At 55.4% G+C, this 120,829-nt stretch overlaps 4 protein-coding genes across 10 annotated transcripts; all 4 read left to right on the plus strand.

Moving 5' to 3' along the window:
- Positions 1–488: 488 nt before the first annotated feature.
- Positions 489–46,845, plus strand: KCNIP2 (potassium voltage-gated channel interacting protein 2). 4 transcript variants are annotated; one of them, XM_075154873.1, is made up of 9 exons: positions 492–672; positions 40,923–41,018; positions 42,179–42,303; positions 42,714–42,783; positions 42,883–42,953; positions 43,479–43,586; positions 43,950–44,054; positions 44,328–44,390; positions 44,723–46,845. In XM_075154873.1, the coding sequence occupies exons 1-9, from the start codon at positions 600–602 to the stop codon at positions 44,768–44,770; spliced, it is 759 nt and encodes a 252-aa protein (XP_075010974.1). In that variant the 5' UTR covers positions 492–599; the 3' UTR covers positions 44,771–46,845. The 4 variants fall into 4 exon arrangements, with proteins under 4 accessions (XP_075010972.1, XP_075010973.1, XP_075010974.1 ...); XM_075154871.1 differs by having other exon boundaries at positions 489–672; positions 40,923–41,022; positions 42,183–42,303; positions 42,714–42,953; XM_075154874.1 differs by lacking the exon at positions 40,923–41,018 and having other exon boundaries at positions 495–672.
- Positions 46,846–49,903: 3,058 nt separating this feature from the next.
- OGA (O-GlcNAcase) lies at positions 49,904–73,308 on the plus strand. Of its 2 annotated transcripts, XM_075154875.1 has the most exons (16): positions 49,904–50,460; positions 54,288–54,339; positions 54,679–54,776; positions 56,010–56,140; positions 56,799–56,970; positions 58,021–58,119; positions 58,315–58,599; positions 59,172–59,330; positions 60,588–61,198; positions 61,598–61,772; positions 65,381–65,466; positions 66,334–66,438; positions 68,016–68,101; positions 69,075–69,267; positions 71,603–71,762; positions 72,535–73,308. In XM_075154875.1, exons 1-16 carry the CDS (start codon positions 50,274–50,276, stop codon positions 72,669–72,671), a joined length of 2,736 nt encoding a protein of 911 aa, XP_075010976.1. In that variant the 5' UTR covers positions 49,904–50,273; the 3' UTR covers positions 72,672–73,308. The 2 variants fall into 2 exon arrangements, with proteins under 2 accessions (XP_075010976.1, XP_075010977.1); XM_075154876.1 differs by lacking the exons at positions 61,598–61,772; positions 65,381–65,466.
- Positions 73,309–75,036: 1,728 nt separating this feature from the next.
- Positions 75,037–81,493, plus strand: NPM3 (nucleophosmin/nucleoplasmin 3). Its single transcript, XM_075154877.1, is given in 7 exon segments — positions 75,037–77,038; positions 77,041–77,103; positions 79,018–79,103; positions 79,776–79,895; positions 80,154–80,247; positions 80,673–80,795; positions 80,917–81,493. Coding segments are annotated over 6 exon segments (555 nt in total). The 5' UTR covers positions 75,037–76,938; the 3' UTR covers positions 80,765–80,795; positions 80,917–81,493.
- A 5,781-nt stretch (positions 81,494–87,274) lies between these two features.
- On the plus strand, positions 87,275–104,090 carry FGF8 (fibroblast growth factor 8). Of its 3 annotated transcripts, none has more exons than XM_075154879.1 (7): positions 87,275–89,078; positions 92,199–92,700; positions 94,302–94,448; positions 94,538–94,574; positions 96,637–96,817; positions 101,085–101,191; positions 102,291–104,090. In XM_075154879.1, the coding sequence occupies exons 2-7, from the start codon at positions 92,582–92,584 to the stop codon at positions 102,576–102,578; spliced, it is 879 nt and encodes a 292-aa protein (XP_075010980.1). In that variant the 5' UTR covers positions 87,275–89,078; positions 92,199–92,581; the 3' UTR covers positions 102,579–104,090. The 3 variants fall into 3 exon arrangements, with proteins under 3 accessions (XP_075010980.1, XP_075010982.1, XP_075010981.1); XM_075154881.1 differs by lacking the exon at positions 87,275–89,078 and having other exon boundaries at positions 89,516–92,436; positions 92,616–92,700; XM_075154880.1 differs by lacking the exon at positions 87,275–89,078 and having other exon boundaries at positions 89,529–92,700; positions 96,670–96,817.
- The last annotated feature ends 16,739 nt before the right edge of the window (positions 104,091–120,829 follow it).

The following is a 120,829-nucleotide window of genomic DNA, read 5'->3' on the forward strand; positions in this document are numbered from 1 at the left end:
TCCCTCCTTCCTCTGTAGCTCCTGGGGGTCCCAAGGCACAGCCCGGCGTGGGCACCGACACGCAGAGCTTGGGGGGGCCCTCGCTCCCCCGCAGCGGGCTGAGGGGTCTGCGCTCCTCCTGCTGCCCCGCGCCTTCGCCATCCCCGTCCCCTTCTCCGTCCCCCGGGGCTCACCCAAACCGCCGGAGACCCCCATCTCGGTACAGCCTGGAGCAGCTCCTCCTCCCTGCCTCTTCCCCGGAGGCCCCCCCGCCGCCCCCGGCCGTGCCTCAGTTTCCCCGCGGCGGTGCGGCGCAGGCGGCGGGGCCGCGCCGGCGGCTCCCGGGAGGAGGCGGGGAAGGACGGGAGGGAGGGGGCGGCCGTGCCCAGCCCCGGCGGCGGCGGCAGCGGCGGCGGGGAACGGGGCGGCTGCGCGCTCCTGCCTGCCGTACCGAGCCGTACCGAGCCGAGCTCCCCGGCACCGCCGGCCCCTTCCTGCTGCCGCGGTGAGCGCCGCGGGCGGCGGGGCGGGGGGAGGCGGCGGGCGCGGGCCCCCCCTGCCCGGCGGCGGAGCCCGTACGCCCCGTCGCCGTTCCCCCCGCCGCTCGGCGGGGCGGGAAGATGCGGAGCAAGGGCAGGAAGGAGAGCCTGTCCGACTCCCGCGACCTGGACGGCTCCTACGACCAGCTCACGGGTGAGTGCCGCCCGCCGGGGAAGGTGCAGCAGCCGTTCGGGACCACGGCGCGGGGGTGGCCCCAGGCACCCCGACCCGGCCCCGGGCACCCCGGCCCGCCTGCTTCCAGACCCGGCTGAGCCCCGGCCCCCCTGCCCGCCCCGCTTCGCCGCACGCCTTGCCCGGGGATGGGGGGGGTGGGTGCGACCCCGGCGCTGGAGCAGGGGGACAGTCCCGGGCCCGGGGGGGGATGCTCCGGGGGGCGGTTAGGGTTAGTCCCAGCCCGGCGGAGGTTGCCTCAGGCAGGTTTGCAGGGAAAAGGCCCCCGCCGCGGGGTGGGATGCTTGAATTGCTTTTGGCCACCCCCAAGCTCACCCTCCCTCACCGCTGCTCGCAAGCCCCTCGGGACACCAGGGTTTGGCGCTGGGCTCTCTCTGTCATGCTTTGGACCCCCCGCTGCACCCTGGGGTGGCACGGCAGCAGGTTCCCCTGGGATCGGAGGGGCTCACTCTGCTCAGCAAACCACAGCAGCACCACTGAGCCTGGTGTCTTCTCCACCTGTCACCCGGTGTCCCCTAGAGCATCTCCAGAGATGCTCTGCCCCCAGGATGGGGTGGCTGTGGGACAGGGAGGCCAAATATGACCCATCTGCGACCTATTGCATCCCCCTCCATGCTTTGCCCCAGCAGGGAATTGCCTGGCATCCCACATCCCACCACAACATCCGTCCATCCATCGCACCTCATCCCCCACTGGCCGGTAGCGACGCAGCTAGGCTGGAACTGGCGATATCCCTCCTTCCCCACGTGCTCTCCACGGATCAGGCCAAATCCCGTCCCCTTTCAGGGCCTCCATCGCAGCAGCTGTGAAATGGGGCAGCAGTTCCTGCCTGCCTCCCGGGACCCATAACGGAGCCGAACCTGTCCGTAGCTGGTGGGGTTGGGTGCCCTCGTGCCACAGGCACTGGGGTATGTGCACAGGCAGCTCCCCCGAGTCCTGGTGATGCTTTTGCTGCCACGGTCTGGAATGGATTTCAGGCGTTGCTCTGGAGTTTCGAGGAGGTGGTGGTAGCAGGGCAGGACCCCTGCTCTGCCTTCCTGAGCAGCCCCGCGCGTGGGAAACGCTGCTTGCTGCCTGCCCAAACGTGCTGCAGGGAAGATATTTTTGAGCTGTGTAGGAATTTGGAATCCACACAGAACTTTTGGTTTCTCCGGTAACTTTAAAATGTCCATATGGGTTTAAATCAAACCAAAGTTAAAAATAAATTCTACTCTCTCCGAGGCTGAGACCTTTTATGCCTGGGCTTACCTCCGAGCCAGCTGTGCAGCGGGAACCTGGGCAGAGGGGAGCTGTGCCGCTGTGCCAGCCCTGCCCGCGGGGATGGGGCTGCAGGGAAGCCTCTGGGGAATAAGGCTGGAAATATCTGCCCCATTTCCCAGCATGGGAAACAGAGGCCGCAGGAGGGCACGTCACTCATTTGCCATCGCTCTCAGGTCAGTGACCTGCCAGGGCAGGGGAGGAGAGGGAGCTGGTCCCGGCGGCACCGATTTCTCCTGCATTGGCTGGACACGCCAAAGCCATCCCTCCCGGTGGAGGGAAAGTTGTTTTTCTCCCAGAAAGAGTGTGGAAGTGATGCAGGCAGGAGGAGAGGGGATGCAACCTTAGCTCTAGGGAGGGTTTAATAGCTCAAGCCCCTGCCTGCTAACCTGGCCTGGGCTCTCCTGGTACCCTGGGGATGTGGTGAGAAGCTGAGACCCCCGTGAGGCCATAGCGAAGCCCCGGGGTGGAGCTGGCAATGCCAGTGTGGGCTTAGTTTCTCCCTGCAGATGGGAGGGTCCCTGCTGGTACCTGCTGTTTGGTAGTTCAGTCCTGCTTGGGGACAAGCATGAGCAGTTCACGGTGTTCCTGCAGCCTTGGGGACTCCCATCCATCAGGGTCTGTCAGGACCTGGGGGTCATCTGCCATGCAAGAGCTGTTAACTGAGAGATGATTTGATGTCAGGTGATGCGACAGCCCCACGGCAGCTCCAGCAATTGCTGGTGTGCACGGGGAACAGCAGTCGGTCCTGCTGCCTCCCCATGACTCTCAAAAACAGGATGGGGGTGATGAGACCCCCATCTATGCTTGCCCAGAGAAGAGTTAGCAATACCCCCTTCCAAAAGGAGAGGGGCTAAGGGGAAACAGAACCCCCAGCCATGCGCAGGGTAGAACCCCCCTCACCTTCCCTGGCAGCACAGATTTTTAAATTTAAAGAGTTGTTGAAAATGGGGGTGCAGTGACAGCCCCCCCTCCCTACGGCTTCTCCCGTGGTGCCCAGCCGCCCCGGTCCCCGGCCAGAGCAGCCGTGGGCTGTGCGGGCGCGCAGCACGTGGACGTGTGTGTGAGAGGCAAGAGCCCGAGTGAATGAAAGCTGCCTGCATGTGAGCGGCGGGGAGAGCAGGCACCGGCTCCGTGTGCCGGGGCAGTGCGGGCTGGCTGCGCTGGGGCGAGCTGGGACGGACCCTGCCCGTGCCTGGCCCTGGTGCGGTGGCGTGGGGTGAGGGCAGGCACCAGCCGTGCCCGGCTGCTGAGCCTGGGGCTGGGCACCCGCCTGGGTGTTAAGGAGAGAAATGTTCAGGTTATGCTACTAGGAAATTAAACCAGTCCATTTCTGGGATATTTAGATGATGATAGCGAGAAATAAAAGCCATCCACAAATTACACTATTCCTCCAGCCCTCTAATGATATGAGCGATTAGTGTGCAAGCCGAGCCCGGAGCCAGAGTCTTGGGACTGCTCTGGACATGGCCCTCCATGCGGGAGAAATGGGAACCCGGTGCCGCTTTGCCCTGAGGAGCGCAGGTATCGCATCCCTGGCCCCGAATCTGGCAGTGCAAGAGGCGAGGGGGGCTCAGAGGCAGCTTTCCCTCCTGCCCGCCGCTCCGCAGGGGTGTGCGGGCGGCGGGGCTGCCCCAGTCCCAGCTGGGGAGCAGGGATGGGTGGTCAGGCCCCATCTCACCCCGCGGGACAAGCCCATCCCAGCCATGCTGTGTCCTGCGAGCGTAACAGCACGTGCCGGCACAGGGTCAATTCCTGGGCTGTTTGGGGTGGGTCAAACCCCCTAGCTGCATTTTGGAAGGATGAGGGATTCATCTCCGGGGCTGTTGCTCCCCCAAAGGGGTTAGGAGGCTCACTTTTCATCCCTGCTTTCTCCCTCCCATTGTCGTGTTGCGGGGTCTCGAGCAACTGCTTTGCTCCACCCCAAAGGCAGCTGCAGTGTTTGCAGCGGGTGAGCAATTGCTATAGAGACCATCTGCAGAGCTTTGGGATCCTCCTGCCTCCCGAGGCATGGCTGATGGATGGGGACTCCCTAACTCTTAGTGCTTTGAGCAGCCCACCCAGTGAGATGAAGACTGTAGGTACCAGTGTAGTGGCAGTGCAGCATCTGGCCGAGCTCTCCTCCCTACCTGGAGGGAGGGTGTTTCAGAGGCATCTCTCCCCGTGGCAGTAAGAAAGGAGAGATGGGGCTGAACTGTCCCCCGCAAACACGCCGAGTGGGGTCAGTGGGGTCAGTGGGGTTGGTGGGAGGACAGCGGGACCCGGGCTCCGGTCCCTGCCGCAGGGTAAAGCCCAAGAGTTGTGCCCCAGCGTTGCGTCTGCTGCAGACAGGTACCAGGTGATGGGCAGATCTAGGGCTGCGCCAGGGTTTGTTCTGCTGCCGGCAAACCCGGCGGCTCCATCGTGGCTGCTCGCAGCCCGTGCTCAGCCGGGTGGGAGGAAAATCTCTGTGAGCTTGCCGTAGCGTGGGACTTCCACCTGCAAGGGGGAGAATTTATTTCCCGGTGTGGAGGGGGTGTCAGTGCTAGCCTGTCCCAAATAATAGTGTGTGTAGGGGGAAGAGCTGGGATCTCTAGCCAGAGGATGGAGTGATGGGGCCGATGGGGTGGGGGTGAGGGCAGGAGGCAGGCAGGGGCCGGCTGGGCGCCCGGCTGCGTGGCAGGTTGTGTGCCGTGGCTATCTGCTGGGGTGGATCCCGGGGAGGGGGACTGGGATGGGGACTGTGCCTGAGACCATGGCAGCGCCTCGCCCATGCCCAGAACAAAGCTCCTTCTCTTGCCCGGATGCTTCCTCAAGCAGCACGGGGTGCACGCGGGTCTGGCAGGGCCGGCTGCCTGCATCCCTGTGGCCAGCAGTACGCATGGTTCATCCCCTCCTCCTAGAAGTAGCCCCCAGGAAGGGTGACACACACCAATGTCCTTCCCCCGGGGGTTCTGGCCTGTGGGAACCAAGTGTGCTGCCCATCCCCCTGCTCCCCCGCTAACCTGCCTCCTCCGCGCTGCCTCTGCTGCCCCACACATCCCCCCTCCGCTTGCTGCTTCTGCTCCCGCGGCCCGGCGGTGAGGCTGGGCTGGAAGTCGGGCTGACCCTCGAGCTAGGTCCCCAACCTCCGCAGGAGGCCCCCGGTCAGGGTGGGGTACGGTGGGGAAAGGGCTCCCACTCATGCGCTGGGGCGGGGGGCTCCCATGGGGTCCCCTCTGTGCCAAAGCGCCCTGCGCTCGACGGATGCTGCACCTTCCCGGGGTGATGGGAGCGTTGCCTGACTCTGCCTCGTCTCTGTCCGCTGTCTCCCTCTCTCTGGCATCTGTACCCCTCTGCCTCTTCCCTCTTTGCTGTCCTGGCTTCTCTGCAGCCCTTTGATGCCGATGAATCCCCTCTCACGGGGCGTTGTGGCCTCTCCTGACCGGAGGCTGAGATTCTGCCGGTGGGGAGGTGGGATGCTGCTCTGAGCCCACGCCAGGGCAGAGCCGCATGCGGGGCAGGGGGGCACGGGGACGATGCTAGTGGGTACCGCTGCCCGCAGGCAGGTTGGATTTTGCAGGTGGAGAGGCCAGAGCTGAGGTTTTGGCAGCTGCAGCTGCATCTCCGCAGGCAGAGGCAGGTCGGAGCCCACAGGGAATCGGTGGCACAGGATTAATTGACAGGAAGTTCGTAGGTTTGGTCGGGGCAGTTAAACGGCTGATTTCTGCAGATGCTGATGCATAATTCATGGGCTGTCGCAACTTCGGCCAAGGTGTACAGCTCCTGCTGCACGGGCTGGCGATGCACGGGCAGGGAGGGGTTTTTTTTTTCTTTTGCCATCTCTGCGTCCGGGCACAGAGAGGAGTTTTTCCCCGTGGCTGGCCGTGTTGCAGCCGGATAAGGTGTTCGGACTCGGTGGTGCTGCTGCTTTCCTGTTGTGTGGTGTGCTGGGACCAGTTGCCCCCAGAGCCTTGGGAGTGGGGACAGGAGGAGGTTTGGGAGGGTGAGCAGAGTTGGTCCCTGGAGCGGGCTCCGGTTTCCCCTGGGCCATGCTGGGTCCATACATCCTGGCTGGAGCTAAGCCTTATGCCCTTGCCTTGCAGCCGGGGCATCAGAGGGTCACTCCAGCCCGGAAGGACAGGAGAGACCCCATTAGTGGAGCTGCCCTCCCCCTCCCTCGCTGGCTCTGCTCATTAGTGGTGTTTTCATTAGGAGGAGTGGTTTGGTTTTGTTTAAGCCAAATTGCTGTGCTTGGGAGATGATAAATCCATCTGCTGGCAAATCGCTCTCCTGCCACCGGGATGGATACTAGCCCTGGGCTTTAATTGTGCTGCAGATGAATGAGCCTCTAGTGAAATGAATCTCCCTGCCGTGCCCCACCGGGGGGGCTGAGCCAGGCGGGCTGCCTCCCCGACGCCACAGTGAGGGGCTCTGACTTGGAGTGGGGGTCAAAATCCTACACTGAGGGGTTGCGAAGCCCCGGGGGTGGTTATTGCAGAGCAAGTGGACTGCGGGGGCTGGTGCAAGCAGCTTCCCTGGGAGCAAAGGGGGAGAGGAGCCCCTTTCCACAGGCCAGGGGCTGTGGGTGGGTGCAGGGGTCCGGTTCAACCCACCATCCATACCAGGGTGCTCTGCTGGCAGCCGGGGCTGGGTGGGTGCCATGGCATTGGGGTGAGCGGCAGGACAGTGCATGGGACAGGGCTGGGGTCGGGATGCAGAGGATGGAGTGGCCCCGCTCTCAGCAATACCCTTTGCAAAGGGGATGTGGCGGCAGGGCTGTGCTGGGCAGGAGGCTCTTATCGGGGTCCTCCCATCGCCGGGCTGCTGTGGCTCAGGCTGGTTCTGGCTTTTAAATTTGCTTTCTGCTTCAAATGAAAATGGGTGGTGCAGCCCCCCAGGGAGCGGTGTGAGTTTGGAAACGGAGCTTGTTTGAAAACGGGAGCCCTGCGGGAGGGGAGCTGGGGGCAGGATGGCTGCTGCCTTCAACAGGAGCTGACAGGGATGGGGAGCACGGTGGGGTGTCACCTGCATCTGAATTTGGGTCTCCCTGAACATTTCCTCTCTGGTCCGGACAGGGCAAGTCACCTATGGACACTTGCGGGCAGGGGTGCTGTACATGTGCATGCCCACGCTCTCGCAGCATCGTGCCTCTGCCTGTGGTAGCCCCCAGGGCTCAGCTCCGTCTGGCTCTAGGTGACTCCAACCCTGTTTTTGCAGGAGCCACCCAACTTTTGAACCTCTCAGGTGGGGACCCCTCCTGTTCAGGCAGCCGGCACCCCTCCCGACCCCAGGATGGTGTTATCATTGCTGCTGGGGGCTCTGGGGTGCGGCAAGAGGGTTGGTGTCCCATCCATGCTGCTCCTGCTCACCCCAACTGGGGACATTGGGGACCTGGGGACGTCGGAGTCTGCGGGCCATAAAAGCAGGTGCCCCAGCTCTGAGCATGGCTGCTGTGGTGCCCGTCCGATTCCTGTGCCAGCTCCGGCTGTGCCCTGTGCGAGGCAAGGGCGCCGCGTGCCCCTGCACGCAGACGAGCCCGATCCACACTCTCCACGGAGGGCCCTGGGCTGCAGCTCGGACAAGTTGGTGGCTTCGTCCCAGAGGGGAGGGAGGGATATGGGGTCTGGCTGACCCACAGAGAAGTCTGACAAGGACCGTGCTGCAGCAGCAGCGGTGCCCGCGGGCAGGCAGGGGATGCTTAGAGCCCCAGGGGCCAGTGCCAGGCTGACAGCAGAGATGCATGGCTTCACCTGCGGGCCCTCTCCCAGGAGCAGGTCAGAGAGAGTGATGGAGTGACTAACCCTGCTGGTGGGCTGGTGGCACAAATCCGCTGCCCCAGCTCTGCCCTGTGGAGATGGAGGGACTGACTGGGCAGGACGGGACCCCCCTGGGCTGTTCTGCTGCCCCCGTGAGCCACCTCCCTTGGCAGTGACATTCCTGCACCTGGATGGGGTCTCAGCTTCCTGCCTGACCCCGGAGCGGGGGGGATGGCTGCTGGCGCTGGGTTTTGGGGTCGCAGCACAGGTTAGCAAATGGGTGCAGGGCTCGGGCAGCGCAGCGAGGGATGCTGTAATATGCTGTGGTTAGGGCTGATGCCGGTGTCCCTTGGGAACATCTCAGCCCTCTCCTCGGTGGTGGGATCTGCCCTTAAGTACCTCTTCTTTTCCCCCCAACTCTCCTTCCAGAAGTTGCATCTTCTGAACCCAGGCCCTGCTCCGCGCCGCTCATGCTGACCCGAGCAAATTTCCCCCGGCGCCCGCCCTCCCCGCTCGCCTCCCCTCTGCCGTGCAAAGTGAGTCACTCCCAGGCACCGGGAATCATTCATGTCATTTCCCCCTTTGCCGCAAAGTCATTAATGCGAGTGGAATAATTTGTTGCGTAATGGAGAGGATCAGCGGGAGCACTGCTCCATCCAGTGATGCCTGGCCCTGGCTCCCCGCCACCCCGGCCACTGCTGCCCCGGGAGAGGGCAGCTGAGTGGGATCGCTGGCTGGGAGCATCCCAGGTCTTGCTGGGGTTGTAGTCCCATGGCCACACCATGCTGGCAGCGATGGTGTCAGCTCCCTGAGATGTTTTCTGAAACTGCTGAGTCCTGCCTGGACCCCGGCTAGGTGGGATGGACATGTTTGTCGTGGCCTTGGTGTCTGGTCACCCTTGCACAGCTCCTCCGAAAGGGGCTTTCCCCAACTGCTCCACGATGACATGGGCCAGAAGTGTCCCCTGCATTGATCAGGGTGTGTGCTGTGGCAGCCTGCGTCCCTGCCACATCTCTGCCTCGTCCCCACCACGTGCTGCTCCAGCTCCTCTGAGCTCCCCAAGCTGTGGGGTCACAAGCGCTTCCCTCCAGCAGCCAAATCCCTCCCGGCTTCTTGCTTCAGAGCTGGGGACCCCGAGGTGCCCCAGCGAGGGTGCAGGCTCTGCAGGACCCTGCACAGCTCAGGGCGCTGCGGCCCTGAAGGGCAGCTCTGCAACCGCTCGCAGCAAGGTCCCAGCCCGCTGTTGCTGCAAACCATGCACAGCCGGGGCTCCCCCCCAGGCACCTCACAGCCTCCCAAGCAGGGTCCCCCCCGGGGGGGGGACTCACTGCCCTCACCCAGCCCAGCTTGGGACTGTGGATTCTGGGAGCCCTTGCTCGAGTGGTGCTTGCTGTGGTTGTGGCAGATCAGGAGTCTTCTCCTGCACAGCGAGGGGGGAGAAGGGCAGGGAAGAGGGCTTTAGTCTTTAAAAGGCACCTCGGAGGCTGCCCCCCTGCCCAGGGATAATTTCCTTCTATCCCACACTCGGCCGGGCATTAATTTAAAGATGCTGCAATGGGAGAGGGGGAGCCTAAGAGGACTGGGCTGGGAGCAGGAGGATTTAGTGAAGGGAAGGGACGTGGCTGGGGCTGGAGGCTGCGCAGGGGGCGGCGGCATCCCACAGAGCAGGATGGGCAGGAGGGGGGAGGTGGCTGTGCACCCCTCGGGACCGAGCCACCCCGATGTGTCCCAGCGGTGACTGCGGTGGTGCCCAGTGGCTCCCACCAGCACCTGGAAGGAGACGCGGGGGTGAAGCGCTCCCTGTCCCTGGGGAGAGCACCGCGGCTGGGCAGGGGGATGGGGAGGGGGCTGCGGGCTACTGGCTGGCAGCGTGGCCGTGCCCCATGTCCCACCCCTGCCCCTTGCTGTGCCCGGGAAACGGGGCAGAAGTTTCAAACCCAAGCCTGGAGGAACCCAGTGGATGGGCATCGTGCCCGGCTCCGTGGGGGGCAGGCAGAGCCCCTCCGGGGTGCCACGTCCCAGGGGGGACTTTGTCCCTCGCTCCAGCTGGGCAGTGAGTCCCCTCGGTGCAGAGGGCTGCCCCGGAGCAGGGCGGGGAGGGAGGAGACGGTGTTTAGTGTTTCAGAGCGACTCATTGAAAACCTGCTGCTCCCTGGGGCTGGTCCAGACCCAGCATCCCCGGGAAGGGGCCAGGATTGGGGCCACCCCAGCCCGGCGTGAGCTGGAGGGGGAGGCTCTTGGGACCACATCCATCGGGGCAAAGGAGCCTTTCCCCCCCTCTGTCGCTCTCAGCCCCGAGGGTCCCGCCTCTGCCCTGGGCCACAGCTCCGGGGCAGGGACATGGGTCCCGAGGGGCTGCGGTGGCTCCCCAGACCCACACCACCCCGCGCCTCCCTCGGCGCTGTTTGTTTTCTCAGCCCGCCCTGCTGTAATTACAACCCACTGTCACTCTCCGGATAATACCTCTTTCCTTTTATCACTGCTTAATTAAATAACTGTGGGGAAGTGAGGGGCTGGTAACCCCTTGTTTGCCGGTACGAACAACCCGGTGGCGCTGGGGAGGTCTCTCAGGGCTGGCAGAGGAGCTGGATGGGGAGGGCTGTGCCCTGGCTCGGGGAGCACGGTTGAACGCAGGGTACCTGTGTGCCCGTGAGGGATGAAATGCTGATTTTGTTGTGCATGGGCACAGCATCTCTGGCACAGGCATTTCCAGGCCATCCCTGAGGAGGTGCCCTGGATGCGACCGCCCGTGGCCCTGTCTGTAATTCTCCCCGTGGCTCGGAGCCATGCCCGCTGCCAGGCCAGGAGGAGCGTGCGGGCAAGGTGCCCGCTGCCAGGCCAGCCACCTCTGCCCGCAATTAGTTGGTGCTAATGAGTGTCCCTGGCAGCTGCTGCTGGGTCAGTGAGCTCCGGCTGAGTATCTGCCAGGCACTCCCCCCGCGGGGCCGGACGTGTGGGTCCTGCTCCCCGCTCGCGGGAGCATCCTCGGTTGTGCCATTTGTCCTCAGCATGGACATGGCTCCCTCTGCTCTTTCTCCATCCCTTCCCTCATCCCTCCGCTGTCTCTCTGCCATTGTGCCTTCCCCAGGAGGCTGGTCCCAGTTTGGCACCGGCAGTGGTGCACCTCCAGGTGCTGCCCCCATGTCTTGCTCCCCTGGGTGCCCCTTTCTCCCCATCCCCGGTGCTGTAGAGCTGGGAGCGGTGTCTGTTACGGCATCCTTGGGAGCAGGATGTGGCCCTGTTTAAAAACACGTGGGCAGGGGTGGTGGGAGCGCTCCCCGGAGCACTGCCTGTCCTGCTTGGATGGACTGGGGAAAGGTCTGACCTGACGGGATTTCCATCCACCCGAGACAGAGTGCTGCACCGAGCTGCGGCAGGGCAGCCCGGCCCGGGTGGGGATTGGTGAACATCCCCAAACTGTTGCCAAGCCCCGAGATTTGTGTTTGCCTGCAGCGAGGAACCGGGTCTCTTTGCAGATGCGATCCCCTCCCTCGCAGTGCACCGAGCGCCCGCCGTTGGTTGTGCAAGCGGCATCACAACCTACGCTTAGCTTCGGTCTCAGGGAGGGGGGGCAGCTCTTTGCGTTGGTGTTGAGACGTACGAGACGCATGGCCGGGGTAGACTGGAAAATGTCCCCCATTTGGGGACTGGCCTCCCGGAGCTGTGGGCAGCCCTGGGTGTCGGGGGCCTGGCTTGGAAATGATCGGTCTGGGGATGGAAAGGTTTTGGGGGCACTTTGGGGCTACGTGGCAGGATGCCGTGGGGAGAGGAGCTCCCTGCCCATGTAGGGGTTGCGTGCAGGCAGGGGAGCGTGGGGTGACCTGCACGCTTGGGGTGCTTCTCCTCCTGGTGTGCTGCCTGTCCTCGCTGCCTGTCCTCCTGCCTGCCCTGGATTTGCAGCTCAGGAGTCACTTGGCACAGATCAAAGCCTGGGGGCATCTCTCATCTTGGCTTACCCGGGTCCTGCCTGCCCCCCAGCCGAGAGTACAGGGGGGATTTGGAGGTAATCCTTGCAGACGGGATTCTGCTGGCTAATTATAGCAGAGCCTCTCGCTTCGTGGGAACCACGGCGAATTGTCCCTCGAGCCCAGGCAGCGATGGTACAAATCTGCTGCTAATTAGACTTGAAAGTCCTCCCGTGAGCTCAGGCGCGGGATGGATATTTGATTATTAACATATTTATTTCTGAGACTCTCAGCAGGTCTTGCACTGGGAGGCTGTACTCTCCCCCTGAGTAATTGCCAGGCACATTTATTCCTATCAAGAATGCTTGGGGGGCCCCAAGGAAGGGGGGGCTGTTCAGCTCTGTGTGCTCATTTTTGGGGGTGTCTCACCAAGGTGTGTGGAAAAGACATCTTGCTGATGCTGGGGAGGTCCCAGGTGGGATCACGGTCCCCAGGCTTTGCTCTGTGCCTCCCACTAGCCCCTCCGCCGGGTGGGATGGTCCTGACCCTCACGCCCAGGTGGGAACCCATGGATGTCTTTTCCCACCTGCTCCTGGGCCTGTTGGCTCCAGGCACTGGGTTGGCAGCGGGGGAGGGGGGTGAGGATGACCCAGTGGTGCGGAGCTGGTGCTGAGCACCACAGCCCAACACAAAGCCGCCTGCCATGGCACCCCCAGGGAGAGCATCCCTCCCTCCGGCGGAGGCAGACAAACTGCGATGGAAACACTGCCTCCGAAACAACCAAAAATAGCTTTCCTGTCCCCAAAATGTCAGTTTAAAAAGGCAGTCTCTGGGGGCCCCCTGGGCTGGCAGTGGGCTGAGTGGGTGCCCTGGAGATGCCGGATGGGTGGCCCTGCTGCCCCGTGGGGCAAGGCGTGCTGGGCAGGGGGCCGGAGGGCTGAGCCATCGCTCGGGGTATGAGTGGGGAGAGGGTCAGGGCTGGCATGGGGGGCCATCAGCCCGGCCTTGGGGCTGCGCAGGGTCTTGGGTTGAGCCTGGAGAAAGGTGCAGGTGGGCTGTGGGCTGTTGGAGGAGCAGCACTGACCTTGTGTGTCTCCCCTGCCCTAAGCCCCCCAGGTCCGCCCAGCCAGGTTGTCACCCATCCAGGGGTTTCAGGCCAGTGACAGGGGCTGTTGGCATGGGGACAGGCGAGGAGCCGTGGGTCAGGACCTCAGGCACATCTGCAGCACCGCTTTGCTCTCCCTCCCTGCCTTGTCGCTGTGTCTCCTTCCTGTGTCGCTGTGGGGAGGGTCAAGCCGGGGAGTGGGGGGCAGGCGCCTTGTTGCAGCACCAGAGTTATTAATAGCAGCAAACACTCTCGGTGCTTTCAAGCCAAGTCCGTTTTCGGGGAGATTCCTGCCATTTGAAGTATGTTTCCCCTCCCCGGGATCCCTCGGGCACCTTATCTCCCTCTCCCAGCTGTGCAGTTGGCACTGCCGGAGCCCCTGGATAAGCCGTGCTGCTAATAGCCTTTCCCGTGCCGCTCGGCCCGGCAGCGTCTGTCTCGGTGATCAAGGGTGCCCCGCTGCCTGGCCCTGCACACGTGGGAGCTGCGGTCGCACCCCACCCCGTCCCTGCTGCGTTTCCTCCCGTCACGGTGCCGAGCCGGAGCTGTCGGCGGCCAAGCGAGCGCTGATTGCAAGGAAATTAGCCTAGTGCCATCTCCCATTTATTGGAGCCCAACCTGTGCATGATTGCACGGGGCTCGTTAATTTGTCGCCGTCACTGTGGCTTGGTGTGGGGCAGTGAGCGTGGCAAGGCTGGAGGGAAGCGTGCCAGGGGGCCAGGACACACGGCAGCCTGCTGGGATGCCAAGGGCCATGCCCTCCCCTGGGAGCAGGGCTGGCATCACTTGTGGCCAGGCTGAGGTTTTTCCCAGCCTCGCAGTTCAGGAGACCCCAGTGAGGCTTGGAGTGGGAGCTGGGACAGGCCTGGGGACGCGGGGTGGTGTGCTGGGCATGGAAAGCTCTGCTGCTCCCCGTGGGGTGCCATGGGCACGGAGCAGCATGGGCATCCAAGGGGCAAAAAGGTGCCGGTTCAGGTTAAGGAGATGCTGTGGCTGGCAGCCAGGTACCCAGCGCGAGCCGTGCACCTCCAGCCGGCGATGTCCCCGCTTGTGAAGGCTGTGCTCTTCAGAGGTCCTGGGGCCGTGCTGCTCTGCTGCCTGATATACCTGGGTACCCCCAGAGTTGCTGTGTTTTGCAGACCCAACAAGCTCAGAAATGGCCCCAGATGCTCCAGGCAGGCTGTGGTGTCCTTGCTTACCGCTGCCGTCTTGACATTTCAGTCCTATAACCAGGGCTGGGCTCAGCTCCTGGCTATTTTCCCTTTCCCGTGCCTCAGTTTCCCTGCAGATGTTGGTGTTGGTCTTTGCCCTCCCTTTGCAGGGCATGGAGGGTCTTGGGGTGCAGCCCAGGAGCCTGGGTGGGGGGCAACGGAGCCCGTCCCCACTGCCTTGTCCCCTCCTCCCCGCTGCTTGCTACCCTGTGCGTGGGGGCGATGAATTATTCACGCCCCGTCGGGGGGGGGTGTCTGCAGCTGCCTGCATGATGCCAATGGGGCCGACATGCCACCGAGCACAGAGAGCTTTTCTGTGTAAATCCCTGAAATATTTAGCAGAACTGACTTAAAAAATACAGCTTGGGAGGAGTTAGTGCCTCAGTGTAACCTGGAGGGCTGGGGGCCATCACGGGGGGTGGTGGGGGCGATGGAGGCACTGGGTGGTCCCTGGGGGGCTCTGGCCCCAGTCTTTGCCTGACACCCACCACCCAAGGTGCTGGTGGAGCTTGTGTCTGTCTGTCTGTCTGTCCGACCACCCATCGGTTGGGTCTTTCTGCTTGTCTCTGCTGCCAGATGGTGGGGGTGCCCCCATCCTTTCCCTGCATTGCAGGGGTGCTTTGGAGCCCGGTGCCGGGCTCAGCCCGCTGGCTGGGGCATGTCCCGGTCCCCAGCCTGGTGCCACCAGAGCCAGGCTGCTGCCCATCAGCCGCTGCGTGCCGGCCGCTGGCAGGTCGGCACTGCGGGACCGGTGCACAGCGTTGGGCTGGGCTCCTTCCCTGGCAGCGCCTTCCCGAGCAGACGGATCACGTCACATGCATTTTTTAACAAGATCCATCGGCTGGGAACGAGCCGAGCTGTCGCCGCAGGTTTGTCATCAAAGCCAGACGGGCCCTGGCAGCCCGGGGGGAGGGCGGCCCTGCACGCCACCCCTCTCTATCACATGGCTGATTTACGGGGCATCTATCCCGGCAGAGCAGGTTGGGGATCCGGCAGCTTTGCAGGTTGCAGGTGTGTTGCCCCTGCCTCCCTGGGGGTATTGGGATGGCCAGTGTCCTCCTGCCCGGCATGGCGCGGCGATTCCTGAACCGAGCATCTAAGGATGGGAGCAGCTACGATGCAGAGCTCATGCTGCCGTTGGGCTTCTTGCACAGCCCTACACCCCAAAATCGCACCTTCTGCTAGGAGTCAGAGCAAGCTGAGTTCGCTGGCAGCCAGGGTGAGGTAGGAAAGGGTTTGTGCTTGTCCTGTGATATGTTTTGGGCCAGGTTCACAAGGGAGCAAGAGGAGGAAAGGGATGCAGGGAGCTGTAGCCAGCTCTGGATGGGGAGCCAGCTGGCTGTGCTGCAGCAGGGCTGCCCTGCGAGGCAGCCTGGGCTGCTGGCAGCTCTTCCTCGGCCTTCACAAGCTCGCCCTTTCATGGATGCTCTCTGTGTGCCTCGGCAATGTAGGAGCCATGTGCTGCCCCATGGTCTGTACATCGCAGGGCCAAGCCCTGGGTTGCGTGGCCGAAGGCAGCATGGGCTCACGGTTAGAGCACACCACTCCTCCCAGGCTCTCTGCCCCACTCTGAGCCTTCCTCCCACCTCCTTGTTCAGTTTGCTCCTGTCCCCGTTGCTTCCCTGGCCCAGCAGGCAGGTGGGGTGGGGTGGTGGGTGCCTGCGGTGGGCCCATACAGCACGGGTGTGCTGTGTGTTTCCCTCTGCAAGCACCAGCAGAGCCCCCGGGCTGCGCTTCGCCGTGACAGCACATCCCATGTCAGAGCCGCTGCAAATCCTGCCTGCTAATAGCTATGCAAATTACCTCATTAGCTGCCTTATTTATTTTCGCTGGCATCACGTTTTCAGCACTTCCCCGAGTCCCGGAGGCTGCAGGTCCCCGGGGCTGGGAGGAGGCAGGAGCGGCAGCGGGACCCCACGCAGGGCTGGCTGTGTTGAGCCTTCCTCTGCGGATGGCAGCAGTGTTTGGCTCCCACAGAGCCGTCCACCCCGACGTGATGTGTCTGGGACCAGGGGCTCGCATGGCTCCTGCAGTCTTTGCTGCTGGGATGTCCTTTTCCTCGTCCCTTGGCATGCCCTGGCTCTGGGGCGAGTCTTGCTGAGCCCTCCCTCCAGCCAGGAGCTACCCCGTCCCCCGCAAGCAGCCATGGGTCTGGCATTGCTAGGATGTGTGTGCCTTCCATCTCCCCAAGAAGGTGACTCCTGGATTTAGGGACAGAGAGGACAGGGCATTTGCCCAGTCCCTGGGGATCTGAGTGGTGGCTTGAGGTTCGGCACAGGGCTGCAGGGTGCCCTGCATCTTCCCACCCTGATGCCCTTCCTCTTAATGGAAATGTGCCTCCTTCCTACCCTGATTTCCCTTCCTCCTTGATGGAGATATTGCTGGCAGATGCTGTCGCAGGGGTCTGCCCTCTGCCAGCCCCCGGACGACTCCAGAGAGCCCCCAGATGCCCTAGTCAGGGTGGCCCTGGGCTGGAGCCCTGCTCTGGTCCTGTCCTTGGGGCGTATGGCCTGGGTTGAAACGCTTTGAAGCCCAGGCACCAACCAGGGCTGGCACAGCCAGGAACGGCCCCCGAGCACCAGCCCAGCGTGGTGCCCCTCGGGGATGTTCATGTCCCAGGATGTCCCTGCCCTTGCTGGGTGTGCATGCATGTGGCTGCCTGAAAGGATGGCTGTCTCCTGGTTGCATTTTCCAGGGGTGCTCACATGCCCACGACACCTGTGACAATGGGACAGGCTTTGCACAGGCACCAGGGGACCCACATACAAGTGCCGTCCCTGAAAACCTTGATCCAGTCACCCCATGGGCTTATGAGCACCAAGCCAAGCCACCTGCAAGCATTGTGTCTGCTCCCCTCCTTCTGTTTATCTTTTATTTTTTCCCCTTCTCTTCGTGGCTGTGCTAATGAATATTTCATGGTCAGGAACCAGCGTGAATTCCCCCGGCTGCTCCCTGCCCCCAGCGCTCCCGTGGCAGGTACCAGCCCATATGTCGGTGGCTTAGGAAGGATGTGTCTGCCAAGAAGCCGTCTCAGGAGGAGAGGACATGGGCAGGGAAGAAAGCAATGGCTCTGGTGTGGACAGCTGTGTTGTGTCCCTGGCGGTGCTGTCACCGTCCCTTCAGCCTACAAGGGACTGCCAGCAGAGCATGGTGGCTGTGTGGCCGTGCACGGGTGGCCTTCGCCGTTCCCGTGCATCCTTGCGCAGGTGTGCCCGGCCTTGCCCAGCTGGCCATGCTTGCCTGCGTGCTCCGATACAACTGCACGCGTCCCCTCCTGTCCCCCGTGTGCCATCAGCCGCCACAGCCGTCTGAATGAACCATGTCCCCGGCTCACCTCCCCGTGGCCCTGCCGCTGCTGCTGTGCTGTACGGGGGCTCCTCTTAGCGTCAGGCAGCGGCAACGGCACCGCGGCGTGCACAGACCGTGGGTCAGACCGTGGCACCCCACGGGCCGTGGCACCACACAGGCATTGCGTGGGCTGCCCTGGGTTCCCGTGCATCCAAGCTGGAAGTGTCCCGGCACAGCCCCAAAACTGCAGGCAGGCAACAGGGATTGGGGTCAGGGAAGTGGGGGACGATTTTGCTCTCCAGTCTCCCTGAATTTGCCATTTATACCCTTCAGCGGGGAGCTGGGCCAGTCCCCAGTGGAGGCTCGGCACTGGGAGGTGTGGGGCAGCTGCTCCCCCTGCCAGAGCCAGAGCACGTGGAGGGAGCAGAGCTGGAGACAGAGCCTGGAGCCGTGGTCGTCTTCCTTCCCATTGCTGTGGCTCTAGCAATGCTGTGTCCCCTTTCGGGGGCCCAGCAGATGCTCTGGGGACACAGGCTAGCTCAAAATATCCCTTTGGGAGATGTGGGACATTCTTTGCCTTGCGAGGCACTGTGGGGACTGCAGTTCCCCTGGGGCTGGGGCAGGGGCTGGGGGACCACTGGCCCCCTGGCAGGGGGAGCAGGTTTGGGAGAAGCACAGGTGGGGTGGGAGGCTGGCAGGGTGCACCCTGCAGTGGCACCCATGGTGGGTCTGACCCAGGTGACAGATTGTCAGCAAGAAAGTGTGTGTGAGAGTGGGCTCAACAGCCCTGCTTTGTGGCTTGCTTTTGATTTCTGCTGGATTCCTCTTTGCCTTGCCGGGGAGAGGTGGGTCAGGGACTGAGTGGCTTTGCTGCCCTCCTGCAAGGGCAAGACATGCGGTCCCTGGTGCCAGCCTGGGGAGCCTGTGCTCGGAGGGTGCCCTGGGATGGGAGCAAGCCGACTCGCGTCTCTCTGCAATGCACTGTGCTTGCAAAATACCTGCGTGGGTTGCTGGGTGCAGGGTGCAGGGGGAGAGGACAGTCCCCCGGCTCAGCCTAAGTGGTCCCCATGAACTTCTGTGTTCATGTCAGTGCACAAGGGCCTCTTTGGAGAGCCAAGGGCCAACCTGGAGGGGTGATGCTCCTTTGGAAATCACTGTCCAGTTCTGGGCTGGTTGTAGCACCCGGGGATACTGGCAGGCAGCTGAGCCTGGAAGTGGGGTGGGTGACATCGGTGCTGGGCTCTTCTCTCCCACTGTGTCCCTGCAGGCTGGCGTGGGGTAGTCTACGCATGCTGATGGGGGGGCATATGAGCTCCCCTGTCCCGCATGGCCACCACAACCAGGGTGCACAGGACAGCGCTTGCATCTCCCATCTGCCCGGGACACGCTGGGATGGAGCAACCTTCCTGGCCAGGTGGGATCTGGCTCCCAAGGAGCTGGATGGTGGTTTTGGGATGGATCTGCAAACTTTGGTTGCTGTCAGGTCCTGCGGGCTCTGGCACCCTCCTGTGGCTGTTCTGCCACCTCTCCTGTATCCCACGGGCTTTTGGAATGCTGCGGCTGCCTTGGGCTGAGTTGTGCTGGCTGGTCCCCGCGGTGATACAGTGGAGCTGGGTCTCTCTCCCAGCGTGGGGGGAGCTCTGCGTTTGCAGGATTTGGCCTTGTGTCACACAGCTCATGGAATCTGATCGTTGCAAGAAATTGTCCCAGCGTGTTTGTGTTGTGGGTTTGAGCCAGGAGCGGGGCTCCTGGATACCGTAGATAAGGACAAGTGTCCTAAACCCCTGACCTGTCCCCAGAAAGTGGCAGGAGGGGACTGGGCACCACTGGCAGCCCAAATTTCTGAGCTTTTGGCTCTGGGCAGGTGGTCTGCAGGGGGTAGGTTCAGTTGGAGTGTTGCATCCACAGACTGGCCCTGCAGCTGTGCCTCTGCGTCCACGGAGCTGCCCGCTCTGCCTCGGTTGGCCTGGGCTGTCCCCTTCCTCCTGCAGGGCTGATGCCCCTTGCAGCCCTCCCCTGGCCCGGAGTCTTGTGGGTGTATTACTGTAGGGTTGCAAACCCCTGGTGTACTGGGTCGTGCCTTGCTGTAGGGTCTCCCCAAACCTGGCTCAGCCCTGCAGCAACTGGTGCAGCATTCCCTGGTGCCTGTCCCCCCCTGCCCTGGAGCACTGTCTGCCGTGGTGCGGGGACTCTCTGTTGGGGGGCTGTCCCCCTTTGCAGGGGCATAGCCAGCATAACAGACAGGGAGGGCTTGGTTTGGAGGGGATGGCCCTTCTTTTGGGGAGCAGGGGGTGAGGTTACCCCATACCAACCCCTTGTGGGGCTCCTGCCCCTTCTCTTGGGGCTCCTTGTTGAGGCATTGGTAGGGTCTGGGCAGTCTGACTATTCCCGGCTGGATCACGCCTGCACCCCCTTTCCCACCCTCAAGGGATCAGAAGCTATATTTTCCATCAGGTCTCTTTTTCTTCGCTTCCTCCCCCATTAATAAGAGATGAAGCTTATGAGATAATAGAGCCTGGATGGATGCAGAGCCGAGAGATTCTGCTGGTGTGGGGTGTGGATGTGATGCGGAGAGGGAACTGCAGCTGGGAAAATGGGACTTGGGGAAGGGATGTGGTCGCCAGTCTGCACAGAGCATCTGGGGCTGGCTCTGGGAGCGGGGAGGAAATCCCACTGCCGCCATGCGCCAGACTCTCTTCTGGCTCTGACATACTGTGCAAGCTAGCAACTCACTGCCAGGCTGAGCTTTGGAGCGAGCAGCTCTCAGCCCGGGCGGTCCGGGAGTCTGACTCCTCTTCCTCCCATCCTTGCACCGATCCTCGTCTCCTCCCCTGCGTGGAGCCAGTGAGAGTGGGTGGTTGGTGCCCAGGGATGCAGGATGCTCGCAGCACCGGAGGGCTGATGCTCAGGGATGCAGGACGCTTGCAGTGCCGGAGGGCTGATGCCCGGGGATGCAGGATGCTTGCAGCGCTGGAGCGCTGTTGCCCTGATGCTCAGGGATGCAGGACACTCGCAGCGCTGGATGGTTGATGTCCAGGGATGCAGGACACTTGCAGCACTGGCTGGCCGGAGCAGATGATTAATGCCCAGGGATGCAGGATGCTCTCGGTGCCGGCTCCTCTCCGGAAGGAGCATCCTTCCCTGCTCTTGGAGAGAGGCGGCCCTGGGATGCAGCAGTGCCTCATTGGTCAGCGGGACCTGTGGAGTCTGCGGGTTGCCATACCAACCTGCCTCTGGTTCCCGGCCAGCCGGGGCGTGAAGTGCCGGGTCGAGCTGGTGGCAAGGGGCGGACCAGGAGCCAGGGGCAACCCAGGGCTCTGCCACCCAGGGAGGCATCCATCCACCTCTCCCGGAGAGCTGGCTGGCACCGCTGGGCTCCCTGGCCCCGAGCATCCCTCTGCCGCTACTCCCTGCCTCCCCCTGCAACTTTGCTGCACGGAGGGGACCAGCAGGCACGGGGGGGTTCGCCTGGGCACCTCGCTCCCTTGCCAAGCTTTCGGTCAGCTTTTGTGTGCCTAAACCCTGGGGAGGGGCACCACCGCCAGCCCCCCAGCCCCTCTGGATTGCAGCCAGCCTGCACAGGAGCATCCCAGCACAAAACTTCCCGGCTGGCTGCCTGCTGCCTGGGAGCGGGGCCTGGCGGCTGCCGCGCTGCCGGGCGCTGCCTGTGCCCTCTCTGCCGGGCTGGACCTGCTGCCGATGCCCGCAGGCTCGCTCCGGGCAAGGAAGGCTCTGTCCTCCGTGGGCATTGCCTTCTGCTTGGAGGAGCTGGGGGGCTGTTTGCCGGCCGGGAGGGGGTGCGACTGGGTCCCTCCCCAGCGCTGTGAGCTGGAGCCATGAGCCACTGCCAGCAGCGCTGCAAGAGGCAGCTGGGCCGGGTGATCCGCTTCTTCTACCAGTTTGTCACCGGGACCCTCTCTCAAGGTAGGTGCTGCCCTGGGGGGCACGGGGGCTCTGTTCTGGGGAAGGGGGTCTCTTTCTCGTGGGCTCTGTGGGGCTTTTTGGGGGGGGGAAATGCTGTTTTGGTGCTGAGCAGTGCTGAGCGATTCAGCCCCAGGTGGAGGGGTTGCACTGGGCTCTGTGTGGGGCAAAGCTGAAGATGCTCTCGGGAGGCCACGAGAGCCCCTGAAGGTCCCCTGTGGACCTGGGGTGACGGGAATGTTTTATTTGGGGAAGGGACTGGTGCAGAGTGGAGCATGCAAATAAATCACAGCTGGTCCGACCCCTCTGTGCCGTGCCAGGTATTTGCCTCCTCTGGGGCCGGGGCTGCTCCCTCCCTCCATCCGGCTGGAGAAGCCCTGGGTGTGCCCGTGGACTGGGGCAGGGACACACCCTGGTGCCTGCATCTGCCCGTGCTCGTATCCTGGGATGCCGCCTGGTCCTGGGGACAGAGCTGCGTGCCGTGTGCTGCTGGTTTGCTGTCACAGCCGTGGCAGGACCTGCATCCCCCTGCCAGCCCTTACACAGCCCAGCCAGCTGGCCAGGACCCTCTCTCCTGGGTGTGAGCCCAGAGCCACCTCCTGACCCCTATGGGCACATCTCAGGGAGGTCGTTGTGTGCCTGTGGGTGCTGGGTGCACCCTGGGTGCCCGGCTCCTGCCCCGCTCCCCGTGCCTGGGGCAGGTTGCCCTCCCTGTGACCCGGCACTGCCGGGGACCCCTGCGCTGCCACCCTGGGGAGGGATGCGCTGTGCTGGGAGCACGGGGCAGGCCTTGCTGGGCCAACGTGGCAGTGTCACGCCTTGGAGCGGGACTGGGACTTGCACCACCTTTGCCAGGGCCCAGCCTGCCCGGAAAAACCCTCCCAGGCTCTGTCCCCTCCTCGCCCAGGGGAGCCCCTGGGTCTCCCCAGCCTGCGCCCATCCCTGGGGCGAGGGAATGGCGGGGACACCCTGGGGATGCTCTTGGTGCTCTTGGGACACAGGAGCAGTATCTGCCCTGTGAGCTGTGCCCAGCTGCTGTGCCACCTCCCTGCCCATGGGGACCTGAGCCCTGCGATGGAGGGTTGCTTGGCCCTGGGAAACCCTCCCCGCGGGCATTGCCCATCACTTCGCAGCCCCGTGGGCCCTTTAGGGCTCCACACCAGCCCACAACATGGTGACAAGGGAAGAGGTGCCAGGGTAAGCATGGGCCTGGCCGAGCAGCGTGCCAGGCTCCGGCGGCTGGGTGTGCCCGCAGGCAGCGCCAGGTCTGTCCCTGCTAGTTGGCTCCATTGAGCACCGGCCAACTCGCCCGGAGCGGAGCAGAGCGGGCAGAGGATGAGTCAGCTGAGTCCGGCCCCGGGTGAGGGGCAGAGCTGCAGGTGATGGAGTGGAGTGGGAAGGGGACCTCAGGGTGCTCCCATCCCCACCACCTGCAAGGATGTCCTGCAGGTCCTTGCCTCGGTGTCCTGGGCTTTGCAGCTGGGCACTATGGGGCTGGGTCTGTAGCGAGTGTCCCTCCCGGGACTGGGTGTCTGGGCTGGCCATGTGTGGTGCTGAGCGGCCCTAAGGGCTCAGCCCCGTGCTGCCCCTGCAGCCCTGCCAGGGTGTGCGGGGTGGCTGTGATGCACAGGGCTGGGACGGGCACGGAGGCAGGGCTGGCTGTGGGGTGCCGGCTACTGCTGCTCACCCTCTTCTTGGTGTCCTCCCGAGCTATGGGAGAAGCTGAAGTGGGGTAAAACCCAGAGCCGGGCAGGTCTGTGCTCCCGTAAGCTCGGGCTTGGAGTGGATGTGGGGCTTGCACAGCCTTCTCCCCTCTTCCCCAGCCGCTGCTCCAGTCCACGTGGCACATGGGTCACCGCGATGCTGTCCCCCCCTCCAGCCTCTATCCTCCCCCATCGGTCCCTTTTGGGGGGCAATGAGCCTCTGTGTCCTCCCTGCAGAAGCAAAGGAGGTCCCACAGAGCTCACTGCAGAGGACACTGGGTGCCCAGCCAGGAGGGCCCTGGGGTGGGGTGCCCTCCCGGCTGGGTGCCCTGGGGAGCTAGCCAAGGACAGGTCGCCAATGGGGGGAAAGAGAAATGACTCAATCAATTAACCAGATTAAAACTGTGACTTCACCTCCCAAAAATAGCGTTTCGCCAATATTTTAATGTGCTTATTAATAATCTGCTCGCGCTCTGATTAGCAGCGAGGTAATAAGAGATCAGCTGTAACCTAAATTTAACTCTCCCTAATGGATGATGGCCCCGAGAACCAAAAAAAAAGGAGACACTCCTATCCATCAGGCTGCCCCCCCCCCCCGGGGGGTCGCCAGCACCCAAGGGACCCGGGCAGCTGCTGCCCAGCTGTGCCCTGAGACCATCACCTCTGCTGTGGCCCAGCTGGTGCCCTAGCACCCTGCGGCACCGGGCTAGGAGCACCCTAGGGGTAGCCACAGACGTGGCTCCCAAGCAGGGTAGAGCCTGGCTGTGGTCAGGGTGCGTGTCCCTGCCCGAAGAGACAGGTCCTTTGGCACTGGGTGACTGCCCCGCTCCCTCCCCCATCTGCTCCTGTCCTGCAGCAGGGGACAGTCCCCCGTGCCCGGCTGCTGGCGGTGCTGGGAGGAGGGGTACAGGGACCAGCCATCTGGCTACCCGATGGCTCTGGGTGTTGCTCCGTGCGTGCCTGTGGCACACTGCATGCACGGAGCTGCTTTCTGGGCAAGAAACCCTGCTCCCGGGCACTTCTATTTATACACAGCGGGTGGCTGGTGGGGTGGTTAATTTTAGCTGGGTGGCAGGGCTGCGCTTCTGGCAGCGCAGAAGAGCCAGGGCGGGGGTGGCTGGGTGGGGAATGCTTCACGGCTGTTATTGTCACAGCCCAAAGTGGGACAGGTGGCGCGGACTCAGTGCCAGCCTGGGCTGCCCGTCCTGCCATGGCTGTGCCTGGGGCAGCGTTACAGGGCCTGTCACCTCCCCCAGCACTGAGCCGTGGGCGCATGCCGGGGCCACTTTGCCATCCTGTGCTGTGTCCCCTGTGGATGCTCAGAGCAGCTGGTCTTGGGAAAGAGAGGAGGGAAGGGGGGACGGACCTGGATGCCTGGGTTCTGCGGCCTGAAAGGGGCACAGCTGAGGTGACGCTGTGCTCCTCACCCCATGCCTGGGTGGCCATGTCCCCTGGCTGTCGCTGCAGGGGTGGGGATGGGACATCTTGTATGCAAAGAGGTGTCGGGGTGAAACACTTGGGTCCTGCATCTTCCCCAGCCACGTATCCCATGGGGTGGCCGATGGGACCAAACATGGTCTGGGGACCAGAGGTGTCTCAGGCAAGGGTGCAGCTAATCCCGTGGGGTTTGGAGTCTGCCAGTGAGTGTGCCCAAATTCACAGTGGCACTGTCCAAGTGCCCCCGGTGTTGCAGAGCAGGAGCCAGGCTGGTTGGCTCTGGCTCCAGGCTGAGAAAAGGGGAGGCTGATCCTGGGCGTCCCCAGGGAGGTGCTGTGCTGGGGCACAGGGGACGAGATGCCAGCACCTCTCTGCCAGACCCAGCTCTCTGGGCCAGCAGGGCTGCGGAGATGCATTCCTTCAAGGCCCGGTGTCTGGAGCAAGGACGGGCGCAGGCATCCCAGCGGAGATCCTGGCATTTGCCAATCCTAGGCTGCAACATCGTTCCCTGGGGAGCCCAATTTCCAGGACTCCCAGCTCCTCCTTGCACAGTGGCAGTGAGGGGTTGAGCCCTGAGTGTCCTGGGGTCACTGGCGAACTCGGAGCAGCCGTCAGGCTGCGGCGATGCCTTGCCGGCCCCGTGGCATGGAGACTCAGCCACATGTGTTGCGAGCCCCGTCTGTGCTCTGCCCCCTGCTTCCTTCTCCTGGCTGATGGTGCCACTCTCCCCCCGGGCCAGGAGGGTTATTTTTAACTGTTTGCCATGTGCTGCCTGAGCACAATTAAGGTAATTGGTTTGGGAGCCTGGCTCTCACACGCTGCTCCCAATTACCTGCCTGCCTGCCCGTGCGGCCCCCCGCCTCCCTGCCCGCTGTGGCCGGCTCCTCCGGCGGGGGGACTGCCGGGACAGGGCTGCCCCAGATAGAGCGGCGGGGCTGGGCGGGGGGCGCGAGCGGGCACAGGGGATGGAGCCATGGAGAGGACATCCCTGCACAATGACAGCCTGCTCTATGCCTCCCTGATTGCCATCCTCCTCCTCATCTCCTATTGGTTCACCACCCGCTGCTTCAAAATCATCAGCGGCATCGAAGGTACGGGGTTGGGGACACGGGGGGACAGGGTGACGCTGTCCTGTCCTGTCGCCTTTTCACAAGCCAGGCGGCGAGGCGAGCTGGGTTCTTGGTGTGGGAGAGGGGGATTGGGGACCCTCCTCTCTGCCTCTCTGGGGCACCTCTGTCTCCTCCTCAGTCACTTTATTTGTTCCTTCTGGCCCTGGTCCTGCTCTGCTGTGTGTGAGAGCAGCCGGTGGCAGCCACGGTCAAGCTGCAGCGGTGCCCAGGGCTGCTCCGGGGGCATCCGGCCCCGCCGTGCTGCCGGTGTCCGGGTACCACTGCCCCTCGCTCTGTGGGGGTTGTCCAGTGCCGATGCTGGGGCCTCAACCTGCATTTTGGGGTTCTTGGTCCCCTTGGGCATGACCTACATCTTTGATCCTCAGCTGGTGTGTTTGGGAGCTCTGGGATGTGGCCGGGGTCCCGGTTTCCCCGGTGAAGGGTCTCTCCAAGCCCCCCTGCAGTGGGATGTGTGTGCTGGGGGCTTTGCAGGGTGACACCCCCACGGCAAGGAGCAGAGCAAGAGGGGTGGCACCGGCACCGCTTTTCTGGGGTTGTGCAGGACCTCTCCTGCCCGGGGCATGCATTTCTCCATCCATCTGTGTGACCTCTCCCTGCACAGCTCAGGAAGAGCCACGAAGAGCCTCATGCCTCTTCCCACAGCATGGCTAAACGCTGGCTGGCCGCAGGGGCGAGGAGCCACCCCTGGGAGCCATGCCCCTTGGCAGGGTGGGGGGCAAAGCCCTGTCCCACTTCTGGCAGAGTGCGTATGTTTTGGATGGGCCTTTGAGTATCCCTTGCAGGCAGCTGCAGGTCTGGCTCCTCCATCCTCGGGGCAGCTCCAGATGGAGGAGCATCCCTGGAGACTGGGGTGAGCCAAGGGGGTGGTCCCCTGACACCCCCAGCCCATCTGGAGCTGCCCTCAGTGGGAAGGGATGTGCTCTGGGCAAGCAACCCCAGTGAGTTTGGGGGTGCTGGGAGCTGGGCTCTGGTGCGGTGTGTGGCACTGGACGTGGGACTGGCACCGGGTGCCTGTGCCAGTCCTGGTGGGATCCTGTGCTGTGCTGGCAGTGAACAGCGGAGGGCTTTTATTAATGGCTCCAGCGCGGAAATGAGTAATCCCGACACGGTGACCGGCGGGTGATCTATCAGTGCTCTGCCGGGGGGGCCAGCTGGCACAGGACGGGCACAAGGGCAGGTGGGGAAGCTGTTGCTCCATAGCTGACCTGCTGCTGCACCCTTCGGCCGCAGCATCCCACGATGCTGGGGGAGATGCAGGAGGGGACGACGATGGTTCCTTCGGGTGGGCTGAGCAGGTTTGCTTCGCAGAGGAGCTGTCCCAAACTCTCTTTGGTGGAACAAGTCCTGGCTTAGGCTGGAAGGCCTCCTTTACGGCTGTTTCTGGCCACAATCAGGTTGCATAAATAGCCCCATGGCATGCGGGACAGGCATCGGCCCTGGGAGCAGCTGGGAGGCTTGGGGAGAGGATGCATTGCAACCGGGGCTCAGCAAGAAAAATGGCTTTAAAAATGCAGTTGGCATCAGGGAAACTTCCTCTGAGAGTGCAACAGGTCTGTGCCACCCCATCCCCAAAGGGACTGGCTTGGGGTGGGGGTGAGGCTGGGAGCCAGCCGAGTGAAATCCAGGCTCAGTGCCTGGAAACTCGCCGCTTTCCAAGAAAAGGAAATGTCAGGTCTGAAAACTTCCAGTCTGAGGGATGTTTCCCCGGGGAGGACTTTCATCGCTCTCCCTAGGCCGCCTCTGATGCATCGCTGGCATCTTCTGCTGGCATCAGAGCCTTGGGAGCACACCCCAGGCGGGCAGGAGATGCCAAGCCTAGTGGCACGGAGCCGCTAGATAGCCCGGCCATGCCATGACCTGGGACTGAGCCACCAGCCCTCTCCGTCCCCTGCCAGGCGACAAACCTGCAGCCTCCTGGGCTGGAAATGGGGGCCTGGGTGGGGGTTCTGGGCCTGGGGGGGTTGGTGTGGGGCAGCTCTGCTGGGAGCTCTTGCCAGCATCAGCCAGCACCCACGCCATCCCCTTCCCCCTGTGGGTGTCCCAGGGTGACGTTTCTTCCCCTGGTGACATATTTCAAACCCCATACCCCCCGCTACAAAGACAACAGGGAGGAAAAGGGGCTTTCTGCCCCAGTCCCATCTGCAGGGCTCTTTGTGGGGCAGGAGGACCCTAGAGCTGGGCAGGGTGGTCTGCCCCATAGCCTGGGCATGGCCACCCCACCTGTACCTGGGGCAGCTGGCCTTGCTCCTGACGGGGGACAAGGCAGGATGGGCGGCAGCGGTGGCATGGGGGCAGCGCTACTCTGGACCTGCCTCACCGGTGCTGGAGCTGGGACCGGTCTTGCTTCATGCCCCATATGGGACTCGTCCACTCGGGGATGGGCAGTGCCAGCAGCATCCCCAGGGGAAGCCGTGCACCCCAAAGGGTGCTGAGCCCTGGTGACGGGGCAGGGACCAGCAGGCGCCTGGCTCCCCGGTGGTCCCTCTGGCCTGTGGTCGAGTAGCCAGGCAAGGGTTGGGATGCTGTGAAAAAAAAGCATAGGAGCTAAATATAATCCCGTTGGCTGTGCGTGGATGTGTGCTCGAGGCACACAGACGCCTGGGTTCACCCTCTGCCTCCAGCTGCTCTGTGACCTTGGCTGGGTCCCTTGGTCCCGCGGGGTCCCCAGCCCCTGCGTCCCCTCCTCTCCTGCCTGTTGCTGTGCTGCCTGCAGGTCTGGCAGCATCTCAGGCATCCTGCATCGCAGTCCCTGCTCCCAGCCCGTTCCCTGAGCCCTGCTCCCCGTCTCCCCTTGGCTCTCCCAGTGAGACGGCCAGACGCATCCACCTGCTTGGAAATGGGGCAGCTGGACCTGTTGCCCCAGACCCTCCCCAGGAGAGGGTTGTGGGGACCTAGGGGTGCTCAGCCATGGTGGTCCCCATGGGGCAGGCACTCGTGTGGGGCGCAGAGGACAAGTCTGAGTCATCCCCATCCTGGATGTTTAGCCAGTGCCCAGCGTCCTGTCCCTCCCCATGTATCCCCCTGGGAACTGAGTGCCTTTTAATATCTGTGGCCCGTTTCCTTAGCAACTGCATTAAGCAAATCGATGGAGGTGGTGTCATTGGAATGGTAGGGCATGCCTCCTTCCCCTCCCGGCCCCCCCATCCCCGCCACCCCCCCACGCCTCCCTCCGCTTGGCCTCTCTCCGCTCTTACTCGCAGGCACGGCCCTGCTCCGCCTGGGCTCTTGGCTGCCGGCTTCTCGCCACAGCCCCGCGCTGACCCCTTGCTCGCCCACGGCTGATGGCGGGCGACCCCGACTAGAGGGGTGACAGCCGAGCCCCCCTCGGGGATGTGTGGTCCGGCAGCTGTGGCGCTGGGGTGAGGGGGCTCCAGGACAGCGGTGGGGAGGTGGTGGTGGGGTTGTGGGGCCATGAGACACCCCCACAATGAACCTGGAAGGCCTTGAGATGATCGCGGTGCTGGTGGTCTTGGTCCTCTTCGTCAAGGTGCTGGAGCAATTTGGCCTCTTCGAGCCCGTGTCCTTGGAAGGTAACGGGCGCGGGCAGTGCTGGCTCCTCAGGGGACACGGGGGGCAGCCGGTGGGTGTCCGGAGCTGCCCCCAAGGATGCTCTGAGGCTGCTGCATCCGCAGGAGGGTCCTGGGACATGGTGTCATCTGCTGCTCGTAGGGGCAAGCAGGGGGGTCCTGGTGCGGGGAGCAGGGTGTCCTGCCTGCTCTGTGCAAGATCCCAGTGGCTGGGGACATGGGGAGGGGACAGGGCCGGCAGGGTGGCTGCTGCACGGTGGTGACTTTGTGTGTGGTGGGATGCTGTGGGCTGGGGCTGTGTGTGAGTGTGCAAGTGGGCACCAGGGTGTTTTCCAGCACCTCTACAGGAGCAATGTGTCCCCAGGGTCTATGGTCACCTCACCCTGAACATGAGCTGTCAGACTCGGCACCAGCCTGCAGAGCAGCCAGGCCTGGGCAGGATGGGTCCCTGCTGCACCCCCTGCTCCTGGCTCTTCCCAGAGCCCCCCAGGACCCTTGGGCAGGGTGGGTCCCTGCTGCACCCCCTGCTCCTGGCTCTTTCCAGAGCCCCCCAGGACCCTTGGGCAGGGTGGGGGCACACACAGGGGTGCTGGCCGGCTGGGGATGGACCATGGAAGGTGCTGAGTGTTGTGCATGGGGCATGCTCAGTGGAGCCCAGATCTGCTTGGGGAACTCTGTGCGTGGTGGGAGGGAGGTCAGGTGCTTGGCTGGGTGCTCCCTGGACTCCCAGGGGTGGTGGTTGTGCAAAAGGTGCCCCCAGCCCTGCCTAGCCCCTGCCCCTGCCTGCAGACACCCATCTGGAGAATGCTGCAGCCTGCCCATTCCCGGGGCATCAGGGCACACACAGGGTGAGGAGGTGACAGGCAGTTTGCCTGGTCCACTGGTGCCCCGGGATGCTCCGCTCCAGTTCTGCAGCACTGGCTCTCGCACAGGCTGGCTGCGGCTGCGAACGCCAGCTCTCCTCCACACACGGTGCCGGGGCACCCCTGGCCAGCACCCCTGGGCTGTACCTGCAGGTTGGCCGTGCCTGGGGGTGGGGAGGGAGGGGACAGATGGGGGGATCTCTCTCTCTGGGCCTGCGAACCTGCTTGCAGGGCAGGAAAGCATGGTGGGTGGGAGCTTTCATTGCTGCTTAACTGCTTGCTTTGTCCCTGTGCTCCAGCAGCAGCGCTCCTAGGTGGATCATGTCAGCAGGGAAACTGAGGCAGGGGCTGAGCTAACTCTCAGGCGTCCTGCCCGTGAGCCCCAGGTGGGGGGGCATGCTGACTGTGCGCAGATTGGACCCCCCTCCCCAGTTCTGTTGGTGATTTGGGGTGTGGCCCCCCCCCCCGACCCTGCTTTTCCCCCCTCCCTGTGCTTTTGCTTTTGCTTCCCCATGCAGCTGCCTGAAGCTTTGGACCGGTGGCAAAGTCGGTGGCATTGATTGTGACTGCTCTGCAGCGTGCTGGCTCCGAGCACAGCGAAGAAGAGGGAGGCAGAGAGCCCCCCAGCCCTGGCAGCGACGCTGCTGGGGGGCGCGGGGCAAGGCAGGGACCACCCCTTGGCCCGTGTGGCTGCTCCTTGCCTCTGGCTGCACTGAGCCCTGCTCCCCCTTGCATGCTCCTCGTCCCCCTGCAAATGACTTTGTTCTGGCCTGAGCCAAGGCAGGAGGTTGGAGATGGGGTGTCCTGGGTCCAGCCTTGTCCCCATCAGCCGGCACCCCTCCAGAGGGGACTGGGATGGACGGTGGCATGCCTGTCTCCCACGAAGGACAGGCCATGCCACCAGTCCTCTCTCATTCCCAGGAGGACATGGTATCACCATGCAGCATGGGGAGGCACAGCCTGCCCTGTCCTCCTCCACCCACATCCCCACGCTGGGGGGCTGTGGGTCCCTCTGGCCTGGCTGGAGATTCGGCCCAGCTGTGGTGGTGGGAGTGGGACCCAGGTGCCCCGGATTGGCAGCAATTCCTCCCATCACCAAAAGGTTCCCGGAGGTGAGGCAAACGTGTTGCTCAAGGGGCAGAAATCGTCTGAGGTTGAGCGGAGCCCTGGGCACCATATGGGGAGTCCTGTGGGTGAGTGGCTGTGTGTTGGGATGGGGGTGAGATGCTGCTGCGTGGGTCACCCCCCTTGGCTTGGGGGGCAGCAGGTAGGAGACTTTGCTCTCTAGGGAAGGTCCCAGGCAGTGTCTGGGGCTGGGAAATGCTGAGTCCCCTCCAGGGGTTATTTACCAGCCGTGCCTGGGCCAGCAGCGACAGCCCAGGGACCGCAAAGAGCCTGAAACCGTACACTAATGGCTCAGGTCTGCTAATGGACGTGGGGCCCCGCCACCCGCTCCGGAGCCATCGATACCGCCTGCTGCGCTTCCCCTGCCCCGTGCCCGCACTCTCCCTGCCCCATCCCTGCCGGTCCCCTGCCTGCAGCTGTCTCTCTGCCCAGGCTGTGCTGGTGATGTCCTGGGGATGGTCTGTGCCGGGAGGTGTTGTGCCACCATGGTGACGGGCTGGGGATGGAGCATCTCCACAGACCAGAAAAATGCCCCAGCCCTGGTGAAGGGTTCAGTGGAAGCATCTTGCAGTGAGACCCCATCTGCTCCCTGGGGGGGACCACGGAGGGGAGGGGGACAAGGTGGGGGAATTCCAGGCTTGGCAGGTTCCCATACTCAGCTGGACGAGGCCCCGAGCAACCCGTCCTTCATTTGGAGCTGGCTCTCCTCTGAGCAAGGGTTTGGACGGGAACGCTGGTTGTCTGCACCCCCTTGCCGTGTCCCCTTGGCACTGTCCCCCCTCGGACCCCGTGCAGCGTTGGTGGCATAGCCAGAGCTGCTGTCTGGCAGCAGCGGCAGAGCATCTCCCATGGGTGCTCTGAGCTCCAGAGGCGATCGATGCTGGAGCTGGCGTTTACCAGCTGGTTAGTCACTGACAGGCCATGTCACCCCACCACTGCCCTGTGCCACCGCACCTGTCCTCAGCCCCGAACATCTCCCGGCAGACCCACACACGTGCTGCTGAGCTGCCCGGGGGGCTCCCAGCCCCCTGCCAAGAGCCCGCTTCAGCCAAGCACTCGGGAAGGGGCAGGCGAAGAGAAACACTATCGATTTTGGCTTCTGAAGTGCAGCATGAATAATTCAGCGCGGAGCAATCAGTCCCGGCTGGGAGGAGGGGTGGGCAGGAGGTGAAAGGCAGGAGAGCCACCCGTGTAGCCTGGCCTCAGATGAATATTAGATGAAGCTGCAGATTGCTGTCGGCAGGATAACTGGTGCCTGCCCGGGACTGGCAGGGCTGTCCCTGCCGTGGCTGGGTCAGGGTCCATGCATGGGGCAGGCAGGATTGGGGCTGTCTTGGAGAGCCCCCGACATGGGGTGCGCTGGCCCCTGCCTTCCCTGGGGGGCTGCTGCTCTTGCCCCAGAGCTGAGGATGTGGAGGGGGAAGCGGGGCTGGGGAGGGTGCCAAACCCCTCCAGAGTCTGGGGAGAAACGGGAGGGAGCAGCAGCCTGCCTGGGTGCCACCGGCACCCCAAAGGATGCCAGGCAGGAGGGTGGTGGCAGTGAGGAGCATGGCCACCTCCCGGTGCGTGGCTCAGGGCGAGGGTCCCTCCGCAGAGGGGAGAAAATGAGCATCCCTGCAGCACTGGCAAGAGCGAAGCCCTGTGCCAAGCCCTGCTTTCCAGGAACCCCTTTGGCAGGAGCGCGGTGTCTTGGCTGCAGGAGGGACCAGCACTTTGGGGCACGGTGCCAGGGACCCCCGGGCTCAGGGCACCATCCAGACTGGTGTGTTTGACAGACCCAAGAGGTCAAGGCGAGCTGGCTGTGGGTGGGGTAGATCTCGGAGCATCGAAATCAGGCCTGGGACAGCTGTGGGTGCTGCTGGTTGAAGTTTGGGGTTCCCTGGGCTGGGGTGCACCAGAGATTTTCCCATGCGCAGTGGGTTTAACTCTTGCCTTTCCTTTTCCAAGGGCTGGCAGGTTTTTCAGCTGGCTGTAGGGCTGGGCAGGGTCTGGCGGCTGAATCAGGAGAGAGCTGCTTGCTCACGGTGAGGGCTTGCAAGGCAGGAGGGGAAGGGGCAGAGATGTATGGTAGCCATGGCCGGGCTCTGCGTCTGGATCCCGCACAGCCTTACACTCTGAGGCACGCTGTAGCTGGGCCGCATCCTGCCAGCACTGGGGTCTTGGAGAAGAAGGTCTCCTGGGGACTCTGCGCTCCTCTCTGTGGAGCATCTTCCCTGGTCATCAGGGACATCAGCCCTGGTCATCGCCGTGAACACAGGATGGGCTGCGCTGTCTCGCCCTGCCTGGAGAGGGTGAAGCTGGGGGAGAAGGGAACTTGGTCCTTGGTCCCCTTGGCTGTGACCCCCAGGGCTGGGGCCAGGGCAGGGCAGCTCTCCCAGCACTGAGCTCCCCAAGGACCGCAGCACTCACAGCACGCACCCCGCCGACTGCCTCCACATGGTGTCCTGTCCTGCTCAGCCCAGCCAGACGTAATTAGCTTGTTGAATCTCTTCCCCTCCGGCCTCGCGTTAATCACTTTTCACATTGCTTCCCTCCTAATTCCCTCTGGCCTGGCTTGCTCTTTCTGTTGCTGATGTGCCTGGAGAGGGGAGCAAGGGGACTCGGCTGGACACGGAGCAGGGACCCCACTCTGCTGCATCCTGCTCCAGAGATGGGCTCTGAGCCAGTGGACGGAGGGGCAGGGAGTCATGGGGAGGTGAGAAATCACAGGCTGGAGATAAAGCACTAAAGCTAGAGAGCACGGGAGCCTGTTGGGACAGCCCTTCTTTGCAGCCCTGCTACGCCGGTGGAGGATGAAACCTCGGAGTCCAATGGGAGAGGCTGGCTTGGAGCCGGCCTGGGGTTCGCTAGCACAGGGTTCTGTTGGGCTGCAGGGTGCTGCCAGAGCTCAACAGGGTCTCCTTCACTTCTCCCCTGGGGCAGGATTAGACCCCAGGACCGGGCACAGGTGGGAATAGAGATGCCTTGGCCAGGGGTCTGTGGGGTTGTGGTCCCTGGAGAGCAGGCAGCAGGAGGTCCCGCGTGCCGTCCGTACTTGGCTGCAGCATCCCCTCCCTGGGATGCCAGGAAAGGTCTCATTCCCCATGGACCCCTGCCCCGGGGCTTGCTGTGCTGCTGGAGCAGGGGGTGACCAGATCAAAAGCAGCTTTTAGGTGAGAGATGCATAGAAAACCGACTCAAAGAGACTTTCTGATAACCACTGCTGCCAGGCTGGGGTCTCTGCCCTGCTGCCCACAAGGCAGGGCTTTGGGCTGGCTGCGGGGAGCCCCCACCCTGGCTAGCCGTCCCGCCGTGCTGCCCTCCCTCCAGGCAGCACCCCAGAGTGCAGGGGGGCACGTTTCCCTCCATCAGCAAGCGAGGTACTTGGGGCTGGCAGCCCCCAGCTGCGGCTCCTCCACGTGCCACGGATCTTGCACGTGGCTGTGACTTACTTGCTGGTGCGGAGAGGTGCAAATGTTCCCCCAGGAGGTGAAGAGGGAAGAGGTGAGGGTGGCGGGTGTCTGTGGAGGTGATCGGCGGGCAAGGCTGAGCTCTGAGGCAGAGAACTCCTTGCACCATGCTGTGGGTGCATGCAGGGTGGGGGCACTGCTGGGGGGCAGGTTTGGTGGTCTGTGATGGGGCAGAGGGGCTGTCCTGGACAGGGCTGGTCCCTGGGCTGGGTGGCAGCAGTGTCCTGGGGGACAGCGAGTGATTGAGCTCCAGGGTCGGTGCTACCACAGGCTGCTGTTGGGGTGGGAGTCGGGGGCAGCTGAGCCTCTTCCACGCACCCATTGGTGCCAGCTCTGCACCCCTCCGTGGCTTTACAGCTGCGGGGTGCCCGTGCCAGGCTGTGCAGGGTGACAACAGTGAGCTGCCCCGGGGGACTTGGGGTGAGAGCTGGCCCCTAAGTCCCTTGGGGACATGCATGAGCTCTCCCCTCCCCTGCAGCCTGGGTGCCCCGAGGGACCCCGGAGGGTGCCGGGGCGGGAAGAGGGAGGGCCAAGGCAGGTCTCTCCTCCCCTGCCCTCCCCTCTCCTCCCTTGCTGGGTCTGTTGCTGCCAGACCAGCTGCCTGCTGGGGCTGCACGCCTGGGGGATGTCGGTTGCTGGGGCGCTCTGGGACCCGCAGGGGCTGCAAACGGTGGGCATCATCCTGCTGCTCTGCTCCAGCCTCAAGCTACTCCATGCCCTGGGCATCATCGACCTGTCCACGGGAGGTGGGATGGGGACAGGGATGGGGATGGGGTTGCAATGGGATGGGGATGTGGTGGTGGAGGTTCTCCTCACCTCCTGTCCCAGGGGCTGTTTGGGGGACGTTTGGAAGGATTAGTGTGTTTTGGGGCATTTGGGGGGGCATTAGGGTGTGGGAGGGTGTCTGGGTGTCTGGGGGCTTTAGGGTGTAGGGAGCTGGGGAAGTGAGGGTGTCTGGGGGTTGGGGTGTGGGGCTGTTTGGGAATGTTGGGGTACTTGGGGGGGCACTGGGGTGCAGGGATATCAGGGATGTCAGGGGGTATCTGGGGACATTATGTGGGGTGTTGGGGTACAGGATGATAAAGTGTTGGGATGTCTGGGAGCATTAGTGTGGGGGGAATGTCTGGGTCCGGAGGCAATGGGGTGCAATGCTGTGTGGGGTGCTGGGGGACTGGGACTATCAGGGATGTTGGAGTCTGGGGGCATTGGGATGCAGAGGGCTGGGCTTTGTCAGATCATGGGGAAAAGGGCTGTAGGTGACTGGGGCTAGGGAGAGGGGTGGGAGCTGGGGGCAGGGAGGGAGGGATGTGGGGTGCAGCACCATGCAGGGGAAAGCTTTCCCCACTGCCGCCGGAATGGGTGGCTATGGGGGGAGCGAGGCTAAAAGAGGCTGGAGCTGCTGGCCCCTTCACCCTCCCTGTGGGGTTGTGGCCAGGGTTGGGGAGGGAAGAGGCTGCTGTGGGTGCTGAGCTCCCTGGATTGGCAGGTGGGTGCTGAGGACAAGGCTGGATGTGGCCAGGCAAGAGGACCCAGAACATGTCAGAGCAAGGGATGCAGGACCTGTTGGTCGTGCCTGGTGGAGGGCAGTAGTGCAGAAGTCTGCACAGTGCTGCTAGCTTGTCTGCTCTGGCTGCCTTCCTTGCTGTGCCACGGACAGTCCCGGCTCAGACAAGGGCTGCCAACAGACTGCATGAGTGCAATTCGGGGTTTGTTTGCCCCATCCCCTCTGCCTCCTGGTTGGCGGTGGGGATGCTGCGAGATGAAGGGGCTGCAGATCACATCCCCTCAGGCAGCCGGATCTCAGGATGGGAGCTGTGATGGGAGGATGTGCAGGTAGGAGTGATCAGAGGAGCAATTAGTGGCTGAGCAGAGGGAGGGGAGGAGGCCACTGTGCCCAGGAGGTGCTTTCAACCCCCTTGTGATGGAGAATGTCCCTGAGTTGCCTGGGATCTGGCTGGGCTGTGGCTGAGGCATGTCCAGGCTTCGTCCCTGTGCCTTACTGGGGAAGGTATGGATGGCATCTGAGTAATGGGTATGCAGAGCACCAGCTCTCTTACGGGACACGTTGCCTGCAGCCAAGTGGAGCTGCTAATCCGCTGGGGCATTTCTTGGGTAGCTCCGCTGGCACCTTGGATACGCCGGTTCCTGCTGCCAGAGATGTCCCTGCCATGGAGGTGGTGATGGGGACAGGGTGGGATGTGACCCTGCGAGTGGGTTTTGTGGCAGGGCACTGCACATGGCTGGCCTGGTCCCACAGCCTTACCTGCTCCATTTGGGGAGCCCCTGAGCTCCGCTGTCTCTTGACACCTGTCCCCTCCCATTCCCTTCTCCCAGCATTTTGTATGTGGTGTGGCCTGAGAAATTATTCTGTCAACATATCCTCTGGGCACAGCCAGGCTGGCTGGGAGCACTGCCACAGCCCAGGGATGGGAGTGGGGACAGCACTGCCGTGAGCCCCGCGCGGCTCTGCAGCCCCTTCTGGCCCATGGCCCCGTCTCCCTGTAGGGCCTGCTCGGCACGAGGGTCGTGCAGCCGCACTGGGGAACATCCCGCCCCTGAGTCTCTGCCGTCCAGTGAGCCACAGGTCTCACACGGCAGCTTTGCTGCTCCCAGTTCCTTCAGCCCTGCTGGCTCTGGGTGTCCGGGCTGAGGCTGCCCCTGTCCCAGGACAGGGACTCTCCATCCATCCCCCGCCCCGGGAGATGCCAGCTCTGATTTCATTCCCCTAATGGATGACCGTCTGGCCCCAGCGGCTGCTGCAGGCACCTTGGCCCTGGTTACAGTCGGCTCTGTCACCGCTGACTGATGAGGGTCATTTGCAGAGCTGCTGCTGGCAGGACCCATCCTGACCACCCCCCTCCCCGGGGCGGCTGGGGGAGCTCGCTGTCTCTGCCTCCTGCCAGCCTTCAGAGCAGACCCTGGAGAGCTGTGGTCCCCTTGGGCGGGAGGTGGCACTGCCTGAGGCTGCGGAGGGGGAGCAGAGTGGGGGGCCGGTGGACCCTGCTCGGAGCTGAGCCCTGCACAGGGATGATCGTGAGCCGCAGGTTGTAGGGACAGCTGAGCTCAGCAGCACTGATCAGATGGACCCGGAGCCATGGCCTGGCAGGGGGACGTGCCTCTGGCCTCCTAGGAAAAGGTAATGCTCTGGGAGGGGATGGAGGCTCTTCTACTGAAAAGAGCGTGTTCTGAGCACTGCTGACCCCTTCCCCATGCTCTCCTGGGCCTGCCCTGCCCCTTCTTCTGGCTCACCCCCCTACCCTGCCGGGAGTTCACCCTCCTGCTTCCCAGCCAAGCGAACTGAAAAGGCAGAGGGTCCCCTGGCACGGCTGCCTTCTGCTGCCCAAACCCTGCTCCTAGGGCAGGGTGCTGGGGCAGGTCGTCACTGGGGTACCAGCTCCTCCTGACCTCCTAAGCTGTGGGAGCTGTATGACCCACCCTGTGGCTGCTGGTGCTCTGCTCCCATCCTGGAATGGTGCCGTGCCCAGGCGCCGGGGGGGGGTCTCGCCGCCGTGGAATGCACATCTTCCACCCATCGGGATGATGCATTTATTGACAGATTACTGAGAGTAAGGGGGGAATTCTGGCACTGCCTGTTAGTTTGTTATTGTAGGGTCTTTTCTAGCAGGAGGGTGCTGTGGAAGGGTTGGGTTTGTCTCCCCAGCCAGCTGTCACTGGGAGGGTGCTGGTGGCTGTGGCTCTGTGGGGAGAGCAGGGATGTGGTTACGCACCGGGCTGACCCCAGCTCCTGCTTTCTCTCTGGGGAGACCACAGAGCAGCCCCGGCTTGGGTCCTCCCTGGGAAGGGGGGGTGCCAGCCCAGCAGCGTGCACCCCCCTGACATGGCGGCACTGGCTGGATCCAGCCCCCAAGGACACATCAGCTGCTGGTGGCTCAATACAAAGTGGCCCACGGCTGTCCCAGTGGCAGTCACTGCTGGGGTCAGGGATCCACCCGCCGCGGATCCCTTCAGAGCCAGTGTCCAGCAACCTCTGGGATTCATTTCAACAGCGTGTGGAGGTGGGGATGGGAAATTCCTTCCCCTTTTGGTGCTGCCCAAGGATGGAGGCTCGGTTTGTGCATGCGTGTGTTTTGAAGTCGCTGGGCTGTGGAGTGATGCATGGGAAGTGACAAGCCACTTAACCCGGCAGACCTCCCGCCGCAGATAAAACAGTGCCAGCCCTTTCTGTTGGCTCGTTTTGTGCCAGCCACTCGATGGCTCTTGCAGAGGGGTGGAGGGCAGAGCGACATCTGGAAAAGGAGCCGTCACTGGCAGGGACAGGGCTTTGTGCTGTGGACGTCCCGTGTGCCCAGCGGGGCCACACGTGGCTGCGCTCCGCTCCCTGTCTTTGGGCAGAGCTGTTTCCCAGTGAGGGGGAGCCTCTGGACTTACTCACAGTACGGATGCTGGGGGACAGAAAGGGGACAGCGCGTTCTCCGCAGCAGAGCCCTTGGCTGCACAAAAGCCAGGACAGCAAAACCCCAGCCCCGGTCACCCCTCTCCTGTTGTTAAGCTGCATGTGCTGAACGTGCTCCCTCCCCTGCCCCGGGGTCCCTGGAATCGGGCCCTCTTCGGTTTCGTCCTTAAGAAAACGCCCATGTTCTTTATTTTTTTTTTCTTTTTCCTTCTTTATAACAAACTAAAGTGTAACTTGCACCCGACCTGACCTACTGCACGTGCCTATACCTGCTGCCCCTGTGAGTCCAACCACAGTTTACTCTCTGTTGCATCTCTCTAGCTGTGTGGTTTCCCTCCCGCCCTGCTTCCTCCCCTGGTCCATCACCCTGGCGTTGGGTGTTGCTCTGCCGGCCCCATCCCTTCCCTCTGGGCGAAGGGGCTGCTCCTGCCTCTCAGGTCCGTTCCCACAGCTCGGCTCTGCTGGAGGGACCTGGCCCCAGGGCATCCTTGGAAGGCTGAAAGGTGCAATTTGCCTTTCCCTCTGCAAATTAAAGCCCTGGAAAAGTAGCTCGGTCAAAATCATGTTTTATGCACAACTGATGCCCACTTCTAGGAATGAAAAAGCCTCTTTCCTCACCTGCCCGCAAATCCCGGAGCAGACTTGGGCCAGGCTGTGCTGCCAGGGCCAAGATCCGGGCCCTCACCCTTGCTTCTGTCGCCCCTTGACAAATGCCAGGGGGTGCATTCGTGCATCCCTACATGTTCACGTCACTGGTGCCCTGCTGTGGACGCCACTTCCCTGGGGACAAGTTTGCCCCCTCCGAGTGGCTTTGTGTGATGTCCTGCTGGGACAATGATCTCCCGGAGCTGTTCTCCATCGCCCCAGAGTGATGGAGCTGCCTGCAGACCCATGTCCCCCTCCGGGCGCTGGAGCTCGGTACCATGCAGCACCATTTCCCCAGCACCTGGGGCTCAGCTCAGCCCTGCAAGGCTGAGAAAGCTGCCAGAGAAGCCCCATCTGCCAGCCCCCTAGAGAAACAACCCCAAGACCAGGGCTCAGGATGTGCAGGCATTGTGACCTGCTGCGTGCAGATGTCCAGGGCGCTTGGGGCAAACGCGGTGTTAGCAGACCCCCAAAGGGACTTTGCACCTTTCATCCCATCGGTGCCCTGTGCCACTGTCTGCCTCCCTTTGGGGGCTGGAGCCCAGCATGGCCTTCATCCCCTCCTCTTCCTCCTCTCCCTGCCTGCAGCGTTAGTCCTGCGCTGAGTTTGCTGGCTTGAGGCACTGCGGGAAGGGAGGGAGTGGATCTGCAGCCGTGGGGCAGCGCCAGCAGGGAGAGATGGGGCTGAGCAAAGCCATTGGGGTCCAGATGGGGGAATAGGGGGTGGCGGGGAGGTCTGTGCAGCGAAGGGACCTGCTGTTTATGCAGGGCCACTTGGAAGCGATGGCCACGGGCCAGGCTGACATGGGGAGCCCCTCACCCTGCCCCATAGCCTGGCCAAGGCAAAGCCCTGAGCCCCGTTCCCCTTCTGGCTGTCTCAAAGCAGGTCCCTGGGCTCGGATCCCAGTGCCGCGCTGGAGTGGGGGTGCATGCTGCAGTCCGGGCTGCATGGCTGGGTTCGGCGCGTGCTTCGCGTTCAGCCGTCAGGTGCCACCAGGATCAAACCCGGCCACGAGCTCTGGGGAGGATGCAACACCCCGGCTCGGCCACAGATTGTTTCTTGGAGTCCATCCTGCCCTGCCTCCCTGCGCAGCCCCGCAGGGAGGGGAGGGTCCCCAGGGAGCAGGTATTTGGCCTGGAGGCTAAAGGGCAGAGTCCAGCCCTGCCATCTCCTGGGTCTCTGGGCTGCTGGGTATCTCCAGTGCACCCTGGCATGCTCCAATGCAGGCGTGCAGAGGTGCTGGGTGTGGGTAGCCCAGCAGGGTTGCCCCTTTGCCATCCCCATCCTTCCCAAGGAGGGAAAATCCAGTGCCGGGTTTGTCCTGGGATGAAGCAGAAAGGCCGAGCAGAGCCTGGGCTGGGCTCTGCCTTCCTGCTCCTCTGGCCTCACACTGCATGTGCTGCCTCCGGCCCCGCTCGCCCCGCGCTGGGTGCCCAACCCTGCTGCCCGCTGGGTCCGGGGGCCGCTGCTCTGTTAACTCTTCTTCTGCTTGGTGACTCCTTCTTTCTTCCAGGCAACCCGCCGGGCCAAACTAAAAAAGCGCTGAAGCAGCGATTCCTCAAACTGCTGCCCTGCTGCCGGCCCAAATCCATCCCCTCGCTCAGCGAAAGCAAGTGCTTCTTCTTGCCTTTGTGTGTGTGTGTCCCCGGCGGTGCTGCTGCCTGCCCTCCGCCCTGGCCCTGCCCGCGGGAAGGGGACGTCTCCACCACTCCCCTGCCCTGGGTTTGGGGCTGTCAGGATCAGTCCTGCCCGGGAGGGGTCCGATCCGATGGGCTCTGCACCCACTTCTGTCCTCGCCTGCTTCCAGGCTGGTTTTTCCCCTCTCCGGCTCCCCGGAGCAGCTCCCGCAGGATGCACAGTGGCGAGACCCGCTTTGGAGCTGGCTCGGGGCAGCGGGACCCTCCCGGCGCTGGTTTAAGGGCCGGGGGGTTGTGGCTCGAAGCTCGGTGTTGGTTTGGAGATGGAGGTGTGATGGGCGGGCACAAGGGGCTGAGCAGGGAGTGAGCGCAGAGCTGCCCAGAGCCCCCTACCCCTCCCCGCACCGGGTGTGCTTGGCGCCTCGGTGAGTCCAAGCCCCTGGCCGGGGTCTCCCCCTGCCCCGCAGTGCAAGCTGATCCCCCCTGGGAGAAGAGGTGAGTATGGAGGGGCAGGGGCTGGTCCGCCCCATGGAGGGGGGGTACCTGCTGTGGGGCCACAGACTCTCTCGGTTGCAGTGGGGTCTGGAGGTGCTGGCTGCTGTGGGCAGGGGTCGTGCAGCTTGCCAGATGGTGGGGGAGAAGCCATCGATGAAGGGGGGGCACAGTGGGCAGGACAGGGTCTAGACAAGGCCAGGGGGGCATTTGGGGCTGGGGGTTTCGGGCAGCAGCTTTCCTGCTGGACACAAGCCCTGGTGCAGCACAGACCTATGGAATGTCCAGGGTCTGGGCTCCACAGGGCAGATGCCTGTGGTGGGGGGAGGAGAAGGGCAGGCGGGGGCGGTCTCAGCATTGGGGGGGTTTCACACCCCCTTTCTGCGCAGCCTGGGCTGTACCGGAGGCTGGCAGGGCTCTTGCCCAGTATCAGCTGCTGGTCTGCCCCCAGGGTGTCTCTGAGTGTCCCCTGCTGGCATAGAGGCAACTCCAGCTGAGCAGGGCACCCCAAAAATGTGTCAGCCTGGGCAGGTGTCAGAGGACAGGGTGCGCAAGGTGCCTCTCCTGCTCCCCAGCACGGCAGGGCAGGGCAGGACGGTGCTGGCCTCAGCCACCCTCTCTTCCCCTGGGTTCCTTGCAGACAGCGTTGAGGATGAGTTTGAGCTTTCCACCGTCTGCCACCGCCCCGAGGGGCTGGAGCAGCTCCAGGAGCAGACCAAGTTCACCCGCAAAGAGCTGCAAGTCCTGTACCGAGGCTTCAAGAACGTGAGTACCCCTCGACCAGCTTTGCTAACCCCACCTCTGCTGCCATGTCCACCTCGGAGGGTGCTTCGCACCTAGCGGTGCCTGGGATTTGCAAAGCTTTTCGGGACCTTGGGGTTGAAGTTTATATCAGGCTACGGCCTGATCCCACCTCCAGGGAACTCAGTAGGGAGGCCTGATCCTGTGCTCCATCCCTTGGGTGCAGAGAGCCCGCTCCCTGGGTGCCTGGGATGCAGAGCCCCTCCAGCGAGGGGTGTAGCCCACAAAATCAGGGAGATGTTCTAAGCAGCCTTACCAGCCACCCCACCATGCAGCACAGGGCCAGAGGGCGAGGCAGGGGAGCCGCAGGGATTTAGGGGGGTGCTCAGCCCCTCTCTGCAATGTAGAGGTGACGTTGCGGCTTGCCCTGGCAGGAGTGCCCAAGCGGTATCGTCAATGAAGAAAACTTCAAGCAGATCTACTCACAGTTCTTCCCACAGGGAGGTGAGTGCCCATCCCTGTTCCCATCCCCATGCCCTGCACGGGTGTCTCCAGGGGGCGGAGGTCACACAACACCCCCTCACACTGTCTGCCTCCCCCCAGACTCCAGCACGTACGCCACCTTCCTCTTCAACGCCTTCGACACCGACCACGACGGCTCCGTCAGCTTCGAGGTGAGCTGTGGCCGAGGAGGGGATGGCAGTGGGGCAGGGAGGGCACGTCCCTTCAGGTACCATGGGCTGGGCTGAGCAGTGTTGCTGTTGCAGATGGATGGAGAGCTTCGCAGAGGCTGATGGAGTTTATAAAATTCCCAGAAGCAGTAGAAAAGCAGTGAAAAGCAACAAAAAAAGGGGCTTTCTGTGTTTTCTGGCTAGTGTCTTGTAGGTACCCAGACTGGCAGGCACAGCCATGGCTGGGTCTTGTTCAGGCTTTGGCTGAATGGCAGGTCCTGATGCACATTGTCCTCTTGGGTGCTATGACCCAAGGGACTAGCATGGGACATATTTGGGGACAAGCCATTGTTTTTTTCCAGACTTTTTTTGATACTCAACGTTTCCCTTGTCAGCCCAGCCCCGGGGCACATCTGCTTTGGGGCTGAGTTCCCCCCTGCGGGAGGGACAAGCAGGGCTGTGCCCTCTGTGTCCGTGAGACCCTTTGTAGCCGTAACTCCCATCTGCCTGCCTTGTCCGTCCTTGCAGGACTTTGTGTCTGGGCTGTCCATCATCCTGCGGGGCACCATTGACGATCGCCTGAACTGGGCCTTCAACCTCTACGACCTGAACAAAGACGGCTGCATCACCAAAGAGGTGGGATGGGGGGTCCAGGCTGGTCCCTGAGGCCAGCGCAGGTCTGCGCCTGGCAGGGACGAGGGCAGGACTGGGGGGTGTTGGCTGAGCTCTGGAGGAGAGCTGTGGGGTCAATATTTACTGAGCACAGCTTTGCAAACAGATCCCTCCTGGCCCCCTGGCACTGGTGTGTCTCTGGGGTGGAGGGTGGATGGGGGGTGTGCTGCTTTGGGCTCCATCGCACATGCAGGCACACACACAGCCCCATACCATGCACGGAGCTGGCAGGAACACACCTGAGCACCCCACAGGTCCTTCAGCAGCATCACAAAAAGGGTGTGGAAGCAGAGCCCCGTGTTGACCCTGCAACCCCTTTCCTTCTAGGAAATGCTGGATATCATGAAGTCCATCTACGACATGATGGGCAAATACACCTACCCGGCCATGCGGGAGGAAGCGCCCCGGGAGCACGTGGAGAACTTCTTCCAGGTGAGCCGAGCACATCCTGGGGGAGCAGAGCTCCAGCACAGAGCCAGTGGTGCCCAAAACCTGGCACGATGCAGGAGAAAACACCCCACACTGGGGATGAAGCAGGGCTGTGCTGGAGCCAGGGAGAGAAAAGGCCATCCTGGTCCTGCCAGGTGCTTGGGGGTGGCTGGGGCAGGGGTGCACTGTGTCCAGGGCCTGTGGACACAGGGGGTGTTGGGCTCTCCCTGGGGCTGGGGCTATCCCTGCCATGCCCCGTGTTGTGCTTGTCTGCAGAAAATGGACCGAAACAAGGATGGCGTGGTGACAATCGAGGAGTTCCTGGAGTCCTGCCAGAAGGTAAAGCCATCAGCAGCTCTGCTCTGGGGCTGGGCCACCTCCCTGTCCCTTGGGGACCTCTGTTCCCCCATTGCCCTCCTGGCAGAGAGGGGGTGAAGGCAGGGCTCCCAGGGACAAGGCTGGGGCTCTGCTTTGGGAACTGTATCCATGCCGGCTTCCCTATGCAGATGAGGAGAGCCATGCATCCCAGTAGGGCTTGGAAACTGCCTGTAATCCCTGGGGCTCTTGTCCCATGGGTCAGAGCTGCCATGAGGCTAAAGCCAGGTTTGGGGGGAACTGCCCAGATCGCTGTGCCGTGCCCAACCCGCCCGCTTCCCACCTCCTCCCTGCAGGACGAGAACATCATGCGGTCCATGCAGCTCTTCGACAATGTCATTTAGTTCCCGGACCTGCCTCCAGCTGAGCTCTCCTGCCACCGGGCCCAGAACCTGCTTCTCTCTCGACTTTTCCTTCGAGCCTCCCCTCCGCCAGCTGCACAGACACCCCCGCGGGAAGGGGCCTCCCTTCCCAGAGACGTGATCGGCACCAGGATCTTCCCTTCCCCCTGGGCCGGCTCCACTTTCCTCGGGGGATCCCAAGCAGGTGCTCCCAGACGTCGGAGCGTGGGCATGGCTGGCACGGGGCGAGTGTTTGGCCCGGATGGACCTCCCTGCACCCATTCCCGGCGGGGAAGCTGCAGCGTCGGGCTGCGATAGAGGCTTGCCCCGTGCACAGTACCCCGTGCATCCATGGCTCCCCCACCCCTGACCCTCTCCAGCCCCAGGAGCCCCCAGCACTGGCTCCAGCCCAAACCCTCCAGCAACGCTGTCTAGAAACCAATAAAGTCTTGCAACGGGTGCCAGCACCTCGGCTTCCTCCCCTGCCCCGGCTGTGTCCTGCCGCGGGGAGCGTGTCCGGTGCGAAAGCCATGAGCCGCCGGCCGCTCTCCTTGCCCAGCCCCTGGGCCAGTGGGTGGGCAGAGGGGCCGTGCCTGGAGAAGGCAGCTGCACGGGCACTCGGGGTTCATGGCTGCATGAGCTGTGAGGAGCAGCCCCTGATCCCGGGGGGGGCTCAGTTAGACCTAGGAGGCTCATCCTGACTTGGTGAGAGGGGAGACTAAAGGGACCCCAAGGTGCCTTCTTGTGGCACCGGTCGCCCAGGATGGAGGATGCTGGGCTGGGAGGGGGAGCTGCGACCTCAATCCCTGTCCCTCGAGTTTGGGGTGCTGGCACACAGGGGACCTTGGGGACTCACTTTGAGGCTCCAATGGAGAGACCCCTCCCCGAGGACACAGCAGCCAGGGCATGGGGACACGTGGAGGAGGGAGGTGTGCTGGCCTGTGGCGGCCACCCTGTCCCTTGGGAGTCAGAGCCATGCACCTGGCATCATTTGCTGCTGACCTTCCCCTGCTCCCATGCCCTGGCCCGTCCCAGCTCACCCGCTGCCCGGGGGGCCGGGGAGCAAGCAACGGGGCAGAGAGGTGTCCCCACAGGCATAGCCCTGTGCTGGGGGCCATGGCTGAGCTGGCAGCTCCTCGGGGAGAAAGTCGAGGCTGAGGCCAGCCAGGAGTCATTGCCGTGCCGCCGACAGGCTGGAGGGTCACCGTGGGGCAGGGTGGGCTCAGCCCCTTCTCCTGGCGCAGCCATGCCCCGAGGTGAGATCCTGCCTGGGGACCTTGGGGATGGAGCCAGCATCCTGGGGCTCCCCACATCTTTATCACCAACAGCTCCTCACAGCTGGGTGTGTGCAGGCAGGCCGGTGCTGCCCGCGTAGCCCTCCGGGTCCTAGCTGGGGAAGTGATGCCCATGGGCTAATGACCCCATACCAACCCCAGAAGCCCCTCTGTGCAATCCCACAGGCTTTGGGAATGTACCCAGCCCCAGCAGCCTCGGCTCTGCTGCTCCAGCCTCTGCATCCTTAGCAGCCGAGGACGGTTGGGGCTGGCCCGAGCTGCGGTGTCTGGGATCAATGGGGAAGGCGTGAGCAAGGCCAGTACCCGTGCTGGGCCGGGCCCCAGAACCAGGCTGAGCCCCTGGTGTCGGAGCCATTAGAAACCTCCTCCCGGAGCTCTGAGCCAAAGCTACGGGACCGTCCCTGGCAGACATGATGTGTTTTTTAGGTTCATTCAACACATTGTTCATCTCACAGTCCTGTTCCTGGGTTTGCTGTGGGGCCGAGCTCCCACCTGCAGTCTCTCAAGAGTGGGACAGCAGGTATCCCGACCCTTACCCCTCCCGTCTCCTTCTCCCCCATCCTCCCTCCTCCCAGGCTCTCTGGGGTACCCACTGTCCCCTGCCACGCGGAGCAGATGCTGCCTCCTCCTTCACACTGCAGGTCGCATGGCATGACCCCCAGCCCCGGGGCATGGTGACCCACAACCCGCTTGGCATCTCCAGTCTGTATATTTTGTATTATAACAATAATATGGGTTAAAAAAAAAAAAAAGACAATAAAATCTAACCACAATCGCTATGCACACCACTGTTACATCTTTGCCTCTGTCAGCCGTCTGGGGGGGCAGGGGAGATAGCGGCTGAGGGTTGGCAGCCTTTTTGGGGTGCTGCAGCTTAGAATGCTCTGCATGGGTGCTCTGGGAAGTTACATGGGGGGACAGGGTGTACGCTGGGCTGGCCAGCGTCCTGGGCAGCCTGGCCTTGCCATCGATGGCCCTGTAAATACAGTCTTTCCCCTGCTAAGAGGCTGTAGGCATTAGGCTAATGGGGTCTTACACCAAGCACGTCAGGTTTCAGGAGTGGGGCTGTCAGGTGTGTTACCAGCTTGTCATGAGAGCAGCTGGGTGAACCGGAGCTTGGGATCAGGTGTCCCTTGTTAGGATGAGCTATTTAAGGCTGAGCTAAGAGGAAGAGGCTTAGCTACTGCCTTGAAGAGGTGGGTGTGGACTGGAAAGGGTTTTGTTTTAGGGACATTAACTGATGAGCAATCACCGGTCCTTGGAAAAGTGCAGCCTTGAGAACTGGGAAAAATGGCTTGAAGCAAAACAAAGAGGAAAAAAAAGAAGCAGGTAAATAAGAAAACAGCAGAACAACAGGATAATGGACCTGATGTGGGACAGTGACACCCTCCAGCATTATGCAGTCTGTGGTCCAGGAACTGAAAGTTCAATGCAAAGAGCTGCCTGGAATCCCATACACCTTAAAAGGATGGGCTCTGGCTATGGGGGGAATTGTCATCACAGGACTGGGAAAGCTGCGAGTCTGCTTTTTCCAAAGCCTCTGACTCCCCAGGGACCTTTTTGACCTGCTGGTGATCGCCCAGGTCCGTGTACAGCAGTATGGATGGGCCTGAGTGCATTTTCCCCTCTAACCCACCCTCCCCAGTTTATCCTATCCCCTGTGAGCTCTGCTTGGCTGGTTGCTATTTTGGGCAATGCCATCTGCGGGCTTGACGTGCCCTCTTGCGGCACAGGGATGCTGTGAGCCACCGACGGGGCCCCTCTCCCCAGGGGGAGGGGTAGAAGTGACAAGGGGGAAAAGGGTGCTGTGGGGCTCACTCAGCTCTCAAATGCCACCATAGGCTTTTCGTGCTAGAGGGGAATAGGTTTGGGCAGGGATCATTGCTGGTAGCTGTGGGGTGGGGGGGCAGCTGATCCTCTGGTAGCCAAGAAATAATCTCTGCGGGCCCTCAGGGAAGGGGCTGAGGGCAGGGAGGGATCAATCCCTCCAGGGGTGTCATCAGCTTATTATGAGAAGCTGCTGTGTGAGGCAGGGCTTGGTGTCCCTTGTTAGGATGTGGCATTTAAGGGTGAGTAACAGCAAAGTTGCTGGGTTTATGCTGAGAAGAACAGAGGGAAGAGCTGATGGGCCCTTGGAAAAGGGCAGCCTTGTGTTGTTTCAAGCCATCTTTTTCCCAGCTTTCCGAGCAAAAAGGAATAGTAGCTATGTGGGAAAACAACTGAGGAACTGGATGAGGCAGCTGATGCATCCTGGGGAGTGATTCACTCCAGCATCCTGAATACTGCCTAGAAACACATTTCATAAAAGGATGAGATCTCAACACTAGGGGAATTGTCACCGCAGGACTATTTTGGGCTTATCAAAGCTGTGAGTGCGGGCCTGCTTCAGGGTCCCTTCTGACGTAGCAGCCAACTGTCCAGCTCTGCATACGGTGGTATGAGAGTACTGTGTGTTTTCCACACAAATTCTCCTCTCTAACCCTACCATAAAGTCTTGTTGCATATGAATAAATTCAGCTAGTTACTATTTAGGGCAGCAGTACAATTGTTATTTTTTGCTCTTTGAATGCTTTAAATTGGGTGTGATGGTAACTAGAGATGCTCCTTGGCCAGAGTCTCTGCTGCAGCTTCCTGAGCATGGGTATAGATGGAGCCAGAAACACAGCCGGCTTGGGTTTCTCATCATGCCGAAGTATCATTGGTGGAAATAAGCTCGAAGAGCAAGAAATAGACTTCAAAAATGCAACAGAGGGTTTTGCGAAAGCTGAGTGAGCTGGGTAGGGGTGAACAGTGTCCAAATCGGCAGGGGATGTTTTTAATCAGAGTTTTTATTCATTTTGTTCAGTTTTGGCTGAAACATGATGTGGCTGCTGTGATGTCTGCAAGCTTTCTCCAGCCCTTCCTCACAAGGTGGGGTTTCCAGCAGCTTTTTGCTCACTGGTTTCTTGTTGGCTGGTACCTGCCGTGGCTTCCCCAGTGCTGGTGGGCTGGAAGGATTACCTCACTGGCCTTTCTGTATAGCCTCAAAGGAGGTCTTCTCAGCCCTGTGGTCTCTGACTCATGCTCTGGGGCCTGTTGCTCCCAGCCCCATGTGCTCCCATGCGGCTGGAGACTCTCCCGGGACAGATGATGCTGTCTGACCTCAGACCCCTTCTCTGATTTACTGAGATGATCTCAGCTTTGTAGCCCGTCCTTCAGCATCCTCGTAGCCTCTTCCAGGCGTGGAAACATCTGCAAGCGTAACATCAGCCGGGCTGTGCTAGGAGGGAGGGAGGGAGGGAGCAGCTCTAGGGGGTTTTCCCCCTGCACCCCATCCGCGGCCCCTTTCCATCCTGCGGCAGGGACGCTGCAGCTCCGTCTCCCATCCACGCCGCATCCCCGCCAGGCCCCGCTTAGCTTGCGGGTCCCTGGCGGCGCCGCGAGAAGTAGGTCACGACTCAAGGGACCCCGCGCTGCCGCTGCCCGAGCGGCGGCGCCTCTGTCCTGCGCAGGCGCGCCCGTGCGGCTTCCACGCGCTGTCCCCCGAAGCGCATGCGCAGAGCCGAAGTAAACACTTCATTTCCCACCCATCCACCCTCCCCCCCCCCCCGGCGCCGCTTCCCTACACAAAGCCCACGGCGCATGCGCTCTCCCCCACCCCGCACCTGCGTGTTGTCCTACTGCCGCCTCTCCCCTTCCCCGGTGCCTCTCGCGCATGCGCCCCGGGCACGGACCGGCTCTCCGCGCAGGCGCTCTGGGCAGCCGCGGCCTCGCCCCTCCCCCCGCCGGCCTCCCGAGCAGGCGCAGTGCGCGCCCTTCCGCGTTCCGCGCATGCGCTGTGAGCGAGCTCCCCCTCCGCCTGCCCGCCTGTTCCCTGAGGTAACTCCCTCTCCTCAGTCCGTTGTTCCCGCTCGAGTGGCGCGGTCCCGGCAGCGCGGCAGGGGCGGCCGTTAGGCCGTGGCGGCCCGCGTTGTTCCTCCTCGCGGAGGTAACAGCTTCCCCCGGCCCCCGCCGCGGTCCCTCTGCGCGTCTCCGAGCGGGGCGGCTGCGGGCAGAGCGGTGCGGACCGGTTGGGGCCGGTTCCCCGCGCAGGCGCAGGGCCCCGTAAACAGGAAGCAGCGGCGGCCCGGAGCGGCGGAGACAAAGGGCTTGTGGAGAGGGGAAGGGAGGGACCCAGGTTGGCTCGGCTCGGCCTGGCCCAGCGAGCGGGGGTCCTGGCGGCGGGCGGCAGGATGGTGCAGAAGGAGGGGCAGACGGCGCTGGAGGAGCCCCAAGGCAGCCCCAACCCGGCCGGAGTGCCCGGCGCTCCCTTAGAGCCGCCGGGCGCCGCCGCGGGGCCGGTCCCAGGGGGCGAGGAAACCGACACCGAGACGGAGACCGCACTGGGCTCCCGCCGCTTCCTCTGCGGCGTCGTCGAAGGTAAGAGTTGTCGGGAGGGGGTGTCCGATATGCCTGGGAGACTGGGGGCGTGGAGAGACGGGTCGGTGTTCCAGGGAGGCGCGGGGCACGACGGTGTCCCCGGGAGCCTGGGGGTATTTCGGGGGGTCGGTATCCGCGGGAGACTGGGGGGGGACTGCTCCCAGCTGGCGCTGCTGTTCCCCGTCTCCTCCCCCGGCCTAGAGCGACGCCCGGAGGAGCCCGCTCTGCGAGCAGGGTGGTGCGCGGTTCTTGGCCGGGATTCCCTCCGCTAGAGAGGGCTGGGGGCGGGGAGGAGCCGAGGCTCCCGGGCGGGGCTGCTGCCCCTGGGGCTTGTGCTGGAAGCTGTTCGCTAGCAGGGAGTGCCCTTTGATGGCAGCTGTTCGGCGGGATGAGGGCAGGCCTGGCACCCCCGGCGGGCCGATGATTCCTAATGGAGACTGAGGCAGTGCTGTGGCTCCCTTGCTAGAGGGAGGTAGGGGAGAGAGAGAGAAGAGCTACTGTGTGATTGTGCCAGCTGTACATGCTCTTCCTGTGCACCAGAGGCTCAGATTCAGTTTCCTGGGTAGGGAATAGGTGATTCCATAGACGTCTGTTCTGGAATTAATATTAAATGCTCCCTGTTCTCTAACGTGTTGTAGCTTACCATTTTAATTGCACTGTAGAACAGTCCTCTTCTGTCTTTTGGTGTAGTTTGGCAGCATTAAAAGGTTTAAATTCTTGCAGAAGCTGCAGAATAAAGGAACTCTTTTTGCATTTCTCAGTAACTACAGAATTTATCTGCATTTCTGACAGGTAGATGGTTGAAAGCCAGCAAGAAAAATGGTTTATTCCCAACATAGTAGTTGGTTTGGAATTGTTCTGAATTCCTGTAGACTGCTATCATTTCTGTATCTATAATGAATCTCCAGTAGGAGAACAAAATGATTAACAGATAGAATGGAGAGGGAAACAGGCAGTTTATCAAAGTCAGTATCTGCATTAGTTGCAGAATCTCTTTTGTTCATATCTTAAAAAGAAAAGACCATGTGGCTTCTGCAAATGTCACTCTGCGAGGTGCACTAGGCCCAGTTAATGCCTTTATTTTTTAGCACTTACTAGGGCTTAAATACAGTAAGCATGGAGAGAGATGTCTTTACTTTGTTAATAGACTTAATTCTGTGAAGATAGATGCTAAATTGAAGGCTTTGGAGACAGATAACAGTGAACAGAAATACAGCTTGTAACAGCATGTTTTCTCGTGTTCCTGCCGATAGACCTTGACCATGGATCATCTGTTCATCCAGGTTTATATCGGAACCACTGCGTATACCATATTCTTTTTTTTTGTCATCTTAGTTACATTGCTGATCATCTCTGCATATATTTTGGTGCAGGTGTTCTTGCCTGTTCTGTGCATAAAACAAAGCAAGAAAATGGCCTCTGCCCAATGAAGCAGTCTAACGCTACTTAGGAGTTACCAGTCTAACATTAATATGTGTACAGGAAAAAAAGGGCATAGGGGAGTGTTTCAAAAAAAAAACCAAAAAAAACCAAACAACAAAAAACCCACCACCAACAACAGAAAACCAGACTGTTGCGGTGAATGAGGTAAATGGTAGTGGGTGAAAACATCTCTCTCTTTAGTGACTCAAGAGAATTATAGGGATAAGAGAAAAATAGAAGTGTAGATAAATACTTAAAGATAGTGCAGCAGTTAAAACGGACTAGAGGTATGGTGAAATTAAAGCAATGAGATGGAGAGTTTGGATCTTTTGTAGAAAAGCCGGGGGGAGAATTGGCCAAATACTGGGTGAAAATACTGGGTGTGCACTCTAAGAATGTGAAGAGCTTATGACAGATATCAAATTCACTGTTTTGGGGAGGAGTAAGATCTAAGAGAGTACTGGATGCAAAGCTTTGGTGCTCTGCCTCCAGGATATCCTGGCTTTTAGTGATGGAGAGCATTGTAACTGGGATGAGGTATTTGGCATGATCTGTTGTCTTTGTATTAACCTGACACACAGTCTTGAAGGAGTAATACAAAACTAGGTTGATTTTTAGTTGGATAGAAAGATCCAAGAATTGTTATCAGCTGATGACATTAGTAATATAAGAAATGTGGTGACAGATGGAAAAGTATCGCTTCGGATTAGCATGTTCTCTTCAGTCTTATTTAATTAGTTTCTGTTATCTGATTTTCTTTTTTTTTTTTTTTATAGTAGGCCCCTGCTCTGCTTTAGGCTAATAGGTCTGAAGCAGTAGTATCATAGGTATAAGCAAAAGTGTCTGAACAAGTTATGAGACATAGGTGGTATTCATTAGGTATAACAGTAATTCATTCCTTTTGTGGGTTCTTGAGCTTCCTCAGGGCAGCATCAGTCAGAATTAGGTAACGCTAGTGAAAATGAGAAATTTGTTCTGGGTGAAATAAACTGAGAGTTTTTTGTGCCTTGCAGCTGCTCTCTGGTTTGTTCCTCTGTTGAACTGTCTTCCGTTTGTCACTTTGCAGTTTGTGTGAAGTAGTAGTTACTCAGCTTTGCCACTTCGCGGTGCCAGTTAGTCTAAGATCACTCTTTCAGAGACTAATTCTTAAAACTTGAGCCTGCTTTAAGCTTCTTAAAAGAGCATTGTTCACTTTACAGGTAACTGAAATACTTGTTAATATATAGAAAACATTTCAGTTGCATCAGCTTTGAGTTTTGAAAGGTCATAGCAGGGTGTTTTTGACCTCTGTGAGACCAAATATTTACAGATTTACAATGTGAATAGCTCTGGAAATGAAAATATTGTCTACCTTTTGAACTGATGTTCTGCGAGGACTTCAGAGCTTTGTGTATTAGGAGCATCATTCATTGCTGAGTGGCCGTGCTGTTTGAAAATAAGAGCTTATTAAATTTCAGTGTTATTTTAGTCTCTGGTCTCCGCACAGAGTGCCAAGCTGAAGCTTTGTTTTGAAGTGCCCACTTGTGGTTGAACTGTTTGCACATAGGTCTAAGTGAATTTACTTGACTAAAAGTACATTGAGAGCGCTTTTTAAAGTGTTATGTTTCTAAATGTAAGGATTAGATTTAAAACCAGAAGCAGTTACAATTTCCATGGAATTCCGTAACTTTGAATATACACTATACTAAAATCACTTCTGTAGATGCTTTTATGTGATTATTCAAAGACATAATCTTAGCTTGTAAAGATGTGGGAATTGTAAAGTAAGATATCAGCTTGCAAGTTAATTTTGACAAGGAGCCCATTAAACTGAATAAAAGGAATGAAATCCTAAGCATTTTGTTGACTCACTTGCACATTTTTTTTTAATTACACATCATCTACCTCAGTATGTATTTATATACTCTGTGTGTGTATTTAGCATGCTAATCTGTACCACTGGTTAAGCATTTTTAAGCTGGTAAATATTTTCAGGTGTCTTCAGTGCTTACATTACAATCAGATCTATTTTGTAGGTGTCTGGAGTGATAGTTTAATTATGTTATGGCTGTTCAGTCTGCTCTTACAATAAAGCTGACTTGACTTGTCAAGGGCATATGCTCAGGAATATAGTTTGGATTCTGAAAATTAATTGCTTCAGTGACCAAAATGATAAGACCTTAGATCATAAGAAATTAAATAAGTTATAATTGCAGTTTAAATTTAGAACAGTTTAGGTTATTACACTTTCCTAATGCCATCTAACTAGATTTTTTTTTCTTTTTTTTTTTTTTTTCTTTCTGGTTTGGGAAGCTTTTTGATGAATGTAGCAGAAGAGGAAGAAAATGGTGGATTGTAATGTAATGTTTCATGGAGCAGGAATAATCTAACATCTAACTGGATAACTTTAAAATTGTTTCCCATAGGATTTTACGGAAGACCTTGGGTTATGGAGCAGAGGAAAGAACTTTTTAGAAGGCAAGTCATGCTTCCTCTTACTGCAGCACATTCCGTTGCAATATAATCATAATCTTCCACTTAAGCCTGAAAAGAATTATTGTTCTAACTTAGAGTAGCTTTTTGCCTAATATCAATATTCTTGGGGGTTCATATTTGCCTTTCCATCTTGCCTAAACTGAGTTTGTCCAGTATCAGTTGTGCGTAAAGTTATTGTGACTTAATAGCATAACACATTGTTCAACGAAGAAAAAAATAAATTACATCAAATAAAAGAATTAGAATTAGATCAAGTAAAATGTAGAATTCCTGAATTTGTAGACTATTCTCCCAATGAAGGCTTTTTTCCTATGTTTATAGACTGCAGAAATGGGGACTAAATACATACCTGTATGCTCCAAAGGATGACTACAAGCACAGGATGTTCTGGCGAGAAATGTACTCTGTGGAGGAAGCGGGTAATTGCCTTTATTTCCCCTCTGTGTTTTCTATAAATAGACTTTTAAATGAGTTGGTCATTACTACATATGCTTGTGTGTGTTTAATCACAGTAGCCATTTCAAAAGGTGAGTGGAGACCTGTTCTTAATACCCTGCAGATGTATTTAGTGGAGCTTTGGTACCAGTATGGATTTACTTCTTTTAACTATAACTCTACAGATGATTTCTAAAACTGCTTTTAAGGCTTTGTCATATGAGATTTACTTTTTTCTAGGGAAAAGTTGCTCAGAATTATTCCTCTGGCTCTTGAACATCTGTGCTGTATTTTGAAGTGGAAATTATTTGCTTCAGAAAAGAAAAAAGATTAATGAGCGAATAGCATGCCCTTTTATGTGATTCATTAAGTGCTTGTCTCAATAAAAAGAGTACCAGTCAGAAAAGCAGCTTCTGACTATTTAGTCAGAACATAAAAGACCTGTTTAAGCTGGTGTGAGGCTTTTTATCCACCTCTGGCATTTATGGGATCTACAGTGTTTTATTAGCCTGTGGGGATTATCATTTTCCTTGGGTGAGGGGAAAAATGATACTTACTTGAAATTAAGTAATCCTTCTTGAAGGCCTCTTTGAATCACTGCAGAAATATAATCTAAAAGATACTGCAAGATAATTGCCAATAACAATAAAGATTATTAAATATTATAAAAATAATTATCTTTATTCATTTTATGGAAGACTGAATTTGAAGTTTGTTTCTTAAAGCAACTACTTCTACACAGTGGTGTTAAAAAAAACCCTTTTTCATGTGCCCCAAGCTTCAGTCATATGAATAGTATATGAATCAGTGTCATGCAGGGTGATATTACTACATTGAATTGTCTCTTAGTATGCGTGACAAAAGCGGAAAAAGTGAGTAGTAATTCTAGAACTGTCAGTGTGCATACTGTAAAAACAGACTAAGTCCACATTTGTCTCACAACATTGAGATAAAGAGACTTTTTAAAATCTTTAAAAATTTTAACATGGAAAATAATAATACAAGGACGGTTGTTATATTTCTTTTGGCATAATTTTGGAGAACTCTTCCAAATAATTTGGTGCTCTTTGCCGTGTTAGTTTTAAGAAATTCCAGCAATTTTTTTTTTTTTATTACGGTAGCAGAGGCATCTGCATTTTATAATTTACTTATAATGATGTCTGAGATTTTTTTTTTAATTGTTGAATTCTTCTGAAATATTTGAATTTGATTTCCAGAGCAGCTAATGACTCTAATATCAGCTGCACGAGAACATGAAATAGAGTTCATATATGCAATCTCGCCTGGACTTGACATCACTTTCTCCAATCCTAAAGAGGTATCCACATTGAAACGCAAGCTGGACCAGGTGAGTGTGACACAAACGTACCACAGTTGCAGTGCTGCTTAATTTGAAAACTTCAGTACCCTGCTCACTCCTGCAGCTTTTCACTAGCTTCTTTAGTGTTTTCAGCACTAGTGTTAGTTTGGATGCCTCCGAACAATTCCAATTGATGTGTTCAGGTTGCATGGCAGAAGTGGCCAGTGATCATCTAGATTAAAAAAAAAAAAAGTCTCATCTTGTATTGGATCCTGAAGGCTATTCTTGGGAGCTTGTCTTCAGAGTATTTTAGGGCCTTGAAGCCAAGATGCATTTCTAAAGCAAGAACTCTTATCCACAGTAAACGCCTTTGGAGGCAGACCTGACATACACATCTCCTTTGTTCTCATAATTGACTTCTTTTGTCCAAAAGCTATTACAGAGTTAGCTTTTTTCCCAGCTGTCTGTCCAGTGAGATCAGCTTTGGATTGTTAAAACTGGAACAGATTGCAGGTCTTTAGAGGTCTAATCTTTGAGAAAAGCAGAGCAGTGGGTCAGAAGATAGGCATTCATTGTGTGTTGTCTCCCCTACCTTCTCTCCCCCATTTCTGTAGCTTTTCCTTTCAAAAATTCTACAGTTTGATTTTAAAAAAGAAATAAAAATAATTTAAAAAATTAAACCTCTTGCTCTTGTCTCTTGTATTAGGTTTCCCAGTTTGGCTGCAGATCTTTTGCACTGCTTTTTGATGATATCGATCACAACATGTGTGCAGCAGACAAAGAAGTTTTCAGTTCCTTTGCTCACGCTCAAGTCTCGATCACGAATGAAATTTATCAATATCTAGGAGAACCAGACACATTCCTTTTCTGTCCTACAGGTAAAATGAGATGTATCATTTAGTTCAACCTTAAAGGAGGGAGCCTGTTATTTTAGTGGTCAAAATGCTGGTTTAATATTTAATCACTGCTTTAAGGAGTATTTTGGGGTTGTTTGAAGAAATTGACTTATAAAGAAAGGTTAAAGTAATTCAAATATATGCAGAGGTTTTGCCAAATCTACACATCTCTGAAATGCTTAATGCCAAGCAAAGAAGGCAGCTTGATAGAATGGTTCAAGAAGCTTGAACTGAAAATTAGGTTAAAGGAAGACTTCTATTTGACTTGTACCAAAATCTTTTTGCTTCTTATCTGGCTAGCTGTTAGTTTCTTAGAATTTTCTTAAAGAAGAGGTACAGCACAATCTGTGCTCACTTCTGTCATTGGTACCTGTTTTTAATAAGATTACCCACTTCTACTAATCACTGAGTTGCTTTATTTATTTATTTATGAAAAAAATAAGATGACTTGCACTCAGGTCCAGTCATTGCTTTTTTTAAATTGCGAACTTCCTCTAATACCTGTAAGAATATTGTAAAGGAGAGAGAATCAGAGTGTTCGGTGGTGTGGATTGTTGCAAGGAAAATTCAGTTCAGTAGCAATGTTATCATCATTGTTGATTTGTTTATACCCTTACACTGTAGTAGTTTCGTTCTGTTGCAGACCTCCTCTTTAACTTCAGAGAGACATGTGTTCTGGTGTTAATATTTTTAGGTAGTTGCAGTTCGTAATCAGTCATAGGGTTTCTAGTTCTCTTGCATATTGTCTGCTGTAACCTGCCCTTCTTTTTATGGACTTTATTAGTTTTTTCCTAATTTTGACATTTGAGCAATTTTAAATAAATTCCCTATCTTTCCTTTCTGATCTTTATGCTAAGTATCATTCATAATGTCCTTTTTATTTATACTTTAGACTTTTGGGCTTTCTTTATTAATTTTATAGATGTTTCTCTTCTCAAATGGTAATATTCTCTCAATGTGTTTGTGGGACAGTTGAGTATGTTGTCATGTGTGCATCTTCTCCTACCAGTGACATTTTCTTTTCCTGTACAGAGTACTGTGGAACTTTTTGTTATCCAAATGTTGCCCAGTCGCCGTATTTACGGACTGTAGGAGAAAAGCTGCTCCCTGGCATTGAGGTGTTATGGACAGGTAAAAATTGTTTTGTGTTTGTTTGGTGTTTTGGTGTTTTGTTGTTGTGTTGGTTTTGTTTTTTTTTTTTTTTAATTCACTGTTGGTGTTAAAAATGATTTCTCATAAGTATTTAGTAAAATAAACTGTCCAACTACTTGGGATTGAATCTTCAAGTGTATGCAAAGCCCTCTGATTATCCTGTTTCCCTCTTAGGTCCGAAAGTTGTATCTAAAGACATTCCAGTAGAGTCCATTGAAGAAGTTTCTAAGATCATCAGGAGAGCACCAGTTATCTGGGATAACATTCATGCTAATGATTATGATCAAAAGAGGCTTTTTCTTGGGCCTTACAAAGGTCGGTCAACTGAGCTCATCCCTCGACTAAAGGGAGTTCTGACCAATCCAAACTGTGAATTTGAAGCCAATTATGTTGCTATTCACACGCTTGCAACCTGGTACAAGTCTAACATGAATGGAGTGAGAAAAGATGTGGTGATGAGTAAGTATGCGTAACTGTGCTGGGATCTATGCTTAACCATAGTTACACTGATTTGGGTTTTTTTTTTAATTATTCTAGCCTTTCCTTGCCAACTTTTTCTTTTAAGATCACCTAGCATTTTCTATGCCATAAGTAAAGCGCAGTTGCTTGAAAGATAACGAGCATCTAGATTGTTTTATTGACTTCCTGGGAAGTATCTGTAGCACATGCTATCAGAGAATTTCTTAGTCTTGAGAGGTATCTGTGGTTGTATGAAAAACACTCTCAGCAAGCAATTTTAATGCCCAAATGTGACATAAGTGTCCATGGATTTGATTTCATTGGAATAGAAGCAGTTCAGATCCAAAGAGAAACTCTGAATGCCAGAATATCTAGTTTCTGCATACTGGTTCTGTGTTGACATTGATGGTGACCATAGTTTTCTATTTTGTCTAAATTAGGCTGTAATGCTTTGTCCTTCTTTGTGAAATAAGGCTGTTGGAGAGTTTTTGAATGCCTTGTTTAACATGAATTTTTTTTTTTTAATTTAAATTGAAACTTGCATGATAACTTCTTAAAACTTGTCTCTGTAGCTGATACTGAAGATAGTACAGTTTCTATCCAGATTAAATTGGAAAATGAGGGGAGCGATGAAGACATTGAAACAGATGTTCTCTACAGCCCACAAATGGCCCTGAAGCTGGCCTTAACGGAATGGTTGCAGGAATTTGGGGTACCTCAGCAATACAGCAGTGAGTCTGATTTGGTATTGTTCTGGGGTTGGTAGAAAAATGGGGTAAATGTTCAGTACTTGCATTTAGATTAAAACTGTTTTACAGATCCTGGCAATTTGTATACTTTTCAGTTGGAAGTATTTTCTGCCTTACTAATTGGGGAAACCAAAAGAAAGAAGAATGCTTGGCAATCTACAGCATGCCTGTAGTGCCCTGACTGATCAGCAGAAGTGACCTTGACGTGTGATCCTTTGGCGCTTATGATACAAGACAGGAAAGAGTCTGGATCTTGCTAGTCGCAGTTGTTACTAGGCTTCCATGGGACCTGAGAGAATAGGAAGAATAGGGTTTTTTGAAGTGGGTGTTAGATTATTGTAAACATTACTTCTGCCCCAGAAGAGTCTGTGTTCTTCCAGTTGTTTTAAGATGGCTTCTGAGTTTCTATGTACAGAAACCAGCTGGGTTCCTTCCAGCATTGTACACCTTTCTTGTAGCAATGGGAGCTTGGGATCTGTGGTAAAATCTGTTTTTCTCAAGTGTGGGTTTGAGGTGGTCAGAGTGCCCTTCTCTGATAACTGGTGGTGGAATGGAAGAACCTCTTCTGCACCAGCGCAGAGTTGAAAGGAGTTATCCTTTTGAATTGCAGTAGGGGTTTGGATCTTTCTCAAACTCAGCTGCAGCAGAAACATTGGGTAAGGAGTAGTAATTAAGGTGTCATCTTCCTCCATTTTCACAGAATAGTTTAGGTTGGAAGGGAGCTCTTGAGATCTCCTAGTCTAACCACCTTGCTCAAGCAGGGTGAGTTTAGAGCAGATTGCCCAAGACCGTGTTCAGTCTGGTTTTGGATATCTCCATTTTCCCTAGGTTAAAGACATTGTTGCAATTGAAATATTTAAACATCAGTCCCTTTATTTTGAAGCATGCTCTATATCCAATTAAAACTTCAACAAGTCAGTTGATGCAGAGGAAAAAAGTTAACTGTGAGAGCTTTTTATTCTGACGGCAGAGTCAGAAACGCTGCTGGCAGCACATAAATATTAACTAATTTTCCTAACCCATCCTATCTTTGCTTAACAGTTATGTGGAGGGCTAACTTGCAAAAACCAGTCAGTAGTTAGAATTACAATAACAGAAGTGAACAGGCAAAGTACCAAAAGGAAGCTGCGCTCATCGGATGCTGTGGCAACAGAATCATCCATGATTTGCAGAAGTTGCTGATTTGAATGTTAGTTGGCAGATACTGAAAATTCTAAACTTGTTTCTTTTTATTCCCAGGTAGGCAAGTGGCCCACAGTGGTGCTAAAACTACTGTAGGGGATGTAGGGCCTCTGGTGGCCCCATCCTCTTTAAATGCAGCAACTGTGGTTACCACAGTTTACCAAGAGCCCATCATGAGTCAGGGGGCAGCGCTGAGCAGCGAGTCACCAGCCTTGGTAAAGGAGGAAGAGAAGAAGCAATCTGATGAGGAACCAATGGACATGGTGGTGGAAAAACAAGATGACGCAGACAAGAATGCTAATCAGATACTGACAGATATTGCCGAAGCCAAGATGGCAGAGGAGTTGAAGCCAATGGATACCGATAAGGAGAGCATAGCTGAATCGAAGTCCCCAGAGATGTCTATGCAGGAAGACTCTGGTAGTGACATTGCCCCTATGCAGACTGATGAGCAAATTAACAAAGAACAGTTTGTGCCCGGGCCAAATGAAAAGCCTCTCTATACAGTAGAACCAGTGACTTTAGAAGACTTGCAGCTTCTCGCTGACTTGTTTTACCTTCCCTATGAACATGGGCCCAAAGGTGCACAGATGCTGAGAGAATTCCAGTGGCTCAGAGCAAATAGCAGTGTTGTCAGTGTTAATTGCAAAGGAAAGGATGCTGAAAAAGTGAGTGTGAATCTTGTTTCTCTCCTTTTAAATCAAAATCCTGAGCAATGTTATCTGTTGTCTGTAATAGAGACTGGTGTTCCACTTCCTAGAACCTGAAGGGTAGTGTATAGCTAACCACAGGTCACAGTAACTTTCATTCCTCCAGTGGAATCTACTGCTTTAAGCCCTGTATGCCGCATAGCTATGAAGGCAGTCTGGTGTCTGTATTTGACCAGTGAACCCCATACTGGCCTTACTTCTAACAGCCATAGAAAATACCCATGAGTCACGTGTGGTCCGGTAGTCCCTGCTGGTAAAATGAAGTAATGAATTGTATAGTCTTCCTCCATATTTAGAGTACCTCTCTTCCCTAGAAGGCTGTATTTGATCTTGTGGATCTTTTGCCTCCGTTCGTAGATAGAAGAATGGCGTAACCGGGCAGCCAAGTTTGAAGAGATGTGCAGCTTGGTGATGGGGATGTTCACTCGCCTCTCCAATTGTGCCAATAGGACAATCCTTTATGACATGTACTCCTACGTCTGGGATATCAAGAGTATTATGTCAATGGTGAAATCTTTTGTGCAGTGGTTAGGTAGGTGCATTGGGAGCCATTATAATCCCAGATAGTGTATTTTTTTTTTGTTTTTAATTAGCCCACGGGGAAAACAAAGTATTAGGCAAATGTGTTTTCTTGGACATGGGGTCTGGTTTGACCCTGTTTTAAAGGTTTTCCTGTCTCACTATTTGAAGCAACGCTTGCTGTGAATTTGCTTTGGTTTTATAAGTGAAGTCTGCTGGATGCTTAAGATTGGAGACCTTGATTTTCTTCTTGGGCTAATGAAACTTGAATCTCAGCTGACACGTAAGTGTAGACTTTAACTTACTCTTGACTGAATGCACACTGGACTATGCCATGTAACTCCTTGGATACCCTGGTGTACGATTGGAAATGACACTACGAAATGTGACCACATCAGCCATCTGCTGCTTGCTCTGTCTTGATAACATTATTGCTGTCTTCAACAGAACAATTGCAGAAGCGACCTTTCAATGGGCCTGGCCAAGAGGAAGCCGATCCTCCCAGCCCTGTGCGCATGCGAGCTTTAGCGTAAGGCTATTCTGGTGCAAAATAACTTCCTTTAAACACTTTCCAAATTGTTGATTTTTTTTTTTTTTTTTTTTTTAGATTTTATTTTTTGGTAATGGGTGGAAACCGTGGAGCTCTCTAGACAGATTCAGTCTGAGACTTAAACTGATCTTGAAACAGATTTTTTTTCTTTTCTTTTTTTTTTTAATGTGTGGCTTTTGGGGTTTTTTTTGTTGTTTTTTTGTTTGTTTTTTGTTTGTTTTTTTTTTTTTTCTTCCCTGAAAGATTTTTGGGGGATCCTAAGTTGGCAGATAGCACCAGCATGGCCTGGGTAATTCTAGTGACCTCATTTCACTTTCAGGTTTCAATTCAACTCTAAGGAATATGCTGTGGACTTGCTTGACATACACAGCAGGCAGCAAAGCTGATGGTCTCACGTCACACTTTTTGTAGCTGTCACAAACCTCACAGTGGTTAACCATTACACAACCTTGGTCTAGTCCTAGTGTTTGGATTGTCTTTAAATGATACTCTTAAATACTGGCAGGTTTAAGCAGGGACAGAGAAGACCTGTTAAGTTATCAAGTCAGTCCAAACTCAACAACTTCCTGTGTTTTGTGATTATTAAATATCTGATCCCTGTATGCGTGGTTGATATAGAAGAAGAGCTTTTAAGACTGCCTTCTGCAAAGTATGGAGGAGAAAACTAGCTTGGGAGGAAAACTCGCCGGCATTGTAGTATGTTAACATCTCTGCCTAATGCTGTTTTAAAAGCTTTAGTTCGTGCATTTTTAAGACCAGTGTGACACAATTCCCCCAACTTCACTATTTTTGCTGTATGTTGACCTTTAGCTAGAAAGAATGCTCTCTTTTTGATAATTTAATCCGTTTAAAACTCCAGGCCAAAGCTCTATAAAGAGAACAGTGATTCTTGTAGTCTCTAAACATTGAGGGCCCAACTTAAGACTACATTTCAGAATTATGAAACTATCTACTGATTTCAGCTGAAATGGTCTTCAGTTTTCAGTGTCCCTGTAAAGTTGGGTTCAAGTCTTTAAATGCATGAAATATTTGGAATAGTTCACATTAGAAGCCAACTTTGTAAATACTAGCTCTGTTAACTGGCACTGTTCTGTTCCAGTACTCAAACTGGTATTAGATAGTTGAAAAATTAATTTTAAGAGTTTTTGACAGTTTAATACTCTTATGCTAATAGTGCTTCTGTGAGAGAGGATGCTTTTGTCTTCAGATTGCATTTTATTACTAGTATGAATACATATAGAGCAAAGGTCTTTGATAAAATACATCATTATATAAAAATGCATCATTATATAAAGCTAAGTATGTTACAAATCCAAACAAATAAGTTTTCACAATGGTGTGCTCAATGGTCCACTGAATGTTTACTTTCTTCACCTCTCCTCCCAAGTCCAGCTAGCATTCAGTCCCTTAAATTAGTGTGGCTGTACAGTACTATGGATTACTAATGACTTCTATTGTCTTCTTCCCCATTGTGTACAGATGGGAGAATCCTCAGCACAAGTTTCTACTGCTATTGGATGGACAGCGCCAGATGTTCACAGCGCGTCGTCATTAATTAATTAAAATGGAAAGGTTTTGTCTGTGAGGCAGCTCAGATAGATTAGACGTGCAATAGGCATGAACTGAAGTCACATTTGCGCAGCGACTAAGGCATTAACTATGTTTTTCATTTATACAGCTCTTCATTCACGCAGCTCTTTACTGTAATAATTGGAAGTGCTAGTTAAGTTGTAGTCTCAAAGGACAGACAGATACTGTCTTCCAAGTTATTGACTAAACTTCCTTGTGAAGGGTATCTTTTTATGTGAGAATTCTAAAATGTGGGAGAAAACCAAATTCAGATTCTGGTGCTTGGGTTGTTTCTGAAATTTACCATACTTTAGGGTAGCTTGTATTCAACATATATTCCTAAACTCTAATAAATGTCAAACTTGGCACACTTTGGGACTCTCTGACTAGCACAACATACTTGTCTGTACTGATCTGAGACTGTTACTTGAACAGGAGGTAGATTGCTGTCCACAAAAGGAAAAGAGTATTTGCGCTGCTCATCTTGTCAGAAAACTAGGCGGGTAATTGAAATCTCCACTCCAGATACCATGCTTTTTTTTTTTTCTCTCCAGAGTTGTCATTTATGTTATGTTAGTTGTTGAAGGCTGTGCTGCCCTGCTGGCAGAACAGTATTAAAAGTCAAACAGCTAACGGAAGTTTCTTTTCTAAAGCAAGCAAGTAAACTAAAACTGAGCACTTCAATGGGCCTGCTGTGGCTGGTTGATCAGCAGGGACCCTGGTGCATCTGATATGCTTGAGGAGATAAAAATCAAGATGCTAAAAAGCAAAGCTAGTATTATCTGTGGCCAACAGGGTGTACTGTTAAATTGCGAGTTAATCCCAGTTAACACTACTTAGCTTTTTAACATGCCAGCAGCATTGTGAAGGTATGGCCTAGATTATGTAAATCTGCGTAGTCTCTTGTGAGATTACTGTTTCATACAACTGTCCTGGCTGCCTGAACTGTTCCAGACTGTTTGCATCTATTGCCAGTCCTAATTTTCTGACAAGATTAGAAACAATCATTACTAAAATGTGACTTCAGAAAGGTCCTTTTTTTTTTTTCAAGGGGCTGTGGTAATGGCATTTGTTTGATCTAAAATTTACAATAATAGCTATTGAGCCATGTAGCTTCCAAGATACCATCTTTTCATAGATGAAATGGATGTTTCTGCCACAAATAAACAAAAAAAAAACATAGAAAATGTCTGGGAAGCTTACGTAATTGTACATGGCACCATTCTTGTGCCTTCTGGTCTGGAATGAGGTGTGTTAGCTGAATCACCTCACCTGTCCTTAGACTAGTCTGTTATAGGTAATCAAAAACTTGGAATACTGCAATTAGTGCGCAAGCACAAAATCTTTATAAATCATACATTATTACAGCCTCCCCCCAAGCCCTGGATTATAGCTCAGTTAGAGAGCTTTTTCCACAAGTGTGTGTTAGCTTTTTGGACATGTTAGACACCCAGGAAATCCCCCTTCTCGTAACATTCTCCGCTTGGATCTGATCTCAACAGGGTGTCGTAGTCAATCTTCAGCACAGTTCTTAAGTGGAGACCAAGAACCCTGGGCCTTTAGAGGTGGTCTAGCAGGAGAGTTCCAGGTATCAATATGACTTCACAACTGAATGACATTTTCTTTGTTTTATGAGAAACCTTTTGTTGCACATCAGAGGTCTGGAAGGATTGGTCTGCCGAAGGCTTTCTGGTCCAAAGCCCATTAGCCTTACAGCTTGGTTTAAAATAATTTTCCTCCCGTTTCTACAGTAATTTCTCAAGGAGATGCTGCCTGTCCCACGCGCATGCGAAGCGCAGCGGCTTTAGTTGTACATTTCACATTGTTTCTTTGCAGGTCGCACAGCATTTTTATCTGCGCCCGCAATTGCACAATGCGCGCATGCTTGTCTGCCAATGGGAATTCCATGAGCAAAAGGGATAGTCATCCAAATTTTGGTTCCTCTCTAAATAAAGCTGTAATGTGCTTTGTTGCAAAGATTTCAATTGGCAAATATTCTTAAATCACTGTTTATACCATGTTCAAATTTGTTCATGGATTTTTCAGGCGCTATACTTTTCCCCCCTCACAGGTGCTCTGCGCGCAGCAAATTGAATCAGCGCATTGCTTTTGGGATAAAGCGTCTCCTCTGGCCAGTTAACCCTCTTCAGACCAAACCTTTCCTCCTGACATTCTATATTCTTATACAGAGACAGTGTAGATATGATTGGTAAAAAGTATTTTAAAGCAGATAAGATTAACAGACTCTTAATGTGCCGTTTCAATTGCATATTTTAAAACACCAATTGGATATTTTCTATTCAAATAAGGTCTTTGCATTTGTAAAGCATACCAACCCCACCTTCTTCTGGGGTGCCTGCAAGTAGCAAATGTTAATTTGGGAGTCTGCAGTGCACACCCAAGAGTGATGGGTTTTGTTGTTCATACAGTCATATTAAGTATTTTGTTTTCACAGCGTTTGCTGCCTATTGATGGGGCAAATGACCTCTTTTTTCAACCACCTCCATTAACACCCACTTCCAAAGTGTACACCATACGACCCTACTTTCCTAAAGATGAGGTAACTGCTTTTGACACTTGTCACTGTTGTTGTTAATGGTGCGTTTCCTTTTGTGGCAACACTGGTTACTGCTGAGTCCCTTCATCCCCTAATGAAACAGATGTCCCAATATCTTGTACAAGGCACAAACGCAATCTCACAGGAAAACTGAGGCTGAGTTACTTGCCTATGATTCAGCAATGTGCTGTGCAACAGTACAGGTATACCCACATCTTGATTCCCAGTCTCCCACCCCACCACCTTTTTAAATCTGTGAGTGCCTTCCCTATTTCTGAAAGTCAAGTTAAAGTTGTTCACGGCGGGTAGAGGAATTCTTGCAGTGCTGACACGTGCAATGGATTAGCCTACAGGGTGTGTATACCTGTTCACTCAGTAATTATTGTGGTAACTGCTGATATTCTCAGTTATATAGGCAGAACGTTGATAGTGCGTCTCAAAATGTAGTTGCAAAATATGATGATACTTTAGCCATTCTTATCATTTCAGTTAGAGTTGTAAACTTTTTGGTCTGATTTTGGAAGAATTGTTGTCAAATCTGCTTTGGAGTGTTTGATGCTTTGAAACCAGGAATTTTGTATTAATTGTTATTGATTAGAGCTTTTTCCCCCCTTTTGTTCCACTGAACAGATCTGTAGTGTAGTTTCATTCCTATTAGCTTAGCAAGAAGAATACTTGAAACTGCAGTTTCAACAGTTAGTTAACACTTTATGGATGCAGTTTAAACAGTGTTTCATTTGAAACATAAGTTTCTAGGTTGAGTTTATAGCAGCTCAAATGAATCCTGACTTTGAAGCCAGTCAGACAGACAGGGCTAGCACATGAAGACATGTCCTTTACCTGCTACTTGTAGGCTAGCTCTGTCCAGTGCTGTTCTCAGGAGCAGCAAAGCAGCCTTTTCCATACCCTAAGGTATGCAGGACTGTACCTAAGCTGGTTTGTTCCTTTGTAGGCAATGGACTTGATATTTTGAAGCCACCTAAACAATTGGTGATGCAGCTAAACATGCAGTCATAAAGAATATTTCTTCTGAGGAGGAGTTCCCTTTTTATGAGAGGAGGCCGGGGACATGTCAAATGCAAAGCCTTTTTGTTGAAAAGTGTAAAGTTTCTTATTTCAAGTGAGACTGATACAAGTTTACTCATTAAAAAGATTCAGCTGAAAGCCTTGTAACATGCAGAAAGTCGGGGTGTGTCTGTCCTTCATAGTGGTTAAATTGTTGCGCTTGAACATTGGAGGTTTGGAAAGGGACTTCCTAGCAAGGGTATTGGTCTTCACTGAGTGTTTGGTAACTAACCCTCAGGATTGATCTAGTGCTGTTAGAACGTGCAGGAGGTTGACCTCCAGCCTTTCCTTCCCAGCCATTCAACTTAACCACAATGATAGGCAACTTTGAGTTACTTTTGGGGAGGGGGGGGGGATATAGATCCTTTCTCATAGATAGGTACTCTTATTCTGTGTAAATTAAATGTCTGTCAGTACTAGTTTACAGTGGAGCTGTTAATGAAATCTCTCTAGAACAAAGTTGTTAGGTTTTGAATGCAATTGATGACTTGAAATCATCTCTTCTCTCCTCTTAGGCATCTGTATATAAGATCTGCAGAGAAATGTATGCTGATGGAGCTGATCAACCCTTCCATAGTTTACCTGATTTAATTGGAGACAAGTATGTATTAGGAATGAATGACCTACAGAGGTGGTTCTGAAGGATGAAGTCCTGACACTGTATTTAATTTGAATTTTTAAAAGTGTGTGTGTGGGAAGAATGCAAAGAGCATTTGACTTAAAAAAAAAAAATAAATCTGCTCTCTGCAGGCCTCAGGAAATTGGGGTTTTGGTTTCTTGGAGGTGCCATTGACAGTTATGTCTCAGTAGATGCTCTGGTCACCTGTTGTGAGCTGTTGCAAAAAAGACTTAGCTGAAACCTGTGCATCGTAGTATCCTATTATTTCAGATTTTGTGAAATTCTATCATGAGAGTGTCCATAGTCTGTAGTTACCCTCTGGTATTTTTTTCCAACCTAGTGTAGTTCTTCAGATAATTGAAATTTTTCTGAGGACCAATCTCCCAGCCGACTGCCTTGAGTTTTTTCTGAAATACATGTTACAGATTACCTGTATCAACTTTTAAAAAGAAAAAGCAGTGACAGGAGAGATAAACTTAAAAAAAAGGCATTAAATCTGAGCTGTAAAATGAGCTACTTTGAGTATTTTTTTTTTTATGTCTCGAGTGTTTAATTTAGAGAGAACGTTGTAAAGAGGCTGCTCTGTGAATTACAGGAAGGTAGTTAAGAAAGGAAGTGTAACTGCTGTCAAAAAATACCCGAAAGAGAAGAAGATGGAAGAACAAGGAGGTAATGGCAGCAGAGAAACTGAGGGCAAAAGGTGAAGGAAGTTTGTGTCTCTAGTGAGTCAGAAAAGCAGGAATATGGAATTAAATGGGATCCTGAGGTGCAGATGTTGCTCACAGCTGAGTTTTGACAGCTGATCAGTCTGTTAATGCTTTGTAGGAACTAATTCCGTGACTGGAGGACTCTGTCGCTTCTTTGGTTGATCCTGGAGTCTCCTCCAGAGTACCTGAAGAGCATACTTGTTCAAAGTGACCTTCTTTTGACTGAATTTGGACACTTCTTTCTGCAGGTTAGTAGGAGGTCTGCTCACCCTCAGCCTGGATTACTGCTTCGTCTTAGAAGATGAGGATGGCATATGTGGCTATGCTTTGGGAACAGTTGATGTGACTCCTTTCATTAAAAAATGCAAAATGTCTTGGATCCCTTTCATGCAAGAAAAATATACTAAACCAAATAGTGACAAGGAGCTGTCTGAGGCAGAGGTTGGTATAACCCACAAGATTAGAACTGTATGCTGAACTCTTTCTTTCCGAAGCAGGTCTTTGTTCTTCTTCTGCATTTTGAGCTTCCGTGTAATTCAGTTTTCGTACCTTTCTGAAGTCTTTGATGAGCACAGTATCTGACATCTTAGAAGGTGACAGTAAAATTATTCACTGTCAGTCGGATACAGCTGTGTGTTGTAATACACCCATGAGGTGTACTTTAGTAGTAATCAGTGCAGTAAATGTAAGCCACCTTAATCTAGAGAAAATTACATTTTGAAAATAAAAGATTGCTTCTTCTCTGTTCTCCTGCAAAATGAGATATTAGTTTCCCCATGCTGCAGGTAAGACTAACCCCTAATAGTCACATCAGTTTAAGTATGGAAAACAAATTAGAGCACTTGGTTTTGATGTTAAAATCTATGAGCTATTTGTGCAGTGTGACAGCTGTAAATGGTGCAAAATGACATCTCACCTTTAGCAAGTGCTAAAAATCAGTATCTTGAATTGTTCTTGGAAGAAATTAGCACAAAAGTGTCACTGAACTGTCAGAAATAGTGAAAAATTCTAGCTGATGCATTCTTGTCAAGGAAAGAAATGTATTTAATGTTAAGAGGTGCTGATCTGCACCTGCATGTGGAAGGAAGTGTCGACAAAGCTGTAGTAGAGGCAGGCCCAGAAACACCACTTCTTAGCCTTTTTCTTCCCCTCTCAGGAGGGAAAGAATACTTTCCAGAAAGTATTCTCCAACAAGTTGTCTGAATACAAAGGCTGGTGTCAGACTGGTGGGCCTCCTAAGGGAATCCCCAGCTGGTAAGGGCAGGGCAAAAATGGCATATATGGCAGTGTGCCCTTGCTTTATTCGATGTTAAAAGAGATCGTGACTCTGAGAGCACAGGCCTTCCCACAAGCAAAGCAAAGCTTCCTGGAAATTGAGCAAAATGTTTGTCACCCTGTTGTGAAAATGGCCACTACTTATGGGCATGTTTGGAGGGGGAAAAGTGAATTACGTTTAAAACAAACAAACAAAAAACCCCACACCAGCCTTGCAGCAAATATCAGTGTTCTGGGGTAGCTGTGACTAGAAGGTATCTTAATAGCTCTACTGTATTACTATCAAAGTGGAGCTAATTCTGCAGTCTATAAGTTTTATGACTTGATTCTTCTGCATTTGCACAGTGCTGTGCTTTCAACTCTATATGTAAATTCAGATTTTGAAGCAAAGCTAATGCTCCTGCACCCTACTCCTTGATAACCTGTTTTACCTCTTGTAGCACTTTTGTGGTTGGAAGAAACTCTTACAACTTTTGCCTTGGTGCTTGAAGCCAGCGTGGCTAGCTTTGAACACTTTTTATGGAATTGTGCCTGTTACAGTTGTGATAAAGAAAAACCCAGAGGAGCAGGCGTGGTTCTAAACCTGAAGTAGCTTAACAAGTTTAAAGCAGTAACTTTGAACAGAGACTGTCACTGCAAGAGTTTGGGAGATGGCAGTTTATAGATTTGAGGGGATTGCATTTAAACTTGATCTGGGGGAAAAAAAAAATGTGGGGGTTGCTAATGTTATGGTTCCTTGTGTGATGAAGTCCTACTTTGGGTTATGATAGTTATACAAGAAATGAAGCTAGATGGCTTGTTTACCTGAGCCAGTGCTCCCTAAAGGATTTAAAATTCAGTAACCAGCAGGGGGAATGACTTGAGTATATTTCAGATTTGGCTTTGTCTATTTCTGCATTACCTCACTTGATTTTTCCATTCCCATGAGTTGCATGAAGTTAATGTCTGATGTCACATTCCTAAAGACCTTCCTGGGTGATTGTGATAGTCTTTAGTGATTAACAACATCCTTTAGTGGTCAACGAGGCTTATTTTCAAGCTAGAGACAAATTTGGCTTTGTTGGGGCAAGTAGTCGAAGATAATTGCATGAACATGAGAGATGTTTCCAGGCTGCTGTGAACCAAAGAATACATGTAGAAGGTTAGGACACTTAGAGCCAAAACTGGTCATGTAAAATGCAAAGAAAAGGAATACCCACGCACGAACTGTTATGGGTTGGCTTATGGTTTTTCTCACTTGAAGTGTGGCTCGCTGAGCAGCCATGCAAGGAGTCTTGCATTCCTGCTTTGACAGTCTGAAAAGCTTCTGTAGCCTGCCTTTTTATCTGGAGTACAGAGAGCAATTCAGCAGGTAAGAAACAAAGTGGCTATCAGAGATGTGGTTGAAAAGCATGCTGATTTGGAGGTATAATCTGTGAGACAAGCAGCCTACCTTAATAAAGATGAATGAAAATGAAAAGCTGGATAGTGATTACATGTCTGCTTCGCATATTCTTTTCAGAAAATAATGCTAAGCTTCCATGAAGAGCAAGAAGTATTGCCAGAATCATTTCTTGCCAACTTTCCATCATTGATAAAGATTGATATCCACAAAAAAGTGACAGATCCAAGCGTGGCCAAAAGTATGATGGCCTGCCTGCTTTCTTCTCTAAAGGCTAATGGTAAGCTTCTTGCACTCAAAATTCCTTGTTTCCTAATTACGTGTTGGTTCTAGGATGCAAGACAAACTCGGGATGGTTATATTAACGTTACTGCATTTGCATGTCAGCCTGAGATATTAGACTCCTGCCATAGTTGGCACTCTAGATTTAGGTAAATAATTTGTAAAAGCTAACTTCTGCTCCTGTCTTCTGTAAAAGGTAGCTTTTCACTTTAGCCATTATCCTGCAAAATAGAAAATAGGAAGAACTGAGGGAGCAATTTGGCAATGAGAGCACACATTTTTAAATCTTGAACAACGCACAAATGTTTATATTTCCCCTGCTGGCATTGGTAATGATACTTTTTCTTATGTGCGGCAGTGTGCACTGGTGGGTAATTACCAAAACCTTCAATATGGGGAAGTACTTGGCTGTTTGCCTTACTGCGCACCTGAGGTTCACAGTTCTTTGCACGATTTGGTGTCCTCTTCTAGTGCCTCTATTTTCTGAGCCAACGTCAGAGTTTCAGGATGCTTTTATGTGAAATAAAAGGTGTGCAGAGGGTTTGTTCAGACTGACAAGACGTCTGCAATGTGCAGTCCTTTTAGGGAGTGGTCAGCTATGTTGCTGTAAATCTGGTCTCTTTGGGGCACTATGATCCATATGGAATTGGATCAGTGGTTTCACTGGGTTTAAATGTTAAAATAGGTGGGAACTCTAGTAATACTTGATGTCTGTGCTTTTTACAGTAACTCTTCTCCTACAGTGGTTTGTTTCTCTCTTCCTTCTTCAGGCTCCCGTGGGGCTTTTTGTGAAGTAAGACCAGATGATAAAAGAATCCTGGAATTTTACAGCAAGCTGGGTTGTTTTGAAATTGCTAAAATGGAAGGATTTCCAAAGGATGTTGTTATCCTTGGAAGAAGCCTGTGAAGTGCTTGACAGCAAACTGTTCCAGTACTATAGTCCCTTAACAGCTGGGCAGGTAGTGGTGGGGATCTTCATATGGTCTAGCTGCACAAAGCCAGCAATAAGCCAGCTTGGTAGAAGGGGCTATGCGAAAATCACCCATCACACATTCAGACTGTAATTTGTTGGAAGAGGATAATGCTGCTGAAAACACTGTTTTAACAAAGAGAAACCTTGTCCTCTCCTGGTCCTGTGTGAAGTGCCAAGGAATCTTGCATGGGCTATAGCTTCTCGGAGGAATCCCTCTCAATCGGTGCTGTGGTTGATGACAGTTCTCTGCATTCATGTGTCAACGGAAAAGTGGTCTCTGGCAGAAGTATCTATAAAGATGCAGTTTTTTTCTCTGTCACAGAGCAGGAAGTTGCAGAAATGGGAGGGATTGCTTGTGTCAATCAGCAAATTTAAAGATAAGTAGCTACAGTTCTATTTTTGACTATCTTTATGCTTGTTGATAAAGCAATGACCCGTTGTCACTTCTAATGACCATTGGTTCAAGCGTTGTGCTTTGTTAGGGACAAATGTGCAGTGGTCTGTGGCAGAAGTCACTTAATGACAAACTTGTAAATTTCAATGTATATAAACTTAGCTGTATGCTGACTAACTTTTTGTTTACCAGTTTTTGTAACTTTTTCTTTTGAAAAGTGAAATGGTATAGGTCCAAGATGGCACTTTTAAATAACCTAAAACCACAATGGAGAACGAATCTGTCCTCAGACCTTTCTTATCGTGCCTCGTATCCAGGGCTAGAAACTGACCATCTTGGGTAAGGGGAGCAGATCCCAAATGATCCTTCCTTCAGACGGCGGTTTGTCGCTGCTTGAGGTTATCATCATTCTCCTGGGACTGAAACAGCAATTCACAGGGTGGTCTGCTGAACCCGTTAATTTTGGTAACATTCGCACGGGATTGTGGATGAAAGACGGTGAGAGGAAGAGAGCTGGCCCACAGCTGGGATTTGTCCTTGGAACAGACACCGTGTTTCAAAGCCTGTTCATACTAGTTTGATTAAATCAGGGTCTTCAAGTCCTGCATATTTGTATCAAATAACTTTTCTATAAGAAACGCCACAATAAGCACATTTTTACACATTATTTAAATGGTTACCTACTTTTAAATGTTCCAAGAGTTTAATGTTTTTACCCAGGACTGACATGTTTGGTTATGGGATGGAATTAGCGTGGTATGAGATCTGGTAGTGAGGTAGTTGCATCATTTATGAAATTGGTATTTCACTGAAGTCCCAGTGTCCCAGATACGTAATTGGCCAATGGTATACGCCTTGCAGTACCTTGCTTCTTTCACCTGCTGCCATCAGCTGTCTTTATCTTCCTTTTTAATTTTCCTGGGTTTTTTTCAGTGGTGCACAAAGGAAATTCAGTTCCTTTTACAAGCCTCCAGCTACATAGAAGAAGTTAGGCAACCTGTAATGAATGGCATTAAGACTGCAGTAATGTTGTCTGCGACCTGTAAGGAGATGCTGTGTTTGGCCTTCTGGTGCAGTCACATGCAGGATGTTTTTTTTTTTCCTTTGCAGAATGTGAACAATTTTTTCATGCGGTAGCGAAGTATTTAAGTTGAAACAAGTTCATTTCATTTTTAGAGAGAGGTACGGGGTTGTGCTATGGGATTTCATGTAAGTCAGAGCTGAATGCCACTAGTTTTTATACAGCTTTGAGTGCATGTTGAGTAGCTGATACCTTGGTTTATCAGGTGGGAGAGTTTTGTTTCTTCATGGATACCAGAGTCAACTTATTTTATCTGGATGCGTAACATTGCAGCATAGGATGCTTGTGGCCTTATTTCTTGGCTTTTAAGGAGTTGCCACATTTTCTCTTCCTATGACTTTGTTATTATTATAGAAGTTAATTGTATAAGCCTATGGAATGTCAGGCCAATACCATCATTCTAGGATTGTAAAGTGATATGTTGACATATCTTTCATGGTTATGAATTTTCATTAAGATTGGAATGCCACTTTCATTAATCTGTTTTTAGATCAACAGTATCTGTAGCAGAAAAAAACGACCTGTAAAACTGTATTTGAAGACCATGCGAGAAATAGAATAAAAATTGAGAAGTGAATGTAAATAAGAAATGTGTATTTTGTGTATGCGATTCCAGAACCAGAAGTGGTTCAGCAGTGTGTGTTACATCACACTGTACGTTTTGGATGGCCTCGGGATCAGCTGGCAGAGAAACTTGTCTCTGGTTTTGGTGGTGGCAGTGTGTTGCGTGGTAGACGCTTACCTGTGCTGATGTTTTTCATAGGCGGGTATTCAGCGACCCTTCAGAAGTACTCGCCCCAGAGATTTTTGGGGTGGCAGTGACCTTTCTTGTTGGCCCTTCTGTGAGTAGCACCAGTTGAACTTTACCTGTTTTGTAAAAAACAGTTCTTGCAAAGGGTGGTCTCCGGTGTCTGGCAAAGCCAGCCTGAGCTGTGTTGTGGCAGTGCTTGTTCACCCTTTTTTTTTTTTTTTTTTTTCCTTTCCCCTTTTCCTTGTCGGCTGCTGGGTTTAGAGGTTGCTGAAACCCAGAAGAGTCTGCCAGCAGGAACACGGTGAGACGCAAAGTAACTTGAGGGATGTCACACAGTGGGAGGGGGAAACATCGTAGCTCCACGCTCTGCCTTAGTTGTACATCTACAAAATCTAACTTGCAAAGCTGAACACCTGAGATCGCTAAAGCAAGTAGCTTCCTGCTTAGAAGGGCAGTCAAGCAGAAGGGATGGGCCAGAGGTATTAAAAGCAGCTTTTTCTTAAGGTCAATTCACAAGAGTTCATCTACCTGCTGTAGAAGTGCACTGGTATATATTGTGGAGAATGTGGTAACACGCAAACTAAGCAGGGAAAGAGCAGTTAAAAACTTTTCTCCTAACCCAGTAAGTGTGTGCTATGTTAAAACAATAGTTTTTCTTAACAAAATCATAATGTGTTGCATATAGGTGTCTTGGTTTTCTTGAAGCCTATTTCACGAAGTTATGGCAGAAATGGCAATATGACTTGCCTGTGTCAAACACATCTTAGCCTGGGAGGCAGGTTTGGACTCTGATGTTGTGCCAGGAACTTCTCCTTTAAGGGAGCGTGAGGCAGAAATGGGCTCTCTTGCCTCCCTCACGCCAGGGTGGTGGCCCCAGATGGGTCACATAGGAAACGCGCTGCCGCCAGCCAGATGGCTGTGGAGAGTGGCTACCGCAGAAGCAAACGGGTGCGCTTGTATAACCATCGCTGAGCGAGCGCTTGCTTTTTTCTGGGACTGGGATTGGCTTTTCAAACCTCTTCAGTCATGTTTTTCTTGAACTGGCTCCAGCTGGAGCAGAGCAAATGGCCAGCTGGTGGAGGTCTCCTCTGCGGTGGGAGCAGAGCCAGCTTCCCACTGAGAATGTGGTGTGAGCTCATCGTTAGCGGGGTTTGTTCTAATTCAGCTGCTCCCACCTCCACCGCTGCAGCACGGACCAGGCTGCTTCCCTTTCTGCTTTGAAAGGCCTGCCTGGCCCTCTGCTCCCCGCGATAGATTTTGAAGCAGGATCTTGCCTTCTGCGCTCAAAGGCTCCTGCACTGCAGTCCCTGGTGTCAGATCATACTGCTCTTGTCCTCGCCCACGCTTAAAGGGATAGAGATGAGCAGGTCCCTCCTGTGGTGCCCCTGTCTCCGTCCCTGTTACTCTCCCACCCCTCTGATACCCCTCTTCATGCCCTTGGCCTCCTGCCTCTCCAGGCTCTATTGGTGCCCTGTATCTTCTCCCCAGTGTCTGGGAAGGCTGGCGCCCTGAGAAGGGTGATAGGCGGACAGCCAGGAGTAAGGGCCGTTTTTCCGGTGTGGCATTTCTACTGCTGGCAGTGTCCTGCTGAACTGGCTTTGGCTGAAGGCCCGGGATGGGCAGGAGAACCCCAGTTAAAGGATGCGGTGGTGTCTTTCATCTCCTGGGTGGCTTTTGGGCTGTTCACCATCCTCACAATGTAAGACACTCTCCCTTTCCACTGTTCTCCCTCCTGCCTACCCTCCCCCCTCCAAAAAAAAAAAAATCTTTTGGCGGAAGAGGCCAGTTACCAGGAAAAGTCATTAGGATCCCGCTGGGGTAATAACCCTTCCGCTTTTATTGCAAAGAAATAAAATACTATAAATACGGCATTTCACCAGGTACTCCCCCTCCCCGCACAGCTGCTACATCGAGCGACCCCTTCCAGCAAGGACCCCTCGACTTTGTTGATGCCAGCGGGGTCCCCCCACGCAGGATGCGGGACGGTGCTGCAGGGCCCTGGATCTGGTCACCCTCATCCGGGGGCGGGCGGGGGGCGGGGCGGCTCGGCTTGGCTCGGCACGGCCCGCCCCGCTCCCAGCGCCGCGCTGCCGCCTCATGGAGCCGCACGGGCCCGGCTGCCCCGGCAGCGTCCTCTTCGGTGAGCGGGGCCGGGGGCCGCGGGCGGGCGAGGGGAGTGGGGACACCGGGAGAGGGTGGGAGAGAGACACGTGGGTGGGGTGAGGAGGTGAGACACGTGGGGGGGTAATAGACCGGGGGCAGGAGAGACATGGGGGGGCAGTAAGAGAGAGATGGGGGTAAGGAGAGACGGGGGGTTAATAGGGAGGTGGGGGGCAAGAGAGGCACGTAGGGGGTTAAGAGAGAGATGGGGCAGGAGAGACACGTGGGGGCAATAAATGACGGGCAGGAGGGAGACGGGGGAAGACAGACTTTGGGGAGTAACGGGGCGGCGTGGAGGCAGGAAAGACACGTGCGTAGGGAATAGATCTGGGGGGAAACCTGTGGGAGGGCAATAGGGATACGGGGGAGGGGGGAAGGGAGACCTGGGGACAGCAGAGACACGGGGGGGGATGTGACGAGAGACACGTGGGTCTGGAGAGACGCATGGAGGGCATTACTGAGTCCTGGGGGGTACTAGACGTGCCGGGGGGGTACACCGGGGAGAGACACGTGTGTGGCCGCGGCATGGGGTGAGGGCGACCAGCGAGGCCCTGGAGTTTGGGGAGCGGGGGCCGGAGCAGAGGGACACGTGTGCGGCCAGGCTTGGGAGGGAGCGGACACGTGGTGGGGGTCCTGGAGCGGTTTGAGGGGAGCTGCGTGGGGTCTTGGGGTTCTTGTGGGTGCAGGGGACCGGGAGGTGCTGGGAGTAATGGGGGGTGGGGGGTGGCAGCCCCGCTCCTGCGCCAGAGCAGGCGGCACCCCCGGCTCTCGCCGGCCTCTCCCGCTCCTCCGGTTAATCCCCCGCCCTCCCACGTCAGCGTTTCGTGGGTGCCCTTCGCGGGGAGGCAGAGCCGTGTCCCTCCTCTGTGGGAGGGGTTTCGGCTGGGGCTGTTAAACCGCCCCAACACGTGGCCCTGCCGTGCTCGTAAACGTGTGTGCAGGCAGGCGTGCGCACGCGTGTCCGGGGCTGCTGCCGGCCCAAAGCCTCTCAAACACCGCGGCTTGTTCCGAAAAGGGAAGTGGAGCAGCTGCCCCTGAGGCCTTTTATGCACCTGGATTTCGGTCCTTGCCCTGGTGAGCTGAATACATAAGCACGGTTAGGAAGAGATCCTGCCCTGGGCTGTTTTTGCCAAGACCAATTCCACTCTCTCCGTTGCAAATGCCGGGTCTGGTATGCAGGGCTCAGGTCTGTGTTCTTCCGACCTGCTTCACATTGGTGAATCACCCTGCAATAACCAAACACACCCAGGGCACTCTGCCTTTCCTTCCTCCCCGTGGTCGGCTGAATCCTGATCCTAAGAGCCAAGGACGTGATTTTGCATCTCCCTTGTTTTTTTAGCTGTTTGGAGAAGTATGTCACAAAATCTGTCTCAAGACTTGTCTTAAGGGACTTCAGCTCCCTGCAGCCTGGCCCAGCATCCTCCCCTCAGGTTGTTCCTCATCACGCAGGTCTCACACTCTGTGTCTTTGCCTCCAGACTCTTGCCAGAGCAAACGTTTTGCTGGTGCTGGGGAGAGCAGAGCTGCCTTTCTGCGTGCTCCCTCTCCTGTTGTCCAGAGCAGTGCGCCCTGGCTGTGCGGCTCTCTGGAGGGCATGAGCCTTGCCCTGTGCTCGGGGGACTTTGGGTGCCCCTGGGCACTGCTTCACGGCAGCCCACTTTGGGGACACTAGGTTTTGTCCCTGTATGGTGCTGAGCCGGGTGCATAGTTCTTGGGGACAGTTTATCCTGGAGCCCAGGGTGCCCTGGCCTGAGGCTGCTCCTGAGCATGGGAAAATAAAGTGTTTGAGGGATGCCGTGTGCGAGCCTGGCAGGGGCTCGCCCTGGGAACCCTTTGCCCGCGGCGCTTGGGGCCGTGTAACCGCTGCTGCAGCTTTTCTGATCTCCTCTTTCCAGGCTGTGAGCTGACTGCCAGTACCAAATCCTACACGTTTCAGGTGGATGAGGAAGATGATTCCGACCACATTTTGGCCCTGTCTGTGGTAAGAAAAATGAGAATTAACTGTGTTTGTCCTCTCCCATGGTGGCCCACAGCCTCACCCCCCCTTCCCCGGCCAGGCTGGACCAGGGGAGTCCCTTGGCTGAGGTCTCGGCACTGGCTGCTCTCAGGGCAGGGCATGGGACTGTCATGTTTATAGAGGTGCTTAAGCAAAGCCAGTGGCATCAGGAGGCTGCTCAGTGGAGGAATACTCCAGACATGGGGTGAAGGGAAGTATTTTTAACTTGTATTTGACCTTGCTGGAACCTCCCGCTAAAACATGGTCCCGCTCACCAGCTGGATCTCTGGCTTGTTGCTCTCCAGGTCCAGGTAGATGGCAGGGCTTCATTCCTAGCTCTCCCTGGGGGTTGCTTTCTGTCCTGGGAGCCCAGGACCTGCCAGCATGGGTCAGATCAGCAGAAAATGCAGCCCAGGTGCCATCTCTTGAGGTGGTTGCAGGAACAGTTGTCCCAGCTGGGAAAGGCACAGAGCCCCTCCGGAGGTGGTCAGGAGGCAATTGCTGCGCTCTCCCTGTTTCGTGGAGCAGCATCCTCACACCTTGCATGACAACTGGGCTGGTAGCATTGCTGTGGGTCACTTGTCCCATGGAGAGCACCGGCTGTGCCTGCTGTGTCCTCCAGGAGAGCAGTAGTTCACGATCTCCGCTCCCACCCAGGTCTGCCTCACGGACGGTGCCAAAGACGAATGCAATGTGGTGGAGGTTGTCGGGCGAAACCACGAGAACCAGGAGATCGCTGTGCCCGTGGCGAATCTGAAGTTGTCATGCCAGCCCTTGGTAAGAGGTTGTTTTGAAGACTCAGGTGGGGATGGCTGCAGGGAACTGGACATCTCTGGATGTTTGTGGACTTTTCCCCTAGGATCCTGACCATGAGCTGGTCTGCAGGTTGTGGGGAAATGCCCTGGGTAGCCTTGGCCTGGCTGCAGAAGCCCCAGAAGGTCATGTTTAACTGGGCCAGGTGCTGTGCTGGGGACTGCAGGACATTTTGCTTTTTGCCTCTGCCACTAACTCAGCTCCATCTCTGTCTCTTTGAAGCTGAGTCTGGACAACTTCAAGCTGCAGCCTCCGGTGACCTTCCGCCTGGCGGCGGGCTCTGGCCCGGTACACCTCGCCGGCTGGCACCGGATCGGTAAGGGCTCGTGGGTGGGGAAAGGCTTGGGAGGAGCGAGGGGTTCGGAGGGGCTCCCTCCAGCGAAAACGCTGTCTGGGGAGCCCCTGGGAGACGCACTTGGTGCTGCCCAGCACGTGTGCTTGGTGCCTCCTTTGTGCTGGTTCCCCAGGGGCCGACTCCATGCAGGGATTCCTTCCCTGCCATACAGCCTTGCATGCGAAAAGGGGTCTGGATGACCCATGCTGTCCCCTTTCTTTCAAGGCTGGCTGTTGCCATTCCCCTCTGGGATGTCCCTCCAACTGGGATACAGCTTATTGCCCATAAGCTGCTGTTCAAACTGCTCCAGTGCTCCTTGGGCTGCTCTGCTTTTGGGGTGTCTTGGGGGCCAGTTGTATTTGCAAAGACATAGATTGGTGAGTAACAGAGTTATTTGTGTGTCCCAGTGCACAGGGAAGATGCTTCCTTTGAGGATGACGATGACTTGTCTGAGGAGGAGGAGGAGGAGCTTGCTCCTATCATGCCAGCCAAGAAGTAGAGGAGGAAGCAGTAACTTATCTCCAAGGAAGGTGAGGGGCCGGCCAGCCTCAGAGGAAGGGTCCAGGTGGCTGTGATGCCAGTGTGGCCAAGTGTGGGTGGAAGCTGCCCTGCTGCAGGAGGCTGCTGGTATCAGTCTGGTTCTTCCTCCAGGTACTCACTGGGACTTCTCTCCGTGGACGGCTTTTACCTCGGACACCTCTTGCCAGGACCTCAATGTTTGCTGCTTTGTTTTGTTTTGGTTTTTCTGTTGTAACTTTTTAGGGAGCAGGGGCTGCTCCCAGCACTGGTGTGTCTCCTTTCCCACAATCTGGGAGGTTGATCCCAAAACTGCATGGATGCTGCTGGTGTATCCCCTCTCCCCCATCCCTGTGCTGGGAGTTGGGGATGGAGGAGGTGATCCTTGCCCTGTGCCTTTTTGCTGTCCTGGACCTCTGCCCTGTGCACCCCCTCTCCCTAGCTCTGAAACACCCAGTCAGTCCTGGCCCCTTCCCCAGCAGTGGTGAGACAGGTAGTTTCACCGATTCTAGTGTGTTTGCTTTTCTTTACTCACAATTTGATGGTTTTTATACACTTGGAAGTGTGAAACTGGGGCCCAGGCTGCATCCTCAACTGCATTTATGGTGGGGTGGGAGCTCACAGCCTATTTGTGATTTGGGGTGAGGTTCCGGGTCAATCTGCTTTGTAAAGAACTGTTTTTACACTCTGAATAAAGGTCTCTCAGGTGTCAGGTCTGGAGGGGGGTCACTGCTGGCTCTCAGGTTCCTCCCTTGCACACTACAGTGGGACATGCTCCTCCGTGTCCAGTCCCTGACACTTGCTTCCTTTGGCAATGCTGCAGAGCTCCCAGGAGGGGCCTGGGGGCTCCTCTCTCTCCCTTGTGGGCTCTGCACGCTTGTGCCCTGTCAGCCAGCTCAGCGCTGCATCCAGGCTACTGAGGGAAGGGGCAGAGTCACAGGTGGCTGTACGGGGCAGGGACTCAGCTCCACGGGTGCTCCCAAAGGTAACCCAGCTGTTAGCAACACCCCCCTGGTTTGGGCCCCCCCCTGGGGCTGGGCACTGTCACAGCAAGGTCCCCACTTGTGTTCTGCTCTCAGCCCAGCAGCGTCCTGTGGAGGGGTGAAACACCAGCGCTTGTAGGGTGTGGGGCAGGTTTGAGCTCTGACCTTTGCTGGGGAGTCGTGTCCCCCCATGTCTGGGTACCTGGAGAGGGTTTGATCTTTTCTGTGCCTTAGTCAGGTGGCACTTCTCGCCCCTGGGGGTTGGTCCTGTCCTTAAATGTTTCTCTGGCGGTTTCCCTGCATCCGATCTTGCATCCCTGGCCCACGGGTCGATGCCTGTCCCAGCCCTCCTTGTTTGTGACACTGTCTGTTGTCCCTGAGAAGCACCATACGCTGTTCTGCCCTGCTGGCCCTGTGGTGCCCTGGGACAGTGAGTTTCTCGGTTGCATGGACTCCAGTAGGAAATCCTCCGGTGCAGATCCTCGGCTCAGGCGCCATCCTAGGTTGTTAGTGGGGCTGTTTCTCTCCCCTGGGGCCCCTGCAGCTCCCCTCTGCATCCCACATCCCCCCTGTTCCCTTCTAGCCCCAGACAGCCCTTGACCACCATGGAGGGAGGCTTTGATGCCCCTTGCAAGGAAGGGGAAAGGACTGTTGGCATCTCAACCCCGTAGCATGGGGCTGTGTCCCCGGGGACCGTGCCTGCCCGGGAGGCACCAGAGGACAGAGCCGAGCCGGCCTGGGGGCGATGCACCCCCTTGGCTTGTGCGTGGCACCCCGCAGCAGCGCGGGGGAGGATGCCGGGGGGCTGGGAGAGGCAGTGGCGTTACCCCGGACCGTGCCGGGGGAGCCGAGGCGCGGGGCCGGTGGCGGGGCCCGGGAGGCGGCGGGGGCTGGCGGGGCCCGGCGCGGGGACCGCTAGGTGGCAGGCGGGCAGCGCGGCGGCTCTGCGGCCCCGCTCCCGCCCGCCCCGTCTGGGGCCACCGGCGTCCAGCCAGCTCCTGGCCTCTCTCCTTGCCTCTCCCCGCCCGGCCCGCTGGGGGCTCGCACCAAGGCATGGCCACGCTCTCCGGGCCTGGGCAGCCCCTGGGATGCAAAGGGCATCCAGCACTCTGCTCCCGCTTTGGTCCCTGGGCGGAGCGGCGTGGTGCTTGGGTCTGGCGCTACGGGGAGGATGGGTGCTGGCTGGGAAAGGTCGTGTCCCTGGGGAAGTAGCATTCCTCCTGCCATCCCAGGGCAATAGCGTGCCCGGGGCTGGTCGTCTGTGCCCGAGCCCACAAGCACCGTGAGATCGCCCTGCAAATTTCATTGCCCTCGGGAGGTTTGTGGGAGGTGGGGCGATTCGGCAGCCTTGCTGAATGAAGAGATGCAGAAGCATCCTCCCCGAGGGCTGGATGTGTGTTTGAGAGGCGCTGGCAGGGCACAGCGCCCTAGTGCCCTGTGCTGATGGTGCAGGAGAGGAGTCTGGGGTGGTGAACAGAGCTGTGGCTGTGCCGGTATCCGGATGGTGCCCAGCCCCTGCCAGGGCTGGCACACACAGGACCTCATAGATCTCCTTGGCTGTGTGTGCTTGGAAGGGGTCAGAGCTCATTTATCTGCCAGGCCTTGGTCCTGCTTGCTCTCCACGGAGGAGCAGCTTGGCTCAGGGGAGATAAGAGCCAGTAGATCATTTTTAACCCCTCCTGGAAGGGTGGGTTGGGGGAGGCAGCTGGCTCACAGCCTGGCAGGGGGTGATAAAGGGAGGGAGTGGGCACAGCTCGGCCCTGGCAGGGTGGTACGTCTGCTTCACGTGGGGTGGGAGAGGCAGTGCTGGCTGATGAGAAGGACCATTTGGCCTCTTAAAGGGTAGAAGGAGACGGTTTTAAAGTGCTCATTTCCTTAGGAGTGTCTAGGTAGCTGGGACAAGGGGCTGTGGCAGGAGGGACAGTCCTGTCAGGGGGCAAAGGTGGCACCATGGAGGGCAAGCTTGTCCACCTCACTGCAGGACCAGCCATCCTAAAGCCTTGTCACAACTGCTGCCTGGTCCCCAGCACTGCTGCAGGTTGATGCGAGGGGACCAGTCCCAGAGGGGGCAATGGAGGGGCTGGGGGGTCTTGGCACTGCCAGGCCCCTTTCTAAGTGACTTGGGGAGGTTTGCTCCCCCTCCCCAGCAATGTCACAGCGTTGATGTGCTCAGCTTGGGGAGAGGGAGATAAATGCTGAGATGGCAGGAGGCTGGGAGGGGGGATGCGCTCACACACAGCGCTTAATGGGGAAGGATGGGATTACAGGGGTCACGCTAGGTGAGCAGCTTCCTTCGCGGAGCTGATGGTATCAAAGCAGGTGCCCCCGGCTGCAAATACCTTGCGCAAACAAACAGGGCTGTCTAAGAGCAGGTGAGCTCGGGCATGGCCGGGCTGGGGGGTGCTCAGGGGTGGCGGGGGGCAGGAGGCTCTCTCTGTGCACGGGGAGTGAAGCATGGGGCTCCCAGTGTGAGGGCTGCCTTGTTTTGCATAGGGTGGGGGGAAAAATGAAGTTGTGTGCCTGCGTACGTACGTGGGCTCCTTATGCTGGAGATGGGGTGCAGAGCCCGTCGCTCTCCTATGGGATGGTAGAGGTGCTGGGACCCAGGGAGCCAAATGATGCCTCAACCCAGGTGATGGCTCTGGGGTTGCTCCAGGAGGTTGTTGGCTCTGAGCATCCTTCCTCTCTGCTGCCCTGGGGCTCTGTATGCTGACATCGCTGTGGATGGATCCCTCCCCGCTCTGGCAGCACTGGGGAACCCTGACCCTAGCTGAGCCATGCAGCAGAGAAACATGGCCACAGCATGGCTCGTTGTAGAGGTCACCACGCATTAGCACCATGGCCATGCACCCACACTGCTGCGCTCTCCATGGCCCTCCCGAACTGGCCTGCTGTGCCCGGTGAGGGGCTCGGGCTACTCACTGCAGGGTCTGGCCCAGGTGCAGCCCCGCTGAGCTGGGGCTTAGCTGCCCACCTCCAGCCAGGCGGCTGGGCTGGGCCGGCAGCTCCCAGGGAATGCTCTGGTTTCAGAGGTGAGGTTTGAGTTGCTTTTTCAGGATGGAGGAGCAGGATGGGGAGCTGCTCTGCTGAGCGTGGCCAGGCAGAGGTTTTCCTTGTGATGCCTCAGATGGTCCTGCCCTGACGGTTTTCTTGCTGGGTTTCAACTCTCCATGGCTGAGAACTCGGCCCCAGGGCGGCTGAGAGGCGCAGCTGTAACTGTGCTGTAGGTGGGGCTGGTCCCCTGCTCCATGAGCTCTCTGGTTCCCACACTGAACTGGGGTAATACTGCTTTTCTCTGCCGCTTGGCTGCCTGGGCTACGGAGGGAGCCAGTGGGACACCCCTGGAGATGCAGCATCCCCTGTTATCCCAGGGTGCAGTGGCTCTGCGAGGTGGGGCAGAGACCCGTGGGATGTGTGGTACCTCGGTGGCAGCAGGAGCCAGGAAAAGGGCCAGCAGAGCCACCCTCAGGGACCACCCTGGTGGTGGGTGTGATGAGCGTCCGGTTCTCTGCAGTGTTAGCTGTGCTATCCCTGTTCTGTCCTGCGGGACAGTGGGCACAGGTACCTCTGCTGTTGCCTCAGGGAGCTGCCGCACCCTAACGCGCAGGGCTGGCCCTGGCAGAGCTGAGCCGGGGACACGTTGCAACCAAGAGAGGAAGCAGCAAGATCTAGAAGGGCCAGGCTGCCGGTAATTCCCATCCTCTTCCCATCAACGCGCTTTGCAGGGGGAATTGCTGCTGGTGCACTGTGTAGGAACAGCCCCGTCTGCTGGAGAAGCCAAAATACAGGTCTGGGGTCATCTCCTGCTCGCTGATGGTTGGTCAGGTGCTGGGTCCTCCCCAGCGTGCCGTGGCTGGGAGCCTGGACATTTGGGTGTTCACCCCACCAACCGCTCTGCAGGAGGAGAAGAGGCTCCTCCAGCTCTTGGCTCCACAGCGGGTGCTGGTGGCTGTTTTATCATGGCTGCTCCCGCTGCCCATCCTGGCACAGGAGGTTGCTTACGGCCAGGCTCTGCTCTGGGTTTCGCAGGGTGCGATAGCTGCTCAGCGTGTCTGTTTGCAGTGGGGGTGCATGTCCCCAGCTCCACAGCGCTGCCCAGAATACAAGAGGGGGTTGTTTCCAAGAAAGTGCTGCTGCGACAGCAGTGGCTTTATGGTCTGCAGTGGGGGCACAGCAGAAGGCGCTGGGGGAGCACGGAGTGATGCTGGAGCAGGGGTTTTGCCATGAGCTGGGTTTAAACTCACAAACACATAAAGCAGGTGTTAAAAGTGAACGTGGTTGGGCTGTGGTAGAGAGCCCCGTGCAAGACAGCTGGGCGAGGCTCCATCGCAGCCATCCTGCACCGTCCCCTCCCGCATCCCCAGCGCAGCCCACCTCGCGTCAGGGCGGCGTTAGCAGCTCTGCTCTCAGCAGCCGCAGCCGAGATACCCGGAGGTCGCAGGTGTCCTGGCCTTCGACCCCTCTGAGGCGCGAATCTAATCGCTGTGGGCTGGGCTGTCCCTGACACTGGCAGGACCGTCACCGCTGGCTGTGCTTCCCTGCCAGGGCTGGTGGCAGCTGGGGGGACGGGGTCTGCCCAGAGTGGCTGGGCTGTGCCCCAAGGGGATTTAGGATCTGCCAGAGGAATCCTCCCAGGGAGACACCTCGATGCAGGGAGCGCAGGGACCTTGCGGTCCCCTGTTTCCAGCCCCAGTGGTGGCAGAGCCCTAGGCTGGATCGGCAGGATTTGGCCTCCACAGTGTCTCTGCTGGTGATGGCTCTGCACAGGGGCTGTGGGACACCCCATATCTCCCCCATGCCTCCAGCCCCTGCTCCCCCGATGGGCTCTCAGTGGGGTGGAGACCCCCAAGCTGCAGCACACAAGGTTTTTGGGGCTGGATAGGAGGGTTGGTGATGATGGGCAGCGCAGAGGATGAAGAGAGCACAAGGACAGGGATCTTGTCTGTGGCGTGTCTGCCCTGCCAGACCTCCTGGTGCTCAGCTCACAGGGGAAGGCAGCATTGTCTAGTGGTGGGGCTGGGGCCTTGGGAGATGGGATTTTGGCTCCTGGGGAAAAAGTGGGAGCAGAGTCATTGGAGAGCTCTGCAGGGAGCATCTGAACTGCCTGGTAGCTTGCTCCTGTGCCTGGGCTGGCTCCCTGCAGCCCTGACCGACCCCTGCACACCCTGGAGACGGTGTCTGCATCATGGTGGTTGCTTGGACATCTTGTGCATGCCATGGCCACACTCCAGGATGGTGTGAAGTCCCCTACCACAGCCGGTGCCTGGGAGAAACTAGTTACAAACTGTCTCCAGGCTCTGGCTGTGGTTTTGCCTGGGACCGCATGCTCCCCGCCTTCCCAAAACACAGAGGTGTGCAAAGTAGCACAGAGACCAGACGTGGCCCTGGGTAGGGGAGCTGGAGAGGGGCACGGTTCCTGTGCCGGACCCAGTGCCAGTGTGGCGTGGGGGCTGTAGGGCTGATGGGAGCTGGAGGGCTGGGCTCAGATAAGGGCTGGGAGGGGGGTTTGGGGCAGGTCTGTGGGGCTGGCCAGCAAGCTGAGGGGTTGCAGCCAGCCCGGCGAGCAGCAGGTGCCATGGGGAGCATGCCCACCTCGCCGCTTCTTTGGGGTTCGCTCTCGCTGGCCCCGCCGCTTCCCTCTGCCCCCCTGGTTCTTGCCGGGCCATGTGGGGTGCCCCGGAGGCTGGCTCCCCAGGGCCGGGGTCAGGATGAGCTGCGGCTCTGCCGGGCTGCGATGTCAAAGGGGCCATAACCCTGGTGTTTTGCAAACTCCTGGGGTCAGCAGTTCAGCTGCCACTGACACAGGGGCCCAGAGACACACACGGGCATTTTGGGTGGATGCTGTAAGCAAACAAACGAAGGTAGAGTTACAGCCGACGGACAGCCCCCCCCAGCCACCGCTGTTAGTTTTAGGCTTAGCCCCCCCGTGGGCTGGGCGCAGGCATCCTCTTCCTAAGAGAACCCAAACCAAAGCCAAATCACCCTGCCTGGCTGGCTGGGAGCCGAGGCTGAAGCTGGGCAGCAAAAGGCCATCATTTTGCTTCTCTCTATCTCAGCTCCTCATGTCCCTGAAGGAGCCTCTGGGTCCATCCCACGGAGAGGACAGTGACCCCCGGCACTGAGTGATGGCTTCCACCTTCCTGGGTGGCCAGTGGAGCCCCCTCCCACCCAGCCTGGCTTTGACCCCCCTTCCCAGCCCTGCCTGATGGTGTGTGGCTGGAGACCCCAAGGAGGGTGTTGCTGCTTGGGCTGGGGCTATGATGCTGGGGAAGTTGTGCCAGCCAGGAACGCCTTGAGACCAGGTCCTGGAGGTGCTGTTCGGTCTGTGCAATGGAGTCAGGAATGAAGTAGAGCTGCTTAAATGCCGTGAGCATGCACATCCTCATCCACATGTCCATGTGTGTCACCCCTTCCCCATGCACATGTGTCATGGCCATTCCTGGTCAGGCTGCTCATTTACTGACCCCCGTCAGGTTCACACAAGAATGCCCAACCTTTGATTTAAATGGGGATGCCACCTTCTCCCTGAGCTGCTCCCACGTGCACTGCCCTCTCCGGGAGCCTTCGGTCTTTGTTTCTGGCTTGCCTAGCTCAAACCCAGCTGTGGGACTCTGTGTGGACCCCTTCCCAAGCTGGGTGGCTGCAGAGCCATCCCAGCTCTCTCTGCTTGCAGGTGGATGTGGCCTGGGGGTGTGTCTCCCCATCACTGCCCTCCACAAGGCTCCTGGCCTCGCTCAGCACTGCCAGATCTTTACCCACGTGCCTGGCTCTCCTCTGAACCCCTGCCACGTGCTGGGTGAGGATGCCAGAGCCAAAAGCAGTGCTGGTCTCGGCAGAGCCAATCGTAGCCATGAGACAGATTCTTGACACCAACGGAAAATCCCTCCATGCATCCATGGACTGCCCTGGATGAACTCCTGTTCTGCCCAGGGACCGGGAGGGAAGCTGCCATGTGCTGAACCACCCAAGGCTGCCCCTGCCATGCTGATGTGGGTGGTGAGCTCTTCTCCAAATCACTCAGCCTGGACAGAAAGCAGAGCCCAGCTTTGACTCCTCTGATCTGCAGGAGCACCGCTGCCTGGGGGTCAGCACGTGGCCACCGGAGGATGATGGAGCCAGTATTGGCACCAGCACTTCCAGGAGCACAGCTTGAAATTATGGAAGCAAAGGTGACGTTTCCAGAAAGTTGCTGGGCAGGAGGGACAGGGGGTGATGAAACCACCTCCAAAGGGCAGAGGAATGAGCCCAGTTCCCTGAAATGAAGCCATGAGAGCAGACTGCTGAAGAGGGACCTAACAGGGCCACGTCACCCAGGTTGGTCCTGCACAGGGGTGGGTGCAGCTCCAGAGGGCTGCGACCAGAATGCAGGGCTAGTCTCCTGGCCTGGTGTTCCCACCGCCCACGAAACATGCCTCAACCCTGCTGCTAGTAATTGAATAGAGAGGAGAATTAATTGTGAGCGGGCTGTGTCTCCCCTCCCCGCTCCTCGTTTGCCCCGGGGCTGCCTCGGCGCTGTGGGTAGCGAAGACAAGGTCATTCCCATGTAACACATCCCGGTGGGGTTCAGCCAAGTTCCTTCCCTTCGGGGGGGGCAGGTTAATGGCGAGCGGTGGGATCGCCCCAGGCTGCTCCGCGCTGCTCAGCCATGGAGGAGCTGCTGTTGCCTCCGAAACGCCCCATTAATGCTGCGGTCCCTTTGTGAAGGATCAGCGGGCAGGGCTGGGGGCGCTGGGCCACGGGGCTGGGGCTGGGAAGGGTGGGAGTGGAGTGGGCTAGCATCCCTCTGGCTCTGCTGGGAGGCCTCCATGTGTTTATTCTGGGGTGGCAAAAGCCGGTTTATGGCCAAGCATCCTCCAGTCACAGCTGTAAAGTGTTACAGGATCCTGGTTTTCATGTGTTTTGGCTCTCCATCGTATGGTGTTGGAGGGGAGAGAGCTGCTTGGGTGCAGGGCAGTGCTGCCTGCGCTCTGGCGTCCTTGTCTTTGTGTGCCCCAGCCTTTGGCTAACCCTCAGCCCCATGCCAGCCACCCTGCTGCCTACGCTGTCTGTCCCCTTTCAAAGGCAACTGCTCTGCAGAGCCCTCTGTGCCTGCGGAGAGGAGGTCTCTCGCCCTCCAGCCGCTCAGTGTTGCGGTGTGCCATTGCAGGTGCTGCTCTCCTCCATCAGTCGGGATTAGCGCTGTGGTCCTGCCTATGTCCCCAGCCTGGCCGGAGCAGGGAACTCTGCCTGTTGGCCCTTCCCTGTGAGTGACAGCAATGTCCAGGTTGCTTCTCCAGCTGGTAGTTTCCCCTGGTAAAGAGATGTTCAAGCCAAACTTCCAGCGGGTGTTTTGCTGGCTACCCCTCACCCCAAATTCTCACGGCCTCCTCTTGTGATGTAAACTCCCAGTTTGCTAGGAGCCCTTGTCTCCACTTGCCCCAGTGTTGCTTTTCTTGGCTCTGCCTTTCTGAAATAAGTGATGCTAGTGGGGAGGTTTTAGGCTGATGCTTAGGGCGGAGCTGGTAACAGCTACACCTTGCTGGCTTTGACCTCTTGTAGAGAGCAGGGGCTTGACCTGCTGACCCTCACCCTGCAGGAGGAGAGGGGTGTCTGTGGATTACTTCTGATCTGCACTGGGCCAGATGGGGATGATGCCCCAGAAGAAGCAGACTGGAAGCTGGAACTGGGTCCTGGCTGTGTCCTGCAGATGTGTGAAGGGACATCCTGGGAGAGAGCAGGGATGGTGCTGGGGTGGCCCTACGTGGGGGGGTGCAATGCTGAGGGTGACAGGGGGAAATGGGGAGAGACCCCCACAGCACTCCCTGTGCTCTCTCCAGTCTCTACTGTACAGTGGCACAGGCAGCCCCTTCCCAGGGGGTCTCACAGTCCCTTGCCTGCTGCCCCCTCTATCTCCTCAAATCCTCCCCTGCTCTGCTCACTGCTAGACTGCAGTCTAGGCTGCTCCAGGAGCTGCCCCCACGGTTCCCGGCTGTCAGGAGGCTCTATGTGGGGTGGAAAGGGGAGGTGGAGGTGGGGAAGATTTGAGAGCAAGCCTGGACCCTGGCTGGGCTGGGACAGCCATCTCCATGTTCCTCTCTCGGCTCCTGCTTCTTGGTGTTGCAGCCCTGCGGCTGCGCCTGGGCACCCTCAGCTTTATGGGAAAACAGGTGAGGGGGCTGCAGCTCACATCTCTGGTGTTCAATGCTTCATCTGCAGCGTTTAACATCCCTGAAGAACATAAAATACATGAGCTGTTCTCTGAGGGAAACACACTCCTGTGCCTGCCCAGCCTAAACATGGTCCCAGTTCTGCAAATCAGGGCAACGGAGCAGTGGAGCACCAGGACGGGACCTGATGGGACCATGCTGGTAGCCTCCTCCAGGGACCACACCATGCTGGTAGCCTCCTCCAGGGACCACAGGCTGATGGCTGCCTGGAGCACTGGGGACACAGCAGGCCCCCAAATCTTTCTGTTGGGAGGGGATTTCTTCTACCAGCTCCATAGCAGCTTGGCCTGAGGCCCAGATGGTCTCAGAAGCGCCGGGCTGGGGTTTCTCTGCTCCACAGGAGAGCCAGACAAGTCATTTAGCCTCAGTGGCTGGGGATGGAGGGGACCTTCACCCTCTGGACCAGGGGGCTTAGCTCAGATGGCCTGCGAAGGAGCTGATAGGCAGGCTGATCGCCCTTGTGCTGCCTTGCACAGGAGAGAGGCTTTCCAAAAAGCTTTGGTTTTCACTTAAAAAACAAAAGGGGTGTGTGTCATTCTTGATGCAAACATGGGTGACCCCTGTGGGAAGCACTGAGGGAAGGAGGCAAATGCCTCTGTGCAGGCACCCGACTTCCCTGCAAGGAGCAGATCGTGGCCATGAGCCGAGGCAGCAGCAGAGGTGGGATGAGCCCAGCAGCCGTGATGCTGCCTGCCCCCAGCTGCTGTCACCAACCTGCTCGTGTCTCTCCCCTGCCCAAAGGTGGGGTAGGATGGGGGCCATGACGGCTTTGGCTGTGAGTCCGAGTATGCCTGGCAGGAGCATCGTCTGTCATCCGCTGTCAGGCGAAGTGTGGCCGCCCCTGGGTGATCCCGCACCAGCTTGATTTTACAGCCATGACTGGCACTTGAGCCTGTTTGCCGAGGGCAGGGGGCACACGGGGCTGTCAGCTTGCGGCTGCCTCTGACCCCGTTTGGGACACCATAAATCGCCCAGTTCAAGGCAGCCTGGGCTGTTCTGGACACGGTGCTGTTGAACATGGTGTACAGGATAATGCGCGGCCCAACCCTGCGCCCGCAGGGTTAAGGTAAAGCAGGGGTGGCTGCTGGTGAGCAAGAGCAGCATCTGGGAAAGAGACAGTGCCTAAATCCCTTTAATTTTTTATATATAAAAAAGTGAGGATTGTCTGAATTTGGAACGTTGGGAATATCTAGTGCTGCCTGGTCTGGTTTTGCCTGGTTTTCCTTAGGCAACCCAGAGAGGTGGATATGGGGAGCCACCTCGCCCATGCCATGGCACATCAGCTGTTTGTACAGCTCGACACGGAGAGTTTTTCATCCGAGCGTGTACTGGACCGACGAGCTGAATGCGTGAGCGTGTGCTGCCCGTGGAAACCTGCTCCTGCTTCAGATGAGCGCCTTCAGTACACATCCTGCCCTGAAGTCTTCCAGTTAAATGCAGGCTTGGCCCAAGTCTTCTTTCTACACGTAGGAAAACCCCTCAGAAATATCATTCTGGCCTTTTGCACGAAGAAAAAAGGAAGGAAAATGCACAAGGGGATGATTTTGTGGGAAATTTTGGCCAGAACAAGGCAGTTGCCTGCCCTGTGCTGTCCTCGGTCTGACCATACTGATGCAGGGGTTGCTTTTCTCCATGAGCGCTGCAGACCCAGCCCAGGGATGGGGCAGAGCCCAGGCTCCCCTGCCTGCCTGCAGCACCCCCCCGGCAGTGATGATGCTGGACAAGCCCAGGTGAGACCCATGGGAGATCCATCCCTGGAGGTGACTGTAGGCAGCGTTTTGGGGTGAAACGCTGAGTGTGCAGTGGGGAGAGGTGCAGGGGCACGTGTGTCTGGGGTTGCTGGGTGCCTGAGCAAGGGGCAAACTGCGAGACCTGCATGTCAGCACGTGTGGGGGAGTGAGAAATGTCCTGTGACCGCAGCTGGTGTGTACTTATGTGTGCAAGGTGGGGGGGTGTATTTTGGGGGTAGGGGTGAGGAAAGAGGAGCATGTGTGTCTGTGCTGGGGGGTGTGCAGTGTGTGCGTACAGGGTTGCGTGTGTGTAGGGGGGCTGTGCGTGTGAGGGGTCTGAGTGGGAAGGAGGGGGCTGTATGCGTGTGCAAGCTGCGAGTGCATGAAAGGGTCTGCGCGGAGGGCCTGCACGGGTGTGCGTGTGAGGGCTGCGTGCATGCATGTGTGTGTGCAGGGGGGCTGTACAGGCGTTTGCAGGGCTGTGTGCGTGTGCGGCGGTGCAGCCTGCCGCTCTGTCACTCAGAGGCCGGCTGACAGGAGCTGCCTCTCCAGCGGCGGCAGATAGCGCTGATTGCTGATTCGAGGAAACAAAATAGCAATTGTAATTATGGGCTCTGATAAGATAAAGGAGGGCGCGGGGAGCGCGGGGACCGGCAGCGGGGCACGGCCGGCAAATTAGCAGCTGTCACTCAGCGCCGAGCAGGCGGCGCCGGCCCCGGCCCCGGCCAGGTACCGGCCCCGGGGGCCGCCCGCCGCAGCCCCGCCGCAGCCCCCGCCCCGGTGCGCAACAGGTGGCGGGGCCGGGAGCGCCGGGGCTCGCCGGAACAATGCAGCCCTCGGCGGCCCTGCCCGGGCTGCGGGGCTGAGCCCCGTCCCGCCGCCGCCGCCCGGCCCCATGGCCCCGCACCGCCGGCCCTGAGGGCGCCCGGCCGCCCCACCAGGTAAGCGCCCGGCGGGGATGCTCGGGGGGGGTCCCGCTGCCCGCTCCCCACCCCGGCTGCGGTGTTTGCTCAGCCTCGCTCCCTCTCGAAACTCCGGCCCCCTCCATCCCCTCGGTAATCCTTTTAATGTCTGGCACGTCCCGGGAGGGCTCGCCCGCCCGGTCCCAATCCACAATGCGCCCGCGGAGCGGCGAGCCCCCAGCGGGGGAACCGCGGCCCCGACGCCCCCTGCCTCCCTCCCTCCCAGCCCTTAAGCCCCGTTTTACAGATGGGGAAACTGACGCACGGGGCGGGGAGGGCGTCCCGCCAGCGGCCCGGTCCTTGGTGCCAGCGCCGAGCACGGCGACACCTGGCCCGCCGCCCCCTCCGCCTCGGCAGGTACCGCCGGGCTGGGGAGGGGAGCGGGGGTGGCGGTCCGGCCGGGCTTTCCCCTGCAGCGGCGGCCGCCCCCCGGCCGCGCCCGCCCCCGCCGTCGGGGCTGCGGGCCGGCCTCGCCGCCTCCCGGGGCGGCAGCGGGGCCGCGGAGCGGAGCGGGGCGGGGGGCGCCCCGCGGCGGGGGGCCGCCGGCCGTGCGCCCCGGGGGCTGGGCGGGCGGGCGGGCGGGCCGGCGGGGGCCTTTCCCCTCTGTAGCCGCTTGTGCCCTCCTTTCCTCGGGGCGAGGACGCGCCGGCAGGGCGAGAGGAGGCGAGGAGCCGAGGCAGCGCCGCGCCGCGCCCCCCCAGGCGCTCCCCGCCGCCGCCGGGCCCCGGGCTCCCGGCCCCGCACCGGCGCCGCGATGGACCCCTGCTCCTCGCTCTTCAGCTACGTGTGAGTACCGGCAACCCCGGCCCTCCCGCCCCCGGCCCGCAGCCCCCCGGTTCACACCTCTCTCCTGCTTTCTCTCTCCCCCCTCCCAGGTTAATGCACTTGTTCGTCCTCTGCCTGCAAGCCCAGGTAAGTGCTCGCTTGGCCGCCCGGCTTTGTTCGCCCCTCGGGGATGGGGGGTGCCCCGCAGCCGCCGCCGAGCGCCCCGGGCTCGGGAGGGAGGGAGGGAGGAGGAACGGTTTAAAACCCAGGAGACAAAAGTCGCCCGGCTGTAAAAAGCCGAGACCGCGGGGGGAGCCCCCTGGGCTGCAAAATAAGGTGCAGAGGACTCGGGCTGCGGGTACCCGAGGTTTCAAGGAATTGTGCAGGGTTATTTTTAAGTAGCTTTAGGTCCCGTCCTCCCCACCTCTAAATGGCACTGCGGATACCCCCGTTCCTCTTGTCCTGGTTTTTTTTTCCTACACTGCTTCATCCAAAAAGTAAAACGGAATTAAAAAGAGCAAAAGAACGCCACCAAAACCTTACCAAAAAGCGCAGGTTTGAATTCAGCTTAAAATTGTCAGACTTTAGCATCGCTGGTTTGTATCGCCAGAGACAGAAGTGTCATGAATAGATTAAACAGCCCGGGCAGAGCTTGTGCAACACCCGCATACCAGCAGGCACGCGTCGCTCGGAGCGGTGCGCCTTCAAACCGGGGTGAAGCCCCCCTTCCCCTGAGATCACAGGTGCAGAAGCTTTGTTTAAAATGCCCTTTAAGCCACTACTTTTTTTATTTTCCTGGAAGCTTGGAAAAAAAAAAATCGAGTTTCCAGCCGAAAAGCAAAGGGAACGAAGTGCTGGGAGTGTGCAGTTGTATAAAAACATAGCTGTAATATTTTGGAGTATGAGATGGAGACCAAACAGCAGCATGGCTAATGACCTCTCCTCCACATGGTACCCTCATCAGAGCCGGGGAGAGAATCCTGCTGCATTATCCAAAACCCGTCTATAGGAAACACACATGCACAGGCAGAAGCTGAGGGAGAGAGATGACATTGTCAAGGGGAGATATCTCTATAAAGCCAGCTTTGGGAGACCAGCGGCTTTTGCTTTTATTGGGTTTTTCTGTTGTTGTTTAAGATGGGAGGAAATCTTCCCATTTGACGTGGGGGTGGCGGGGGGTAGTCCCAGCCTTCTGATGTTGAAAGGAGCTATCTCCTAACATTTGCTCAGAATACATCTTTATAAATGTCAGGGAGCAGCGAAACTTTCCAGACTTAAAAGAGGGATTTGAGACGAAGGGGGAAAAAGACTTCTGTGCAAGCTCGCGAGCCGGGGCTGAGGGGGGAGCAGGTTTGGCTGCTCATGAAAATCATTTAAAGCCTAGGAGCAGTGGCGTTGGGTCTGGAGGTGACAGGCTCAGCTGCGGCTCCAGGGCTAACGGGTTTGGTGTGCCAGGGCTGGGGACAACCCCGCTGCCGACACCAAACAGCTGGCTGCAGACAAGGGATGTGTTTGCATGGGTAGCGCGTTAGTATCCTTGGGTTTTTACGCCACTAAATACCCAGGCTGGGGCACAGTTTTCTTATAATTCTTATAGCTCATAGCTTCACCTTCTCTGGGGACTTTGTATTTAAAAAGCTCAATAAGTGGGGTGTTTGGGAGCAAATAAAGAGCCTGGGACCTGCAGGAAAGGCAGCTGTTGAAACCAGTGGGGCAGCAGCTGGAGTAGGTGCCCAGGGCAGCCGCAGCAGTAGCATGCTCCTGCAGAGGCGAGAGAGGTGTGGGACGAATGTGTCAGTCCCTCATGGGAGGCAGCCCAGTGCCATCCTTCATGGCCCCCCCAGACCCCATTCAGCGCCCAGACTCGATGCCCATCTCAAGTACTCCAGTGCCAGCCGAGACCCGCTGAGTCCCAGGGAGGCCTCTGGGGTCACCGAGCCCTGCCACACTCCCGAGTCACCTGCACCTCTCCGCTTAGGGCATGTCTGGAGCGGGCACGGCTCTGTAAAGGGCTCTGGTTGCTGCGTCCCGGAGCTTAATGCTCCTTCTCCCAGGGAGGCTTTGCTGGCGCAGGAGGTACCACCGCGGTCCCGGCTCTGTGCCTCCCCGTAAAGCCCGGCTGGAGGCCGGCAATCTCGGCTCAGCCCATTCACCCCTCTGAGGAGTAGAGATTATAATGGTGTGTCGTATATTTTTTAATTTCCTAAAGGTAACTGTTCAGTCCCCACCTAATTTTACACAGCATGTGAGGGAGCAGAGCCTGGTGACGGATCAGCTCAGCCGGCGGCTCGTCCGTACCTACCAGCTGTACAGCCGGACCAGCGGGAAACATGTGCAGATCTTGGACAACAAGAAAATCAATGCGATGGCAGAGGATGGGGATGTGCACGGTAAGGACGTGCGATGGGGGCGGGCGGAGGGGGGGAGCCGGGGAGGTGTTCGCAGCCCAGCGCGGCGATTGATGATTTCCGTCCTGTTTGTTAGCTAGAAATCATTAAAATCGTTCGGCTTGCGGGGGCTTGTAAAGGGAGAACATAGGGGTCAGCGATCAGCGGCTGTGTGATTCAAGGTGAGGGCAGGTTCCCCGTGCCGAGGAGGGGATCGGTGCTTGCAGGATGGGCTCTGCTCCTTTCTTTTTCATTCTTGGTTTGCACCTGACTCGGAGGGCTCGGGGCCGCGGCGTGCTGAGCAGCATCAGTCATTTCAGCCCAGCTCTTTGCAGGGCTGGGTGTTTCTGGGACTTCCTTTTGGAAAAGAAATAGAAAGTTGAAAAAGAAAAGAAGGGGGAGGGGAAAGGGGTAACGGCTGCTTTAGAAACCTTCCCTAAAACTAGAACTGTCCGAAGTGGCATTTTCCTGAGGTACGCCCCGTCCCTCCTTTCTCAAAACAAATCCCGAGCGGAGGGTCAGCGAGGCAGTTGGCCACGGGCGAAGATGCTGCGGCGTCTCCAGAGACAAAGCCGGGGGGACTCTGCGAGCGCAAGAGCCTGCGCTGCGCCGCGGCCCCTCTGCCACTGCCCTGGCCCTGGCACCCCCTCCCCAAAACCTCCGCCCCCCGGGGCAGGGGGACCGATGCCTCCGCTGGAGACACCCGAGGCCCAAATACTTTGATCGCGTGCGCTAATGACACGTTGGGACGGTCAAACGCTGCGCAGGGTCAGCGGGGCCGGCGAGCCCCGGCACCGCCGCGGGGCCGGCTGCGGGAGGCCTGATCCTGCACCCGGCTCAGGGAAGTGCCTGTATTCATGTGTATTGTACGTAGGAATCACAACTGTTTTTCTTTGGTATTAGCTGTAATTTCCTTTTCTTGGTTGGGGAGATTAGTAGAAACACTTTTCTTCCTTCCCCTTCTGGGGTTTTTTTTTTCCTTTCTTCCTTTTGCTTTGGCTGAAAATTTCACGCTGGACGTTAGCAGTGCAAGCGCAGCGCAGATTCCATCTATATGGTATTCCATACATCCAGCATTAATCTTCCAAATGAATTATTCCCACCCTAGAGCAGCTCTGGCTTGAAAGGGCATTAGCTAATTTCCCAAGCAAAAAATCCCGTCTTGTTCTAGTCCTATAATACCTGGATTTTAGAAGGCAGTTAGTGCATATTTAAATAACGACCAGGTTTAAATAAGGCCAGAAGGAGGGGACTGGTGGTGGCTTGAAAAACTCTATTAAAATGTAATAAAAAAAGGTTAAGCATTTGAAGAGCTAAGGAGGAAAATGAAGACTGATCTAAACCAGAAAGAGAACAAGCAGTTTTTCAGATGTAAAGTTTTAAAAGAGTTGCAAGTCTGTAAATGTTAAAATAGAGGTTCAGGATTGTTCTATATGAATCTCTAGGGAGGCCCCCATGTCTGGAAGAACTATTAAAACGCTTCTTACTTTCACCTTTTTTAACATTTCCTGAATACTTTCTCCTCTTCGCAGTCCAGTTGGGGGATCAAGTGTGTCTCGCTGCATTTTTTCAGCATTTACGTAGCCGCTTTCCCTTCAAAGTTTGAGCATGAAACATAATTTTACTGGGATAAATCTGTCACTTAAGTGAAAGAATAGAGTTGAAAACGTCAAGCTCCCCCCCCCCCCCAAAAAAAAAGAAAAAAAAAAGACTCCCCCAAAATGTTATTTAGAGATCCACTTTTAAAGAAAAGAGCCCCCCTCCCTGAGCCCCTCCTTCTGCTTTTTTTTTTATCTCATTTTTGGGGGTGGGCGTGTAAAAGGGGTTGATTTATTTTTGCAGATGACCCCTTTCCCCACGCTGACGTTTTTACAGCCGACTTAACATCGAGTCCAGCATTTTCAGTTATCTGTCTTAATTGTCAATATTTGATTGACTTTTTTAATTCTAAGGGAAGGCGGGCGGCCGGTGCAGCCCGGCTTGTCCCTCCCGGGCCGTGCCTGCCACCGAGCGAACCGCCGGCGGCTGCAGCCTGGGCTAAACCCCGCGAGCGGCCGGGGACGCCGGCGCAGCTCCCTGCCGACACGCTGGTTTCATCTGCGCCCGGGGTTTTCCGCTGGTCAGGGCTGGGGTTTGTGGGGTTCACAGGTCGCCTGCGTGGGTCTAGAGGTGCAGGTCCCCGGGGTCAGGTTGTCCTCGTCCTCTGCTGCTGGTGGGGCCGGAGCGGCGCGCTGGCTGGGCTCGTGCGGGGCAGCAAACCCAGCCGGCGGCTGTAAATCACAGCCACCCTTTGGAGGGAAAAAAAAAGGCCGAAAGGGAAGCAATGTGCATCTTTAAAGTGGGGTTTTGTGCTTGCTGGGGCCGAGGCCTCCCCTGCTCCCTCCCTCCTTCCTCCGTCCCTCCCTCCCCTCTCTTTCTATCTCTCGGAGAGAAAAATCAATTCTCCTCAAACCTTTTACTGCCTCCGAGATCAATTCCCCCCCCTTTCCCCAATACAGATAAATAGGGGGTCACTCTCTCAGTGCTTTGTTTGCAGAGCACCGCGGCTCCCGTGGCTGGTTTTGGGGATGCGAAGTGTGTGCCAGGCTCTGGGCATTGGTGTCGGTGTGGCACAGCCTGGAGTTGGTTCTGCCCAAATTTCTCGACTCTGAATCCAGCCTGGGCCCGGCTGGGGGTGGGGGGCTGCGGGCGTGGGGCAGTTTGGGGACAAGAGATGCTGCAGGGTGACGCTGGCAGGAGGGAATGTGGGGAGGGGGTGCCTGCATGCGCATCGAGCCTGGCTTTCCCAGCAGCACCAAATCAGTTGGCCCCAGCAAATTTTGGGATGTCCTTTCCATTGCTCAACTCAGCTGCTGCCAGCACTGCCCGCTCGCTGCCCCCACCCTCAGTGCCATTGACCTCAGCAGTGCCCGTGATGCGACGGATGCAGGATCAGGGCATCGCAGAGACAGAGAGGCAGCAGTTTGCTCCTAGTCCAGAGTGTGATTTATGCTCACTTTAGCTTGTGCGTGTGCCCACAACCTCCTTCTGCCATTCAAAGCACCCTCCTGCAAAGCCACCCGCTCCAGAGCCACACCGCTGCCCTCACCGGGGCTCGCCGGTGGCTGAGCATCCTGGGGTAGACATGTGCAAGCCAGGGTGGACCACAAACCCAAGGAACCGAGCAGCCCTTTTGCAGAGATCGGAGAGGAGAAATAAGGCATCAGCGGGCTTCTTCCCATAATGAGGCTATAGACTTGGAAGCTTTGCGAGCTGCGCTCCAATTACCTTGCCAAATTGCACTTATGGCACTAGAGGTGGATGCTGGGCAAGAGGTGATGGTGGTGAGATGGGATAGTCCTGGCTGGCTTTTCAGTGCCATGGGGAAATCTTTGGTGCTTGGCACAGCACAGCCCTTTTGAGGTGCAAACAGGTAGCCACCATCCCCATCGGGGCTTGCCCCGGGGAGGGGAGCTGACTCTGGGGATAGCAGCTGCAGGGCCGGGGAGAAGGATGGCCTGTCTCCATCCTCCCCCTTCCCTGGGGATGGATGGGCTTCGGGGCTCGGGTTCCCAGGGCGAAGGCAGGGAGGGAAGGTGACAGGTCTATTTATAGGCGGCCCATCGACCCAGCGATTTGCATAGCTCCTTCGGAAGTCGATCGATGCCTCCATTAAAAAACTGAGACCAAATCAATACGCCCTCTCGACTCGTGCAAAGGTGAAAGGCATTAAAAGGATGGCCGTACCCTTCACGCCTCCCCTGCCAGCTGCAAAGTCACTGCTCCTCCTGCAGCCCTGGCCCGGCAGAGAGACACGGAGCGGTGTCCCCTGGGCTGGGGACAGCTGGCAGCACGCTGCGCACTTCCAGAGGGTGCCTGCCTGCTTCCTGCCTGCAGGCTCGCCCAGACCTGCCTCGGTCTGCAGGGCAGCTGGCTTGTTCTCCACTGGCCGGTGCGTGCCCTGCTCGCTGCCCTGCCTCCTTTCTGGGACATCGAACCGCTGAGCCCCCTGGAGCCGGGCGAGGCAGAGCTACTCCCCCTCCAGCACAGCTCAGGGTGGCAAAGGGACGTGACCGAGGTCATGCAGGGTCACAGTGGCAGGGTAGAGGGGCTGAGGCTGGCTCTTAACCTCATGCCCTGATTTTAGGGCTCTCTCTGGCCCAGTCACCAGAGAGCACGTGTCTGCAGTGCCCAGTGTCAGGACGCATTGCTGGGGTCTCTATCCTTGTGCCTGCCCCATCCCGGAGCCCCTCTGACCTCCCTCTCCCTTTCCTCCCGCTGCTCCCCCCAGCCAAGCTCATCGTGGAGACGGACACCTTCGGGAGCCGCGTGCGCATCAAGGGGGCAGCCACAGGTTTCTACATCTGCATGAACAAGAAGGGGAAGTTGATCGGCAAGGTAGGGCGCTGGGCTCAAGGGCATGGGCAAGCCAGGGAAGTGCCACGGGCACCCAGTGGGGCTTGCCCGGAGAGGAGCTCTTACCCGATATGAAGTCCATCTGTGGGGATGGGGAGGCGAGAGGGGGGTCCCGGGGGCTCAACCAGTGCACCCTTTGGAGGGCAAGGGGATGAGCCATTCTGCAGCCCGGGTGGCAGGAGGGAAGGAGGGGGAGCACGGGAGGCGGGCGGGTGCCGTGTGGGGCGCATTCCTTCTATCTCCCCGAACAAATAGGCGGATTGCCGGGCTATTCTCCCCGATTACATGGTACAAGTGCCAGGAATGTTAAGATGCTCCGTGGGGCTGGCCCCAAGGCTGGGCCCCACCGCGCGCCAGTTAGTCACGCTCCCTCCGAGCCTCGATGCTCCCTCCCCGGGGGCGGAGGGGGCTGGATGTGCAAAATCCTGCTGGGACAGCGATTGTCTGGGAGGATTTTCCATGGCGGACCCTTCCCTGCGGCTGGCCGATGCGGATCCCCTCCCTGGTCCCGCTGCTGCCCATAATGGGGAGGAGCTCAGTCCCCAGCTGCCCCTGTGCTCCCTGCCAGCTGCATCCGTGGACATCATCCCCACGGATCCCGCGTCACCTCTTCGGCCCCTTGATGCCCCTCCTGTATTAAACACCCAAGGGGGAATAGGATGGGCGAGTGAATTGCCACTGAGATGAAGAGTTTGCTTATGGTCACGTTGGCAGGGGAATCCAGCCCTGGCATGGATGGGGGCAGGATGGGAGCAGGCAAAAATCCCCCTGTGGGTGCAGTGGAAGTGAAGGCTGGGACAAGCCCTGTTGGGGCTTGCAGCCCGGTGCTGGCATCACACTGGGGATGCCAGCTGCAATGAGCAGCGTCTGCCTGTGCCACAATGCCTGCTCCTCCCTTTCTAATGAAAAGCAGATTTTGGGCAATTTGGACCTGTAGGAGAAGAGGTGGGAAAACTGAGCCCTTCGCTGCCCACAAGCATCACAACCCTGCTGCCACCCCAGCCGCTCCAGCTTAGGGTAGCGAGAAGAAGCCTCTGACCAAACGCCCATTGCTTAAATCCCCCCTCTGTCCCCTTCTCAGAGCAACGGCAAAGGCAAGGACTGCGTCTTCACGGAGATCGTCCTGGAGAACAACTACACGGCACTGCAGAACGCCAAATACGAGGGCTGGTACATGGCCTTCACCCGCAAAGGCCGCCCACGCAAGGGCTCCAAGACCCGGCAGCACCAACGGGAGGTACATTTCATGAAGAGGCTTCCCAAGGGCCACCAGACCACCGAGCCCCACAGACGCTTTGAGTTCCTCAACTACCCCTTCAACCGGAGAAGTAAAAGGACTAGAAACTCCAACTCCAGGCCGGGCCCTTGACTTGCCTGCCTCTGCCCGCCCTGCCTGCACCTCTCCCGGAGGACTCTCTTCCGAGCTTGGTGGACTATATGTAGAGACTTTCCCATATGGGTATTAAACAAAACAAAAAAAAAGGGAGGGGAGGATAAAAAAAAAAAACAAACTTGCTTTAGTTGTTGATAATTTTGGGGGGTGTGTTTGGTTTTTACAAAAAAAAAAAAAAAAAAAAAGAAAAAAAGAAGAGAGGCTCTATTTTTGTACTCCAACTTTAAAAGAAATGAAACGTTCAAAGACTGGTGAAGGGGGAAGAGCCCTTTGCTTAGAAATGTTCTAGTCTGTTTTGGGGTCGCGTTTTATTTTGTAATTTTTTTTTTTTGTAGCTCTAGGGGAAAGGAGAAAAAAAATCACCATTTAAAACAAACAAGCAAAAGAAAATGGAAATCCAAATCTGGGAGCGCTATGCTACTTAAATGAACTGAATTAACGCTTACCGGAGAAGATGGAGAGGTCGGAAAACAATTACGGGGAGGGGATTTATTTCAGAGGTGGTTGGAGGCCTCCCGGGTGGGTTTTGCAGCCTGGGTGATGTGTGGGCACTGCCTGTGGGGGCTGACTGCGACGCCCGGGGTGAGGACCGCTGGGCGCTTTCCCTCCTCGAATGCGCCTACTTCTTCGGCTGAGCGAGGGGTTGCTGGAAGCCGCTTGCATCCTTCTGAAAACGCTGCTGGCTTCCCAACTCCCAACTTGTTTTTTTCTCAGGAGGGGACGGGGTGATGAACGCCCTAGAGAAAGTCCTGAACTGACTTGGTACCTCTTACCCACGAGAGCATCTTTGGCATTTGATTTGTTTTAAACTACTAAGGTGAGGCAGTGGGCGACGGCTGCCATGGAGCGGGCTGGTAACTGGTGGTTTTTGGGTTGTTTTTTTTTTTTTTTTTCCATGTGGAGAATGTGAACTTCTCACCAAAAATTGGTATTTTTTTTCTGTTTATATTTTTTTATCAGATGGAAGTTTTCATCTGTAAAATTAAAAAAAGTTTACAAATTACTGTGGAGCCATTTTGGGCTGGTTTTGTTGTAATATTCAGTTTGTAGTTGGCATTTCCATTGTCAACCCTCTCTTCCAGATTTGCTCTTTGATGAGAAATACCACTGTCCTTGTCCTCCTAGGAAAGGAGAGGTTTTCTTCCAAAATTTCTGTGTTGACAGAAGCCCAATTTTCTATTTAGAAAAAAAAACCCAAAGGAAACATTAAATCTCTTAAGTGAACATCCCCAGCCAGCCCCGCTCTGCACATGCTGCCCTGGGACTGCGACTCTCTCCAAAGGGTTAAAGCAATTATTCTTCATGGGGAGGGCAAACAAAGACACTGGATAGGAGCCAGAACCAGGGGTGACTTTTCATCCAATCTTTTTTGATTGTTTGTTTTTTCTGTTTCCTTGAGGATTTTTGTTTTGGTTTGGTTGTGTACAAATTGAATATGAAATGATTGAAATATTTATTTAATATGTGCATTAAAAATTTGTATTAGTCTCACTGAGCCTGATGCTTTCCAGGGAGGGGCAGGTTGGAGAGGGGCGCAGGAGGACGGCGAGGTGCAGGATGGGGCTGAGGCTGCCACTTGGCGTAAGCCCCTTCCCGAGGGAGCAGATGTGGGAAGATGCCCCGAGATCTTGTGGAAATCATGGTTTTCCTTGCAGCAAATTCCAGATTTAATGGGCAGATGCCACCTCCTTGTCCTGTGGGGACAGACCCATTGCACGCTGGATGGGGGCATAGTGCAGCGGAGCCTTGACCACTGGTTTTAAGTATGGGATGAGGATTTCCAAGAGAGAAAGCCGCTATCTGCTCCCCTCTGGTCTAGAGGAGCTTGGTGTTTTTGCAAAGCGAGTTGTTGGGGCCCCTCATTTGGTGGATACTCAGCCCTGCCAAGGTGCTGGGTCTTGCTCAGAGGGGCTGATGGGGGACTCGGGTATGGAGTGGTCTCAGATACGGTCAGATATGAAAGGACAGAAGAATAAAATTGTTAAACATGTTTTTTTAAAAAAAATAATTACAGAAACGGAGCAGCCTTGCAAGGTGAGAGTCTCGCCATCGCCAGTGCTCAGCGCGGCTGGCGCTGCCATCCTCAGGGGGTGCCTGCGGCATCGTTTAGTGCTCAGGGTGTTGCTTGTCTGCAGGGTGCGAGGACAAGCCATCCCCTGGCTGATGCCGCAGGCTGGGCTGAGCTGTCAATATATAGCATTAATTTCAAGGAGGGAAGCCTGGGGACCGAGCACTCGGCCATGCTCTATGTGTGAGCATCACTGCTGCGTCACAGAGGTCGTGGGTGATGCTTGGGCCGTAGGACAGCGCCGCTAAAGGCAGGCGGCGTTTGCCTGGCTGTCCCAGGAGGGACCCAAGGACTGCAGAAGCCCGGAGCTGACAGCGCTGGGGCAAACCCATGTTATGGTCTCCAGACTACAGGAACTAAAAGTGAATGGCTCCTGGCCTTTCCCCAGGCAGAGATGGTGTTTGATAGTCCTTAATGGGTGCTTTTCTTTCATTAATTTGTCTAATTGCTTTTCCTAATGGCTTTGTGAACCTGGGTGAATTGGTGCTGGGTTGCTGCTCCCGGTAAGGGTAGCAGAGTGGCAGGACTGGCTCCATGTAGGTCAGCAGATGTCCCCTCCTATGTTACGTGTCTCCCAGGGACAGCGACAGCAGGAAAGGGTGTGCTGTGGGTGCTCAGTCTCTGGTAAGACTGTTCTCCCATCCCTGCCATCCTGGGGTGCAGCCGAGGGCTGGAGCAGGGGGCACCCAGCACCCTGGGGTTTTGAGCCGGGGAAGGCCACCCCTGTGTCCTTGCACAGCTCTGTACCACACACCGTCCCCTACTCCTGCCACCTGCTCTGCTGCAGCCTGCCTTTGTGAAAGGCACCCAGGCCTGGCTCCTGGGAAGGGACACCCTGCTTTCCCAGCTCGCTTGGTCTGTGGTTAATTAGCACCTTTTCATTAAAGCGCTTTTGGGTGTCCATGCTGCCTAGGAGCACTACAACGTGGGGCTTTGTTTATTGCTTGAATTTGTCCAAGTTCAGTTCCAGCCAGCAAATATTGTTTTGCCTTTGCTTGGAAGATTAAAGAGCCCACTACTAGTTAGTTAATGAGTAAGTGAATTAATTAATGGTTCCTCATACCCTGTCTCTGCACTGATACCGTTTAGTCCCTGGCATGGCTGGAGCAGCTCACGCTCTTCCTGGTGACCTGGGCCCTGCAGGGTCCTGAGTGCGTGGTTCTCCAGGGCTGGTAGCTCCCACCACCCATGCAGGGAGATGGGGACAGTCCCTGGTGGTAGCTGCTGTTCCTCCATGGACGCAGAAACCCTGGCTGCTGGTTGAACGCGCAGGGTTGGTTATCAGCCCAGGAATCAGGACTTTTCTCTCCTCCATCATCAGTGGGTGTGTGGACCAAGCTTGAGAATCACAGCCACCCAAAGGCCCCGGGGACTGTGGGACACTGAGCTGGGGCTGGACCCAGGACAGCGCTGGGGATGGGAGGCTTTGGAGGTGGGTGTTCGCTTCCATCGACTCGTGCTGTTAGCATGGGGGTTTTGGGCAGAAACCCCTGCTCCGAGCTAGCAAAGTCCTTGTGACAGGGATGTGCCTGTCCCTAGCGCCACCACTCCCAGTGTCACCCTGTGGTCCCCTCACTGCCACCGGCTGGCCAGAGGGAGGTGGCAGATGAAGCAGGAGGGGAGCCGTACCGCCCTGGCTGGTGGCACAGGGATGACTGCCCCGTCCTGAGCTCCAAGCAGTGGTGCATGCGTGTCCCTGCCCGTACAGGACTTTGCCGCACGATGCTGTCAGGACACAGCGACAAGGCTGGAGCTGAGCGACGTTTGTGAGAGTCTGCCTCATGAGAGGAGACTGGGAAGCCCGGCTGGTCCAGCCAGCCAACGCAGGGTAAGAAGTAAATGTGGGGTGAATACACCAGGGCAACACCATGCAGGGAGAAGAGCTGTTTTCACATTAAATGTGGTTATGGCAGAGAAACAGTAGATGGGCAGGAATAAATCAAAGTGGCAAGAAAAGGGGTCTGTGCTGCACCAGGGCTTGATCCATCAAGCCCCAAACCTTTCGGCACATGCTATCTCCGCTCCCATCCCTTCTCTCACTTTACAAACACCGCTGGGCTTCATTGCAGGGCCAACCCATGACAACTTTGCTGCGAGGTCTGCTTGGGAAAGGGTGCCCACCGAGCAGGGTGGGCTGCGGGATGCTGTGGCAGGTTTGGGGCTCGCCCGGGCCCCCTTGGGCATGCCCTGGCTTGGGAAGAAGGACTGGGGTGTTTGTTTATTGCATCAGGCTCAGCTTTCAAACATCTCCCTGCCATCCCCCTCCCCCTCCTTTAATTAATTCTGGGTAAGAAGTCCTGGCTTTATTGTGCCACCGAGCTGAAGGCTCCCTGTGGGAAAAGTCACACCTTCTGAACAGCTTCTGATACCATGCAAATGAAGGACAAGTCCAGGAAACGCTTTCATCTCGGACCTGTCCAGCCCCCTGCCCATTAATTACACACATTTCATTTGTGTGAGAGCAATTCCTCTCGGGGAGGGGGCGGGGGATGGCCGCGGCTTGTGGATCATCTCGGCCCCGCTCTCTAAAGACCCCTCGTTGGAAGGGGGTTTATAGCCAGAAATGGGGATGCTCAGGGGCTCAGTGGGGGATCCCATATTTCTGCTCTCACACAGCTACTCCAAATCAAACTGGCTCATCGGCAGGCCGCATCAGGTCAGCGGGGAGGGTTCAGCACTGCCCCATGCCCAGCAAGCCTCAGCTGTGGACCCAAATGCCGCAGGAGCATCCTGGAGGGAGGTGCAGGACGGAGCAGAAGTGAGCTCAGTGCTCTTCTTCCGAGCGAGTGACTCTTCAGGGCCAGGAGCTCATGAGATGGGTAACTTTGGGCAAGGTGACCACAAAATGAATCCCATGTAGGGAAACATCTTTCCACACTGCTACTGAAATACATGTGTTGGGGGACTGTGTCACGCTGTCACAGGGCGCAAAGCCTTCTTGGCCACATGTGGACCAGACCCAAGTCTCCTGTTGAGCCTTGGTCTCTCTGTGCTCCTCTCCTTTCTTACAGCCCCTCTGACCATGGTGTCCCTGGCATGACTGCAGCCAAAGGCACCTCCAGGCTGGCTCCTGTTTTCCTGGGGCTGATGGGGAAAGTCGGCTCCAGGTCCTGGAGAAGGCACAGAGCAAGGGGATGTGGAGTATGGTGGGTTTTCACAGCCTGTTTCCTGGCCATCATAATAACACTTAGCACTTCTGTAGCACCTGGGATGCTCCAAGCACCTACACATCTGCTCCTCATTACCACCCCACTTCCCATTTGCAGCGTCTCTGCCCCCTCCCCACGCACGCCTACAGCAGTAACAGCTTCCCCCTAGAAATGGTGCCACCCCCCAACTTTCCTCCTGGAAATCTCCTTCAGGGCAGGGTCCCAGGGAGCTGCAGCCACATTCTGCTTTGGGCTCGGGGCCAGAGGCTGCCCTCCAGGACTGGGGTAAGCAGTTTGGGGTGGCTGCTGTGGCTTTGCTCCAGAAGACCTTTGATGGCCAGGTTTGCTGTTTGCCTTCCTCCTGGAGTGAGGATGTGCAAGCTGTGTCCTCTGGTGTTGACAACCCGTGGGCCTGGGGACACATGGCAGCTGTGGCTTGTTGCACCAGAGGAGCTCTTGGGAGATGTTGGAGGGATATTTGGGACTCGATTAATGGGAACCTGCAGCCTTCCTGGGTCAAAGACAGCATGAAACTGGTACCGGGCTCTAGCAAAGCTGCTTGTCCATCTGCTGGCCCTGTGCCGTGTCAGCCAGAGGATGAGAGAGGGTTCATGTGTGGATGGATTGAAGATTACAGCCATTACTCCAGATTACCTGATTAATGGCCCAGGCTACTCTGTAATGAAACACACTTTAGATGAGCTGTACTGGGAGCAGAGGGGATGCTCTTGCGCTTCATGTGACTTACAGCATCTGCCCTATGTTCATAGTAGCTGTGGCAGCAGAAGGTCCCTCCAGGCTATCAGATGTGATGACCAAGATATAATCTGTGGTTGCAAAGTCCTAACTCAGAGACTAGGGAAGGCTTGGCTGTGTCGGGAAGAACCACTCCAGCCATGCCCAGGTATTGCCACTTTGCTAAGCTTGTGCTGTTGATTGTTGTGAATGACAGGATGCTGAGGGCTGTCAGAGCCTCCCCAGTTCAGCGGATAACTGATCTGTGCCCCTATTCCTGCTCAAGTCTTCCGTTCAGCCATGGATTAGCCCCTTTCAGGCACGATCATGGCACTGTGAAGGATCCTCACTTCCTGGGCTGGCCTCTTCTGCCAATATGGCCAACAGGCTTTTAAATTTTTTTTTTTTTTAACTCTTAAAGCTTTTATAGCAGAAGGAGAAGGAAAAACTCAACCTCACTCTTGCTGTTATTATTTTACCAACTCTTTCTGCTGTAGTAGCACATCTTGGTGGCTGGAGTCTCCTCTTTTATGAGCTTGCTCACAGAGTAAACGGCAGCCGTTGTCCCAAAGACATGCTGTTTTGTATGATCGACTATCGCAGGTGGCATAAGCTGGCAAGACAGACCTAACCACAGGTCTAGTTGCTACCCCAGCAAAAGGGAGTCCTGGGAAGGGATTTGAAGGAGGGCTGGAAGGTGTCCCTGTGGAAGTTCACAGAAAACATGAGAAAAACTCCAATCGCAACATCCGAAACACCAAAAAAAGCTGCTGGAGTAGCTGAAGGGCAGGACGATGAGACCCAGGCTGTACATCGATAGGAAAATTTTGGCTGCTGAGCTGTGAAATGGGACCTTGCGTGCTGGCTGTACTTGCATGCTCAGGCCCCAGGATGTGGCTGCGCTCCCCATCGCCCCGTGAGAAGCAGATGCCCAGCTGGGAGCCGGCCCTTTGGTAATGGCCTGCGAATTTCCCTCAGCTCCGTTAATTGCCACCTGGCTGCTAGTTACAGCTCGGAGTCAATTGCTGGGAGTGTTGGGCCCTGCAAAACAACCCCTTGAAATCAGTTGTTATCCCAATTAACAACCAGTTTGGCTTCGGTTCAGGCTGTTAACCATCAAACAGCTAACTGCTGGTAATGATTGATTTCTCAGCAGTTGGGGCTGCAGTGGAGGAGCCAACCTGTTTCACAAAATGCCATTAAAGCCAAGATTTTGTGAACACATCTGGCTCAGACAAACATTCAAGCTGTCCCACACCAGTAGATCAGGCAAGGTGACGGCCAGGATTTCTATCCATTTTGATTAAAGCATGGGTCACTGGGGTGTGTTAGGATGAACCGGCAGCCAGTGGGCCAGTGCTGCCACTGCACCATGCTCCAGGTAGGCAGCCGCTGCTGTTTGTAGGGCAACCACTCATAGCCATGGAGCTTCACAGTGTTCAAAGCCCCTGTGGATGGGAACTGCTCAGTGTCCAGCTCTCTTCCACAGTTGCTGTTCCAGCCAGTGAACCTGCAAAGATTAGTTTGTCCTCTTTAGGTGTTTGTGTGTTTCCCCAAATCGCCTGGGCCATTTCCATCTGCACAACCAGCCGGGAGCTTGTACAGGGAGAGCGGTTCCCATCAGCATATGCAAGCCTGGGGATGCTTCCAGAGCAGCCTGGGACGCTGTCCTCTGTCTGCTGGTGGGCGATGCAGACTTATCTGCAGATGTGAGTATCTCTGTGAAAGCCGTCAAATACTGTTTGAGTTCCAGGTAAGGCTGACACCTTGGGTTCAGGCAGGGTTTTGTTTAAGATTACTGGTCAGGTCTTCATCCATTTCGCTCTGCTGTTTCAGGCCCTGGTTCTCTGCTGTGCACTGGTGAGTTGGTTCAAACACATTGTTGGTGCTACATCAAGGGCTTTTTTCCCTGGGATATTTCCCCCCTGATCAAAGTGGTCAATTCAAGCTGTAGCATGTACAGGGAGGAGGGAGAGAGCCACCTGTTAGGGAAAGACTTTGAAAATGCAGAGGACGCGCTGCAGAGGTTGACCTTGTGAAATGTACACTCCGACGGTGGCGGGTAACACAGCAGCGCAGGGCGAGGAGTGAGCGCCTCGGCGTACACCACCATGGTCCTTCTGCACTTGAGGGCACGCAGGGACCCACGGTCCTGCCAGGGCCTTGGCACTGCAGCCTGAGCTCTGTTTCTGAAGCTGGATCCCGGTGACTTTCAGCAGGACACGGGCACCCGAGACCCGTGTAGATGTTTCAAAGATCTTCTCGCAAGGTTCCTCCAAGTGCAGACCTGGTTGCCCCCAAAGTCATGCTTTTGCCGTCCTTTCACGGGAGGTATGGTCATCCCAGGTTCCCAAGCAGTACGTACGCCAGCACGGCACATGTTTTCTGTAATTAGCTGTATTAGATATTCCTTGTGCAAGCAAGACAAAGTTGCTTATTTTATCATGTACCTACTAAAAGTAGCTCTGCTCTCTCCCACGCTGGGATTACCTTGCCACCCTTTCTGAGGGGGCTGGGGAGGCCGGGTTGTGGCTGGGACTGCCCCTGTGCTGGACAGTGCATGTGCAGCGAGCTCCTGGATCCGGGGGGTCGGTCAGGATTTCTCCCTCTGGTCCGTACAAGGAGAATGATTCTCACAAAGGGAAAAACGAGAAGTTTGGGGTAAGCAGGAGACCTGACAACTCAGCTTTCCTGCTCCTTGGGTCTGCGAGCAAATGTTTTATTTGCATCTTGTGTATGTAACTGGGCTGAATAGAGCAATCCTGGTCTGTACATCTTTTGAGTGTCTTGTTCCCCCTCAGCTGTTGCTAAATGCATCCTTCCAGGAGGTGCTGACGGCTGCCTCTCACCTGCTGGAGCCGGGTGAGCGCTGGCTGCTCAGACTTTTTCTGTATAACAGAGAAGGTCAGTTATAAACAGAAACGGTTGGTTTTGTTGGGGGCTTTTTTTAGACATCAAAAATGCTCCATCATCATCAGGCTGGCTTAGCTTTCAGCAGCCAACACAAACTGAGCCAAACCCTCAGCAGAGAATTCAGCAAGAGAAGCGGCATAGACTTTCCAGGGCTATTTTTCCAAAGTCTCGCATCCTCATTCCTCCTTTTACCTTGTGCCACAGCAGCCGTTGCTGTTCTGGGCTCTGCACAGACGCAGGGTGAGCCCTGAGGAGCTCCCGGCTGGAGCTGAAAGCAAGTGGCATAGCCCCATTTTAGGAAAGGAGTTGGGGGGAATCAGTGCACAGAAAGATTAAGATCTGAAAGAAATCCTGGCAGAGCCATGAATCAGCTGAATCAATCTGCAAGAGGCCAAGAAAAGGTATGGAAGTGGCCCAGTGGGGGAAGCAATGTATATATGCAATAATCTGAGCTATAAATGAAGTACAAAACCACAAAACTGATCTTTTTCTAAACCTCACGTGCGATTCCCCAGCTTTGACTGAAGGTTGGACTCTGTCCCATATCCTGACTGGAAGGAACCTGCTTTTGTACATGAGCAGATTTCAAGGTCGTGGGGATTACTCTGAATGTCTGTCCCAGCCTTCTGCAATACTCAGATGAGAGGATCCCATGGCCTTCTGAGTGAAAGCCATAGTCCTTGTTTAAGGAAAAGGAAAGAAGGATATCCCACAGGGACTCCGTATTTCAGTATTATTTAGTATTTTAAAATTGCCTAACTTCAACTCACGGCACTTGATCTTGCACTCTTTTCTTCCAGCTTACAGTGCCATCCAACCTGACTAAGCTTCTGCAGGCGCTGCAAGCGGGCTTTCCAGGTCTCTCCAAGCTTTTGTAGGGATTTTTTTAAGCTGATTCCCATCTGTCAACATCTCTTGTGAAGTGCAGCCAAGTGTTTTGGCTGCAGCATCTGGTGGTGAAGTCCATCATTGGCTTGCTTGCGTCCAGGATCTTGGGAGGAGAAATGATGCAGTGACCACCCACTGGAGTGATGTCTCTCTGCTCAGGGCTGGTGTTTGTCAAGAGGTTCTTGCAGGGACTTGCAGAGCTATTGAAGCCGACTGTGGAGCTATAGCCTTCATTCGGTTGAGACCACTGTAACTCCAGTCTGTTTTGAAGAAGAGAGGCACGGATGGTGCCCGCAGGAGGTGCAGCTAAGGCAGGAGGTGCAGCTAAGGCAGGAGGTGCAGCTAAGGCATGGTTACAGACTCCTGCCCCTTGTTTCCTGCTGCAAAGGCTACAGCACATCTCTAAAGCAAAGGTAGCATTTATTTTATAATGAATCCTGAAATCCCGAGTCTCACGCTTGCCCAGGAGGGCTCCATCTCTGGTCATTCAAATATTCAGCTGGTGAAGTCTGAGCTATTTTTGCTCTCAGTTGTGATGGGTGAAGCCACAGTCATTCTTCTGACTTCACTAGAATCGCTCTGGATTAGTTCAGATGTGAGCAGAGGTTGGTTCGACCTACTTATCCTCAATGCCCATATCTGCAATTCTCCTACACTAAGCCAGCACAGTGACAGCAGTGAGTGCAGAGGTTTTCATATACCCAAAGGTTTTGGCAGGATCTGTGTTTCAGGAGCTGGTTGCTGTCCCCAGATGCTGTCCCAGAGCACTTGCTGAGATGTGACCTAAAGATGGAGGAGGCACGACCGGGCAGGGAGGGGAAAGGTGCTGTGGAAACCACAAATTCCCAAGAGCATGGCTGCCACTTGTGACAGTACATGCAGCACCTGGTCCGCTGACCCAAATCCCACCACTATCACGATCTGGTTAATCATGAGAAAAGCTCTTTCCTTCTAATCGTTGCTGGCTGGTAAAGGGGCATCCCCAGCCCCTAAAGGACTGGGGGTACCGGGAAGGGAGAGCAGTGATTGCTGACACACGCTAAGCCCTCGCAGTCTCCATCGTGGGGCCCAGAGAAGTGTCCGCACTTCACTCCCTCTCAGAGCGATCATTGCGAGGAGCCGAGGGTTTCACCACCTCCCCCTGCAGAGCCGTGGGTTCACCGTGCACTTGACACCAGCGCAGGGGGATGACTTGCACTTGATGATTGTTTCCACCGCAGCAGCCGCCTGTCCTCCACCAACGCTCCCCTCCAACCGCCTTGCAAGAAGGAGATGTACCGTTCCCGGCGCAAGGCTGAACACCAGGGCGGTGTGGTGTGACATGGAGGTGGCCTCCCCACGGGCCGTGCTGCCAGCTGATGCGGTGGGATATGGCAACCCCCAGGACATCATGGTCCGAGGCACTCCGGTCCCCAGCCAGGGCTCCCCAAATCAAGTCTGGGGCTCCCTGGGGGAGCCAGCTTGCCTTAAGCGTTAATGAGGATGAGAAACTTCCCTACAGGGAAGAGAAAATCACAACTGAGATTTTTGCCCTCATGGTGAGGCTCTGTGAGCTGGGATTTTGGACAACCCCTCAGCGCTGTGACGTGGGATCACCTTACACGTGGTGAGGATGGGGCATTTCTTTTGTATTTGCTACCTATGGTGAGGAAGGCTCTCCTGGTGATGTGAGCAAAGGAACAAACAACGGAGGGGACAAAGTGGGCAGAAGGGTGGGTAAATCCCAGATGGAAGGGCAGAAAAGGCAGAGGAGCCCTCTCTGCTGGGCAGCCGGGCTCACCAGCGGAGAGGGGAGGAGGCACTGTGGGTCCCACCCCTGTGCTCCCTAGAGTACATTCCCTGGGAATGAATGTCCCTGGGGAGGGGAAGGAAGCTAGAGCCAAACAGTCAGTGAAACACATGGGCTTTTAGCACTCCTGTCACTCGAGGGCACCGAGAGGTGGCAAATGTGCAGCCTCTGCTATTGAGACCAAGTGAACCCCTAATGGGCTACTTCAGGGGACGCTCACTTGGAGAAATGCCAGCGAGGCAAAACGCCAGTGACACGGGCAGCTACTTCATGGCTAGTTTGCTGGGTAGCGCTCACTGCTCCTCCGCTGCCTGCTCCACCCCAGAGCTGGGCGCACCCCGCAGCACAGCGAGCTGGGCTGACCTGGGCATACCCTGTCCTGATGCATGGTCCAGAGGAGCTCCGCTGACTTCTCGGGGGAGATGTTGGACACTGAGGTCAGACTCTGCTCCGCTGTCTGGGTAGCATCACAGGTACTGCGCATCGAAACCATTGGTACTTACGGGTCTGCCCTTCCCGGTTGCCGTCCATGCAGGAAAGCTTTGAGTGTGCTGATTTATTCCCAAGTGAGCTCCCTTGATGGGTTTTATGCATGGGATAACAGCCACTGCTGTTATCTGAAGCAGGTTTGGAGCTGCTACTTGAAGCAGGCCACCGGGTAAGCGGCCACTATACCAAAAGCCACAAGCAGCCCAAAGAGCAGTCAGCCAGGCAAAAAGTGCCCGTGGGGCATGAAGAGCTCAGGACAGGGAAGAGAAGAGTCGTCAACATAGTACGGAGCCCTCATCCCCAGAAACCTTCCTGTGTTGCTGCTTGCTCTGATTTAAACCTATAGCTGGTTCCTATGGAGGTAGGAACTCTGAAGCTGTTTGCTGCTATATTGTTTCAGGGACACACATTGTGGGGAAGCAAATCTTTCCCCATCAAAGCAGGGAATCTATACCTCTGCCAACAGCCTACACAGAGAAGGCTCAGCCCTAGACAAGACTGGAGGCAGCAGGGTGAACATCAGGATGCTGCAGGAGAGTACTGTGGACTTAGCTGCAAGCTGGGTGCCAAAATCACTGGCGAGAGCTGTCATTGCTGTCATGGAAGGCAACAGGTCTCCTGGAATTATTGAGCTGCTAGGGAAATGTCTGACCTTCCTTGAAACTAGAGCATCCAGACCAGCCTGCTTACCTTCAGCAGTGATCTCTGGGCAGGAAGCACAGACGTGAGCGATGAAGGCAGCAGCTTTGCTGAGGAAATGCATTTAATTTGATCTACACTGCAGTTTTTGTTGGAATAAATGTTGATGCAGTAACATTCTGCACAGCAACTAGGGGTGGATTAAAGGTCATAGAGATAATGTAGCATGCTGAATTCATAGGCAGCAGATGGGAAGAGTCCTAGACCTACTGGGAAAATCTCCCTGAAGTGTCTTCTCTGCAGTTTTGTCCGTTCTACTCAAGGACTGGGTTTGCTTCTCTTTCCTAGCAGGTTTCACTCTTGTCTGGACCTTTTTCCTGAGATTTGACCCACATTCCCCTTTTCTTGATCGATCCTAGCAGTCCCAGTTAATGCAGTTCTTTCCCATGCTAACTGATTTTGCTGAGGGATGTTACACCTCTGCACACTGGGAATGCTTGGCTAGCAGGTCTGCACCTGAATCTTTCCCCCATGTTTTAAATCATGGGGTGGCAGCTTAGCATGGTGCGGGTGGAGCAGGGAAGTACCTTCTACTTGTGATGCAGAGATGGTTGCGCAGACACAGCCCCCCTAAGAAGCAGCTTTCCATGCACACAACTGGGTCTTGCTGCAGAGCACGCTCCTGGGCAAGGGCAGGAGAGGGTTTCCCCCATCTGCTGCAAGTTTTGTGGTCACCTGAGGCTGATGTAAAAAGTTTCCCGTGGTGGAGAGCAGGTCTGTGGCAGAAGCATTTTAAAGGACTGTTCTCAGAGGGGTTAAATCCAGCATTGAGATGTGGGAATATGTGTGTCTCAATGGACAGAGGAGAGGGCCACAGGTTTCAGCTCATGACGTGGAACAACTGGTCGACCACCTGAGCTCCTCCTGCCCCCTGCATAAAATGGAGATGGTGCCAAATCACTTCACAGGTCACTGGAAGTTTAATGCAAGTTTCCCAGAGGTTTTGAAGCATGCAGTGAAGGATGCTGCAGTGCAAAGCATTGCTGTTTATTCCACCGTTATCACCCAGTGGAGAAAAATGCAGGGTTCATCACGACATCTACTGAAATGTCATGGGAAAAAAAGCCAAAAGCCCAGCAGTGAAGTAACCCCGTCCGTCAGACAGACCCCCCCCAGTATTTTGTGCTCTGTCCCAGCAGAGGGAGCCCGAGTTTATTAACAAATCCGATCCCGGAGATAGCCGCTATCAAGGTGGTACCAAAGCCCGGGCAGGATGCTTGCCGGTGGAGGAAGGCTGCAGAAGGTGGAGGGGGTCTAGCGGTGATGCTGAAAGCGGGGCTGTGTTTCCAACCAGGGAAGCAAGCGAATGGTTCGCCAGGAGGCCCTGCAAGTGACTCTACTCCTGGGACACTGCAACCATGTCAAGAGATGGATGGCCTGCAAGAGCCAGTGGACGTGCTCATTGCATGGGGAAAAAATTTTGCACTGAAAGATGCAGCAGAGCCGTGCTAAGGTGGATGAGCTGAGTTTAATTTGCGTCAGAGACTTCCCTAAGGCACAGTCAGTGACCTGTGTACCTGTGTTTGACCTGGACTGGCCAGTTTTAATCCTGTCATCTAGACAGTTCTCCCAATGGCGTTCAAAACCATCGATCACTGCGGTGCCAAATCCGTAGCTGTTTGCCATCCATGCCCAAGTCTGATCCCGTTCTGGCTGCATGGCAATGCTCTATTACCACTGCACGCACAGGACTGTGGGCCTGATCCACAGCTTCTTAAACCTAACGGGAGCTTTTGCATTGATTTCCCTGGGTTTTGGAGGCTCTGTGTTAGTGCACAGAGTGCTCCGTTCAAGGAAGCAGGAGCAGTTTTAGTGAATAGCCTTCTCGGAGCTTGTGGGAATGCCCTAAGTTTTCTCTGCTGAAAATGTGAGATGAAATATCTCCTCAGGAGACAGATGAGTCTCGGCTGCGTGTTCTTTCTTATAGCCAGTAGTCACACTGATGCTATGGAGGCACACATGGGTACAAGATTATTTGGGAGAGGGAAGGTCGTGGGATTGGGATGCAGGAGGGTCACAGATCATTTTAGGCCAAATCCAAAGACCATTTAAATCAATGCAAAGCCCCTCGTTAGCCTGAGCAAGCACAGAGATACTTGTTTTAGAAGCTGAGTAACAAACTGGGATGTTTCAGGGCACAGGGATGGGAAGGCAAATGGCTTGGGCTGCACTCTGCAGAAAGCAGCAGACGGATATTTTCCAAGGCAACTTTTGAAAGGAAGGTTAAATTTCTCCAAGATAAGGAGAGCTCCAGCGAGCTGGAATGCATCGCGACGCCCCCTCCCCAGCTCATCCTATGATAACAGCTGTTGTGTTGGAAACCTAACGCTGATGAAAGAGTTAAAGGCTGGTTGATGGGCAATATCGGTGACACACCTCTGAATTGAGCATACTCCTGGAGTGAGACTGCGGACTGGTGTTACTCAATGAATAGAGGCCACTCCAAGGGAGTTTTTCCTTGAATAGAATGGGGTCAGGGAGCCGCTTTGGGGAACAATGGTTGCCACCGGCTAGCTGAATTTCTTACAATCACACACCATACCCCCTGATCAAATAGCTCCTTTGTCAGTCTGATATAAAAACATGTCATACAATGATGATCTGGAAGAATGACAAGAGCTGGCCTTTCAAAGAGATCAGAAGGGCTTGTTTCACACAAAAAGAGCCCCCATCAGAGTCAAGACAGAAAAAAAATGGAGAATAAAAGGGGGTGAATGGAAACAAACAGCAATAACAACAACAACAGAAAAGAGGGCAAGTTAGAAACTTGGGTCTGGCTTGTTTCACAGCATCCCATGGCCGCAGCAGCGCAGCACGGCCGAGATGAATCTCTTTCGGTATGGATGTGGATGTCAGATTGCGCTGCCATTGGGTTCCCATTGTCATTCTGCACTGGGACAGAAGAAATTGCTGATGGGAAAAGGTCACTTGGCCCAACGAATCATCTCCCCCCCCCGAAAATGTCTCAACACCATCTCTCTGCTTTCTCACTGTAGTTCTCTGCCATTCTATTACAATGTTCGCTGCTGCCTTTATGCTCCTGTACAAAGTTCAGATTGCTCAGAAGGTTATTCTTGTCCATCTGTTCGTATGAGTGGGAAAATGTCTTTATTCTCTCCCATTCCCTTGTTAACGTTAATATTTTTTGTTTCTTGGAGTGTGTACACTGTTTTCAACCCTCTTCCCAGGATTTTCAGGGACTAATTGAGAGTCTGGATGGAGAGAAAGAGTTTTTCCTCAAAGAATGTTTTAAGATGTGCAGGGAAGTGGATCCCTCTTGGCTACTTCCAGGGGAACTGCATTCCTACGGTATCTACCGCAGGAGTCCCAAGAGATGGCATTTACACACAATCATGACAATTATTTGCAAGCTAGAAAAATTCAGCAGTCCTGGAAGTGGGCAACTAGAGCTGCCAGGCAGTTTCAGCACCTACAAGTGTTTGAAAAAGCTTATATTCAGATTTTAATCTTGTATTATATGAAATAAGGAGTCAGAACAGTCAGAAGAAATCGTAGTATGTAAGAGAGTGAGCTCTTGGGAAACTGCTCCTCAAAATACACCCATAACAATGACAATACACTGAAGCTTTGCCCCATGTTTAAGTTTTCTTTGTTTTTTTCTCTTTTTACCACAACATTGTTTTTCTCAAAAAAAAAAAAGAAAGAAAAAAACAGTGTTAAAGCTTCTAGGAGACCATTATGTTTGTATTATTAAGCAAGCTAATCAGGAGGTACCCTGCGGTAGAGATAACTAACTCTAACTACTTTCATTTATGCTCTAAGACAAATATCTAGTATCGTCTAGGATTTCCTCATTGTACAATATTTTATTTGCCCTTTTCTGCAATTTTGTATAGAATCTGTTACACCACATGTTACTTGGCATATATTCATTTATAGGAAAAATACTTGGTAAACTGTATTTACACAATATGCTGTTTATTAAATACAGAGAATATTTATAAACATGCAATACTGACACATATAAACCAAACGAAATTGTTGCTGACCTGATGGCTGAGATCTTCAAGTCTGTATTGCATAAAATTAGGGTCATAATTAATCACCTCTTCTCCTGAAACACAGCTCTGAAAAGCTGTGCAGCTGGCTGAAAATAATTAGGCCACATTCCGAGTGCAGCCAAAATAAAGATACTTAGAAGATACTGGTTACAAATCTCTGGTAGTTTAAGTTGCAAGGCAATTACCAGATACTACCAGTGTATTTGAGGTGGTAGAGGAAAAACAGCCCACGCTGTGTTGTGTTGATTGTGAAATGATTTGGAATTGTAGTATTAAAGCTCGTATCACAGCGAAGTAGTGCAAAAGGCAGGTGAGTCGCAGCACGTGTAGTGTTAAGAGTCAGAAGCTAGACACTGGAAACAGTATTTAGGCACCTAAATAAAATTACATTTCCAGTGGTGTTGAACACCCAACAGCTCTGCTTGACTTTCACAGATACTCAGCAGGCAGTGACAGACAGACAGACAGCCGACTTTGAGTTTGTCAATCTGAAAGGCAGGTTTTAGCGCAATGGCTTGTATTTAGGATCGCTCCAGCCTCCAGCTGGAAACTGCAGATAGCACAGAAGGTGACAATTCAGTTCTTAAATGGGATGTACCCCCCCTGGGACCGGGCGATGGATGACATGACCTGAACTGAAGGCCTCGGAAGTGGTGAGTAGGTTTCTGCAGTGCTGGTTTTGATCTAGCTATTGTTAAAGCATATCAAGACCTCGCCATTTTGTGGTCAACTGGGGCTACATGGCATGCCATTATCTTCTGGCTGGACTTTGCAAGTCCAGTTTGGCTGGCAGAGTGTTGATGGTTTTTAGGGCAAGCTAGAAGATCCCCGCTGGGGGTCAGGTCTCCTGGCTGGTAGGGATAACCTGCAACTTTGCAACACCTTTATTTTTCTTGCTTAAACTGTTTTGCAGTGGTGGCGTTTGGCTTTCACTGGACATTTCTGTTTTACGGTTAGTCTTGGTTGCTGAGTTTTCTTTATTATGGAAGTTCTGGATAGGCCAGGTGGATAATTTTTGTGTTGTCCTTGGGTGATACCCTGTTTCAATGTAAAGCAGCATAATTCTGGTAAATGCAGTGAAACTACTGTTTACAGCAACCTCACATCTGGCCCTGAGACCCTGGACAACTCAGCGAAAGAAAAAAATATGTTAAGGGAACATTAACTGTGTTATTAACTATTCCAAAGATTGGAAGGTATAAAAGTCAGGTTGCATGCACATCTTAATACTGTCCCTTTGTCAACAGGTGGTACAATCAAAATCTAAGTGACATTTCTGCCTTCTTCGGGCTGCTGGCTCTGCTGTGCTGAATCTCGCCTGTTCAAATTTCCAGTGAACCTTCTTGCATTCTCCTCTGGATCTTACCCTGCAGTTATAACCTCGGTATTGGGAGCAAGCCTGGAAAATTTCAGAATGAAAACTGAAACCTTCCAAAAGGTAGGAGCAAATAAAAAACAGAGGATATTAATATAGC

Source organism: Calonectris borealis, chromosome 7 (assembly GCF_964195595.1).
Source record: "Calonectris borealis chromosome 7, bCalBor7.hap1.2, whole genome shotgun sequence".
Classification (NCBI taxonomy): Eukaryota; Metazoa; Chordata; class Aves; order Procellariiformes; family Procellariidae; genus Calonectris; species Calonectris borealis.

Bases quoted from the DNA above. Each gene is read 5' to 3' on its own strand.
- KCNIP2 (XM_075154871.1), top strand. From the start codon at position 600: ATGCGGAGCAAGGGCAGGAAGGAGAGCCTGTCCGACTCCCGCGACCTG. The intron at 673-40,922 runs GTGAGTGCCGCC...TCTTTCTTCCAG, and splicing joins CTCCTACGACCAGCTCACGG to GCAACCCGCCGGGCCAAACT. The intron at 41,023-42,182 runs GTGCTTCTTCTT...CCTTGCAGACAG, and splicing joins CCCTCGCTCAGCGAAAGCAA to CGTTGAGGATGAGTTTGAGC.
- OGA (XM_075154875.1), top strand. From the start codon at position 50,274: ATGGTGCAGAAGGAGGGGCAGACGGCGCTGGAGGAGCCCCAAGGCAGC. The intron at 58,120-58,314 runs GTAAAAATTGTT...TTTCCCTCTTAG, and splicing joins CATTGAGGTGTTATGGACAG to GTCCGAAAGTTGTATCTAAA. The intron at 58,600-59,171 runs GTAAGTATGCGT...TTGTCTCTGTAG, and splicing joins GAGAAAAGATGTGGTGATGA to CTGATACTGAAGATAGTACA.
- FGF8 (XM_075154879.1), top strand. From the start codon at position 92,582: ATGCAGGGGTTGCTTTTCTCCATGAGCGCTGCAGACCCAGCCCAGGGA. The intron at 94,575-96,636 runs GTAAGTGCTCGC...AATTTCCTAAAG, and splicing joins TCCTCTGCCTGCAAGCCCAG to GTAACTGTTCAGTCCCCACC. The intron at 96,818-101,084 runs GTAAGGACGTGC...TGCTCCCCCCAG, and splicing joins AGAGGATGGGGATGTGCACG to CCAAGCTCATCGTGGAGACG.